The 144,179-nt window shown below is 38.9% G+C and overlaps 2 protein-coding genes across 3 annotated transcripts; one reads left to right on the top strand and one right to left on the bottom strand.

Annotated features, from left to right (window-relative positions):
* Nucleotides 1-46,011: 46,011 nt before the first annotated feature.
* LOC149222735 (uncharacterized) lies at nt 46,012-46,542 on the top strand. The gene has a single exon (XM_089387661.1). It carries the CDS (start codon nt 46,012-46,014, stop codon nt 46,540-46,542), a length of 531 nt encoding a protein of 176 aa, XP_089243787.1.
* A 9,195-nt stretch (nt 46,543-55,737) lies between these two features.
* Nucleotides 55,738-132,525, bottom strand: LOC149222734 (tryptophan synthase beta chain 1). Of its 2 annotated transcripts, XM_089385605.1 has the most exons (6): nt 131,933-132,525; nt 92,433-92,786; nt 91,649-92,091; nt 91,415-91,509; nt 56,127-56,309; nt 55,738-55,974 (listed from the first exon to the last, which is right to left on the bottom strand). In XM_089385605.1, the coding sequence occupies exons 1-5, from the start codon at nt 132,341-132,343 to the stop codon at nt 56,134-56,136; spliced, it is 1,479 nt and encodes a 492-aa protein (XP_089241731.1). In that variant the 5' UTR covers nt 132,344-132,525; the 3' UTR covers nt 55,738-55,974; nt 56,127-56,133. The 2 variants fall into 2 exon arrangements, with proteins under 2 accessions (XP_089241731.1, XP_089241730.1); XM_089385604.1 differs by having other exon boundaries at nt 55,738-56,309; nt 131,933-132,524.
* Between the last annotated feature and the right edge of the window lie 11,654 nt (nt 132,526-144,179).

The following is a 144,179-nucleotide window of genomic DNA, read 5'->3' as shown; positions in this document are numbered from 1 at the left end:
AGGGAGTTTCGTTGCCATAGCTTGTAAATATTATCATTAATTATTCAAATATATCTATTTATGCACTTTATTTGTCAAATCTAACTATTTTAGAGCTTATATTTTGCTACCGAAGAGCGGAATTCTCTTCACACTCTTTGGGCTAGTAGATTGGTAAACAAATTGTATATATTTCTAACCCGTTTTTTACATATATTTCTCTTGTATAAATCTTGGATTTCCTCTCTATTTCTTGCAGATCTAAAGAAAGGAGTAAGGGTTTGGCTTGTAGAATTTTCTTGAAAATCTTTTCTTGCAGGTTGAAACTTGAGGATAGAAGAGATAAATTCTTCTTTTGAAGCTAAACACTTGTTCAAACCCTCTCCTCTCCCTTGTGCAGATCCTAGATGGATAGGGTTTTAAGGGTTTTATTCAACTTCAGTTTTTTTAAGAGATACATAATCTGAGCCTTGGGAAAATTCGAGATCGAGATTTTTTTTGGAGGTCGTCTTTACTTTTAGAGAAAGATTGAAATATAAAATTAGAATTCGTTTTGTTTTGATTCTTGTCTCTCAATTCACAAGAAAAGGAGACGCTTCTCCTTGCTTTTTATGTGAAATTCATCCTTGGAGGTCTAGCATTTCAAGTGACTTTTTTTTTTTGGATGAATTCCCTTTGTAAATTTTATCACAAATTTTGCAAATAGTTTTTTATTAGTTTTTTAAGGGTATTAGCCCATTGAAGCTTATATTTTTTAAACCTTCCTCTAAATCTTATCCCTCTCTTCTCTCTAAGAGGGTTTCTCTCGTAATAATAATAAAAGGAATTTTTCTTGAGGGAGCTTCGGATTTCTTCCCATGATATCCCAATATCCTCATTTGGTAGGAAGACCTCTTGGATAGCTAGTTTCATCTCTTTTGCTAACTCAATCATTAGATATAATCTCTGACTTTGTTTATTTTGCATTGTTAGTTTAAATTAGAATAGTTTTCTTGCTCATTTCATTATCTAGTTGCATTAGCATTTCTAGATCTAATTTGATTTTGCAAGTAGTTTAATCATTCATCATTAGCTTGAAATAACTTGCTTTGGGTTTCATTGAAGATTTTGGTTAACTACTTGCCTCTTGATATAATTGGAACCTCCATTGAAGTTTCTATATATCAATTTCATTGACTAAATCACTTTGCTTCATTAAGTAATGTTCGCTTTCTTCATTGGTCATTGGCATAAGCTAATCTCATATTATATCATAAATTGTGCTAAAAAATACTAACTGTTGATTTGGTCATATAAGTGGAATGGTATTTTTCTATTAAAAGATCTTAAGATATTTCACTTTGAATCATTTCATTCTAATTTCTTCTCACTTGACGAAATTAACTAATTTGCATTTTAGATATAGTTTGCATATTGCATTCTCTAAAATTTACCCCCAAGCATAAGCTTGGTTGATAGAAACTTAGGAAAACCTTCCCTAACTATCAATCAATCTCCTAAAATATTTTAGTTTGGAACAAAGGTTAAAACGTGTGAGCTCGCAGTTCTCTTGTGGCGAAGTCCCTTGTAGGAATGAAGGCACACGGGTTGTATTGAAGTCCTAAAGGGGTGTCATTAATGATGCCTTAGCCTTATCACTTAACACTTCTTGCAACCACCTCACTCCTTACCAAGTTGAAGGAATTGAGGTTAAGTTAAACCTTAGATTAGGCATTAATTAAAATTAACCAAGATCACTCGATCTCACACACTCACTTCACATACACATGTTTGCATTTTTCGCACAATTGATTATTTTATAAGTTAGGTTGTGGACATTTTATCAAAGTTGGAAGCATTTTAATCATATTCTTGTACTTGTTTATCTCATTTTTATGCTCATATTAATTGTCCTTTAAAGTTACATCATATTTAATCATTTCTCTTAAAGTACAAGCTCTTTCCTTGCAAGATCTAGATCCATTTATTGCTCATATATTAAAGTTATATATAATCTCTTGCAAGTTTTCATTCATTATCCTTGTACTTGTTTTTTTCAATTTCATGCTCAATGTCTTTCAATGATTGTATGATATTGGAGCATTTCTCTTTGAGTACAAGCTTTCTTCTTTTGCAAGTGCTATTGTAAAATCTCATTGCTCATATCTCTAAACTGTTCATAATCATTGTGGTTTTAGATTACTAACACTTTTCTTGCAACTTCCTATTCTTGTATCTCGAAAATAATATTTCATTGCAATTATTATGATTTAATTCTTGAGCATATATTTATTGCAAGTTATATTTAAAGGCATTGGTCTCTTACGATTTGTCTTGCAGGATATCTTGTTGATTTCATTGTTTCTACCTTGTTAATATTTATATGCTCATAAACATTCATACTTGCTAAATCAATCTCTAATTTATCTTCAAGTTATATTGAATAGTGATTTCATTACTAACCATATCCTATAACTTGTTATCTCTAACAAGTTTTCCTTTAGATATCTTCCTTAAGGACCAACCCCCTTAGCTTAGCAAGGAGAGAGATTAAATGAAGAGAGTTAGGAATAGGTGACAACCTTTTCTTTGAGTGTTTCACATTTAAGGCCACACCTAATGGGATTAGGGACTTTTCCCACATGAATCTAGGTGTGCATCCTAGGTAACAACATTTCTTGGCATTGTTGCCGAGGATAAGTCCTCTTCGACCCGAAGTACAATTAACCTTCTTTTTTTTTGAATCTTTAGAGTTAGATTCTTGTTCGAGTGGCGGCTCCACTTGATCCATTTTTTTCCAGAGTTTCTACTAAAAGTAACCCAAGTAGCTTGGTTAATCCCACTCTTGATCTTGAAAATGTCTTTAGAGTGCAATTGAATAAACTCTCTTCTCGTAGACTTCTTGTTGATCTCAGGCAGGAAGCTATTTCTGATATCCATCTGCTTTTCAAGGTCAATCTTAGCAAGGCATCGTGGATGACTTGTTTTCACCTTGTAATTTTGCTAACCTTCATGGCTATCTGAATGCTATGATGGACAAAGCCATTGAGAAGTTGCCTTCATTTCAAGGCAATAATGTGATTAGTGGCAAAAGTCACCTTAGGAATTTTAACCTTTGTGTGAGAAATTGGTGTAACAACGCTAACCATGAGGACATAAAGATGAGGCTTTTCATTCTCTCTTTGGATGAGGATTTTCTTGATTGGTTCACAGATTTTTCTACTAACATTTTTTATTTGTTGAGATCGATCATTAGTGCCTTTAATGATAAATATGAAGATGAAAGAGAAGAAAGGCACTTGCTTAATGCTATTAGCCATATGAAGAAGAATGAGAATGAGACTATGGAGGAATTCAATAAGAAGTTTAATGATATTGTGAAAAGTTTACCTCAAGATTTCAAGCCTCCTGAAAAGTCTCTTTTGGTATATTATATTGATGCATTTTTCAGTTGACACTTTTTATTAGCTATGGTGCGTAAAGCCTAATGATTTAAAGGTTGCTTAAACTTTAGCCAAAGAATTGGAGAAATGTAGAAAAGAATCTAGGAAGTTTAATATTTCGGGATTAACTAGGGGTCATCATAAGAATGATTCAAAGGAAAACTAAGTTAAAGAAGTTGAAAGTGATCCCATTAAGGAGTTGACGTAAATAATTAAGAATACAAAGCTCAACCAAGAGAAATTAATAGCAAGCCATGCCAAGGAAATAAGTGCCATGCAGAATAGGTTGGTGGAAATGGAAAGGTCACAAGTACAAAAGTTCCAACCTAGGCCAAATTATAGATGGTAGAAGAGAGACCCTCCTTATAAGCATAGGCCACCAAACCCACTTGAGTATATAAATCATGTTGATCAAGCTCCACCTTGTTATAGACCTTGCGATGACATTCGTGATTAAGCTACCAACCATGTCGTCAAAAGGATCATTGACAGTGGTATGGCAGGGACAAGTGATCAGATTAATGTTGTTGGTAAGGAGCATCACTAGTCTATGGAAGATTTGAAGGAGGTTGTGAAAACAAGTCATAATATAAAGACACTTCAGTCCTATTATAGTGTGAATAATTTTAATGAGGAAAGGGACATGGTTACTAAATTATATGGTGAAAAGCCTTCTCCAGATCAGATTTTGGAGATTGAAAAAGGATAAGGGATTAACTTATCAACGGAAAAATAAAGAGAAAGGTGAGACTCAATGTGCCTCTAGACCCTTTAATTTTGGTTTGAATATTGACTTGGGAGGTTGGATTAATAATGTGAAAATATTGGTTCCTGTAATGGAGATTTTGAAAATCCCATCTCAGAAGTCTAAATTGTTGAAATCCATTGATACTCCTCTCATAAGGGAGCATGAAGTTGATTATCAAGATGCTCCATTAATTATTCAAAATATGGATCGAGGTAAAGGGAATAAGGATCATCATCCATTCTTCATCACCTTGCTAGTAAATGGCTTTTGCTTATATAATTCAATGTTGGATTTGGGTACATCAGCTAGTGTCATGACCAAGGGGTTCTTGGAACAACTTAATTTAAGAATATCTAGACCATATCATAACATTTGTGCCATGGATTCCAAAAGGATTGAAGTTTATAGTTTGATTAAGGATTTACAAGTTGAGTTATCATCCACCCAGATATCATGATTACTATGGACATTGTTATGATTGATGTACTTGATGCTTGGGACATGTTACTATCATGGAAGTGGGTCGCAGATCTAGGAGGGAGTATTCAAATCGGTTTGTCTTATGTTACTATTCCCTCACCTGGGGTCAATGGTTTTGTTAGGCTTGATAGAGAGCTTGAAAGAAAATTTCATGTGGAGGACCCCAAGATGCCCAGATGTTAACCACTCAAATTGTGTTTGAAGACTTATAAGAGGTTCCATAGGAAAAGTGCATTCAGATATATTCCATCATCATTAGACCATGTCAAATGCCATAATTCCAAACTTTCATAATTTCATCTGCTTCCTATCTTCAATCTATGTATTCCAAATTCTACAACCCTACAGGGATTATGTAAAAGTGATTCTAGAACGATGAAAATGAGCCATGTAAAAGGCCTAGGTAGCTTAGGACTATACTATAAAGTGAGTTTACTCTAGGGAGTGTTTAGTTCCTCAGCCCATTATTTGTGTTTTTTAACACTTATAATCAGTTGAGTTTTTCTGGATAAATTTTCCAACACTTAAATTCATCATGACCGATTCTCTGGCAATGAGAACAAGTAGGTATTTCCTTCTGAGCTATCGCTGATTTCTTTCTCTTCGAATTTTTCTTCCCCTTACTGTCATTGGAATCTTTGATTTCCAACTCTTTGGATGATTGCGATGAAAACTTGAATGGTCTGCCACCTAATTCAATATGTATGGCCTGAACACACACTTCATCAAAATCATCAGGATTAAACATCAAAAATGTATGTTGCAAATATGAATGTAAACTGCCAATGTATTTTAACAAAGTTTCACTTATATCCAATGAAATACCAAGCGCCAATGCTTTCTTTCTGAACTCCTGAGTAAACTCCTGAACACTCTACCCTTTACCTTGCCTCAGATGTTTCCAATCAATAACAGCTTGCTGCATGTATCCTAAAGGATAGAATTGTTTCCTAAGAGCTTTTAAAAACTTAGACCATGAAGATATGACTTTTCCCTTACACTTTACATCTATCTGAGTTTTCCTTTCCCACCAAATTAAAGTTGTTCCCCCCATTCTAAGTGTAGCTAACTGAATTTTCGTTTTATCATCAGAAATGTTTTGAATACGACAATACACTCCTAATTGCTTAATCCAGATATCTAGCTTTTCAAGATTCATTTCGCCATCCTATATAGGTAACTCAAATTTTACATCAAGATTTAAAATATATGTTTCTTAGGTTTCTTTTCTGTTTCATATTATGCACTGGAAGAAGAAGAAGAAGATGATGATGATGGAGATGATGGAGGTGAAGGTGGTTTATCAGCCTTGCCTTTACCTTTTTCCTTCTTCGATGTCTTTGAAGAAGAAGCTGCATCTCTCGCCTTCTTGTCTTCGTAGAGTTCTCCCAACATCTGCTGCATAGTCAAGAATGCTTGCTGAAACTATTCATCACTCATCTTAGTTTCAGTATTTTCACCTACATCAGATCCTGTCATGGTTGACTTATGAATGAATCGTCGCTTTCCAATCTTTGGATCAATCTGCTCAAGGATTCCTTCTCCACGTTGCGACTTTGACTTGGTTAACATTCAATGGAAAATTCTACAAACACAACCAGCTCTGATACCAAATTATATGATCTGAAATGATCATATGTTAAAACTGATGTAGAATTGATTATGTCATTAGTGATTAGAATGTTAACTGAAAGTGTTGAAACTGTGAGAACTGCTTGAGAAGAATACTTTACGACAGATGATAAAACATAAAAAAGATGCAAAACAGAAGTGAAAATGGCGAAAACACGGCGATACCAGACAACAATATTGATTATGGAGTTCGTCCCTGATGGCCTACATCTCTGAGTCTGATTTCAAGATGGGCGACCGCTTTATTAGGATTGAAACCAAAGAGGTCAGTTACACAGAAATTTGACCAAATTGAATGTGCACACAGGCAATTTTGGTCACTGCCATGAGAAATCTCTCTAAACCAGCTTTCCAACGCCTATCACGGTTCCCAATTCCGACTCCAGATGCTCCTGTTACACTGAAAACAAAACAACCTCTATCCCTCCAGAACCTGCACATGAAACTCAAAACCACTCTCTCCCACTTCAATGAGCAAAAACTACCTCTTATAGCCCTGTAAGTGCAGTCAAACTCTTTCTTCCCAGTTTAGGAATGAATGGGTTGATTTTTGGGTTAAGAGATCTCGGTCTTGTTAGGTTTTTCCACCTAGAGATAAGGTTGCTTGGTGGTTGAATTAGTTTGCACCAAAATTGCAACAAAAACCCAAAATAAAACTTTGTGTTAAAGCATAACCATTGGCGGCTTGTTGACCGGGTGGAGGAGGTTGACCGCCCATGTGAATAAGTTGCGGTCTAACCACAAACTGCCAACTGGTGGTCTACTCCGGCGGTTCCGCTTGAAAATTCACATGGTTGCCACCGTTGTGGTTAATGCTAACCCCGACATGGTCTACCTCCATACTTATGACTGTTGTTTGAAAACCTGCCAGCTTAACATCTATCTGCTCATATGTCAGCAATTGCGGTTAGACCTGTTCTAAGTGGTTAACTCCCCGTGGTTAGGGACTACGGTCATGGTCTACCATCTCCACTGTTCATATGAACCACGGTCCCTGCGCGGTTTAGTCCAGCAGTCAGGGGACTGTTATAGTTTATTTACAATGTTTTTGCATTGTTTAACAAAGGCCGAGAGTTAATACATAGGTTTTATGACTTAGGGAAATGGGTTTTTTTATGTTGTTTTGTGTTGTAATATATTTTGGATAGGTTTAGAACTTAGGGTAAGGTCTAGGACTTAAGGTTATGCATTTGATACATGGTTTTGATAGGTGTAGGACTTATGCATGGTGTAGACTTAGGTTTGATGTATTAGGTGTTAGGTTAATGTGTTAGGTCTTAGGTCTTTACACATAGGTTCTAAGGTTTAGGTTTTAAGATCCAACATTTAGAATAGGTGTATTATAATGTTGTAAAACCAGAAACCATCACCATGTCAGAAGAACCTGAAGAAGGTCGTGACGACCATGAAGACCACATCAAATTGTCACAAAGTGACATTTGCGACAAACATCATATGACGACAAACCCATGTCAAACCCCTGCAACGGACAACACACCCAGGTCAATGATCAACCGTTGCGAAACTGACGATGAACACTTGTCGACAACCAGGTACAACACCATATCAACTGAACACCATGAAAAACCATAGACATCACCTGAACAAATTGATCCATAACCAACATTGTCAAAGCTTAACGACACCGGACTGAACGCTGACGACGAAACTGAAACTGTGTAACTGATCTAACGAGATCCTCCTGGATCAATTTTGTACATATATTTCTCTTGTAAATAGATCTTGTACATATCTTGGATTTCCTCTCTATTTTCTTACATATCTGGAGAAAGAAGTAAAGGTTTGGCTTTGAGATTTTTCTTGAAAATATTTTCATGTAGGTTGAAGCTTGAGTATCAAAGAGTTATATTATTTTTTTGAAGCTAAACACTTGTTCAAAGCCTCTCCTCTCTCTTGCGCAGATCCTAGAATGCTACAGTTTTAAGGGTTTTATTCAAGTTTGATTTGTTTTTAAGAGATCCATCCTCCGAGCCTTTGGAAAGTTCAAGATCGAAAATGTTTTTAGAGGCCATCTTCATTTTTAGAGCAAGATCGAAAACAAAAAATTGCAGTCATTTTTGTTTTGAGGCCTATCTCTCTAAGCTACAACCAAAGGAGAGGCTTCTCCTTGCTTCTTGTGTGAAATTCCTCCTTCTTGGATGTCTAGCATTTCAAGTGAAAAAAAAATGGAGGAATTCCCTTTGTAAATTTTATCACAAATTTTGTTAATAGTTTTATCTTAATTTTCTTAGTTTTTTTAGGAAGGGTATTAGCCCATTGAAGCTTATATTTTGTAAACCCTCCTCTAGATATTAGTTCTCTCTTCTCTCTAAGAGGGTTTCTCTTGTGATAATAATAAAATGAATTTTTCCGGAGGGAGCTTGGGGTTTCTTCTCCTAGTATCCCTATCTCTTCATTTGGTGGGAGGACCTCTTGGATAGCTAGTTTCATCTCTTTTCGTAAATTAGTCATTAGATCTAATCTCTAACTTTGTTTATTTTGCATTGTTAGTTTAGTTTAGATTAGTTTTCTTTCTCATTTCATTATCTAGTTACATTAGCATTTCTAGATCTAATTTCATTTTGCAAGTAGTTTAATCATTCATCATTAGCTTGAAATAATTTGCTCTCAGTTTCATTGAAGAGTTTGGTTAACTACTTGTCTCTAAATCTAATTGGAATATCCATTGAAGTTTCTCTATATCATTGTCATTGATCTGAATCACTTTACTTCATTGAGTGATTTTCACTTGCTTCATTGGTCATTGGCATAACTTGATCTCATATTAATATTGTAACTTGTGCTAAAAAATGTTAATTGCTAATTTGATAATATAAGTGGAATGGTATTTTTCTATTGATAAATCTTAAGATATTTCACTTTGAAGCATTTCACTCTAATTGTATCTCACTTGAAGCAATTAACTAATTAGTATTTTAGATCTAGTTTGCATATTGCATTCTCTAAAATTTACCTCCAAGCATAAGCTTGGTTGGTAGAAACTTAGGAAAACCTTCCCTAACTGTCATTCAATCTCCTAAAATATTTAAGTTTGGGACAAAATTTAAAACATGTGACCTTGCAGTTCTCTTGTGGTCGAGTCCCTTATAGGAATGAAGGCACACTAGTTGTATTGAAGTCCTAAAGGGGTATCGTTAATGAGGCCTTAGCCTTCTCACTTATTGCTTCTTGCAACCACCTCACTCCTTACCAAGTTGAAGGAATTGAGAGGAAGTTAAACCTTAGATTAGGCATTAATTAAAATTAACCAAGATCACTTGATCTCACACACTCACTTCAGATACATTTGTTTGCATTTTTTACACAATTGGTTATTGTATAAGTTGGGTTGTGAGAATTTTATCAAATTTGAAAGCATTTTAATCATATTCTTGTACTTTTTTATATCACTTTTATGCTCACATTAATTGTCCTTTAAAATTACATCATATTTGAGCATGTCTCTTAAAGTACAATGCTATCTAAAGGCCATCACAAGGTTGTTGGCTAGTTTGTTATAAAATGAGGAGAAAACTTGTCTCCTATGAGTACCCAATTTTGATGGGTAACAAGGCCTCATAGAACTCAATCCTAACTACATTGAATAGGCTACAATAGATTGAATCATGGACACTAACCGAAGGACACTTGTTAGTGGCACATACAACTCTATTGCATTGTCAAAACAGGGTAGCTTATTCACCAAGGCTAGTGGCTCACTACGAGCCAAATTCAGTACAAGTTTCCCCATATGATGAGGTAACTTGATACAAAGGAGACCACTGCTCCTTAAGTGGGGAGAATTGATCCATTTGGACATCAATGGTCAACCACCTCTTCCACTAATTCAATGGTTATCTATCTTATGAGTAGTATTTTTATAGTTTTTCAGGTCCCAAACTTCCAAGGCCATTTTGAGGCGCTAAATGATGTTTGTAGTTGTTCAGGGGGCAGAGTTTCCCTAGCCATTAATTGTAATCCTCATAAAATTATTTCCAAAGAGTTATTGTTTGCCCCAAATGAACATTGTATGCAAAGGTTGTGCCCCTGGAAAGTCTATGTACCAACTAACCACCTCAAGGATGAAAAACCTTTTGGCACTTCATCTTCTAGGGTTAGGGTTTTGGACCTTTAAGGTTATTTCTTTATGTTAAAAGGTCATTATTTCAACCTCTTGTAATAGGTTTTTGCAAATAAGTGTGTATGTCATCTCTCTCTCTTTTCAGATATAACTACCACCATTATATCTAGTTTGTGTTCTATTGTGTTTTGTTATTTTATTATTAATAGAAGTTGGGTTTTGACTATATTATTGTGCTCTCTACAATATTTCTCTTCATGTGCTTTTCATTTCTATCCCTGCCTTTCATTTCATTCCTTGTACAACCTAGATAAAAATTATGGATGATAAGCAAGGGATTTCCTTATTTATTTAGTACTTTGAGATAAAACCCTATCAATGGTATCAATGGGTAGTTAAAAGGAAACTTCATTCTTAACACTATATTTCTAATGTTATATTATTGTTGTCAGCAAGACCCTTTAACTATGATTGTACCCTTTATCTCTCTCTCTCTCTCACACACACACACACATTAAAGAGACCTAGTTTTAAAATCATCCCATCCCATTCTTGTACATTTGTTTTATTACCAAAGGAGGTTGTCCCTTTGAGGAGGCTTATCTTTCATTTTTATATCTACTTCTCAAAATGTGGAGCTTCATCTCTATATTTTCAAGCTATTTTGATATTTGTTGCCTAACAAAAAATTTCATTGTGTAAACATGTAAGCTAGAGCAATTGTAATTTTTCACTAACTCCAATATCTAAAGAGTGAATCTTGAGAAGTGAATAAGCTACAAGCCTATCTTATTCCAAAAAATGCTAACAACTCAATAAAATGTCAAGCAACAATGTAGATGGATCTAGTTGTCATTTTCTAGGCCAAATGACCATTCAAGTGAACAAAACGTCCACAAAATTGCTCTCAGAAAATGAGAAAAGATATTTTCAATCAACATCTCAACCTTGTATCATATGTATGATCCAACTGTAAGATATCAAACCAGAATTCTACCAAAATAACCATGGTTATGAACTCTTGCATTTTTGCTACCCATTTTTGTTGCTCTTATGATGATAGTCTTTGCTCTAAGAAGTATTTTAGGTTATCATGGTCTATATTGAATTTAAGTGTCTTCCAATGAGATATTATTATCATTTTTTTATTGCATATAAAATTGCTTCCATTTATTTTTATTTTTAGATTTCATAGTCTTCTCCTTTGAATTTTTTAATTTCAAAAGCCAGCAATCTCCCTTCTTGCATCAACACTACTCCAATTCTACTCCAATTCCTTGTCATAATGCATCGCATTCAACTATGAATGCTTTACAAAATCGAGGGTTTTCAATATTGGTGTGGAAGACAGGCATCCTCTAAGAGAGAGAATGTGAAGGTATCCTTGTCATTCCATACAAATGATTTTTCATTCAAGAAATGTGAGTAGACCTACAATGCGTACATAGTTCTTCACAATTTTTTTATTATGTCTTCTAAGACATAGAAATACTCTGACTCTTAATGTTCCTAGGATTATGTCATTTTGTAATAGCTTGAATCTTTTGAGGTCCACTTTAACCCCTTCCTTTGAGACAATATGACCCAAATACTTTATTTCTTGTTTCCCAAAAGCATATTTGGATCTTTTTACCTATGATTGATTATTCTCGAGAATTTATAGGACTTTATTCACATGATGAATGTGGCCATTCTATGATTTGATATAGATAAGTATATCATCAAAGGTTTTGCTCAAAAGGAAGGAATAGATTATGAAAAAAATTGCTCCAACATATAAATAAAACACAATTAGAATAGTTATCAATTTGGTTGCTCAACAAGGTTAAAAATCACATCAAATGGTTGTCCAATGTGCTTTTATGAATTGTGATCTCAAAGAAGTTGTCTTCATGATTCAACTAAAAGGGTGTAAAGTTATAGGAAAAAAAAGATAAAGTTTGCAATTTAGTGAAATCTTTATATTTGGGCTTGGTATGCAAAAATAGATGATTATCTTAAAAAGGTGGGTTTTCAAAAAAGTGAATTAGACGATACTTTGTATTTTCGAATGAAAAACAAGCACATAGTGATTATTGTACTTTATATTGATGACTTAGTAATTGCAAAAAATAATGATCACATTAAACAAGTCAAGGAAGAACTCCAAGCATATTTCAAAATGTCAAATTTGGAGCCACTTCATTATTATCTTGGACTTGAAGTAAATCAATGGCCTCATCCAATCTTCCTTAGTCAAACTAAGTGTGCCACAGAATTATTAAAATGATTTGGCATACAATATTGTAAACCTTTTCTTACCCCCATAGAGTAGAATTTAAAACTTCCAAAATTTGAAGGGTGGAATTAGTAGATGGTACTAGGTACCTGCCTAGATCCATCTTAACTCTTGATCAATCAAGTGCCAAGAGGGATCAAATCTCTCGAGGTGCAAACCTCTTTTCTGAGTGCAAAATTTGAAGAAAGGTTTGCACCTTGAGAGATTTGATCCCTCTCGGAGCTTGATAGATCCAGAGTTAAGATGGATCTAGGCTAGTTTAATTATTAATTTTATTTGTTTAATTTAATTTTTATTTTTATGTAATTTCACTGAGTCAAAATGTTTTAATTAATAATTTTATTTTTTATTTTTATTTTCATTTTTATGTAATTTGAATGGGTCAAAATGTTTAAATAACATAATATAACAGGACATTAGAACATCTATTCCATACTGGGATGAGACTATCTCTGGACCCAATATATATATATATATATATGGTAAAGTGCGGTGAGTATCCATAATTAAAAATCTTGTTATATTGTAAGTATTATTTTGATAGTAAAATGAGTGATGTTTTTGGGCATGTGGTATTGATGAGTCGTCGTATTGGGCCCGTGATATGGTATAATTAATAAGATCTATGCTAAAGTGGGGTGAATATCCATGATTAAAATATTGTTAATAATATCCATAGTAAAGTGACGGTGAATATCTATGATTAAAAAATGGTTAATAATATTTGGGGGTGAATATTCATGATTAAAAATCTTGTTATATTGTAAGTATTAAATTTTACGTGCTTATTAATGAAATTTAAATATGGTAACAAAATTATTATTTTAATTATATGTTAAAATGGATCTTAATTTATAGCTACTATTTGTATCTTACATATTTTAATATGATGGGGGTGTAGATATATCTCAAAGGTAATTATAATTTTTGTTAGATTTAATAATAAAAAAATGTTATCAAATTAAATTCAAACAAAATATTTCGATTGTCAAATAAGACATGGTTTTGGGCATTTTGCATTAATGAGTCATGGGATTGGCTCATGGTATTGTAAAATATCTTATTTACAAGTTAATAATATTTATGGAAAACTGGACATGAATATCCATGGTTAAACATATTGTTATATTGTACATTCAAGTTTTTATGTGCTTATTAATTAAATTTAAATTATTTTAATTTATAAGATAAAATCGATCTTGATTTATTATTGCTACTTATATGTTATATATTTTAATGTAATATGTATATTATGATTTTATTTTATCTAAAAAATTCTTGATTTATTGTTGCTACTTATATGTTATATATTTTAATGTAATATGTATATTATGATTTTCTTTTATCTAAAAAAATATTTGTAATTTTATTAATAAAAACAAAATTACATTATAACAAATTGAATTTTATTATATTTATTACTTTTAACTTTTTATAGACAATGTGACATCTATCGCGTCCTATATTACTTTCAACCGACATGTAAATGTTTACCAATGTTTTACATATTATAAATTGTACATATTATTATAAATCTAACATATTAAGGGGACATGTACAAATATTGACAAATTTTCTTCCATTACACCTACACATCACCCCTATACTGGGTTGTACAGTGTCTCTTAAAGCAACAAGCCATTACTTGGAATTGTAATTTTTTCTTAGGGCTATATTGTTCTTTTCTTTATATAATTGTATTTCATCATTTATATATTGAATTCGCCCCATAACATCATGTCATCATTAACAACATATGAAATTATGTAGAAAGAACAATATCATGAACAATGTAGTGGAACATAAAGAAACTCTAGAAGAAAAGCATTCACACATAGAGACACCAAGATTGACCAGAGGCCAAGACAAAACCCCCACAAGGGGGAAAACTCTTTCAAATTCTTCGTCTTGTTAGATTGTCGTAAAATGTTCAGGAAAGAGAGAGTACAATAATCTATTTCTTCATTCACAAGATTATCGAGCAAAATTAACCAAATCATGTCCCATAAATGAACCCAGCGATAATACTAATCAAAACCATGATTTAGAAGCTTGCGGTCAACTGTCAACATCCACGGTCAACTATTGAAATTTGTGGTCCACTGACAAATGAAACCCTAGGTCCCAACCGCACAGAGAGAGAGATATGTGTGTGAATGAAAATTTTTGGTTGCACGCAAAGGCTTGCGTGATTGTGGCTGCAGCCGAAATTTTCTTGTGGCAACCCTGCGACTGCAAACTAAAAACCCTAATCACACGTGCCAACTTTGGACCCTATAATTTCATACATGTACGAACGAATTCGCCACGAACCAATTCCAGAACTATGCAAGTCAAAACCAAAGAAGAGAAAAGAAGAATATTTGATGATTATCTCCAAATGACAGTCACTTGAATTGTATTTATAGCCATCCAAGGGTGTCCAATTTTTCTTTTGGGCTGACTTGTCCTTTTGTGCACATGTGGGTTTCCATATTAAAAAAATATTTTTCCTTGACCAAATTAGATTCTTCCAAGGGCTAGAAGGGGTATTCCTTTATGAGGAAGATTGTCCAATGGAGGGAATGTGTCCTTGAGCTGCCAGATTAACACTCACTCTCAGCTAGGAAGAAATTACCGACTACAACACATGTCCCATCGCAAGTGTCACGACATCATCAAATGTTGTCTTTCCTCATCTTTGCTCATCTTTGTTCATATTTGCTCATATCTGTTCATCCCTGCTTATATCTGCTCATATATGCTCATCCCTGCTTATCTTTGCTTATCTATGCTTGTCTTCTGTTCATATGTTGAACACTCAAATCTAAAAGAAGAAGAATTTGACATCAGAAGGGAGCCCAAGCTACCACCCTCAATAAAATCGGAGAGCTTAGCTCAATTTGGAACAACAACGAGCCCTGCTCAACTTGGAACCACATTGGGGAGCCCAGCTCAACCCAGAATCCACTAACAATGAGGAAGGTCCTATGGGACACTCTCACCTCATGTCTATGAAAGTGTGTAAGGTCCTATGGGACACTCAACCCCGATTCATTTCATAGGGAGAATACATATTCCACCCCTTGTCAAGCAATAGGCAAGATGCAATATCTCATCCATCCTATTGCCTATTGATCTTCTCAACAATGACCCTCAAGAGTCATGTGGTAAAACACCTACATCATGACCCAAGCTTGGGTGAGATACGTGACTTACCAAAGGTCAGGATCACACACCACTAAGCCTCCTCAACCCGTTGGCCAGAAAGGGAGGGACAATCCCAATAAGCCCGACTTGTGGGTATGATGCCAACTAGGGTATACTCTGCATAAACCAAAATAGGGAGAGATACCCAACTTGTCAAAAACGAAAAAGGATCATGTATACCGTATAGGGTGACAATAGAGGAGATACCATACCTATTGCAAGAGTAGGGATCACACACACCTATTGTGTAGAGTTCACTTAACCCCAAGAGCTCTTCGGCTCAATTCCTCACCCTGAGAGCTCAAACAAGGGGGAAGAGCTAGCTCAATGTTCTCGATCAGCCCGAACCCATACTCAGGAGGGTTACATCCATCAATCCATGTTGCTCTCTATAGATCAGAAACATATCAACGTGCTCATATTTGTTACCGGCTCAAATAATTCACAAAAGGGTTCAATCGCACTGCTTTATGCAGTTCTTTCGAGAAACAATCCTTTGTTTTCCTGTTCATCAAATCAAATATTATGTTAGAGAAAATACATGTCATAAAAGGATACCTTATTAATATTTCCTCTCGGGGATGTAGCAACCATAAGCCTAAGTTTGTCTCATACAACAATAATGTCTCAATCTATGAAGATATCTCAGTCCTCGTTATATACTGGAATCTCTGCCAATTAGTTCCCACTCTTGATGCCGCAATATATCATTGTCGTATCCAACGCCTGCTCAAATAACTCTCCAAAGAGCTTCCTTAACCATATTACCTCACAGATAGCCATGCTAGCAACAATGTACTCACCCTCGGTCGTGCTTAAAGCTACAAACTTCTATTTCCTGCTCATCCAAGATGTCATGGCAAATCTCAAACTAATGCAACACCCAAAAGTGTTATTTTTACCAATAATGTATCCAACCTAGTCAGCATCAGTACATCCATGCAATCGTACATATGTAGTATATCTTAGAACAAGATTGATCATCCCATATTTTAAAATGTGCTCAGTAGCAACCCAAATTGTATGAAGTAGCTCAGGCGTGAATTGACCCAAAGTGTTCACAACAAAACATATATCCAAACAAGTGTTCTCAAGGAATATTAAGAACTCAATCAATTGTCGGTACTTAGAGAAGTTTGAAAAGTCAGGTCCAGCAACATCTCTGCATAATTTCTTGAAATTCAATTCCATTGACGTGTCCAAGGATTTGCATTTCGTCTTTTGGAATCTCTCCACTAGCTTCATGTCATATTTTCCTTTTCCAAACTTCTAATCCCGGAAAGTATTGAATCATGCCAGGATCCTCCATCTCGAACTCAAAGGTCAATTCCCTCTTACTTTTATCATCAGAGGGTCATTACCTTTCAAGAAAAGATCATCAATCATATAAAAACAAAATCAAATGCATACCTTAGACCACTTTGAAGTAGAGGTTTGGATCGACACGACTTCCAAGCTTCACCAAGTACTTGTCAATGTGGACATACTAGGCATGGGGAGCTTGCTTCAAGCCATGTAATGATTTCTGCAAACATAAAATTGACCAAACCAATATACCAAGCTTCAAAAAAGTCAATACTTATGTAATCAAATCAACCAATTTTTCTTATCAAACCTTAAATGCCAAACCAAAACTAATATCAAAACCATGAAAGATTTTGTCAATATCATTGTTAAACTTTTCAATGCAAGTCCCCAAATACAAGGTTACAACCTTGTCTATTGTCATAACAACAACTGTCATTTATCAAGCCAAACTTCATCAAACCATCCACATGATCATAATATGAATATTTTTTATCACTAAATGTAAATGCATACAACAAGGGTAAGTCATATAAGTTCTTGCCATCCATTTACTGTGAAATCTTTGTAATAACCATAATAAAAATTATTGCATACCGAGGAGCAATCATTTATTGTCATACTAGCTCCAGTGATCAAATCAAGACAACTAGCATAAGGATATGCATATTATAAACCCTTGCAAACACACTATGAGTTAATACATTCAAATTTCCTACAACATAATGATCTTTGCATAAGACAGTAATCATTGAAAGTCTCTTCAAGATTCTATTTGTGATGATTCTCTATAATTCGGTCGTGTCAACAGAAGTAAAAGTACATTCCAAAAGGTAAATCACTTCACATTTTCTAGAGAGGTGTTGCTATTAAACAACCTTCATTATGATCCTTGTAACAAGTCAAACATTATGTAGATATTACTATTCAGTTTTTGTCCATAGAAATTTCTATCATGCACACTTGGTTTCATGCATAAGGTTTTAGGTTTTTGTATCCTGCAGGCTCAGCGGCACCCATAGGCCTTCTTCTGTGTGGCTGGGAGGCATGTAGTCGCACCCTTAAACCTTACTCCCAGCGACTAGGGCTTGGACTAGGAGAAACCCTCCCAGCTCAAATAAAAACTTGTCAAAACTAACAACATCAAATGATCATCTATTCATGTCCAAAAATCTTGTTTCAACAATCAAGAGTCTTCTATTTATTTACTGTAAATAATAATGGGTGTTAGGGTCTCATGGAGTTTCTCTTTCTGAATGGAAATCCTCTTCAATCATCATTCAAGACATCAACATGTTTATCATAATATTGTCATGCATCAACAAAACTGTCAAATCAACTATATCAGGTTTTTAAACATATATGCATCATAGTCATAACAAATCGTCATTAGCTACTTCATTATCACAAATGAACGTATCATCAAATATTCATCAAAGGCTAGTGTCATATAAGTGTATCTTCATACTTCAAGGATCATAATCACAACATCACTTCTTTACATTGCTTCAACCATCAAGTCAGGGCATCCAATTTTACCACTTGTCAGATTTACTAAGCTTAACAAAACCTAACCAACATCAACAAGAGTATCGATCTTATTGTCACACTTTTATCATCAGGTTTACCATGCTTATCACAAGCATTAATGATATTATCAAGTTATCGAAATCAATGTTTCTAGCCAACTTTATAAAATCGGGAAATCCACCATGTCTCGCCAAATATCAAGAGCACTAATATATTACATGTACCAGAAATCAAACTTTCATATGCATGAATGAGTCATTTTTGAAAGTGATATTCAACATACCTTAGGACTTAATTTTCCATCCAATCTTGTAGCTAAATCATAACACTAAAACAATATACTACACATACCTTGTAGTATTCATATACCTTTGCAACTTGTAACACTTATTTGTCATTGCCAGTTGTAGTACTTGCATATTGTAATCTCCAGATGTTATTTTGAAAATTTTCAAAAACTTTCCTCATGGACTTATTTCCTTTTCCAGCACTAGCTCCTCTCTTCGTACACTAGTTGTCTTTATATGCACCTTAGATGATCCTCAAGAAAGATTTGCTTATCACATCTCATCTAGAGGTTAGAAGTATTCACATACTCAAATATTCACACAGGAAGTATATGCAATAATCAAAACAATAAGTTTAGTATCACAAAGAAATAACATAAATCTAAAGGGTATTTATCTTTAACAAAAAGTGATCATCTCTCTCTTGAACCAAACTTCAAGAGTTAGTATTGTCCATTATCCATGTAACAATGTTGCCTTCAATATTTCCATCAACTTCATATATGACCAGGCCTAATTGAGGCTATCTCATCTAGGGTTATACTTAATTTGTCACAAGTGTTAAAACAACTTCTCGTTGATCATGCAAGGGTTTCAAGACTGCATAACTCAAACCTTTGTCATATTCCAAGGTTTCTTTCAAACCCTAACCTTATGTAATCCATCGAACCCTAATAAGCAAATTGCCAATGATTTCCTTCAAACCCTAACATTTTTTTAGCTCTCGTACATCTTCTCTTACTTCCATAAAAGGTGTCTTCTCAAGGGTGATCTCAATGAATTTTCTTCAACCCATCTTTGATACCATGTAAATTTTTCTTATGGCTTTATTGTTCTTTGCTTTAGACAATTGCATTTCATCATTTATATATAGAATTCACCTCACAACATTATAATATCATTAACAACATATGCAATTATGTAGAAAAAACAATATCATCAACAATGCATTGGAACATAAAGCAATATAAGAGAAGCATGCACACATAGAGACACGAGGATTGGTCGGAGGCCAAGGAAAAACCCACAAGGGGGAAAACCATTTCAAATTCTCCTTCTTATTAGATTGTCATAAAATGTTCAGCAAAGAGAGAGCACAAAAATCCATTTATTCATTCACAAGACTATCCAACAAAATTAACCAAATAATATCCTAGAGATGAACCCAACAATAATACTAATCAAAACCATGATTCAGAAGCCTGCAGTCAACGTCAAATGAAACCCTAGGTCCCAGACACATGGAGAGAGAGATATGTGTGTGATTGAAACTTTCTAGCCGCATGAAGAGGCTTGCGTGCGTGCGACTGCCGCTGAAAATTTTTTGTGGCAACCCTACGGCTGCGAACCAAAAACCCTAATCACACTTGCGAGCTTCAGACCTGTACGAACGAATTCCCTGTGAAGCAATTTCAGATGACTTGTGCGAGCCAAAACCAAAAAAGAGAAAAGAAGAATGTTTGACGATTGTCTCCAAATGAGAGTAACTTGACTTGTATTTATAGCCATTCAAGGGTGTCCAATTTCTCTTTTGGGTCGACTTGTCCTTTTGTGCACGTGGTTTTCCATATTAAAAATATATTTTTCTTTAACCAAATTGAATTCTTCCAAGGGCTAGAAGGGGTTTTCCTTGATGAGGAAGATTGTCCAAAGGGGGGAATTTGTCCCCGAGCTGCCAAATTTACAAGAATCCTCATTTATTTGACAAATACTTAACCAGATTTATCATATCCTATAATCTATTAGCATACTTTCAAGGTTTACGTGAGAATCAAGGGAAAGTCATTGGAATTCAACAAAAAAGATATTGAAGTACATTCAGGGCACAAAAGATTTTGGTCTTCTTTCTAAAAATAACATACATTTTTTACATGTTATGATAAAGCATAAACTTCACGTTATTTTATGACCATGGGATCAACGACAGTGTCTTGGAGTTGCAAAAGGTAGGCTACAATTGCGAATTAAGCAACAAAACCAAAGTACATATCATCTTAGGAAGTAGCATGTGAGATTGTTTAGCTATGCGGGGTTTTACATGATCTTGGTGTAACTCAAAAGTCAAGAACCATTTTATTGATTGATAGTCAATCAGCATTAAAGATTACCAATAATCCAATAATCGAGCCTCACTTCTGTCCATCCAAAGATCAAATTTCAAATATTTTTACTAAGCCTCTTAGTAGAATAAAATGAACTTTACGATTAAACAGGCAAATGTTAAATTAATAATTCTAGAAAGTTCTAAAAGTCTTAAATAAATAATAATGTTAGCCTAATAATCCTAGAAAGTTTTTGAAGTTTGAATAAATTAGTAATTTTATTTATTTGTTGTCCATTGGATATTTAGTTGATTATGTAAAGGGCATCTATCATACTTATGTGATTATGTGATTGGTTTTTCTCCTAAAGTTTAGCTTAGAGTTGAGCTATATGAACTAGTTCATTTTTTATGTAAAGTACATAGAATTTGACACTCACTATTGTTGTAATTAGGTTTTCCTTATTCAATAAAATTGTGTCCAAAAACACTTCTTCAACAAAATAATACAGCTGAGTTTATGCTTTATAATTGCTTCTGTTATTGCAGTTGACAAAAGAACAAACAACTTGCAAGTCATGTGGTATTCAAAATTGATCCTTAAATGGGCAAATGTGAGAAGCTACAATGTAAATCTGGTTCTTATTCCTAATATGCACATAATTTTAGAAGTGAAAATGAAGTTTTCAAATTTCTTTTCTCATATCTACAAATGATTCAATGGGCAAGCACACAAATTATCTAAAGAATCATTATGTATACAATAAGGATTAATATTTAAATAGGGATTTAAGGAAGAAGTCAATCTTCCAGTAACTTCTCCATCTTTATATTGAAAGTCAGACAATGAAAGTTTGTTTCATGTTAATATTAGTACATCTAGACGTCTAAGTTTTTCCAAGCCTAGAAATGGACCAAGATAGTTATGTATTGAATGTAATTTTTGGTGCTACAAAGCACGGGTCAAGAAATAGAATGCCAATGGATGACTGTAATATTTAGTATAGGAAGCCCTTATGGGTCTTTTTGGAAGAAGGAAGTGAAGACCTGTGGCTCTTAAAGTGTTGAAAGGCATGCAGATTTATATTTTGATTTCAACTTTGAAATAGCAAATATAAATCTTTTGTTCTTAGAAAAAATGGAAAAATAAACCATAAGTCACATGGTGGCATTATTTACTTAACAGATTGTTAAAATTGGCAACTAGGGCCAAACTCCATGTGGGTCACCTTATTTATGGCAGCTAGTATTTTTCTTGGATTCCTCTCTTCGAGAGGTGTAGGATTGATCTAAAGATCATCTGATTCCGACATGTATTTATGGAGATATGAATTTATTTATATTATTTGACAATTTGTCAATGTTGGCCAACAACCAAATAAACCCCCAGCTCAACCTCAATGTTGCATTTAAATAGAGGAGGCCTCAGGTCATTTGTCGCACACATCACTCTTGATCTATGTTTGTCCTCTCACAAGTAGGACGCAGTGGAAAGGGTCATCTAAGAGAGCCCTAGACGCAGTCATCTAAGGTCACTTAGCCGCAATTAAAGGGAGAAGCCCTAGCCGCAGGGGAAGAAGAGATTTAGCCGCAGTCATAAAGGAGACTAAGACACAGTCAAGGGAGGTCTTATCCACTGCCAAAAAGAGCTCCAATACGCAGCAAACAGCCCTAATCTGCTGTCAAAAGGAGCCCTTAACTCACAGTCAAGTGGACCTATCCGCTGTCAAAAGGGAAGCCCTCATCCGTAGTAAAGAGAGGCTCTTATCTGTAGCTTGTAGGAGTCCTAATCTACAGCAAAGAGGAGTCCTAGCCACTGTCTAAGATGAGCCCTAGGCCGCAGCAAAAAGGAGTCTTAACATAGCATTAAGAAGCCTGGAAAGACAGCGTGTTTGTTGTAGGTGATAGTGTGATAAAGGAAGTTGTTCTAGGCATGCCTTAAGGATTGTTTGCTAGGTTGATAAGCCACAGTCATAAAGTGAAGGAATGCGTTGAAGAGATCTGCTCTATAGATCAGCATATGTACACAGTTAGATGCTTGAAAGTGCTGACAGCAAAGACAAGTTCTTATAGGATAAGATATTGTTGCATTGATGATGTTTGTTTAACTGTTTTGAGGACATTTGCTATTGGAGTTGCTATGTGCTAGGCCACAGGCCATAGCACCATAGCAAGGGCTACTTAGGATTGTCTAGATGTGCCACAATTTCATAGCAAAGGGAGGAATTACTCTTGCATATGTCGCAGCTCTTTTAGGATTGTTTGGAGATTGTGAAGGAAGTTTAGGACTACTTCAAGTGCCCTTATCAGATCACCAATTCATCACTGTCAAGGGAGTTTAGGGCTACATATTGTGCCCTAACCAAAATTGCAGGAGCAGCTAGCAATCAAAGGAATGTTGCAACAGTATTATGTGGAGGGCCATTAGTTTGATGATCTCCTCAAAGGATATGCTACAGCACTCTTAGTGATTGGTTGAAGATTGTCATGAATATCAGTTTTATATATTTGTACTATCTCTCTCTCTGTCGAACTATTGAAGACTAAAGAAGATTTGATCAAGGGTTTCCCCACATTGGTGTTTGTCCCTGGCTAGTGCCACATCTTCTGTCCTCTTGTCTTGGCTTGTCTTCTAATGTTTATACTTATGTTCTATCTGCATTTTACTATCATGCTAATGTGATTGCTAATCTGGACATTGATATTGGGCTGACAAGAAAATTGAAGTAAATTGCTCTTAAGCATAGAACATACCAAAAATTAACATAGATTCTTCTACTTCCCCTCTTGTCACATCATAGTCCCTCCTTACTCTGAGCCACAGTTCCATGGACTATTTTATTATTAGTCATCTAAGTGCATCCACATTACACATATTTCAATTTAGCAAACAAATGAAAAGATCACGTCCATGTCCAGGGATTTTATACTTAGCCCACATGGATATTCACCCAAGCAAAAATGACCATGTGGCATATACACACAAAACTCTATAATTAAATTTCCATGATTAGGACCAAAATGCCATGTGGTATATACTCATCATCTCCAAGGTGACCAGAAGAATTTTGCTCCCTATGGAACCACACACATTCAATAATAGGTGGTAGATTTGTCCCAAGCGGGATTGGTTGGCTAGGAAGTTATTAGCCAGAATGTTGCCCTCAACATTGTTGACAAGCTTCCCCATCTTTGTCTGCAATGGGAACAAAAGACTCTTGAAGGCTTTTCACAATCATACTAAGGTAAGACATAATAAAAGATCTCCACTTCACATAGAAAAGTCATAAACAACACAACAAACGATATTTTCACATACAACAGCTAGAAACCAGCCAAAATAAGGGCACATCCTATACAGATGAACACAAACAAGGTTACAAGGTTAACAAACACACGCTTTAACGTCCTATTTGGGCCAAAAACATTTACATATGTGCTTTGATCTCTTTGGACTGGCATGGAAACAAAGCTCTCACATGCCCGTAAACTTCATTACTTGATACTATGACAAAAAACACAAGATGGGGTGCAAAACATTGGATTGAACAATCAAAGGCCGTGCCAAAGCCTTTCCTACTCGAATTTGTACATGTAAAGTTCTATATTACATATCAATATTAGTGGTAGAATTCTCCAGAGGGTGGAAGAGTATCCACATGCAGAAATATATATGTTGCAGAATTATTTGGAAGGAGGTAATTGTCGTTTCCGTTGGTGGCTACATCTAGAAGATACCCAGCTGATAGTGTTGCATTTAATCCACACACCTAATAATATTACAATCTTGTATAGCTGCCCAACCTATCTTATAATTAAACCTAAGTTGCCGAAAACGGCTACCCTATCCGGATCCGGGTATGAAACGCCGGAAAAACGTTTTTATTCCGTTTTTTTTCTTGGATACGAGCCATTTTTTTTCAACCGGCATTTCTATAAAAAATACCTTCTGTTTTAAGAAAATTAAAATGTTTTGCGTAATGTTGAAACATATTTTAAAAATATTAAAATGTATGGCCAATTTCGTGATACATTTTGTCCGGAAACCAAGAAAATAAAATAAATAAAATAAAATAAACCACGTTTTAGCAGAGTGGCCGCATCTGCCCGCCGGGAACAGTACAGCTAACCGGGTTTTGTTTTAACTTTAAACTACACAAACCTAAAGGCTAAAACTTTCATTTCATTTGTCATTTGCCATTTGCTGGAAGAGCCGCCGAGTAGAACTGTTGCTGCCATTACAACTAGAAGTTGCCAAGACAACTGTTCTTCATCGCCGCCGAGTGGACCTGTTGCTGCCAGAGTCGAGTTGAGAGCCAAGACAGAGTTCTAGAACTATTCTTCAGCTTCTATGCCCTATGCTGCGAGGTCAGTCAGTGCTATAATGCTATTGTTGAGCCTGTAGGAAATTGAGTATGCTATAATGATATTGCTGACTAGTCATGGTTGTTTTCAAATTTCAATACTCATGTATAACTAAGGAACTTCACCCTCTAATAGCACATGAAAATACATATGCATTTGTTTGATCTATGAGGAGATTTGAACCCCAACTACACATTAATATGGTTTAAAATTTAAATACCAAAGTTATCAAAATCAGAACTATACCAAAACTGATTAAAGGTCACAATGGGACCAAACTGGAATGGGCTAACAAACCAAGTTGTGAACGGGTCTACTGAAAAATGCATAAAATATGCAAAATTCAATTAAAGAAAATATCTTTATGTAAATCAATGTACATCCTGTTAAAATTTCAGTACATGTTAATTAGACCTGCAAATTTGTAACGCTAGAAAGCTGGAAAACTTTAAGGAACTCTCAAAACTGCCTCTGTTTGTTGGATCTGAGAACATATGCTAACCGAAGAGTAATAGGCTAAAAGCCGAGCAATCTATCTCCTCAGCAGAACTTGAAAGGGTACCTGTCAAAGTTACCTCTCATATAATCGAATACTCTGTTGGAGTGGAGCAATGTCATATTCCATTAAAACGTTTTATTCAGCATTAAGATCATCGAGACAGAACACTTGATTAAACAAAGAGACAAGGCTGTCACATCTTGGCTAACATCATTAAGCCCCATCCACATCTTTAGAGTGTATTAAAAAAATAGTGTGGATTATTCATTCTGTAATGTTCCTCGAAAGGGCCATGTGTCAAGCTTATATTGGAGTTAAATGTATACATTACAAAATTTCCAGATACCAAATCGTAGAGAACTGATTATGTAAAAAATTGAACATATGTTGAAACCAAATATCAAGTGTTGAATAATATGACAGTAACTTGTGAGATTTTGCAACACTCAAAAATTAATCTATGTTTTTTAATTTACTCAGGGAAGAAAAATAACAGTGCACACATTTGCTGGTAAATTGAATAAATAACAACTAAAGACAAATTTCAAATAACACTTCAATCTGTGGTTGGTGCATGCACGCTTGTGCCTTCACTTTTGGATCCTTAAACACTGCTGTCACAAAACTAAATAAAGAAAACATCAGATTTAGATTCTAGAACTAACTACTTAAAAAAAAAAAAAAGCATCTAAAGACTAAAACTGGAAATCAATTGAGGATGTTAGATGCATGCATGTACCCCCCATCTCTCTCTCTCCAAAAAATGCTACTAGACCCTCATTAATTGTAAGTTGTTTTAACTTTTAACTTTTGAACTTTCGAAATAAATATATGATATAATGATATTTGTCAATTTTCTTTTTCAGTTTCATTTACATCATCATTCATGGAAACTTCAAGTTCAACCATTCATGAGGCAAAGGAAGTGGCACAGGAAATTGAATCAACCCCTAAAGTTGATCCAAAGTCACCACTTTGGAAATATGTATCTACTGTTGGGAAGATCCAAGGAGGTGGATCATTGGCATGGGTTTGCAGTGAGTGTAAAAAGAAGTATAAAGGATCATACACATGGGTTAAAGCACATTTGCTTGCATTAAGAAACAATGGGGTTCGAATATGCAGTGGCCCACCTAAAGAGAATGGGGCAGATGGAAATGGTTTAAGCAAGGTAAAAATTGCCAAATATCAGAGAGAACAAGATGAGGCAGATGCTAAAGCAAATGAGGCAAAACTTGCCTCCCATTTAAAACACCCAATAAGGTCGGGAGCATCTTCATCAAAGCCTCCACTTCATTCTCATGGAATTGTTGGTTCAAAGTGGTCAAATTTGGGACCGCTTGAAAATAGTTTTAATAATGATGCTCAAAAGATAGCAGATGCAGCTATAGCCCAATGCATTTATGCAAATGGTCTTCCCTTTAACCTTGTGCAATCTCCTTATTGGGTAAAGATGGTAAAAACATTAAATGAAGCCCCAAGAGAGTACAAGAGCCCAGGATATGAGAAGATATGCACCACATTGTTGAGTGCTCAAAAGTTAGATTTGGAGGCTAAATTAGGCCCCATTCGTGATTCATGGCTCATTTCAGGGGTGTCCATCATTTCTGATGGATGGAAAGATCAAAGAAATAGGTCTTTGATCAATGTGATTGCTCAAAGCCCACATGGGGCAATGTTTTTTAAGGCAGTGGATTGTGAAGGGTAGTGAAAGATTCTCAATTCATTACTAACATCTTGATTGAAGCAATTGAATTGGTGGGGCCTGAAAATGTTGTCCAAGTAATAATTGACAATGCAACGGTGTGTAGAGCAGCAAGGCTAATTATTGAAGGCAAATATCAACAAATCTTTTGGACCCCTTATGCTATACATTCATTGAACCTCATGTTGATAAAGATGGGGAAGCAAATTGAGTGGATTCGAGTTATTTTTGAAGAGACAAAAGAAATTCAAGCCTTTGTCACAAACCACCACATGTCCCAAGGCATCTACAGGGAATTTGCTAAGTTAGAGCTCCTTAAGGTACTTATACTTTAAAAGTTTAAACTTTAAACTTTAAAGTTTATTAAATATTTCATAAATTCTAATTTTTGACTCTAAATTCAAATATCTAAATTGGATTCTCAAATGTCATGATTCGTGAATCATAATAGTTATTCAATCAAATTATGATTTTTAATTTGTTGAAATTTGAAACATTGGCAATTTGACACCAGCAGGTTGTCGAGGCTCGATTTGTTTTTCACATCATAGTCTTAACAAGGCTTATGCAGGTGAAAGATGCATTACAATCAATGGTATGCTATTCTCTTTGGAATCAATGGAGGCAATCCCAATCTGATAGAGCACAGGGAATGAAATGATTGGTTGTTGATGATGAATGGTGTGATAGGGTGGAGTACCTCTTCGCACTTACTAAGCCAATTGTGGATTTGCTCCGTATGTTTGACACAGATATGCCTAATATGGGAGAGGTGTATGAGGGCATTGATTCCATGATAGAGAAGATAAGGTTGGTTATAAATGCCAAGGAGAATGACCCGAATGAATTCTTTTACAGAGAAGTAAAAGATATATTGACCAAAAGGTGGAACAAGATGACCACTCCATTGCACCTTTTAGCCTATGCAATGAATCCAAAATATTATGTTGCAGAGTCGCTACGTGATCCAGAAAGAAGCGCACCAAACAAAGACCCAGAAGTCGCAAAAGGATTTAAAAATGCTTTTAGAAAGCTTTTTGTAGATCTCGAAATTGGGCTTTGGATTCGTGCACAGTTTTCTCATTTTGTGCGATCAGAGGGCTGGGGTTGTGATATTGAGTGTATGCGGGACAAGACTAGATTAAGCCAAATTGAGTGGAGGAACTTCTATGGTGGGGACTTCCACATATCCAAAAATTGGCCATCAAGATCTTGTCACAGGTTGCTAGTTCCTCTTCAGCAGAAAGGAACTGGAGTACATACAGCTTCATCCATTCAGTGAGGCTTAACAGATTGGGCTCTAAGAAGGCTGAGGAACTAATGTATGTTCATTCAAACCTTCGCCTTCTGTCACACAAGAGAGATGAATACAAATTTGAGCCCACCAAATTATGGGATGTGGAACTGGAGTTGCCTGGCTTGGATATGACATTGAATGCCATGTCTCATATGAATTTGTTTGATGCAGAGTCACCAATAGGCGGATCTTCAAGTGGACATGGCAACAATGTTCTCAATCCCACTTCCAAAGAGAATGTGGAACCTTATAGTGGCATGAATGAAGACATATTTGATGATATGTAAATGTAATTTATGATGTTCTTTTAACTTTTAAACTTTTGAACAACCATATGTATTATGAATAATGATAGTAGACTGCCAGTCATAGTTCATTTTGTACTTTGTACTTTGTAGTAATTACTATGCATTATTAATTTTGGTAATGATGGTGTCCGTGTAACTTGTCATATTGATAGCTTGATGTTTGAAATTTGAAACAAAAACTTGATGATATGTTGAAACTTGAAACTTGAATCATGGATGTTATAATAATCGTTAATGATGATGACAATGTTGAATGTTTATAAATTATGGGATATGCTGAATTGATGATGACGAATCATGATAGATCATACTAACACCACTGATCTATGATTCTGTGGTCACAATTTTGGATTTTGACTCTACAACTGATGCATCAGCCATTTGAAATGAGGCTGCAAGGTTGTATAGCTTTATTTCTCATCCACTGTCACCCATTTGTTCACTGTCTTATGTCACAAATTTATTACAGACCTTAATAATCAAAAGAAGCCATAGTAACAACCCTAAACATACTCTAAATTAGTCACATAACACTCACTTTATAATTGTGAAGCATTTGGCTATCATTTTATACAAGTTTTGGTGACTAATCTTTACTGTTAGTAGTCTGATACAAAAATTGCAGAGGTCTGATGTAGGCTTCAGCAGTCTAGCTTCTTGTTCACAGTGGCATCTCTTTTAAGTTTTAATGTGTTTAAACTTTAGCATCAAACTATATATTTTCTTCTCTTCCTTGCATTTAGTGTTGAATTATGAGCAATCTCGTGGGCTGACCTCGTCATATTTTTTATTGACATATGAGCTCTAGAAGGTCTGATATAAAATTGCAGCATGCTGATATAATTAGTGCTTTGAGTTTGAAGTTTGCTCTTGGCATAAAATTTGCTTGACTAATCTTGTGGGATGACTGATAAGTAGTTACAGTGCGCTTATCTTGTCTTTTTTGAAGTTTGATATATGATTATATCATGATTCATATATCATATAAGTTTACAGAAGTCTGATTTTCATTTCACTCTATCATCATAGAATCATAGATGATAATTAATTATGTATTTACTCTTTTTAGTCTTTAAAGTTTATATCTAATCTAGATTCTGAAATATGAAATTTTTATTTTTAAAATATATATATATATATATATATTATGTGTCATTTCCTGCCGTATCGTATCTAAATTTTTTGAAAATTTGTCATATCCGTTTCAAACCCCGTATCCGTATCCATTTCCATGCAACTTAGAATTAAACACAAAAAGGAACAAATTATACAATAGAAGACAGAACAGTTTGAAAAAGCTCAAGAGTTAGAAACCTAGTCTTTCCTTGCAATTTGAGCAAAACAAAACCTGCAACATGCTTCAAATATTTATAATCAGTCAATTACTGCTTGACACCTAGGGAAAGAAGTCGATGATAGTTCACCACAGAGATCAAAACACTCTGTGTGCAAAGTCAATATTGATAGCCCCTAACAATTTGTAGAATATATTTCATTAATGAGCACGTTGAATCCATCTTTCCAAAATTTGAATCACAAATTCTCTTGCCCATTTGACTGTTGATTTCTGTCCTTTTAGCATTTGAACTTTCAGATTTATGTATGAAGAACAATTTGCAAGAGGCTAAATCCAAGGCTGTTGTAGTCCATGGTCCCTGTAGAACAGCTTTTGAGACAAAATTGCTAAGAAATTTAACCGTGCTACTAAATGACAGGTCAGTGTCAGCCCTCAATAGCAAGCATTGAACCACCAAAGAGAATAGATGAGAGCATTATTTAACATCAACAGTCTTTGGGACCACTTTATTGGAAGGTCGACTTCAAGGCAATTTTAAGGTTTATATTCTTTCTACATGATACTTTTATACCAAAATCAAATAACAGGTCTTTGTCTAACATTGTAATGTCTCCTATTACAAATGCAACAGAAAAAGCAAAAGCAACGGCAATCTCTCCTATTACAAATGCAACATAAAAAGCAAGAGCAGTAGCTTTAGAAAATATATAAAACAAGCAACACTCTTTTAACTGTGAGAACGTTTAACTGTGAGAAGTTATAGCTATCTGGAAGCAGTTGTTAAAAGGCTCGATACTTGAAATTTTGGTGTTATCAGACATTAGTTTACCAGTCTATTTTCCTTCTCCATGTTTCTAGACTAGTACTTGCTAGCTACTAATATCGCAGGTGTATTCGTAGAGTGAATAGCTTTAACAGAAAGTTTCTAAAGGTTGTGTGATGTGACCACTAAATGCATGGTCATATTAACTAATGAGGCATACTAATTGACTAAGTCTCATAAAAAAACAATAGTTGATCAAGAAACAAACAATTCATGCCTCTGTAAAGGATATAAGATTTAAAAATCCCCCTATTTGCCCCTATGAGATTTGAGCGTTTACTTTTACATCTTACCCATAATTTAAACAAAATAAAAATTTCACATTTATCATTGTCACATGCTCACAATCAATGTTATCTGAACTGAACTAGTGATTGAACCGGGAAACCCTTTGAACTGGGAACCGGTCGGAACCGATAAAAAACCAGACCAAAAACCGGTGAACCAAAACCACATAAAATATTCAAATTTTAAAGAGAAACATATATATTCATGTGCTTCCATAAGAATCCAAACCATTTATACACAAATAAGCAAAAGTTTTCATTTATATAACATGTAAGGGTGCACAACCAAAATAGCATTGAGTGCAATCAGTCTCCGAACTAAAAATAAAACAACAAACAGGCTCTAGATGGCCTCTAGCATCCCAAAATAATCATGCTACAACAAAATACCTACATATCATCAAAACCATTGCCTATATTGGGATCTTCGTCATCAATATCACCTTCTAAGCATTAAAATAAGATAGAAAAAATATAGCATGTCAAATCAAGATTTTGTTTGAGTAATGGGTACATTTTTAGTAGGGTTGTGATAGAGGAGTTCGACAACCAATAACACTAACATCAAGGTCATTAGAGGGCTTGGGTGCTTTCGATCAAATACTAGTTCCATACCCTTGTACATGTCAAAATGCAATGGAAATGTTGCAATCCCCCCAATCCTGAAATCGTGAAACACTGTTTAGTCTATTGGATTTTGAGTAAGATCTAAAATTATACTTTCTCCATATGAAATCCAATGAGGTTGGAACCACTCCCAATTACCCTGAGTCATTTCGCTTTTACTTTAAGAATGTAACATTACCATAAATTACACAACAATACTAGGGCCATAGGCTTGAATATAAGATTGCTCTTCTCAAGGATTCTTTTTTTCCTTTAAACAAAATCGCTTTTGGAACATCTTTAGTCAAATTGTACAGAACCAGCCGGTTTAGTACAAAACTAGTTAGTTCAGTGGAAAAAGGCCCATTCAGTACCAAATTGGCCATTTCCAGTTCCATACCTCAAACTAGACAAGTTTGACCCCGAAACCAGTCGGACCAACCAATTCCACCATTTCAGATAACACTCCTCACAACTAAAAGTGAGGGAACAATGAATGATAGTTTCAAAATTACTAGCAAATGGAATAGTACACGATGGTTGCAAAATTAATAGCAATCAAACTAGTGGTGGGGATTTAGTTTTTCTTTATTCAAACATGTTATACCTAATGAAATCCAAGAAGTAGTTTCTCCAAGATTGTGTTACAACTTAATATCCTTATCCCATTCAGTTGTGTTACAATGGAATATCCTTATCCTGAAGATTATGTTACAACTGAAGAAGTCAAAGCTTATCTTAAACTTGCAGACCATTTAAGAAAAAGGCCCTTATAGAGCAATCAAGAAATGAAGATGCCAAAGGTAATAAATATGAACCAGTTATAAGAAAGATTGCTTTTGCCTTACCTAGTGCTTTAAAATCTGACACTTTTGAACTTGATCTGTTAGGCTTCTCGATTACTTCTGGCCAGCATAGGGAAGAACACTTACATGACGGATCCTTACAGATAAGCATACCTCACAGTTGATGTTACACTGAAAATTGAAAATCATACAAAGAAAACACCAAGAAGAAATTTACAATTAGCATAAAGCCTATAAGTTCAAAAAATAAATGGTTCCCATCCTTTTTCTCTGGGGAGAGTCATCTCCTCTGCCTCTGACCCTACAAGTAGGGTTTCATTCACAAGGCACCCTGCAAGAAGAAGAGGACAAACTTTTTATTAATATTTGTAGGACCCAAGCTAAGTAGGGCTCCAATGACATTAGGATTTGAGACAAAGGAAGGAACCAATGATTTGTAGCGTAGTCAAACATGCATCACAAATCATTGCAATGCAATCTTTTTGCAAGGTGACTAGACTTTTATTTTACAATAGGCATTTTTTTCGCACAAAATGTCTAGGCACCACGGCAACGGCTCAGATCGGGGGTTGTCACCCTGATCCTCAATCTCTTTGTTTAAGTTGTCTCCCTGTAGTAGGCTAAGGGGGGTTAGACCCTATGGAATGAAGGAGTATTAGTTGGGAACCAACCAGTTCGGGAGACACAGTGAAGCGACCAAGTACTTGATTAAGATTTAGCAGGATTTAAAAGTTTGATTAGATTTAAGCAATTGATACCAGTGCCTTATGGAGTCAACAATCTTGCTAGGGAAATGAAGACCAAGTCATCGATTAGCAACTGCTGCTTCGATGAATGACTACCTTATATCAAATGCAGATCCTAAAACTAATGTGAGATGCAAGAATCTTGGTTAATTTTAGTTAAATGCCTATCTAAGTTTTAGTTCTTCAATCCTTTCTATGTTGAGCTTGATTTCGTAGTAATTGGCAGAGAGAAGATAAGGTGAAGCACACTAAGGTGTGATTAACGATACCTCTCCTGAAAATCTAACATACCCGGCGCCTCCGGCGCTACAGAGGGTTGTGGCTTTGACAACTGCAAGGTCATCGTTTTAAATACTATTAAAAGAAGGCTTCTCAAGCAAAGATGGATGGATATCTATCTCTCTATTGACCAAGCTTATGCTTGGAAGTAAATTTTAGTTATGCAAAACTAACTTAAAATGCAAGTGCACGAGATGATGAGATGAAGTTAGACTTGAGGATCAGAAACGTTTGCACCGCAAAAGCTCTTAATCACCAAAATAAAATGTTCACTTTACTAGGTAAAGACTTAAAGATAAACCCCTTAAGATATCACAACTAAACCACAAGCTTACTTCAAATCTTTTTGATACAATTATACATCAAAGAGAATAAAAACTTCTTTACAATTTAATATCAATGCCAACAGATGCTCAAAAAATACTCAACTTAGGAAGCAAACGATATTCAATTCATTACAATTCCACGACAGAGTACTTTAATAATTACTCAAAATATTCGCAAAATATTTAACATGCAATGAACGTCAAATAATTCAAGCAATTAATATGACAATCAATCTCAATAGATGCAAAATATTCTAGCAATTAAATTTCTAGAGATCTAAATACTTTGAGGAACCATGAAATTTAAATGCTAAACAATTCACAATCCCATAATTAAATTGATTTGTGCTTAGTGACCCAAATCTAGGAAAATTTGACGCTTCCCTATAGTCAATCTTTAGATATGATTAAAAATTAAGTGTGTTTGACTATGGAGAAGTTAAAATGTTTGATACCACAAAGTTTCTTTTAGATCTTACCCTTAACACAAAAGAGACCGAGAAGAAACTTTAAATTAGAATTTAATTATTCCTTAGGAAAGTTTTTCGTGTGCTAAGTTTTATGAAAGAAACTTTAATGTGGAAAATGATTAATTAAGTTTCTTAATGTCACAAATGTAATGAAATCAAAAGGCTTTAGTAGATTAAATTTCTAATGGGCCAAAGGCCACATAAAAATTTAAATTTTTTAATGTGAAAATGCAAAGTCCTCTTTTGATTTAATTTCTAGAAATATCAAAGTCACATTCAAAAAAAAAAAAAATAAGTTCCTATTTAATTTGAACAAAAGTCAAACAAAAATAAAAAGGCAAACCCAAAAAAAAATGAATTATTAAAAGAAAAGAACTAACACTAGGAAACTAAAACTGAAAATTTTTAAATTTTTATAATTTGATTCAAACAAAATCAAAATATCATAAATCAAAATCAAAACCAAAATAAAAAAATTTAAAAAAAAAAAGGAAAACTCATAAAACAAATCAAAACTATGGAAACAAAAAAAAACCTAACACAAACTAAAACAAAGGAAAAAACGAATAACAAAAAAAAAGAGAAATCGAGTGCTAAGTTTACTTGTAGGTTTGGCGGCGGCAAGGAAGTTCGAGAGGAGGGAGTTGCGAAGAGAATGAACGACGCAACAAGTCGAGGAAGACGCATGAGGGTTTTTGTATGCAGGTTAATGGAGCGAGAGCAAAAAAAAATGCGAAGGGGCTTGCAGCGGGAAGAGAGGGATGGAAGGAGATCACGTGAAGGCTTCGAATGGAGGATGGCAGTGATGGAGGGTCGCGAAAGAGGGAGAAAGCGAGCACAGGTTTGCAGGATAGAGAACGAGCTTTATAGAGCGGTTTTGCATCTCGTGGGCCGGATTTGGAGAGGGATGCTGAGAAATGCGAGGAGGAAAAGAAGTTGTGGGTTGGTGAGGAAGAGCTGCGGAGCAGAGGGAAGGAGCTTGCGGGCAGAAATGGATGCATTTGCAGGTTCGAGGAGCAACTCACATAGATGGAGAAGGAGGATTCGAGTAGCAATGTTTTCGAAAAAAATTCAGAGAAAAAAATGCAACAGAAAAATGGGAAAAACGAAGAAGGAGACAGCAGCAGAATGAATAAAAAATGCAGCAGCAGAAGAAAAATGCAAACAGAGAAGGAGGCAATTTTTTGAAGAGCTTCAGGGCAGCAGACGATAGCCCAAAAACTTGAAAAATTTTCCCAAAAAAATATTTTATTAAAATGATGTGCATCTACTTCAGATTTGTCCTCGAAACTCTTGTAAAAGCCCTCAGATCTAAACTCTAAAATCCTCAAACTGAAAATAATTTGGAATAATGACCCTGCAAAATGGTATTGAGGTCAGATCTTACCCTCCAAGGCCTAGATTTGCCTTCAAAAAAAAATCTCTTTTAAATCTACACCTACAAAAAACAAAAACAAAACACCCAGAACTCAAATATACAAAAATAAATAAAGCCCCAAAAACCCAAATCAGAAAACTAAAAAAAAAATATTTACAAATCTATACACAAAGATGGTAGATCTATCAGATCTGAGGAGTATGAGTCCAACTCCGCTCCTAGATCTGATAATCTAAGGCTATCAACATCCAGATCTATCAATTTTTCACAATTAGTTAAAAAATAAATTTTGAAAATTTTGGAGAGATACTAGCCCAAAAACACCCTGCAGGAAAAATAATTTAATCTTAAGATAAGTCCCACAGCATATGTAAAATAGGCTCTTCAGAAAATATACGTTGAGAGTTGGCTAGTCCAACCAAGAACTATCCCCAAATGCTCAACACAAACTCGAAAGATCTCCAACAAACACTAGATCAACACCATCAAATCAAGTAAATAGAACAACAATAAAATTCTGAAGAAATAGAGATACATGCTACTTCGATCAAAATTAAGAATTTTACCCTAGATCTAATAAACTGAATAAGATACCTATATTCAGAGTATTCTAAAAGAGCTATTGACTAATAGTTTTCACATAACATTACGCAGAAATTAAAACAATGTTACTATAAGTTCATGAAGAGGAACACCACAGCACGTTGAAACCCCAAAGACTTTTGCATTAATTCAAAAAAGGTATACAAGAGAGCTTGAAAGCTTAGGACATGATTCAAGGATCGGATGAATCCACTGACAATTGACCTCCTATTTAAAGATAAATCATCCAACGGCTAGTTCGAGTGATCTTCGTCAAAGCAAAATCTCGACAGTTGATGAATATTAAATTTTATTTTCATCTCATGCGTCGAAATATTTAAATATTTGGGGAAATTCGAAATTTTTAATTAAATGCATTTTAATTAACTCAAAAATTATGTTTTGAGTTAATTTCCCCAACAATATGACTTTGACTTAACACCCAAGGATCAAAGGTTTAAAATTTAGCAAAATAATTAATTTACCTTAGTCCCGGGACCTTTTAAAATTTAATTTTTTAGGACTGACGAATTTTGCCTTTGGAAAATTTAAATTTGCCTAGGACATAGAATTAATTAAATTTTTGGTTTCGGATTTTAATTAATTTTGAGCCAGAAAATTTAATTAATTAACCTATCAGGGGATAAATTATTTTTCCAACCCTCAAGAAACTTTACATCATGATTTTCATATTTTTTACATCGTAAGGAGGAAAATCCATTTGTAATAGACCTTCGCAGACTACCCATTTCTGTGACATAAATATAATCCAGCAGACCAAGCAATTTGTAATAAAATAACCTAACCAAATAGTTAGGATTATTCCCAAATCACTTTTACATAGACTCGATCTAGAACACTAAGACTCGCCTAAGATCCTAGTGACAAAACTCATTCCAGCTTTGGGGCAAGATTGGAAGGGAAAACTCTGTTGACCATCCGAGAATGGATCGGTGAGACAAAAAACCTCTCAGAATGGAGATCATCACTAGAAATATAAGTTTACCTAGGTTGTTACATACACGACATGGTTCTGCTAAGATTATTTACATCATATACATGCAGAATGGGTTTACATAACATTTTGGAAATCAGGTTGATGATGATAGTTGGACGGCACAGACATATCGATCAAGCGCTATCTCTTTTGCGAAAAAAGGGGGTGCACTGTTATGGGTCGTTGACACATAGTGGTCAACATCTGGCTCTACTTGAGGACACATTGTTGCACTAGAGGAATGTGAGAATCCAGAATCTGCATCCACGCAACATATAAAATAACATAAGTAGTGTCCATCCAAAAATCATCATATAACATTAAGCACAAGAAAGATATAAGCTCCTCATTTATTAACTATCCTAATAACATGAAAAACATAAACCTACCTATAAAATAAAACACTAAAATAAAAGGGTGTAGGGTTAGGAATACAATACAAAGGATGCCCCATGGCATCAAATGCGTTCAATGTAGTGCCTGTTGAACATTTGTCTGCTTTCTGGCAAATTTGTGGGTTGCTTTTCAGATGTGCCATGCCCAATCCTACATATCGTAGGACTATGTCTTATCCAAAAATCAATTTGTTCTTGGCCATCAGATGTATCAAAGCTCTTCCTTCTTCTCTTTCGCTTTGTACGTTTGCTTTCGTTAGGATTTGATGTTGATGATGATGTGGTCGGCGCACAACTTCCTTCTTGATCCGAAAAACGCTCATATGGAAAATTTGGAATGTTCAAGACTTCTGTGACCTGCGCTTCTTTATTTTCATGAACCTGATTTGTTATGACTGGTGGATCAACCATGCAAGCATCAACCTGATTCTTATCAATTTCCATTTTATCCGGGTCACCTTCAATTAGCCACTTTTCAATGGAACAAATGACCTCCTCATAATAAGATGGAGCTTGCTGCAGCAAACAAGGAGGCTTATGATCTATTGACGTTTCCTTGTTTCTTGCATTCTCTAACCCATACTGAAATTCATGTATCTGTCTCTTTTCCATTACTTGCAACTTATTCTGAAGAGTGATCTTTACAATTTTTATGGCATCCATCTGGTTACAGTGTTCAACCTTCATAGCACTGACTTCCCTTGCATGGTTTTTCCTCCATGGTCAATAACTTATTCTGAAGACATATCTGATCAGCCTCCATATCTCCTATTACTCTGTCATTATCTGCTTTTATGGTCATCTAGCAATTTTGCATAGAGTTCATTTTTCTGTCATGATTAGCTTTCATGGTTTCCATCTCCTTAGCATGTTTTTCTCTCATGACAAGTAAATAGTTTTTCATGGAAGTCCTTTCAGCCACCACATTCTGAGCACACTTTTCTACTACGGTGAGTATGTGATCAGGGTGTTTAAATTTTCATGATTTCCATCTCCTCATCGCGTTTTTCCAGCTGGGTGTACAAATTTCTCATATCCTTGGCATAATCAACGATCAATTTTTCTTCATTAAGCTCCATACTTTTTAACAGTTGTGTTTGACTGAACTGCATGTACTTAACCAATTGCTTTAGTTCTTCTATAAGATGCTTATCATTTTCCCTTTCATTGTCGACACTGATTTGACAACTTGTTCCTGCTTTTCCACTATCATGGATTCGTCTTGCAACGATACAAGTGGATTCATCATGAGAACATTCACAATGCCTGCAATATGGCACATTTTGATATGGAGAATTGTCTTGAAATATTTCATTGATAGTTGGATCCTTTACAAGATCACTTTCATCTTTTTGCATAGTACTAGGGGCACAAGGCGAGCCACTTTGATCTCCATATCTATCTTTAAAAGCATTGATAATGTCTTGTAAAGAAGTGAAAGAATCTTCATGACAATTATGAAACCAATTCAAAGCATCAACCTCTAAAGAAAAGGCAAATAGACGCATCTTGACATCTTCATGTTTATATTGTGAAAAAAGACAATATCTGATTATTATATGAGTGACCCTGGAGAAATGCTTTCTAGCAGTGGTTGAATCACCCCCCGAGAACAAAGGCAATTTATGAATGGCCTCTTCCGACATATCATGGAGAAAGTTAGTAAAATGACATGGGGCAAACAAGTCATCCATGATGACTTGCTTAAAGGGATAAGGAGGGACCAAATGGATGCTAGAGAGAGACCCCTACTCAAGAAAATCAAGATATCCACAAGAAGTGAGCTTCTAATAGAAATTATTGTAAGAAATAAAAGAAATGGAGTCGCCACTTCAACATGAATCTAGCTCTAAGATCCAAAAGGCAAAAATCGAAGGGTTAGTCGAGGAGAAACAGTTGGATATAAGGGAGGGATTCTTGTCTGAGAAATAATGGATGAATAAGTGGAGTCGCCACCCAAACAAGAAACTAACTCAAATTTCAAGGTGCTAAAGGTGAACATAGAGAAGATGAAAGGATTAGTGAGAAGAAAAAGATAAGGTGATGAAAAGATGAGAAATATAATGGCGCCAGAAAATGTGGCGTTGATGGGATAAGACATGATGAATGATTGAGAAAATAAAGATTATTAATACGAATGTCGCAAAGCCAAGGTCCAATGAATTGGTCCCCGACAATGGCGCCAAAAAATGTGGTCGCACAAAATGTCTAGGCACCACGACAATGGCTCAGATCAGGGGTTGTCACACTGATTCCCAATCTCTCCGTTTAAGTTGTCTCTCTATAGCAGACTAAGGGGGGTAGACCCTATGGAATGAAGGAGAACTAGTTGGGAACCAACCAGTTCGGGAGACACAATGAAGCGACCAAGTACTTGAATAAGATTTATAGGATTTAATTAGATTTAAACAATTGATACCAGTGACTTATGGAGTCAACAATCTTGCTAAGGAAATGAAGAGCAAGTAATCGATTAGCAACTGCTGCTTAGATGAATTACTATCTTATATCAAATGCAGATCCTAAAACTAATGTGAGATGCAAGAATCTTGGTTAATTTTAGTTAAATGTCTATCTAAGTTTTAGTCCTTCAATCCTTTCTATGTTGAGCCTGATTTTATAGAAATTGACAGAGAGAAGATAAGGTGAAGCACACTAAAGTGTGATTAATGATATCTCTCCTGAAAATCTAATATACCCGGTGCCTTCGGCGCTGCAGAGAGTTGTGGCTCTGACGACTGCAAGGTCACCATTTTAAGTGCTATTAAAAGCAGGTTTCTCAAACAAAGATGGATGGATATCTATCTCTCTATCGACCAAGCTTATGCTTGGAAGTAAATTTTAATTATGCAGAACTAACTTAAAATGCAAGTGCACAAGATGATGAGATGAAGTTAGACTTGAAGATCATAAATGTTTGCACTGCAAAAGCTCTTAATCACCAAAATGAAATGTTCACTTTACTATGTAAAGAATTAAAGATAAATAAGATATCACAATTAAACCACAAGCGTACTTCAAATCTTTTTTATACAATTATACCTCAAAGAGAACAAAAACTTCTTTACAATTTAATATCAATGCCAACAGATGCTCAAAAAATACTCAACTTAGGAAAGAAAAAATATGCAATTCATTACAATTCCACAACAGAGAACTTTAATAATTACTCGAAATATTTGCAAAATATTTAACATGCAATGAACATCAAATAATTCAAGAAATTAATATGACGATCAATCTCAATAGATGCAAAATATTCTAACAATTAAATTTCTAAAGATCTAAATACTTTGAAGAACCATGAAATTTAAATTCTAAACAATTCACAATCCCAGAATTAAAATGATTTGTGCTTAGTGACCCAAATCTAGGAAAATTTGATGCTTCCCTATAGTCAATCTTTAGATATGATTAAAAATTAAGTATATTTGACTATGGAGAAGTTAAAAATTTTGATACCTCAAAGTTTCTTTTTTATCTTACCCTTAACACAAAAGAGACCGAGAAGGAACTTTAAATTAGAATTTAATTATTCCTTAGGAAAACTTTTCGTGCGCTAAGTTTTATGAAAAAAATTAATGTGGCACATGATTAATTAAGTTTCTTAATGTGACAGACGTAATAAAATCCAAAGTCTTTAGTAGGTTAAATTTTTAATGGGCCAAAGGCCACATAAAAAATTAAATTTTTTAATGTGAGAACGCAAAGTCATCTTTTGATTTAATTTCTAGAGATATCAAAGTCACATTAAAATCAAAAAGAAAAAAGAGTTTCTATTTAATTTGAACAAAAGTCAAAACAAAAATAAAAAGGCAGACCCAAAAATTCGAATTATTAAAAAAAAAACAAAAACAAAAACAAAAAGATCTAACCCTAGGAAACTAAAACTGAAATTTTTTAAATTTTTATAATTTGATTCAAACAAAATCAAAATATCATAAATTAAAATCAAAACCAAAATACAAAAAAAAAAAAAGGAAAACTCATAAAACAAATCAAAACTATGGAAACCAAAAAAAAACCTAACACAAACTAAAACAAAGGAAAAAATGAATAACAAAAAAAGAGAAATCGAGTGATAAGTTTAGTTGCAAGTTTGGCAGCGGCAAGGAAGTTCGAGAGGAGGGAGTTGTGAAGATAATGAACGACACAACAGATCAAGGAAGACGAAGGAGGGTTTTTGTATACAGGTTAATGGAGCAAGAGCAAAAAAAAATTGAAGGGGCTTGCAGCGAGTAGAGAGGGATGGAAGGAGATTGAGTGAAGTCTTCGAATGGATGGTGACAGCGATGGAGCGTCATGGAAGAGGAAGAAAGCTCGCACAGGCTTGCAAGGATAGACAACAGCTCGAGAGAGGGGTTTTGCATCTCGTGGGCCGGATTTGGAGAGGGTTCCTATGAAATGCAAGGAGGAAAAGAAGCTACAGGTTGGTGAGGGAGAGTTGTGGAGCAGGGGGAAGTAGCCTACGAGCAGAAATGGATGTGTTTCCAGGTTCGAGGAGAAGCTCACGTAGATGGAGGAGGAGGATTCGAGCAGCAATGTTTTCGCAAAAAATCCAAAAAAGGAAAATGCAACAGAAAAATGGGAAAAACACAAGAGATAGCAGCGAAGTGGATAAAAAACATAGCAGCAGAAGAAAAACGTAGACAGAGAGGGATGTGATTTTTGAAGAGCTTCAAGGTAGCAGACGGTAGCCCAAAAACTTGAAAATTTTTCCCAAAAAAAATATTTTATTAAAATGATGCGCCTCTGCTTCAGATTTGTCTTCGAAACTCTTGTAAAAAGCCTCAGATCTAAACTCTAAAATCCTCAAACTAAAAATAATTTGGAATAAAGCCCCTGCAAAATGGTATTGAGGTCAGATCTTACCCTCCAGGGCCTAGATCTGGCTTGAACAATAAAAATTCTCTTTCAACTCTGCACTTGCAAAAAATAAAAACAAAACATCCAGAACCCAGATATACAAAAATAAATAAAACCCCAGAAACCAAGAACTGAAAACTAAAAAAAAAAAAAAAAATTATAGATCTATACACAAAAATGGTAAATCTATCAAATATGGGGAATATGAGTCCAACTCCACTCCTAGATTTGATAATCTAACGCTCTCAACAGCCAGATCTATCAATTTTCCACAATTATTTAAAAAATAAATTTTGAAAATTTTGGAGAGGTACTAGCCCAGAAACACCCTACAGGAAAAATAATTTAATCTTAAGATAAGTCCTGGAGCTTATGTGAAGTAGGCTCTTCAGAAAATATACGCTAAGAGTTTGTTGGTTCAACCAAGAACTATCCCTAAACGCTCAACGAAAACTCGAAAGATCTCCTGCAAACACTAGATCAACCATCAAACCAAGTAGAGAAATAGAACAACAATGAAATTCTGAAGAAATAGAGATACCTGCTACTTCGATAAAAATTAAGAATGTTACCCTAGATCCAATAAACTGAAAAAGATACTTGTATTCAGATTATTCTAAAAGAGCTATTGATTGATAGTTTTCACATAACATTAAGCAAAAATTTAAACAATGTTACCATAAGTTAATGAAACCCCAAAGACTTTTGCAGTAATTCAAAAAAGGTATACAAGAGAGCTTGGGAGCTTAGTACACGATTCAAAGATCGGATGAATCGATTGACAAATGACCTCTTATTTAAAGATAAATCCTCCAACGGCTAGTTCGAGTGATCCTCGCCAAAGTAATCTCGACTGTTGATTAAGATTAAAATTTATTTTCATCTCATCCGTCGAAATATTTAAATATTTGGGAAAATTCGAAATTTTTAATTAAATGCATTTTAATTAACTCAAAAAAAAAATTAAAAAAAAAATTAATTAAAAAAAAATGAGTAATTTCCCAAAAATTTGACTTTGACTTAACCCCCAGGGATCAAAGGTATAAAATTTAGAAAAAAAACAAATTTACCTTAGTCTGGGGACCTTTTAAAATTTATTTTTTTTGGACCGACGAATTTTGCCTTTGAAAAATTTAAATTTACGTAGGACCTAAAATTAATTAAATTTTTGGCTTAGGATTTTAAGTGATTTTGGGCCAGAAAATTTAATTAATTAAGATATGAGGGGATAAATTATTTTTCCAACCCTCAAGACACTTTACGTCATGATTTTCATATTTTTTACATCATAAGAGGGAAAACCCATTTGTAATAGACCCTCACAGACTACCCATTTATGTGACATAAATATAAACCAACAGACCAAGCAAATTGTAATAAAATAACTAACCAAGTAGTTAGGAGTATTCCCAAATCATTTTTACATAGACTCCATCTAAAACACTAGGACTCGTCTAAGATCCTAACGACAAAGTTCATTCCAGCGTTGGGATAAGACTAGAGGGGAAATCTCTGCCGACCATCCGAGAATGGATCGGTGAGGCAAAAAACCTCCCAGAATGGATATCGTCACTAGAAAAATAAATTTACCTAGGTTGTTACATACATGACACGTTCTGCTAAGATTATTTACATCATATACATGCAGAATGGGTTTACATAACATCTTGGAAATCAGGTTGATGATGATAGCTGGACAACATGAACACATCGATCAAGCGCTATCTCTTTTGCGAAAAAAGAGGGTGAATTGTTATGGGTCATTGACACGTAGTGGTCAATAGGCATGATTGAAGAGGTGACATTCCATTGTGACTAGGAATAGTTTTTGATAGCAGAAATAAAATTCATTGCCATGAGCATTTTCCGCAGCAAGGAAATAGCAACCCTTGACAAAACACAGTGAGAAAGCCTACATGAGAGTCTTGCTTCAATTCAACTCAGCATATTAGTAGTAAACAACTAGTATCCAATCTTTAGCTTGGATTTAAGATATGCATTAATTCCAGACTTCCAGTTGACTTTTAATGATATGGTTGATTAGAAAACAAACAATTCATGCCACTGTAAAGAATAACAGAATTTAACAAATATGGAAGACAAGAGGAGCATGTGGTCGGGTGCGAGTATGGGAGCTTCCCTAGCGCAACTGCACCCTGACATGGGGTAGGCCCTCCGAGGTACAGTTGGTACTCGCCTATAGCGACTAGGACCGTTCCCTGCAAATCCTCGACCATTCGTCATTACGCTCCCTCCATTTCGTTGCGATCCTACCTTACCCCTGCAAAGGTGATTGAACCCTATCGCTCATCAGTTTTGCGCTATCATTTTGGGTTCCCTCCTGTGACGGTTACTCCGGAAAACGGTGGCAACTGGCATAACCCCCGGGGCATCAATGGAGACCAACCTAATAGACTACTCTGAGGACCCCCTCGAGGGCATATCCATTTTTGGCAGGCAGTCCAGCTCCGAGGTTTACTTCCCGTTTAGCAGAGAACTTACCGAGGTTATCACTCCGCTTCCGCCACTCACGGGTCAAACCAACGCAATCATCGATCTCCCGGAAGTGCCAGCCTCCTGGCCAGCCTCAGTCGTCCCCCCCTTGGCACCAATCCCCCATCAATTCGCTTCCAGGAGCTCTGGCCCTGATCTGGCAACTGGGTCATCCGACATCTCCTCTCTTCAACCCTCTGCAGCTTCACATTTCCCCTCACAGTCTCTGCAGGGAGAGGCTCCGCCCTTTCTTGCTCCCTCTTTTACGCCCTCGGCTCCTACTCACCCCTCCGGCTACTACTCAAATGTCCCTCCCCTCCCGGACACTTTCCCTGCTGACCTTGACCCGTCGTCACCAAACCCTAACCCTAACCCTCCTAACCCTAATCTTGAAGAAGACCAAGGGTGTGCAGAGGACGCGGAGCCAAGACTTGGTAAGAGGCAAAGGTGTGTTAAGCCCAGGGCACAAGAAGTTTTTATCGACTAGGAAGAGGACTTCCAGTGGCAAGATACCATGGACATGGTGGCGACAGTCCTGGTAGGCAGAGTTAGGGGACAGAATTACTCTGCGACAAGACTTAAGCAGTGGGTCGCGGAAATCTGGGGCCATCATTTGGCCAATCTGCCTTTTGTACAGACCTTTGTCCGTGGCTGGTTTGCTCTGCGATTTGCGCGAGCAGAACACACCAATTGGGTATTATCTTCCTTCTGGCACATCGAACAGGCCCCAGTAATGCTAAGGAGATGGAGTCCGCTATTTGACCCAGACAGAGAACAGCTTGGGGCTGGGCCAATTTGGGTTCGCCTCCCTGGACTGCCACTCCATTTCTGGACCGAAGACATCTTCAGGAGAATTGGGAATTCTTTGGGCACCTATCTAGACTATGATAGATCTTACCTCTCTACTGGAATCATGGCCTATGCGCGGATACTGGTTCACCTGGACATCAGAGGAGGGTTGCAGGAACAAGTCACCCTGCGATGGAGGAACTACAACCGCACCCAGATACTTGACTATGAGGGGGTCCCCTTTCGTTGCAGATGATGCCACAAGGTGGGACACCTCTACAAGGATTGCCCTCTACTCGCGAAATCAAAGGCTGGCAACAAGGGGAAGTCATCTCCCTCAGCAAGAGCTCAGACACAGGTGGATCACTCAGATGAGGCAGAGCAAATGGACACTGATGCAGCTGGATCCAGGCCGGCCTTGACAACTCCGAAGAAGCGTGGGAAAACACCTCTTCGACCTCCTTCACCTCCACTGACCAGGTCTAAGGCGGCCGCTAGAGTCGCGCTATCTTCGGGTATGTCTATTCCTAACCCTTGCTCTGCATCATTTACTAGTACTTCTGCTCATAAGGATAACACTATGGGAGCTTGGCAGATCCCGGATATATCGCAACCCAGTCTAAGTCACCCTGTATGCCCCCTCAATTCCCATGTGCCTGTTACATCTTGTACTCCCCCCACCACCTCTGAGGAAATTCCATGGGAATTGAACCCTGGTATCGACCCCACCCCCCACAGATACCACCTCCGCTCACATTCTCGGTCACAGGCTCCAGATGCTATAGGCATTGGACTTGACCCTCCCTCCACCACTCTGAAGCTCCTGCGAGGCAGACCTTCCTCCCTGTCAAAAGCTAAACAGAAGGCAGGAATGGAGGTGGCCACGGGTAAACAACTTACTCTCGAAAGGGTCCTTAGAGCGCAGAACCCCCTGGCGCCGTCTCCACCATGAAGGTCCTCTCCTTCAACTGCAGAGGGATTGCTAGTCCCGAGAAAAAACTAGCACTGCGAAGGCTTCTCCAAAAGGAGTCGATTGACATGGTCTTACTACAAGAAACCCTGGGTGTTGCTGATACCATTTCCCCTCTATTGGAGTCCATGCTCCCAGGATGGCATTTCCAAGCCATTGATGTAAACGGACACTCAGGGGGCATCGCCCTGGGATACAATCCTCGCTTGATTAAATTGATCGGCACTTGGGGTGGTATCGGGTTCATTGGGGTGGATATCTACTCGACCGACCTGGGATTAGAGATCAGACTGTTGAATGTCTATGGGCCTTGTCACAACCGGGAGAATTTCTGGGAGCAGCTACTGTTGGCCAACATCCTGCAACCTGACAACATCATTCTGGGGGGAGACCTAAACTTCTCTCTGGGCTTCTCAGAGTCATGGGGGCACCATGCACAAGTTGACCCCTTATCGGTCTTCTTCGAGCACCTCCTAGATCCACACAGTCTCATTGATATCCCATCTGCCAAACTTGTCCCGACCTAGAGGAATAGAAGAAGCGGGGAGGATAGTCTGGCCAGGAGACTCGACCGTTTCCTCATCAAGGAACGATTCCTGGAGCAGGGTTTCACTTATCACCAGTGGGTGGGATCGGGTGGACTATCAGACCATCTGCCGATATATCTTGACATCCAGGGCGATATAAGCAAACCACGAGCCCCTTTCAAATTCAACTCCTCCTGGTTGAAGGATAATTCCTACACCTGCCTCGTCACAAACTTTTGGAAGGCCCATCCACCTGCTGCCAGAGGGAACATCACGGAAGGGTTTGTAACTTTGTTACCAACCTAAAGGAGTTGAAGAAACTATCTAAGATATGGGCACATAAAAAGAGATGTGCAGAAGAGCAACTGTTAAAAGATATTGAATTAGAAATTTCCGATTTGGAGGAAAACAGTGGGGGAATCTTCCCATCAAATGAGCTCAGGGATAAGCTCACAGACTTAACAACCAAACGAGGAAACATACTTAAGGACAGGGAGGAAACCTGGAGACTACGGAGCAGAGCGATATGGCTGAAGGAAGGAGATGATAACTCTAAATTCTTTCATAAATTTGCAAACGGAAGAAAAGCTATTAACACAATCTGGAAACTGACAAATGAGCAAGGAATTGAGGTGGACACCTTCCCTCACCTGGCCACTCTAGCTACCTCACACTTCAAACAAATCTACCAGGCCCCTCCCATTGCCACCCTAGCTGAGGTCATCAGGGTTGCACAACTATTCCCCCAGTTTATCGAGCATGAGGATGTTATGGACCTTAATAGAGAAGTCACTCTTGGGGAACTGGAGGCCACCCTAAAATGGTTTAAGAGGGATAAGAGCCCCGGTCCAGATGGTTGGTCAGTGGAGTTCTATCTGGCCTTTTTCGATATACTAGGGCAAGATTTACTCAAGGTCATCGAGGAATGCAAGATGACTGGCCGAATGCATGGGGCCATCAACTCCACCTTCATCGCCCTCATCCCCAAATCAAACAACCCGTCAACTTTCAATGATTTCCGGCCCATCTCCCTGTGCAATTGCATATACAAAATCATATCCAAAATCATTGCTAATCACCTCCACCCTATACTATCCACCCACATATCTTCAGAACAATTTGCCTTCCTACAGGACCATCAGATTCATGAAGCCATAAGAACGGCCCAGGAAGTATTGCACTCCATATAGACTAAGAAAATCAAAGGTATGATCCTTAAAGCTGATCTATCAAAGGCTTTCAACCGGGTAAGTTGGTTATACATCAGAATGCTCCTAACTCATTTAGGATTTCCTGTGGGAGTTATAAAATGGATTATGTGCTGCATTACTAATATACCCTTTAGTGTCCTGATAAATGGAGCTGCATCTCCTTTCTTTAGTTTTGAAAGAGGACTCAGACAAGGATGCCCATTATCTCCCCTACTCTTCCTCCTGGTCATGGAAGGGCTCAGCAGATTGCTCAAGGATTTGCACCTTAGGGGTAGGCTCTTGGGAATCAGGATCTCGGACAGATGCACGATAACACACCTCCTTTTCATGGATGATGTGTTAATGTTCCTTAATGGGGGTCTTGGAGATCTAACCACCATACAACACGCCATCAATCTATTCAATACCGCTACGGGCATGATCATTAATAACTCAAAATCCACCATTACCGTTTCGGAATGCTCCCCTCATGAGATTCAGTTTGCACTACAAAGGTTCCCTTTCACCCTGCTGCAGCTAGATGAAGGCCTTCGGTATCTGGGATACAGGCTGAAGCCGCTCGGATACAAAATAGTTGACTGGATATGGTTGATTTCTAAGCTTGAAAGGAGACTTAATATATGGTATCACAAGTATCTCTCCAGAGCCAGAAGACTAGTACTCATCAAAGTTGTCCTAGAGGCCACCCCTGTATACTGGATGTCACTTGCATGGATTCCAAGGGGCATTCTCAATAGAATACAAAATCTCTGTTGCAGATTCATGTGGAAAGGCAAACAAACAGGGAGGATTTTTGCGTGGGCAAAATGGGATCTGTTGTCTATCCCTAAGAAATGGGGAGGATGGGGTATAAAGAAACTGGAAGATTTCTCCTCTGCACTTGCGGCCAAGCTAGGGTGGCAATTAATCACCACTAGTAGCCTCTGGACCAAAGTTGCATCCTCTAAGTATATCGATCCATTAAGGTCGATGGACTGGCTGAGACAGACAAGCTGGAACAAATCTGGGATCTCAAACATATGGAGAGCGGTTTTGAATTCATTGCCACTTATTCGTGACGGCCTTACGTGGAGAATATCTGATGGGACATCTGTCCGTATAGGCCTTGACCCTTGGATAGGATGTGGGAATGCACACTTACTACCTGAAGGATTACTCCAGAACCTAACTGAGAAAGGCATCACACGCATCTGCCACATTGTGGACCAGGAGAGATCAACCTTCCTGCACCAAGCGTGGAAGTCTACCCACACCCTGCTCTTACCTCTTCATTGGCACCAACCTTGGAGAGCATACACATCGGCCCTCACTGAGTCTCACATCCATATACTGGAAGGGGAGGATGAGATTACATGGGCTATCGCAAAAAATGGCCGGTACTCTCCAAAAGAGGGGTATCTACATCTTGCCAATAGACACAAGCCACTACACATTGATATATGGTGGAAAGGAATGTGGAAGCTCAAAGCCCCCCCTCGAACAAGATTACTCATGTGGTCCATCCTGAAGAACAAGGTCCCAACTGGAGAAAACCTGATCAAAAGGGGGCTATATGGGCCCTATTGGTGCTGCCTATGTAAGGACAACACTGAAACCGTGGATCACCTATTCCTCTCGTGTCCCATCACCATCGACCTCTGGAACTCCATTCTCTCACACATCCCTTCAACCTCCACATGGAGAGGACAGACCACAAAGGAGGTATGGGCTAACTGGTGGACATCTGCATCTCCGCAGAAAGCTAGGAACCTCCCCCTCCTCATTAGCTGGGAAATTTGGATAGCCAGGAACCGTATCATTTTTCAGGACTCCGCCCCTCATTGGCCAACCATTATAGCCAGAATCCTCGCCGACTACAGCATTATACCTGAGGATGATGCTAACACTCCTCCCAGAAATATCATCCCTGAGACCATTGATCACTCACAACCTTGGGCATATTTTGATGGATCGGCACAAGAGACAGGATGTGGGGGAGGGGCTGCTCTATATTTAACAAATTCCCATTACTACCATATACAAATGGGACTTGGAGATGGCACTAACAACTATGCAGAACTCATCACAGCAAAAAATCTCATTCAATTTGCAATTGAAAAAAACTGTCGAAAGCTTCAAGTTTTTGGTGACTCAAAAATTGTTTGCAATTGGATAAACAAATCTACAACATGTCATGCTTACACATTGAGGCACATATTGGATGAGGTACATAGATACATAACTTTTTTTTACAGTTTTGCATGTCACCATATCTACAGGGAACGGAACACACTCGCTGACAAACTTTCCAAAGAGGCAGCGATCCGGCCACGCAACCTCTGGATGATTCAGGAGCAGCGAGAAGGGGAACACTACCAGTACTACCATCGCCCATACATGGACCATGCAGCACAGGCTCAACAGGAGCCTGATATCATCTGATATGCGACCTGTTATTTTATGTTTATATTTATCTAGCTTATACATAAACAGTTCATGTTACAGGAATACTCTCTGCGTAGAGTAAACAAAATTTTGAGTTTTTAAACAGCACTTTTTTAAGGAACTGACTCCCTGCATGGAGAACATAACTGCAGTTATTTTTTGACAGGCACACAACCATTTATATCATGCATATGCACATAGCATCTACAACATGTAATTTTCCTTATATTAATGAAAATTACGATTTTTCCAATGGAAAAAAAAAAAAAAAAAAAAAAACAGAATTTAAAAGTCCTACATTTGTATGTGGGATTTGAGCATTTAGTTTTACAGTTATCCATTACTTAAACAAAATTATAAATTTCACATCTATCCTTGTCATAATTAAAAGAGACGAAGAATGCAGAATAGTTGCAACATTACTCGCAAACAACAAATTCTCTTGTGATGAGAGTTTATGTCTTCATCTTTCAAAAATGCATTACTTGCTACATCCCAGGAGGTCATTTCTCCACAAATGTATTACATCTGAGTATCCTTCAATATTGCTTATTGATTGCGATTGTTATGTGAAACGATGAACTCACTAACTCAAAACTCATGGCCTGGACTGACTGCGTCATGACCAGCCTGATTCTCTTCTGTATATACTAACTCTCACTCTATACTCATGTAAGAAAGAGGGATCACACTGGAACCTAACAGTCTGATGATCCCCTGGTTAATGTACTTGAATCTCTTTCTCACATTGAATATGATGCAATCCAATCCAACCCTGAATGAATAGGAAACCTTAACTTTCTAGTCTTTTCGAAGAAGACATTGTCATTGGATAATGTCAAGATCAACTGGCTTGCCACTGTAAATTTCAAGTAACTTTGTGGCATGAGGACTACATTTCACATACTTTCCAAGGAACTGTTGCTCACTTAAAAGAAAAACAGAAGTGAGATTAGGGAGATGCTTCGAAGGTTGCATCGCACTAATAGATTTCAAAACTCTGATGAGGCTTGATTCTACACTCCAAACTACACAACAGGAGCTTAGAATGTATTAAAAGAAACTTTGCAGGAAGCCCTAGAGTATGTATGAAATCGTCCATGATTTTCTGCACTTTATCCAGGGAAACATTTAGTATGATTGGGTTCCTCCTAGCAAGCTCCTTGATATCATCTTCTGAGAGGCCAAAACTTACCAAATGCTTCAATCTCTTTTCCAAAATTTCAGGCCCATTACTAAGGATTAAAATCTGAGATGCCCATTTGAAAACCTTGGATACGTCAGTGTCTGATCCGAACAGATTTCAAACATACTGGATGTTCAGGCAAAGAGTTTTCTCTAGATTGCAGCTAAGCAACCTGGGTTGTTGGGATATGGCATTTCCGAACTCTTGTGCAGTAAGGCCCAACGTTTTCATCAACTCAATCTTGGGTTTCAACTTCCGATCAGCATTGAGAAAAAGAATAATTGGGGTTCTGGTAATGATTTTCCTTACCTGATCTTCTATGAATCCTGAAACTCTCAGTAAATGAACCGCTTATTGGCGTACATGTGTGGATCTCCTTCTGACCAAGGCTGGCACTCTTTTAAACATAGTTGAGACCTCAGGCTGGCACAACCCAATGTCATTGAGTGAAAAATCTGACATGGGGCATGCAGTGTCCGCTTCTGGGGAGCCTGTGGGCCTGCCATTACTAGCAGCAGTATATGTAGAAAGCAAGGATAGTCTTAACAAAACAATCCGTGGAAATGATGTTTCAGCAGCAGCAGCCGCCAGGTGATGAAGAGGAGATTGTAAGGATGAAGCAAAGTAGTTGCAGAACATGGCTATTGCACAAGCGATGAAATTAGGGATTTGTCAAAGATAGTGGAGATGGACTTCAAGCATGATTTAACCATATCGTGATATATATATTTTTATAAGGGGTATTTTAAAAGTTTTATTTTGAAGTAATTACTTCCAATCTTCTCATAAATTTAAATCCAATAATATTTTGAAAAAGTTAAATAAGAATAATATTTACTAGCTCACAATTTTCAAAGGGAAAGTATTCTACCTCAGTAATAAGTATTATTCAAACAAGTATCTTTTGCAGAGATGTGACAACAATAGGCCAAAGGCAACAAAAATATCAATGATTGTCTTTTATAGCCCCACATCCATGCCTTTCATTTGGTCATCCGATTTTTATGTGCAAGAGTTATTAAGTGCCAAGAGGAGGTTGGTGGTTTTGGAAGTCAAAGAGCAGGAAATAGATCATAAAATTCATGTAATAAGCACTGCAAATCAATCTTTAGTAGAAAGTAATAAGGTTTTAAAGGAGTAAATGGCACTGTTGCAAGAAGCTCGCTTGATAGGGAAGACTTAAATGGCAACAAATGAAGGTTGGCTTGCAAATCATAAAAGAATCTGCAGTGGAAAGTAAAGATTTGTTGAATTTGAAATTATCTCAAGATCAAGGGAAAGCGGTTGCCCAAGTAGACAATCATGAACTGAAAGAGAAGAAAAGAAAGGAGGTTTTACAGAAGATTCCAAACCTGGACACAAGTTATTAGCAATTCTACTAATATGGAAGAAGAAGCAAACACTCTGGTTGACAACATGCAAGATAGAGAAATCAAAGAAAGACAAGTCAGAGTAGCAAACGTAATTACTAAAGGTGTGAAAGATTATGGAAAATATGAATGTACTCTCGATCTTGCATGTGACTTTTTAAAAGACATGTTGCTTTGGCAAGGACAAATTTTCCAAGTGTGGAGGGTGGGTAAGATTAGTGGTGAGAGAGCTAGGCCCATAAAAATCCTCATGTCGAGCATGTGTGACAAACAAATTATTCTAAGCAAGAAACAACTCTTGAGGGGCTCTTGCTTTTTCTAAATGAAGATTTCACTATCAAGTAGCAAGAGGAAACAAGGAAGGAAATGTTAGAGGTAAGAGCAGCAAGGGATGAGCGAAAAGGAGCATGGTTGTACAAAGGCAAAATTTGTAATAGCCAGTTTTGGACCTGATTCTAAAACAGAACAGCAAGTTGGTAGCAAAGAAATGGAAAGAAATCCTTTAGCAGGAAACTATGCAGTGAGGTCAGTATGGGCAAATAGGGATGAAGACTCAACTTTGAGTCTTGTATGTCAAAAAAAATAGCAATCAAGTGTTACCCAAGTTTCCTTAAGTTTAGTTTGTTGGAATTGTAGAGGTTACCCATTGAGACGAGGACCTGGGTTAGGGCCTATTGCTGACGATAGAGACATAATTTGTCACATAGAAACACATGAGAATGAAGGGTGTAAGACACCTTTGTTTGAAGGGTATTTGAAGATGGTAATGTGGAGCAAGGCAACAGGGAATGGCAATGATACAGGGATATCATGGTCTTAGTGAGGGAAAAAGAAGTTCGTTTCATTTGGTTAGACAAAGACTCAAATAAACAAATCATTTGGTTTAAAATATCAGAAAATGGAAATATCATTATAATTGTAGCATGTTATTTTTCTCTGCAAGTTTCAGAAACTTACAGAAGTAGAGGGCTTGACCACAAAGAACATTTTGCAGCCTGCAATGTATTGTTGACTAGATGAAGTCCTTTTAGTGGATGATTGCAATGCTAGGATGACAAGAGAACAAGATATCATTCTCTATTGTAAAGAAGATTTCCATCCTATTTTCCTTACAGAAAAGAATAATCATTAGTGGGAAAGAATTTTAGAAGACAATAGAGACTACAATCTCTTTAGGGAGCAGTTGCTTACTCTATGTGGGGCATTTGATCTAGTCATTTGCTATAGTTTGGCGAGATGGGCGAATTCTAGTAATTTCACCTGCACTACCTACAATGGTGCAAGTATAGTAGATTATGTGATTTGATCGCATGGTTTGTGTGAGAAAATGGAGGAAGTTTTTATTGGTGAACAACTTTTGGATTTAAAATCTAATCGCAAACCAATTTAGTTAAGTTTATGTTGGACTAGAAAGAAGCAACTTGGGATGAAAACTCAATGTATTCAACAACTCTCTAAAAGGTCGGAATTCTTTTGACTAAAAAAATTTGTCATACCTTCAAAATAGCACCAAAGAGGCTTTTTGAGAAGGAGAAAATTCTGCTCCATGGCCTTCACAATCACGAGCTAACACATTTAATCGAAATTGCACTTACCAAAAAAAGGCCATAGCAGAACATATTTATTCTGTCTTTTTATTTTATTGTTAAATATGATCTGTGATTCTAAGTTATTATTGTCATGTTCCCTTGGGGCATTCAGAGCATCAGTTTAAACTTTACAGTTAAGCATACACAAAATTTAACACCGCAAACATTAGTATGTAGATCAATAATGGAGTTTCTGAAAATTAACCTCATACTCTGATTTCCATCTCTGCTCTCATCTTTACTGCAATAGTATGTGTCTAGTACTGCCACCTAAATTTCATGATGCGCTAGCAGCTATAACCAAAACACCTTTGGAAAATAGCTATTAAGCCACTGTTCTACTCTACTCACTGCCACTTGAAGACAACTAATTCACTTCCAAAACTTCTAGAGGGTCATTTTAGGAAATACCTGTTAAGAGATGATTTTGTTTTTCTTAATGTCGGAACAAAACTCAATTGACCACAACTATAATTCAAATTTTCATATTTAAAAGAACACCAGCAACTAAAATTGGGTCTATGAGATGAGAGACAGGTTGAGATGGTCAGATGTTTGATTACAATTGGTTCAGATGGTCAGATGTTTGATTACAGTTTGAACGTCTTTGTCGCCACGACCACTGCAATTTAGCACCACTTTAGTTCCATCAGGTAGAGTAGGACAAAGCTTTTCCAAATAGGCCAATGCATGAGAGGTCTCCAATGCTGGAATTATCCCCTCTAATCTCGACAACCGTTGGAAAGCTGCAGTCACAGAAAATCAATGCTTTATCACAATAGTTTTAGCAAAAAATCAGATTTTCATTATTTATGAAGATTCCATAATATATGCATGATAGGCAACCAAAAAGACCTTGGCAACCGATTCATGAATGTTTGAAAGTACCAAAAACCAGATATCGTTATGCTCACACTAAGATCCACACAGAAGCTAATGGTGACCAAGCAGTCTAAAGTCCAGATGCATTAAGTGATATGGGGGAAATATAAAAAAACATTATTGTTTGGTTTCATCCTATGTATTGTGGATGAACCATCTCTAGAAGGGAGGGAATTCTTGTGACCCTCTAGTCAATATAAGGGATCACTTCTGTATGTAAATAGTAGGCAAGTTTAGCACTTGGCTCACATGAGTAATGAGTGAGAAAATAGTATATATAGAATATTATTATAGACACGAACACCCACAGATGTAAATGATCATTTGATATTGTCACCTTTCAGGATTATTGAGGGATATTCTCCTCGTTAACTACTCAAATTGTATTTGAAGACTTGTCAGAGGTTCCATGGGCAAAGCACATTCAGAAATATTCCATCATCATCAGACCATGCCAGAATTCCAAACTTTCAGAATTCTAAAATTTCATCTGCTTCATATCTTCAGTCTATGTATTCCAGATTCTGCAACCCTGCGGGGATTATGTAAAAATGATTCTAGTATGATGAAAACGAGTCATGTAAAAGGCCTAGGTAGCTTAGAACTATACTAGCAAGCAAGTTCACTCTATCTAGTTTTTTTCTCAGCCCATTATTCGTGTTTTCTGACACTTATAATCAGTTCGAGTTCTTCTCTCATATATACCGCAAAGCTAGAGTGTGGCTTCATGGTAAAGTCTTAAGTGAGTCCTACTATCTAGAATTAATGTATATTACCTTACTAGATCATCTCTAAAATTTCCCAGAATTCGGTTGAGTCTAGGTGCCATATTTTAATTATTAAAAATTTCCCACTAGTTGGGATTTTTAAAAATTATTTGATGTAAAATGCAATAAGTGTTGTCTATAGCACTGTTGCACTAATCGCGATTTTATCACAATTATATCATAAAATCACGGTTTTTTGAAACCGGCGATATTATCGCACGATAAATACATGTATTTTTTTCGGCGATTTTTATGAAAAAATCGTGATTTTTTCATAAAAATCGCGATTTGACCTGAAAAAATCATGGCCCTTACCAACAGTGCGTTATATAACAAAAATCACAATTTTTTTTAATTCATTTGCACAGCAGACAATGGCACGCCAACAGCGACAGAGTTTTGGAGTGACCTCTTGGTCGTTTGGGAGATGAATCCACTAATTGGAGGAGAAAAATGGAGTGAGAGCTAAGGAGGAGACAAATTTTCTCCATCAAACCGGTATGGGCACCAACATTTTGTGTTTTATAACTTTGTTTTGGTTTTTTTTCTATGTTTTTGGTTGGGTTTGAAATCTGGATTACTTATTGTTTATCAAAATAATTCAATGGGTTATCAAATATTTTTTAATTGATTTGAATCTTAATGGGGTTTTTCATTTTTGTCATTTGATTTTTCATTTTGTTTGTTAAAATTTCTTAAATTGTCAAAAATTCCATGTGTTTTGTTATAACTTATGTTACTCATGTATGTAATTTCTTTTTAGTTTTTGTACAATGTAAATTGTAAGTTTGTAACTTGTAAATTGTAATTCTTGTTTTGCCATAGGTTCACCGAATCACCATTCAACTTCAAGTTCAAAGTTCAAAGTTCAAAGTCAAACATGCCAAGTTCTTTGCCGAACGCTCCACACCCTTAGCTCCTTGCTCACAGCTCAATGTATGCAAAACTGAAAGAGAGTAATGGTAAATGATTGATAGAACAACGCATTTTTATGCCCGTGGGTTTCCCTTTCTTGGGATTCGAATCCCAAAATCGTGACACGAATCAGACACGATTCGATGGTGATTCGAATCCTAGAACGTGACACGTGCAGGATTCGATCGTGTCAGGTTAGGACATGACGGGTCACGTTTTAGGATTCAAATCACCATCGAATCGTGTCTGATTCGTGGGATTACGACACGCAGGCCATTTCCAGCGAATCTGGTTTCATAGCTTGCTATATGTTTCTTGCACTTCCTTGTATGTAGATTAGCTTGACCAAATTACTTGCTTTGAAGTGAGGTTGAGTATTTGTATATATACATGTTTGCTCATGTCCTTTAGGCCGACATGATTACTAGAAAGAGGGTCGACATCATTACTTGACTTCTTCCTTCGTTGTAGGCCGACTTGAAGAGGGCTAGTGACAAGGTCTTGGAGGATGACTTTACATAGACAGGTGTGACTCTTTACAATGTGTAACATGTCTTCATTACATGACAATGACTCTTTGTACTTTTATGACTAGATGACAAAATTCCCAAGGGCTCTCAATGGGAGCCTATACTAAAATAAAATCTCTTGCTCGTGAAACACATAATGCAAGAATTACAATAATTTTATTTTTCTTCTTTACATCTCTTACATAAAATCATAATTACATATCATTATGAAGACCGAACCTAGTTACACTTTACAACAGTGCCAACGCAGGCCAAATGATATATGGTAGAAGAGAGGCCCTCCTTATTGATTTGTGGTAGCATCGGATGTGCTCTAGCCATGAAAATTGGTGGAGATGCTAAGGCACATAAGATTTCCAAGACCCATAAATGGTTTGGGGAAATTCCACCCGGTTGGGGAGATCTTAAAATAATTAATATTTTTAATGGGATTCATAAGTCTAAACTTAGGAAAATTAAAATATTAATGGATATTAATATAGAACTGGGTGAGAATGTTCGAAATGACATGGATCAAGCTGTCGATTAGAGACTTAATCTTGGTCGTTGAAGACTCAACAAGAAAAGTATAAGAGGAGGTTTGAGGGTCAATTGGAGATACACCAAGTTGATCAGTGAGTTCGATTTTCTGGAGCGGGGTTTGCTGAGAAAGTCGAACAAGTGATCTGTTGCAGCGAGGGGCAATGAGTACATAGCAGAGAGGTAGAGATAGTGTCAGAGGGTCAGCGCAGAGACCGAAGAGGCTGACACAGACACAACTAGAGCTACGCAGAGGCCGCTAGGGACTGCGTAGAGGCAGAGAGGCTTTTGTGGGTTACGCAAAGGAGCCAAGAGCTGACGCAAAGAACTAGGAGGCTGACGCAGAGGCTTCAAGAGCTACATTGAAACTAGCAGGGCTGACACAGGGCCAAGAGGAAGCGCCGGAAGGATTTTCGTGGGGCAAACTCTATTGGGTGAGCCTGAAAATATCTGTCTCCGAGAAGAGGTATTATTGTCGTGTGACAATCTCTATTGGGTGAGCCATTTATGGCACCCTAGTTGTACTCAAGAATCTGCATAATAATAAAACCCTGCACCGGTTTTCCCGCATTGGGTTTTTCCAGGGACGATTGTCCAAAAATAACGATGTCCCTTGCGTGTTTGTCTCAGTTATTTCAGTTGCTAATCTATATATGTGTTAACATTGCATTTGTGTTTATTTTCAGTGTTTATATTTATAAATAACTTGTTAATGAAAAGAACAAGTAGGAGGCAATAAACTAGATAATGCAGTAGGGATTTCTGAAGTGTCAGACTTAGAAATTTCAACATGGTATCAGAGCGTAGCAGATCACAGGAGAATTGAAGGCAACAGCAGTAATCTGGAGAATTTGCAGCAGTAGCAGTTGTCCCGAGAGACAACATTGTTCCAAAGCAGAAGCAGCAGAGAAGAAGTGACGCAGAGGGCCTGCGTCATCATTTCGAGCCAGAAGGAGGGTCGACGCAAAGGCAGAGAGGGGCAAATTAGACCTACGCAGTGCCCAGTCATCTTTCTCAGCCAGGAAGGATTGACGCTGTGGCCAGGAGGAGCAAATTTTACTATTGCTAGGATTGTGCAAAGCCTGAAAGGCTCAGTTTCTTTAGTTGTCGAGGCTCGGGGCACTGTGGGTAGATTGTGATTGAGACTCTGGTGGGGTGATGTTTCTGTCGATGCATAACAGTACCTAAGGGGACAGAGCCAAGGTAGAGGGAGTCGCTACCTTGACGAATTTCTAGCCAAGAAATCCAAATCTGAGTTACAGTTTCAAGGAGGATTGGAGAGGAGCGGTTCGACATTTGGCGGGAGGATTTCCAGCAGGGAAATCAGGACTTAGAGGGAAATTTCCAGGAGGAAAGTCGAAACTCAGAGGGAATCCAGAAGAGTTGCAGAAATGGCAGTGAACGGGCTAAGGGATCAGGACAGGTTGGACAGGGCTTCCAACTTTGTCATCTGGAAGGCTAGGATCCTGGCAGTCCCGAATCGACATCGTGTCAAGGACATTACCTTGAGAACCATGGCTATCCCGGTCGACTACCATGGCTATCCCAGTCGACCCAGTTGAAAATGAGAAATATGAAGATGCAATGGCGAGAACGACTTAAATGATTCTTGACGAGGTCAAAGATCATGTCGTACCACATATTGCTGAAAGGAACACACAACAAAGGAGATGTGGGATACTCTGAAGACCTTGTATCAGGGCTCTTCCATGCAGCGGAAGATGCTATTGGAGAATAAACTGTGGTCGTATCAAATGCAGAAAGGAGAGCAGATAGATCCGTTCCTCCTCAGATTGCGGGAGATTCGTGACCAACTTACTTCCGTAGGGTCTACACCGGATCCGGAGTTCATGGGAGACATTTGTCCAAAGTATTTTGGGCAGGGCTACTCTTCCAGGTTGGGAGGAGATGTGGGCAGCTCTTCGCCAAGAAGAGATCAGACAGTTGACCAAGGCGGGGAGTAGTGGCAAGGGAGGTCAAATCAAGAAAGAGGAGGAGGAGGATGCGGCTCTAGCATCTACAGGACAACAGGGGAAGAGGAAGAAGAAGGATATCTCCAAGGTGAAGTGCTTCCATTGTGGGGAGCTGGGACATTATGCATCCCAGTGTCCCAAGAAGAAAAACAAGGGAGAGGCTTCCGACTCTAAGGCAGCTCCGGCTAAGGCGGAGAAAGAAGTCGAGACTGATGACAACTGTGCCATGAGTGCTCATGCACCTCTAGAGAAGAGGTGGGGAGACATCGAGTTGTAGTCAGGAGGACTACATACTAGGAGCATGATCCTTGAGGTGCCCAAACTCTTGGATCATATCCGGCTATGGGAGACCTTAACGATAGTAGTAGGATGACAGAGATCAGGTGGAGCAAAGTGTAGTGGAGCAACAAGGCAGTGCTTCGTTGCAGAATTCTGAGGCAGCGCGGTGGACGCTGCAGCAATGCGAGAGGCACAAAGGTGTATGCAGCAGAGGCAGCTTCAGTTTCACATGGCTTCCAGACTGACTAGGATGTCAGTATTTGGGAGAAGTCAGTTACCTACTTCTCGGTAACTGAGTTGCAGTGCTGCAGTTAGCAGTGTCGCAAATTGAGAGGGAGCTATAGTACAGATGTAGCAATGGCAGTGGCAGTGTCATGGGCAGCAGTACAGGAAGCAGTAGTGCAAATGGTGTGAGGCAGCAGGCCAAGCATCAACATAGGTACTGGTGTGGAGAATCAATGTGATGTTTCAGTGATGGAGCATTGTTAGAGCACATTCCTCGCCAAGAAGGAGTGTTGATTTGTGGTAGCATAGGATGTGCTTTAGCCATGAAAATTGGTGGAGAGGTTAAGGCACATAAGATCTCCAATACCCAGAAATGGTTTGGGGAAATTCCACCCAGTTGGGGAGATATTAAAATAATTAATATTTTTAATGGGGTTCCTAAGTCTAAACTTAGGAAAATTAAAATATTAATGGGTATTAATATAAAACTGGGTGAGAATGTTCTAAATGACATGGATAAAGCCAAATCTAATCTTAGCCATCAATTAGAGACTTAATCTCGATCATTGAAGACTCAACAGAAAAAGTATAAGATTGAAGGTCAATTATAGATACACCAAGTTGATCAGTCAGTTCGATTTTCTGAAGCGGGGTTTGCTGAGAAATTCAAACAAGTGATATGTTGCAGTGAGGCAAAGTGAATACATAGCAAAGAGGCAGGGATAGTGCTAGAGGGTCAGCGCAGAGACCGAAGAGGCTGACGCAAACGCAGCTAGAGCTATGCAGAGGCAGCAAGAGCTACGCAAAGGCAGTTGGGGATTGTGCAAAGGCAGAGAGGCCTGCATGGGTGATGCAAAGGGGCCAAGAGCTAATGCAAAGAGCCAGGACGCTGACGCAAAGGCTTTAGGCGCTGCGCTACAGCTAGCAGGGCTGACGCAGGGCCAAGAGGAAGCGCCGGAAGGATTTTCGTGGGGCAGACTAGAGCTGAGAGGCTGAATATCTATCTCCGAGAAGAGGTATTACTGTCATGTAACAATCTCTGTTGGGTGAGCCATTTCTGGCACCCTAGTTGTACTCAAGAATCTGCATAATAATAAAACCCTCAGAACTGTTGCACCAATTTTCCCGCATTGGGTTTTTCCGGGGACGATTGTCCAAAAATAACGGTGTCCCTTGTGTGTTTGTCTCAATTATTTCAATTGTTGATCTGTATACGTGTTAAGGCTGCATTTATGTTTATTTTCGGTATTTATATTTATAAATAACTTGTTAATGAAAAGGACAAGCAGAAGGAAATAAACCAGATAATGTAGTAGGGATTTCTGAAGTGTCAGACTTAGAAATTTCAACACTCCTTATGAGCATAGGCCACCAAACCCACTTGAGTTTACAAATCCTATTGATCACCCTCCACCTTATTGTAGACCTTGCAATGACCTCCATGATGAAGCTACCTACCTTGCCATGAAAAGGATCATTGATAGTGTGATGACAGGGACAAGTGATCAAATTAATGTTGTTGGTAAGGAGCATCACTTGTCTATGGAAGATTTGATGGAGGTTGTGGAAGAAAGTCATAATATGAAGACACTTCAATATTCTTATAGCATGAATAATTTTAATGATGAAAGGGACATGGTTACTGAATTATATGGTGAAAAGCCTTCTCTAGATCAGATTTTAGGGATTGCAAAGGATAAGGGATTGAATTATCAGCGGAAAAATAAAGTGTTAAATTTGGAAACTAGGGCCAAACTTCACCTTGGACAGCTCATACGAGGCAGCTGATATTTCTATTGAATTCCTCTCTCCAAGAGGTGTAGGATTGGTCTCAAGATCATCCCATTCTGACATGTACAAATGGAATTATGAATTTATTTTGATTACGGACAAATTGTCAAGGTCGGCCAGCCATCTAAATTGCACCTCAACATTGCATATAAATACAAGGAGCCTTCTCCTCATTTGGTCATCTCACTCACTCACATTTCTTCTCTCTCCTTTGTTGATTGGGTACAAATTTCAGAAGCAACTCTCCACACGTGCGAAGAAGGAAAGGTTTTTTGTCCCTACGTTGACCGAAATTGCAGGAAGGTTGTTTTGACCAGCATTGACCTGTTTTTACTGCGATTTTGTGAGAGAGATCTCTGTTTGGGTAGGCCGCATTTCTGGGCACAGAAATTGAGGCTATTTGACCAGTGTTCACTGTAGAAGGGTTTGTTGTTGCGTTGACTTTCATTGACCACATTTCACTGGAATTTTTCACACTGATTTTGGGCCAATTTGACTTGTTGTTTAAGGCCGCATTGACGGAGTTTAACCGAGTTGTTTTGGGTGTCAAAATCTAACCTGTTGATCAGCGTTGACTTTCTGGTTAGGGCTTTTTGTTACTGTTGTTTGACTGGTCATATTTCACTTTGTTTGGGCAAGTGAAAATTGCATATTGTACTCTCTCTCTCTCTCTCTGTGCTGAACTTTTGAAGAATAATAAGAAGAATTGATCAAAGGTTTCCAACTTTCCACACATTGGGGCTTGTCCTTGGCTGGTGCCATATCTTGTGTCATCTTGTCTTGGCTTGTCTTCTACTGTTGTTGATGTTCTATCTGCATTTTGCTATTATGTTGATGTGGTTGCTAAACTAGATATTGATATTGGGCTAATAAAGAAATTGAAGTAAAATTGCTCTAAGAATAGAACATACTATTGTTATCTAAAATTAACATGCTATCAGAGCTGAGGTGAAGACAAAGCCCAAGCAAGAGTGAGAAGAGCAATCAATGATCAAAGAAAAGATTCAATGGCCTCCAAATCCTACTTCAAGTCTGATGATAAGCTTCAAAATAAGTCTGATTATCATGCATGGAAGATGTCTCTTGATTTGACTTTAGAAGAGTACAATGATATGGATTATGTGCAGGGAAAGATTTCATAACCTCCTTCAAATGCACCTGCTGTTGCTAAGACAAAGAACAAGAAGGGTGAAGTCAAAGCCAAAAAGATCATCACTGATTCTATTCATAAGCATTTATTTGCTTACATCTCCGATTTGAACACATCAAAGGAGATATATGACAGGTTGGTTGGCATGTTCAAATCTAGCAACACAAACCAAATTCTTTTCCTCAAGAACAAGCTGAAGGATATAAAGAAGGGAAAAGGTGAAGATATTCAATCATACTTCATGACGATTACCGAGAACAAAAATTATCTCCTTTCGATTAAAGAAGCTATTGCTGACAGGGAGCTCACTCTCATTGCCTTTGGAGGTCTTCCTCGTGAATGGCATGTGTTCAACACTATTAATCTCAACAACGACAGGATTCCAGGTTTTGAAGAATTGCTGACTAGATGTTCTCAAGAAAAAACAAGGATGATGGAAATGGGCATGCCTTTGAATAGGAATGAACCTACCGCATTCTCCACTCAAACCAAGAAGAAAAACAATGCAGGTTCAAAGAAGCAATGTCAAGGAAGACCGCAATTCAAAAATGGAAGGAAGGGAAGATGCTTCATTTGCAACAAGTTTGGTCACTCTACTAGGGAGTATCCTAATAGAAAGGATACACCTCATGATGATTATAACCACAACCACAACAATTCCAGGTGCAACAACAATCAAAGGAATTGCAGGTTTAACAACAAAGGAAAAAGGAATGCTTTCGCTACTCAACTTAGAAATGATTGAGTTCCTAAAAGAACAAGAAACTCCAAGTATAATGAGTCTAATGTTGTAAATTCTAAGCAAAAGGAATTCATCTTATATCTGCCCTCTCTACTGCCTCTCCACCGGATACCTTGGGAAATTGGTTGATTGATAGTGGTGCCTCAAGGCACTGTGTACAAAGATGTTCTTTCAAATCTGATAGAAAGGGATACAAATTTGGAAATTATCCTTGGAGACAATGCCAACTATCCTGTGAAGGGAGTTGGGAATGTTACCCTTCAAATGAATCAAGGTAACACCATTCATCTACAAGAAGTACTATATGTACTTGATCTAAAGAAGAACTTGGTATCTATCTTGGCGATGGAAGACAAAGGATTCAAGGTGGCATTCATCGATGGAAAGGTACGTGTTTGGAAAAGAAATTTCAAAGAAGCATTTACTCTTGGATTCAGGGTTGACAGATTATATCAAGTTGGAGAAAGTCCGTTGGGAGCTATGTCTTGCAACACATCCTTTCAATCCGAACTATGGCACCAAAGGTTTGCTCGTCTTCATTATAAAGCTCTACCCGATGCAAAGAAGATGGTTACAGGTCTGCCCGAATTCAAAATAGAGCATGGTGTGTGTCAGGGATGTGCCAAAGGAAAACATACAAGGGGACCATTCCCCTCAAGTGATAGCAAGACCACTGACATTTTGCAATTAGTTCATTATGATCTATCTAGTATGTTGCCCGTGACATCATTGGGAGGATATTTATATTATGTTATCTTTGTGGATGACTTCTCTCGCAAAACTTGGATATATTTCTTGAAGAAGAAGGATGAAGTATTCACATGGTTCTATACTTTCAAAGCCTTGGTTGAAAGTCAAACTGGGAAGAAGATCAAGATATTGAGGATCGATAATGGAACTGAGTATGAATCAAATGAATTCAATGACTATTGCAGAGAAGCTGGCATTAAGAGGGAGACTACTACCACATCTACTCCTGAGCAAAATGGTGTTGCTGAAAGGAAGAATCATTCCATTATAGAAGCCACTCGTGCCATGCTTCATGATCAAGGCCTTCCGAAGTTCCTATGGTGTGAAGTTGCGAACACCACTGTGTACGTTCAAAATCGATGCCCTCATCAAGCATTGGACTCCAAAACTCTCGAAGAAGTTTTCTCCGGTACGAAACCTGATGTTTCTCATTTTAGAATTTTTGGTAGCCCTGTATACTTTCATGTGTCGAAAGAAAAGAGAAGTAAATTGGAGGCATCTAGAAAGAAAGGAACAGTTGTGGGCTCTAGTGAAACCTCTAAGGCATATAGGATCTATGTGCCTAGTCAAAGAGAAGTGGAGATAAGTCATGATGTCACCTTCGATGAAGATGCTGCCGTAAGGAAGATTAGCAACCTTCATGTTCCAAGGAAGGACAAAGAAGTAGATACAGGAAATCAGGGAGAATCTCAGGATGAGCCAATACCCGATGTTGGAGAACCAATGGATCCCATTAATCCACCTCCTCATGAGCCTCCTCCTCTAAAAGGAGACCCTCATGGCTTAGGGAAACTCTCGAAGATGCCGAAAGACATGTTGCACCAAGGGGGCATTTCGTGAAAGTAAGAAGCCGAATAAGTGCCAAGGGTACTTAACTGCCATGAGCACCATTATTCAATTTGAGCCTACCTCATTCGAAGAAGTTGTGACGCATCAAGTATGGAAGGATGCTATGAATGAAGGGTATGAGTCAATTATGAAGAATGATGTCTGGGATGTGCTCCCTAGACCCTAGGGCAAATTTGTTGTCACCTCTGAACGGCTCTACAAGATCAAGCATGGAGTTGATGAAAGTGTTGAAAAGTTCAAGGCCAGATTTGTTGCTCGAGGGTTGTCTCGAAAGGAAGGTGTATATTATGATGAGATATTTACACCAATTGCCCGCGAATCCGACGGTCATCGGGCGGGAAAGATGCATGGGGGTTTAATGCGCGGGGAAGGCGGTTTCGATGGCGGGCGGTATTCCCCGCACCGCTTTCGGAGGATGGCAAAAAATCGTACGTGGGTGCGCGATAACATTGAACGCGCAACACGTGGCGGATGGGACGTGGCGAAAACCGCGTCGATCGCGGGTTAACGCATGGTTAAGTTATGGCAGCGGGGGAAGCGATCGTCGTCCAATCGCGGCGGAGATGATCGGAGAGCGGGAGACAAGCAGGAGGTTATTTGCGGCGGGGACCGTTGGATCGGAACGATCAACAGCTGCGACCAAAAGACAACGATGGGTTGCGGAAGCGCGAGGTCGTGTGGAAGCGGTCTTATGGGGTTTAGAACTTAGTGCTTAGGCCTTTAGGAACAGGGATTTACGCCGGGTTTTGGGGGAAAGAAAGGAGGCAACGGGTTGAAAGGAAGTAAGCGGGGTGAAGGAGAAGGCGAGGATAACCAATGTGGACCATTTCTGAGCAAGAAAAGAAAGACCGAGCTTACTTCCACTCTTTGAAAATCAACAACATGTAGCAGGGCTAACAGCTCCAACTACTGCCAAAATGATTAAGGTGAAGATTTCATCTTCACATCTCAATTAAGTATTTTCATTAAATCATTTTTGTAAAATGACTTCTTGTTGCAAGGAGATCTATAGATTGAGTGGGTCATCATAGGTCCCTGCATGGAATAAGGAGGATTGTCATAATCCTCAAATAAGAGAAGTTAGTGAACAAGTCTCCTTTGAATTCATGGGAGGGAACTCTTAAAGTCCTCCCATCCCTATGCAGCAAGAAAGGAGACAGAAAAGAAATATATGAAATAAGATACACTCTCTGAAATGCAGTAAAGAAGGTCATATCACTTAGACCTGATTGAAGGTATCAAAGAATGAAGAAATATCTTCATGAGATCTCAATTGGGAGATCTGAGAAAGATGATAAGAAGACAATCATCTATTTTCTTAATAAGCAAGATGACAAGTGTCCTTGGGACAAGGAAGTTTTCTCATTTAACAACTTGTGGTATCTATGCAAAATGGAGAAAGGATAAGTTGTGGACAAAAGTGCTGAAGGTTGAAGGATTAAAGCATGAGAAGGGAAGTTCGGTCCTCAAACAAGACAGATTAGCATAGCTAAGATTCAGTGCTATGGGAAGATTATGGAAAGAAGCTCATATCGCCGGAAGGATGGAAGAAATTGAAGAAGAAGGCCAAGGAAAGAGGAAGTAACAAACCTCTACTATGAGTGAGATGGTGTCCCTCACAAAAGGGTCCTATCATAAGTCCTTGCAGATATGACCATGATAATAAGATGCATCGTGACATCATGGATGCATTAAAACAAGAGTTCATGATATCACCATGGGAATCATGAAGGGCATAATCCGTGGCAGTTTAACATGAAGGATGTAGCTCGTGGGAACCTCATTGGACATTAAAGGAAAGGAAGAAGTCATCCAGGACAAAGGAAACATTTGCCAGATAGGGATATGCAAGATCCTGAAGATTCTTTGATGGAAACCTCAACGGAGGATTCACTGATCTAGAGAGGTAGCAAGTGTTTCATCAGGAAATCTAACTTATGGAATTCATGAGATGATGACATGAGAAATGAAGCAGTTCAAGGGATTGAAGATCTTTTCAATCAAGAAAGCTGCTGGAAGAAGCCTAGATGACCTAAAGGTAAAATAAGGTATGTATGCTTGTGTTTAATATTGTAATGTCATGACATATGGTTGCAGGTAACATGGATCTAGCATGATCAAGAGAAAAAGGATCTCCTCCTCTGAAAGGATGCAGGAAGGCATAAGTCGCTCTAGATGAAGTCAACATAATATGTCCCCACATGAAGCATGAGGTGGTTGACTACAATTAAGGAACTCTGATTGAAAGCTCCTGGGAATGGAATGTCTGAGGAAGGAAGAGATTGTGAATCATGCAACAATGTTGAAGGCAATCAACATCCAAAGGATTAGGAAGATTTGACTAGGAAATCTCCGGAAAGATATGAAGACTTCGATGTAAGTCTGAAAAGATGAAGACCCTTGACAACAAGATATCTTTGGGAGATGTGTCAACGTGTATGCAGGGTGTTGATACCTACAAGAAGATAAAAGGCAATCACGAAAAAGGTAATATGTAATTTGTTTTTGGTTTCTCACCTCTTGGAGAAAGTCTAGGTATGTGTGCAGGGCCAAGGTAAGGAGAGTTGTGAAGGATGTCACAACTATGTACCTTGTGATCTAGAGCAACCACCATTGAAGGAAAGGTGAAGATAGATGGCCCAATGAAGGAAGCCCCAGATGTAAAGCCAAGGAGGATACGTTCTGAGAAAGAAGGAATGACATGATGGAGGAAAGTGATGAATGGTTGAACCCTACATATGAAGAAATTGATGACATCGAGATCTTGGATCATTAGTCAACTAGAAGACTCTATAAAGCACTGATGATAGAGTCCCTATTTAAGAGGGAGCTCTAGAAGGTTCCTATGAGCAAAGGACTCGAGGAAGTTTTTGAGTAAAGAGAAACTTGGAACTCATACCTGTTTAAGAGGGAGAGTTAGACACGACATTATTGTCTTAAGTTTGGAAGAAAGAATGGAGGATTGTGTAATCATCTGGCATCTGACACTCCTTGAGGATGTGGCAGGGCATCCAAGAAAAGAGTGGGCAAGAGGACCGATATTCTTGAGGGCTGGGAACCCAAGATGAGAATAGTCCTAGCAGGGCATACTCGGAGAACACCCGAGTGGGTATGACCCTAAGATAGACAATGATGATGCGTGTCTATCAGCCATTGGTCTCGCCAACATTGTGTGCTCTAATCTAAGTGAGAGATAGAGTTGTTAGTCAAGGCCTTGCTAAATGAAAACAATGTTGGTTGAAATGATGCTATAACAGATGGATTGCAAATCTGATTCTTCTTATGAGAAATTCTTTAGATTGAGAATGACCAAGTACCATTATGAATACCTCCCTAGTTAAGAGGGAGTGTTGAAGAAAGTATAACTAGGTTCGGTCTTCATAATGATTTGATCTTTGAAAATGATGTAATAAAAGAAAATAAATTTATTTTGTATGCCTTGCTGCATGGGTTTCATGAGCAAGAAGTGTCATAGGTCAAAGACTTCTTCTTGATGTCTTTAGGATTTATTAATAATGTCAAAGAGTCAAGTCATGTATGAAGCAGCTCTTCTTGAGCCTATATTTAATGTATACTAGTCTACAAAATGTGTAGAAGCCCTCCAAAGACCAAGCACAATCCTCCAGCTACAAGCACAAAGAAGTCTGCAAGCAAAACGAGAAGGAGATCATCATGTCGGCCTCAAAATTAATTAAATAGCAAAAATGGCAATCACGTCGGCTCAATAAATAGACATGTCGGTTCACTTGTTGAAGTCGGCTCAAATATGGAGACAAACCACTATAAATACCCCGTCAAGGTATCCGCAAAAGACAGACACACAACTCGCATTTCTCTGAAATTTTCGGATGGGTATGTAGGCTAAGATCCGCATTACAGAAAGGCAGTTGTCCAGGGTTTCAGATGGAGAAATATTACTATGCTATTCGGATGGGTATAAGGTATAAGGTCCGCATAAAAGGAGTTCAGAACAGTGGTGATTACAGTGAGTAATTACAGTATCAAATCCTCGCAGATCCCTGAGATCTCTACTCTTTTGAATGGTACCACAGAGGTACAGTCTCGACATATTTATGGAAATTAAAGTCTCGATGGATATCACAGTGGAAAGAGATTCGGACCTGTCTCCTAGCAGCCTTGGCATTCATGAATCTCAGTGATCTCACAACAGCACACTATCTTGGCATTCATTCATATACTTGGTGATCACTATATAAACATATTAAATATTATCACAGTCTTGATATATTCGTGATAAGGAAGGATCTTTGTGATACGTTCTCATACACAGTCTTGAACCTGGCATAGATGTAATCATGGTAGTTATAGGATCATGATTTTGATCTCGATATAACTCTCATATGTTTCGATGGTATAACTATGATCTCAGTGCAGCAAGGTGCAAGAAAGATGTAATAGTAAATGATCTCGGTGGTACTGTTGTGAAGGTCTTAGTGCTGCAGCAATGGTGACCTCAATGAAAGTACATCAATGATGATCTCAGTGAAGGAGCTGCAAGGATGATCTCAGTGAAGGTGCAATAGTAGTGTGATGACATAAGTATCGCAGCAGTGATGATGATGATCTCAACAGTGACAGAAAAAGGGATTGATGGCTTGGTCTTGGAGTGGTAGAATAGGTCAAGGGTCATGGTCTTGGTATTCGTCAATTGGAATCTCTATAAGAAGAATTTTGTGCAGGTTTTCCTCTCCAAGAGGGAAAGGTTTTGGCCCTGGCAGAAAGCCAAATACTTTGTGTTCTTGTCTCTTTTGTTTTTTATAGCAGTTTGATGAAGCGATCACATACTAATAATAACATGAAGATCAAGCTAAAAGATAAAATTGCAAAAGAACTTCACAAATTGTTATCATGCTAAAGAAGAATCTCATTATTTTTTATTGCCCTAGATTTTTCAACAAAGGAGACAAAATGTGTGAGTGATGAGGATGCCAAATGAGGTGAAAGGTCACTTGTGTTTATACAAGTCATTGAGGGTGAAGTGACACATCCATGGGGCTTTCTGAGCCTACATGATTATGTGCCCAATCTTGACAATTTGCACCTGTGTGGGCATAAATTCAAAATCACACTTCTGCTTGTCCAAATGAGATGATCTTTATATCAATTTTGGTTCTCTTGGAAAGAGAAATTTAATGCAATCATCATTCATCTCCATCAAATGAGTTGTCCCAAGGTGGGATTTGGCCCTAGTTGCCAATTTTAATAGTCAACTTATTATCCAACCAAACATTCCATCTAGTAGGGGTCATTTGCAGATTTGTTCCAAGTTCTGAAATTAAAGCATTGGCATGTAATCCTAGATCTATATTTAATAAAATAAGGTTGAGTTTCTATTGTTATTTCTCGTGTTTATTTTTGAGTTGCAACATCTCTCTAATTCCCTGGTTTTTTTGGGCATGCTGGTAATTTTATTTTGCGAAATTATGCAATTTATATTGTCTTTGGGAAAGGAATTCATGGTATATTTCGGTTAAGCAAATTTCTAGAAAATTTAGCCAAATAATTTTATAGGATATTATAGTGGTATTAGAGCCAGGTTTTTCTACCAACCCAAAAGGTTTTAATTAAGAAAATGTTCCAGCAAGATCGTGTTGAAATTATTTGCTAAAGACGAATGAAAGGGTAAAGAGCCTAGGATGAATATTTATTGGCTCTTACCAGGCATGTAAAATTGCACAAAAATTCTCATCAAATTGCTAAGGTTAGAATTTGTTGCTGAGATCAAGCCCTAATTCCTAAAGGTTGAAATATTTGTTGAAGTTGAGTTCGTCTTGGCTAGGGTTCAACTTTTGTACGTGCAGTTCAAGTTTCGTACTGAGGAGGCCGCATTTGTCATATGGAGGTCGCAGTTAGTTTGTGGTGGCCATAATTCATTTGTGGATGCAGCACTTTTTGTGAGGCTGACTTCCTTGGTTTATGTTGTGGAATCGAGGCCCAAAATTGTGGTCGACTTACCCTAGCCAAGTCGCCACACGTCGAAGGTTAAGAGAGGGTCAACCTCAAAAACCCTCACGTGGGCCATGAACTAACAATTATTTGTGGATCGAATTATTTAACATGCCATATGCCAAATTGACAAAAAAATCATATTATTTGTGTGGTCAAGGCCAAGGACGTGTTGTGAATATTCAGGAGGGTCGAGACAAGACTTCATTTGAAGTCAAATAAGAATCAAACTATTAATTTGATCATCCACGGAGTTGTGTTGCTACATGTCATGAGGCCGAGTTAATCAAGGTATTACTAAATAAGATTAAAGGGTCATCTGGAAGCTCACATCATTCATAAAAATAATATCTCCTGTTTAAATTGGCAACTAGGGCCAAACTCCATATGGGTCATCTTATTTGGCAGATGATATTTTTCTTGGATCCCTCTCATCAAGAGGTGTAGGATTGATCTAAAGATCATCCGATTCCGATAAGTATTCATGGAGTTATGAATTTATTTGTGTTATACGACAATTCGTCAAGGTCGGCCAGCAACCAAATAAACCCCACATGTGCTCAACGTTTTAGTATAAAAGGAGATGAATTGAGAGTCATTTCTCACATACACTTCTATCTTGATTTTTCTCCACTTGTCTTGAATTTTAGTGGAAGAGAAATCTAGGAGTGGAAGCCCTAGATGTTGGAGGAAAGAAGACTAGGGGAGCTACCCTAGATGCAGTCAAAAGGAAGGCTCTACGCAGGTTTCTATAGCTGTCAATGGAAGCCCTAGACGCTATCAAAAGGCTGCCCTAACACAGACCTAAAGGCTGCCCTAACGCAGTCCTGAAGGCAGCCCTAAATGTTGTCCTAAAGGCAGCCCTAAATGTTGTCCTAAAGGCAGCCCTAACGCTATCCAAAGGCAGCCCTAACCTACGCTATCTCAAGGGTATCCTAGCCGTTGTTAAGATGAAGATAGACGCTGTCCTAAAAATACCAATGATGCCCTAGCCGCAGGCATAAGGTGCCCTAGATGCAGGCCTAATGCAGCTAAAAGGAAGGACTGTTTGAGAAAAGTTTGAGGGCTCAAACATGCCCAGGACAGCAGTGCTAGTAAATGGGACAGCTGGGCTACATGGTGCTGCTAAGACACATGAAACAGCAGCAAGGCATGGCAAGGCTAAGGGGACAGCCGCAAGGTATGGCAAGGCTAAGGGGACAGTGGAAAGGTATAGTATGACTGTTAGGGACAGCAGCTACAACAATATATCTAGGCAGCAGTGGCAAGGGACAGCTGCATAGTAAATGGGACAGCAAGATATGCTAAGATAAATGGGACAGCTAGGCATGGTGCTTGGTGCAGCAAACAGTGGGACGACAAGCACTCATAGGAGCAGCAATGGACGGCTAACATGGTGCAGCAAAGGCACAATTGGGGCAGCAGCTAAGACATGGCAACAAAGGCACAATTGGGACAGCAGCTAAGACATGGCAGCTAAGGCACAATTGGGACAGCAACTATGACATGGCAGCAGAGGCTACAATGGGGCAGCAGCAAAAGCATGGTGCTGCAAACTCAATGGACAGTAGCAAGGTGCAATATGGCACATGGGACAGCTGTGGTAGCATGGTGCAACAATAACACATGGGACAGTAGTGCAGCAGTATGATGTGTAGAGCATGGTCATGAGGTCCAGCATTGTGATGATGGGTGCAGCATGGTACAGCACGGTGAGGTGCAGCATCATGACAAGATGCAGCACAATGATAGGTGGAGTCACCTTGGAGAATCAGTTGAAGCAGCATGTCTTCAACTGATCTCACGTATCATCTTCTTAGAGATGATCTATGCTCTTATCTAGATAAGTCAAAGTGTTGACTTATGTTGTAAATGTACGGTCTCTCTCTCTATCTCTGCTGAACTATTGAAGAACATATAAGAAGAATTGATCAAGGGTTTCCCCACATTGGGGTTTGTCCCTGGCTAGTGCCACATCTTGTGTCCTCTTGTCTTGGCTTGTCTTCTGCGATTTATGTTTATGTTCTATCTGCAATTTATTTTAATGTTGATGTGATTGCTAATCTGGAAAAGATATTGAGCTAACTGTGAAAATTGAAATAAATTGCTCTAAGCATAGAACATACCTAAAATTAACATCTCCCCCTGGTGGAGGCCCCACATCTGAATCGTAAGTTGTAAAAGGATTCAACTTTGCCAACAAAAACCATGTATCTGAGCGATGTTGGTCATAGACTGTTAATTTTCTTAGGGCTATATTGGTCTTTGCTTTAGGTAATTGCATTTCTTCATTTACATATTAAATTCACTCCACAACATCATAACATTATTCAGTTTTACAACATCATTTAGCAACATATGCAATTATATAGAAAGAACAATATCATCATCAATGCAGTGGAACATAAAGGAACAATAGAAGAAAAGAATTCACACATAGAGACACCAGGATTGGTCGAAGACCAGGGAAAAACCCCACTAGCGGTAAAACCCTTTCAAATTCTTCTTCTTATTAGATTGTCATTAAATGTTTTAGCAAAGAGAGAGTACAAGGATCCATATCTTCAACTACAAGGCTATCCAGCAAAATGAACTAAACAACATCTAAGAGATGAACCCAATAATGTTAATAATCAAAACCCTGATTCAAAAGATTGCAGTCAACTATCACTATCTGCGGTCAACTGAAAAATCAAACCCTAGTTTCCAACCGCATGTAGAGAGTGTACATGCGTGTAGCTGAAACCCTCCAATTGCACTCATGAGCTTGTGTGCTTGCGGTTACAACCGAAAAATGTCTGTGTCATCCCTGCGGCTAGAAACCAAAACCCTAGATCTCACATGCAAGCTTCGGACCCTGAAATTTCGGACCCGTACGAACCAATCTCTGCGAACCACCTCAAACCTGTGCAAGCCAAACCAAAGAAAGAAGAATGACCATGATCATGATATCCAAATGAGGGTCACTTGACTTGCATTTATAGCCATCCGAGGGTGTCCAATTTCTCTTATTGGCCAACCTGTCATTTTGTGCACATGTTAGATTTTCTTCAAAAATACACTTTCCCTTGTCCAAATTGAGCGCTTCAATAGTCAAAATTGGTCCTCTCGAAAAGAGGAATCTAGTCCCATAATTGGAATTTGTCACTGAGCTCCCAAATTAACATAGATAACTAAGCGTGGCACGGGAATGCGCTCCTTAAGTATTGAATCAACTTCATCTTGAGTGGCTTCAATAACTGAGAAAATGCTTGATGTTCTAGTTGATTATGGTGGTCAACATTTTGCCATTGTGCAATAGTCATTCCATGAAAGGCTATCTCCAACCTTGTTGCACTGTTTGCAGGGTATTACAAATCAATGGTTACTTTGACCCAATTTTCATTTCAGCAAAATGAGGTGCTTATAATTTAAATAGTGTGTTATGGTGTTTTTACAGCTATTGTAGCTGGGTTGATGACAATTGCAATGGTTCCTTGCAGCTTAATCCTTGGCAGTGTTTTTTAAAAAATGGGAAATTATATGTGTATCAAGTTGCACAAGAAGATTTCATGTTCAATTGTTGCCCATTTGTAGGATCTTATCAGATTGGTGATCGGTCCCCATTTCCCAGGAAGACCTTTAAGAACTTTTGGGACATAAGGTGTGAAGATGATTGGAGGCGTGCTTTTCAGTTGTATCCTTTAAGTGTTTTATCATTTCTCTATTAGATTTTGTAGCTCAGACAAGTGCTCTAGTCTCAGGAGGTGTCTGTGAGGCTAAGAACACGAGAGAAAAAAAAATCTCCAAGCCTAGCAAATTTTTCTAAGGGAAAATGTCTTAATTAGATTATTAACCAGTTTTTGATAATTTTCCTAATACTTACTTAAGAAAACAGGTTAATTAATCAGTATTAATTGAGAAAAGTCAATTTCTCTCTAGTGACATCTAGAAAAGGTACTTGATAGAGTCAAGATGATCTTAGCCATCAATCAGGATTAGATCTTGGCTATTGAATTCTCAAGGAGAGATTTTAAGAGGAAATCGATGAGCATCTTGAAGCCATACATTGAGTTGAGACGCAGTTATAAGGTGGGGTTTGACACCAGCGAGGGTTTCAACAGTGATTGAACGAGAAGAAATTTTTCGGAGCATATTCTTTCATCCGAGAGTCTTCCAACTTTTGAGTTTCAGAGAGAGATTCTACAAAAGTTGAATTATTTTGCAGAGTTGATTTTCTCCAATTGTGCAAATTACAATAGGTAGGACGATTTGCCAAGAGGAATATGAATTTTCATAGATAGGTTGATTTGCCAGAGGTCAAATTACAGGACGATCGAATTGCCAGACAACGTCAATTTTCCAGGAAAAAGGATGAGATTTTCTAGTAGTGTGAGTTGCCAATGGAGGCTAAATTCCTCCAGGCCGCACGTGTGGGCCGAGTTTGTGACGTATGGGAGGGTCAAGTTGCTTCCAGAGGGCCGAATTAACTTGCAGAATTGAAGATCGATTTCTGCCGGAGCTTTTCCATTTTACGGCAAGCAATTGTAATTTCTATCAATTATGAATTTGTTGAAGAGATAATAAAACCCTCATTTGTAGAACAGGTTTTCCTCGCATTGGGGTTTTTCCAGGGGCATTTGTCCAAAAACGTCGATGTCTATTTTATGTGTGTGGATTTCTCAGTTCCTAAGAATCTTTAATAGGTGAATGTTACAGTAGTGTTTTTATTCAGTATTTACAATAAAAAAAATTGTTGAGATAAATAATCAATTAAAAAGATAGGTTGGATAATTACCGAATAATTGTGATAAGTCTAGATCAGAGTTAGATCTGGAATTTTCACAAGGTATCAGAGTAGATCCGAAGCGCAAAAGGTTATTTGAGAAACTCAACGCAGGGTGCAGAAGAGGAAACCAAGGGTTTGTAAAACCCAGATCGATTTGTTCCAGATTTACTTGAGGTTTGCTTATTTTATTCCAAGGGTTTCAAAGAAACGGCTTTTGTTGGTTTACGGGATCAAGACAGATTAAAGGGAGCATCTCACTTTGGCATATGGAAATCCAGAATCCTATTAATCTTGGGGGAGAATGGTCTAAAGGAGTATGTGGCCAGTGTTGTAGCGATGCTAGCAGATGCAGCACAACTCCTTTCTTACAAGAAGGAAGATATCAAAACCAAGTGCACTATTCTTGATGGGGTCAAGGATCACATCGTGCCTCATATAGCAAAAGAAGATGTGGGATGTAGTTTGTAAACTCTATCAAGTTTCCATTGTAAACATGAAGTTAATCCAGAGGGAGAAACTCCGAACCACGAAACAAAACAAGGGAGAAGTCGTTGCATCTTACCTCTCCAAGGTAAAACGTGCCAAGGAAGAATTGCAAGTGTTGGCGAGAAAATTGAGGACAATGAGCTCGTCAAGAAAGCCCTCAATGGGTTTACTTAGGAGTGGGATGTCTTCGTACAACTTATTACAGGAAGGAAAGATCTTCCAGATTGAGAAAGACTATGGTTAGATTTTACCCAGGAAGAGCTTAGGAGGAGTCTTGTTAGCAACACTAGCAGCAATCGCCAGAAGGGTGAGGGAGAACAGGAAAATGTGGCTCTTGCAGGGGAGAACAAAGCAAAAAAGGGATCCAACAAAGGGTCCAACTCGATTTTTGAATGACAAGTCCGCCTGTGAAAGTCAAGTCTGCCCAACAGGGTGAAGGAACATGTGCCTTAGGTTAATTCGCCCCATTCAGCAAGCATATATAGATGATATGACATTTTATTTTCTCAACCAAGCAACAAGAACAAGTCTTCTTGAATGGAAAAGGAAGGGAGCTACAACTAACACTAAAGGAGGTCGAGTAAGGGAACCGAGGTCTGTTGGAGAGTTAATTAGGGTTGGTCGTAAGCAGTCGTAGCCCTAGCCGCAAAACACAGACAGGCCACAACCCTAACCGCAAGTAGAAGTTTGGACAAACTGCTACAAGAGTGCTAAGAGGCTGACAGGAGTACTGACAACAAGAAGATAAAGGACTGTGAAGTGCCAAGTGTTGAACTTGACCAGGTTTGGCTAGTATTTGACATGGATATTGGCACAGATTTCTAGACAACAATTGTTGATTTGTAAACCTTGTTGAAGAATAATTTCTCCTAAAGAAAATTTGTTGGGTTTTCTCCCAAGGTTGGATTTCCCAGGGTACAATTCGTTGTCTATATTGTACATAATTGTCTTTCTATGATCTTTACTGTTTCCACTACATTTACTATTGAGATTTTTTTAGTATAATTGCTCAATGATATCAATGGCATGAGATAAATTGTTTAAAGATCATTAGGCAGTAATTATCAAATCAAAAAATTGTTTTCTACTTCAACCTTGTAGAAAATTCAACGTGGTATGAGAGCTTTGTTCAAAGAGCAACCATTCAACTCAACCTAAGAGACAAGTGTTCGACAGCGAAAGCAATGGAATACACTTGTAACTATAGGAGAAGTTGAAACATCACCTCAACTTTCAGCAATGTGCCTCAAGGTCTTTGACCTGGATAAAATATAGTCAGAGGAATCAAGTACCATTGGCCCTACTTGCATCCAATTTTTGTGAATTTTTACCAACCAATCTCTTGAAGCAAAGATTACATCATTTCTAGTAGATGGAAGCATACAAGCGAGTTTTGTGGCAAGGGGGTTCTCCAGAAAGTGGGAGAGGACTATGAGGAGATTTTTGCTCCAGTCGCTAGATGATCAGGTTATTGGGTTTGAGCATAGACTCAATAGGAGTGATTGAAGTTCAAGAGGGAGGATTGTACATATTGTTAGGATATCTAGGATCGTGCTTGACGACCGGAAGAACTTCCAGTTAAGCGGGAGAAGACAGTCAAACAAAATGGAAGGAGCAACCTTCCAAGAGGATGTCATGAATTAAGATTGTCAGATGCTTGAAGACGGGAGGTCTCTAGGAGTTGTATGCCTTCTATGAGGGGATCACGTCAGACAAAAGAGTATGCTTCAGTGACAAAGGGAATTAGCCTCATATTTTGAAGATAAAGGATCTTGGCTTGATAATTGTTACTTGGGATTAGATGTGTGGCAGTGGACACAAACCTGATGAGATCTTCCTTAGATAAGGGAAGTACATTGTGTTGGAAACACTGGGGGGAGTGAATCAGTATTTCTTTTCAATTGTTACTTTTACCAGTTAGATCATTTATATTTAGAACACAAAATGAACACTAAGAATAAATGTTTTATTAATTTCTTTTTCACAATAAATCAAGTACAATGTATATAGGGCTCCAACCCTAGATGAAGACATTGATCTTCAATCTCCCAGGCTCCAACCTGTTGCCAAGCACCAACTTGGACTTTTGTGAGGCTCCGACCTCTAGGGCACCGACCCTATCTTCTCAAGGCACCGACCTTGCGTTTAGAGGCTCCAACCCCTAGGGCACCAACCCTTCTCTGGTACAAACTTCGATCTGGTTTCTTGAGGATTCCGATCCTCTAGGGCTCCAACCCTATCTTTGGTACAAGCTCCGACTTGGTTTCTTGAGGACTCCTATCCTCTAGGGCTTCAACCCTATCCTCCAAGGCACCAACCTTGTCCTTTTTCGAGGCTCCAACCCTTGAGTTACTTCGTCAAGATATATTTAGTTCTACTTCACGGCTCCTAATGTCTTCTTCACCGAGCCCCGTCAATCTTCAACAATGCCTTCACTTAGTCTCCAGGTCACATCATTAATGACTACCTTGTTCTTCACAAGAAGGTGTCACCACTGCTCTTCATGTCACCCAAACAAAATTCTCCAAGGTTATTCCATGAGGTCTTCAATCATGCATCAAGGTCTTCACTAATGCCTCCAAGTCAGCTTCTAGATATCTTCACAAGGTCTTCAATATGTTTCCCCAAGAATTGAAGGCTTCTCCAAGGCGTGCTCCAAATCTTCAAAAATGCTAAACAAAAGTCCAAGAGATAGACTCCAAGGATGTCTTTCACAAAGCTTCGACAATGATGGCTTCAGATTAAGGAAAGTCCCAAGGAATGTCTTCAAGGCATCTTTCAAGATGTGATGTTAATGTTGCTTTAACAAGACGTCTTAAAGATACTTCAAATTGTCACAAAGGTTGCTCAATAAATTGTCCAATAATTTCCAAATACAAAGATGAACAAGTTATGTCACAACCTTGCAGTTTGTCGATCTTCAATGAATTTCCCCAACACAGAAATTCAGCCCAAACATTATCCACAATAAGTCCTTTAGTGTCTGCTCCAACAAGAGATCAAAAATGTCTTCAACAATGGTTCACAACTTCAAAGGTGATCTTTAAGGAGGTGATAACAGATCCCTGTCTTGCTTGTTGTTCTTTGGGCTAATAACCAGCCCAACACCACCTAACGCAGCTTTGTTTTAGGATAGAGTAAGGCTTGTGGCCTGCTTTCCTTCTCTACCTCGACTGCGGCTAATATGCAGGAGATAACCCTCTCCTAAACCACACAAAATCTACCTTCTTTCTACTCAAAACTGTGGTTGCTTTCCTTGCACATAAATTGGATTACAAGAGGAGAAAAACATCCTTAAGACAACGGTTGTCCACATGTACTAATGGGGTCTTCTTACAGGTGTAAACTTGCCCTTAAAAATAGACCCAATCACCTTCATCCTTCTTCTTATGAGCTCAGTTGTCTTTCTGAGTTTATCTTTCCTATCTGAAATCCTGTGACTGTCTTCACCGAAAATTCTGTGCTAGAATAATGATTTCTGACTTGTATTTATACTGATTTGCGTTTGAAATCAAGAGACATGTCTTTCTAGAGGGAGGCCGACATGAGTGACAAAGTGCAAGTCGGCTAGCCTGCGAATATATATTTTTTACCTTAAAAGTTCAATATCTCATCAACCACCAATGGTTTGGGGGCAAGTAATAGCTCATTAGAAATCCCTTTTGCGGAAAAATGAGGGCACTGCTATAGGGTAGTTGACATGGAGTGGTCAATAGGGTTCTTAGAGAGAATTTGAAACCCCTCATTTACTTTGTCATTTCATGAACATTGACCTCTTTGGCCTAAGGAGAGAGCGGGTATGGGGTGTGAAAATTCCTATCCTCAAGGAACCCCTACTGCAGCAAGACTGAATTTACTTCTCCTACTTGATTTTAATATACATTAATAAGTTATTTTCTGAATAATACTGAAGTAAATTACTTTTGTAGCCTACACCAATTTAATTTGATTACATCAAACAAGAAACTGAGCAAAGGACAAGATATATAGGACACCGTTATTTTTGGACAAAATAGTCCCCGTAAAAACCCAATGTGGGAAAACCAGTGCAGCATCTCTGAGGGTTTTATATTATTAAGTAGTAGTTTTGAATACAATGTTGGATGTCCTCCCGGCAATCCAGTTACAGAGAAAAATATAATGGCGGAAGACTGAGTGAGATTACCTCACTTCACCCGGCAGTTTCTGGCTGATCCAACAGCAGAACTGGCAAACCCCGGCTATCTCTACGTTGGCCCTGCGTAGGCCCTGTGTTAGCGTCAAAGGCTTTGCGTCAACCCTACGCTATCTCTTCTGCCTCCTGGAGCTTCTGCGTCAACCTTCCCGACTGTTCCGGAAGCTCCCCGACAATTCTGAATTTCTGCGTGAGGGCAGCCTCACTTCTGCGCTGGCCCTTCTGGCTCTGCGTCAAGACTGCGTGGGCCTAGACTGGCCCGGTGTCAGACCCTCTAGAAGTTGCACTACCTCCACTAGTGGCTCTCTACCTCTCTGCCCAGTATTCCCGAACTATACCTACCCCTCTGCTACGAAATGGCCACTTAGTTTGAAATTCTCATATTCCTAGCCCCAGAATTCGAACTCTAAAGTTTGAAATTCTCATATTCCTAGCCCCAGAATTCGAACTCTAAATCAATTCGTTCTCTCCATGTGTGTCTCTAAATGAACCGCAAGCCTCCTTATAATTTTCTCGTTGAGACTTCAACAATCGATATTAAGTCTCTAATCAACGGCTAAGATTAAAAACTTGACTTGATCCGCTTTCTAGAACATTCTCACCCATATTTTGAATAGTACCCATTAATACTTTAATTTTCTTAAGTTTAGGCTTAGGAACCCCATTAAAAAAATTAATTATTTTAATAAAATACAATCCGGGTGGAATTTCACCAAACAGTTTCTAGGTTCTTTAGAACTCATGTGCCTTAGCCTCTCCACTAAATTTCATGGCTAGAACACATCCGACACTACCAACAACTAACACTCCCTCTTAGCAAGGAATGTGCTCTAGCAACAATGACTAACTGCTTGTTGCTTTGTCTCTGAAGCATCTCCTTTCCGCATTGTTGTTGCCATCAACACTGTGCTACTGCTGCCCATGACACTGCCACTGCCACTGCTGCATTTGTACTACAGCTCCCTCTCAAATGTTGCATCTGTTATGCTGCTAGCACTGCCACTACTAACATTGCATTCGTATTGCAACTCAGTTGCTAAAAGAAGCAACTGAAAAACACCCAAAATTATTGTACTACCTGAGTTCAGCATAATGCCATGTGAATGTTGGAATCTGACTGCTACTAGTCTCTGACCTTTTGAATCTTCTGCGCTGCTACCGACTTCTGCACTGTGCCATCTACACTGCTGCCAACCTTGCTCTACATTGATCAGTCTCTGGTCTCAAGCTACTACATCAGTCTCTCCAACCAACCTACTGCATCATCTGACACTAAGTCCATCTCGCTATTGCTGAATCTCGGGCTTCCCGTAGCAAGGAATTGATCCAAGAGGTGGGTTCCTCAAGGATCCTGCCTACATGTAGTCCTCCCAACTACAGTTCTATATTGCCCCATTTCCCTCCTATAGATGTGTGGGCACTCATGGCAAACTCATCTTCATCAATTTTTGTTGGAGCAGCCGTAGGATCATGTTTCTCATCCGTATCCTTTTGCTTCAAAGGACACTGGGATGCATAGTGGCCCATCTCACCACATCTAAAACATTTCACCTTTGAAATATCCTTCTTCCGCTTCTAATTTTGTTGTCCCTTTGATGTTAAAGTTGCGTTCTCCTCCTCCTCCTTGGTCTTCGTGCCACTCCCACTACTGCCATTGAGGTTGACCTTAAACAGATCTCTCCTTAATTCTTCTCGTTGAAGGGCTGCCCACATCTCCTCCCATGAAGGTAGTCTTTCCCTGCCCAATATACTTTGGACGAAGACTTGCCATTCATCTGAGACTCCATTCAAAGTCGTCCTTACCATCGCGGTAGACTGAGTAGACCCCACTGTAGCAAACTGGTCTCTGGTGTCCTGAAGAAGTTGAAGATAGGAGTTAACCCCTTCTCCCTTCTACATCAATGTCCATTGCAACTTTTGTTCTAGGTACATCTTCTGTTGTTCAGAAGAACCTTCATATAGTGAACACAAAGATTCCCACATCTCTCGAGTTGTATCTTTGCCCTGCAAGTTGTTGATTTGGGATGGCATCGGATGTGCTCTAGCCACGAAATTTGGTGGAGAGGCTAAGGCACATGAGATCTCCAATACCCAGAAAGGGTTTGGGCAGATTCTAAACAGTTTGAGAGATATTAAAATAATTAATATTTTTAATGGAATCCCTAAGTCTAAACTTAGGGAAATTAAAATATTAGTGTGAATTAATATAAAATTGTGTTAGAATGGTCCAAAAGTCATGGATCAAGCCAGATCTAATCTTAGTCATTGATTAGGGACTTAATCTCGGTCGTTGATTTATCAACGATAAAAGTATAAGAGGAGGCTTGAGGGTCACTTGGAGAACACACCAAGAGATCAAGATTTTGACTTTCTGGGCTGAGTTTGTTGAAAAAGTTGAAAGAGTGATCAGAGTTGCAGCTGAGGGGCAATGAATACAGAAGAAGAGAGACAGAGATAGCAACGGGAGGATCAGCACAGCAGTCGGAACTGCCAGGAACTGCCAGAACAGTGGGGAAAGCTGACGTAGAGGGCAGAAGTCGGAATTGCCGGGAACAGTCGGAACTGTCGGGAACAGTCGGAATATCACGCAGAGGGCAGAAACGGCTGACATTGGGGTTTTGTGGGGCAGATTGGAGCTGTGGAGCTGCCAGAGTGTTTATCTGGGGTTTCAGTCGGAATATCTGCTTCCGAGAAGAGAGGTACTACTGCCGAGATTTTACTCTGTTGGGTGAGCCGGATTTGGCACCCAAATTGTATTCTGAAACTGCTTAAGAAATCAAACCCTCAGATAGTTGCACCGATTTTCCCGCATTGGGTTTTTCCGGGGACATTAGTCCAAAAACAACGGTGTCACTTGTGTGCTTGTTTCTGTTTCCTTCAGCTGATGGTCTGTAATATGTTGAGCATGTACTTGTGTTTATTTTCAATATTTACATGGTAAATAACTTGTTAATTAATCAGAACAAGTAGGAAGAAATAAACCAGTAAGTACATGGAGGGTTTCTGACTGTTAGACTTAGAAACTTCAACATGGTATCAGAGCGTGGTTGCAGATCACAGGAGAACTGAGGACATCAGCCGAGCAAAGCAGCAGCAGCAGCAGAAAACAACTATCCCGAGTGACAGAAGTTGTTCCTAGCAGAGTAGCAGCAAGGGAAGGGTGACACAGTGCCTGCGTCATCGAGGTTGAGCCAGGAAGAGGCTGAGGAAGGCAAAGACAGGCTCACGCAGAGGCCAGGTGAGCTGATGCAGTTGGCTGAGGAGGCTGATTTATTGGTGTTGGGATTGCGCAGAGCCTAGGAGCTCTAACTTCGTTTTGCTGGGGTTTAGGAGGCTGTGGGTAAGTTGCAGAGTGGAGCTGGTGGGGTACTGTAGTCAGAACAGTACCTAACGAGGCAAGGCCAAGGAGGAGGGAGTTGCTACCGAGGGTTTCTAGCCAAGAAATCCGGATCAGTGGTGCAGTTGCACAGACGATCAGAGAAGGGGCATCTCGACATTGGCAGAAGGATTTCCAGGAGGGAAATCGAGGCTCAAAGGGAGTCACATCGAGAACTTCCAGAAGGGAAGTAGAGGAGCAGTGAGATGGCAGTGAACGGGGTAAGAGACCAGGACAAGTTGGACAGAGCCTCAAACTTCGTAGTCTGGAAGGCCAGAGTCTTATCCGTTCTAGATAGAAATCGTGTCAAGCACTTCGCCTTGAGGACGATAGCTATCCCAGTTGACCCAGCTGATAATGAAAAATACGAGGAGGCAATGGTGAGGGCCAAGAGCATCATCCTTGACGGGGTCAAGGACCATGTAGTACCACATATTGCCGAAAAGGAAATGGCACATGAAATGTGGGAGGCCCTAAAGAAATTGTACCAGCATACTTCTGTGCAGAGAAGGATGTTACTAGAAAATCAGTTGCGGTCATACCAGATGAAGAAGGGAGAACAGATCGACCTCTTCCTCGGTCGATTGAAGGAGATCCAAGATCAGCTGACTTCCATAGGGGCCACGCCAGATCCAGAATTGATGGTGAGAACAGCCCTGAACGCAATCTTTGAAGACTGGGAGGTGTTTGTCCAAAGTATACTGGGCAGGACGACCCTTCCAGATTGGGAGGAAATGCGGGCAGCTCTTCGCTAAAAAGAGATCAAAAGGCTAAGCAAGATGGGAAGCAGCGGCAAGGGGATCAGAATCAAGAGAGGAGGAAGAGGAGGATGTTGCCCTAGCATCTGAGGGAAAGCAGGAGAAACGGAAGAAGAAGGACCTCTCCAAGGTCAGATGCTTCAACTGTCGAGAGCTTGGTCACTATGCGACCTAGTGTCCAAGGAAGAAGAGTAAGGGAGAGGCTTTCAAGACCAAGGCTGCGCCAGCAAGGGCAAAGAAGGAAGTGGAGACAGACGATGACTGTGGCATGAGTGCAACATGCCACTTGAGCAGAAGTGGAGAGACATCGAGTTGTAGTCAGACGGACTGCAGGCGATGAGGGACGGGATCCTCGAGGTACCCAACCTCTTGGATTATACCTTGCTACGGGAGCCCCGATGAGGAGTAGCAAAATTGGCAAATGTCGGTAGAGACGAATGAGGATGGAGCAACAGAGGGAGCGACAATGCAAGATTCCCAGGACAGCACGAGGCTAGCAGGCTGCAACAATGCGAAAGGCACGGGAGTGTTGCACCAGTGCAGGATGGCACAAAGAGGTGTGCAACGGTGCGAGATGCAGGGAGTTGTTGCAGTAGCGCAAAGGTCAAAGAGGGAGCACTTGTCAGCGACAGAGGGAGCTTCAACATCGGGAGTGTCTCTAGCCTGATAGAGATGTCAGAGTTGGGAGATCAGTTACTTACTTCTCAGTAACTAAGTTGCAGTGCAGCAGTTAGCAGTGGCGGTGCTATGGGCAGCACGATGCAACATGATGAGAGGGGATGCAGTGCAGACGCAGCAGTGGCAGTGGCAGGGCCATGGGCAGCAGCACAAATGCAGAGGGAGCTGTCGTACAGATGCAACAATGGCAGTGGCAGAGCCATGGGTGGCAGTACGAGATATAGCAATGCAGATGATGGGCAGCAGGCCTAGCATCAGGGACCGATGCTAGATGATCAGAGTAATACTCAGTGAGGAGTATTGCTAGAGCACAGTCCTCGCTAAGAGGGAGTGTTGATTTGGGGTAGCATCGAATGTGCTCTAGCCACAAAATTTGGTAGAGAGGCTAAGGCACATGAGATATCCAATACCCAGAAAGGGTTTGGGCAGATTCTAAACAATTTGAGAGATATTAAAATAATTAATATTTTTAATGGAGTCCCTAAGTCTAAACTTACGGAAATTAAAATATTAATGTGAATTAATATAAAATTGTGTTAGAATGGTCCAAAAGTCATGGATCAAGCCAGATCTAATCTTAGCCGTTAATTAGGGACTTAATCTCGACCGTTGATCTGTCAACGAGAAAAGTATAAGAAGAGGCTTGAGGGTCACTTGGAGAACACCCCAAGAGATCAAGATTTCGACTTTCTGGGGCTAGGTTTGTTGAGAAAGTTGAGAGAGTGATCAGAGTTGCAGCTGAGGGGCAGTGAATACAGAAGCAGAGAGGCAAAGATAGCACCGGGAGGATCAACGCAGCAGCCGCAACTGCCAGGAACTGCCGGAACAGCCATGAAAGCTGACGCAGAGGGCAAAAACCAAAACTGCCAAGAACAGTTGGAATTGCCGGAACAGCCAGGAAAGCTGATGCAGAGGGTAGAAGTCGGAACTGCTGGGAACAGCTGAACTGCTGAAATAGCCGGGAAAGCTGACGCAGAGGGCAGAAGCCAGAAATGCTGGGAACTGCCGGAACTGTCAGGAAAGCTAACATAGAGGGCAGAAGTCGGAACTGCCCGGAAAGCTGACATAGAGGGCAGAAGCCGGAACTGTCAGGAACTGCCAGGAAAGCTGAAGCAGAGGTCAGAAGCCAGAACTGTCGGGAACAGCCAAAACTACCGGGAACTGTCGGAACTGTCGGGAACTGCCAGAATTGCCGGGAAAGCTGACGTAGAGAGTAGAAGAGGATGACGCAGTCCCTAGAGGCTGACGCTGGGGTTTCGTGGGGCAAATTGGAGCTGTGGAGCTGCTGGAGTGTTTATCTAGGGTTTCAGCCGGAATATCTGCTTTCGAGTAGAGAGGTACTACTGCCGAGATTTTACTCTGTTGGGTGAGCCGGATTTGGCACCCAAATTGTATTCTAAAACTGCTTAAGAAATGAAACCCTCAGATAGTTGCACCAGTTTTCCCGCATTGGGTTTTTCCAGGGACATTAGTCCAAAAACAACGGTGTCACTTGTGTGCTTGTTTCTGTTTCCTTCAGTTGATGGTCTGTAATATGTTGAGCATGTACTTGTGTTTATTTTCAGTATTTACATGGTAAATAACTTGTTAATTAATCAGAACAAGTAGGAAGAAATAAACCAGTAAGTACATGGAGGGTTTCTCACTGTTAGACATAGAAACTTCAACACAAGTGTGAGACCACATATCTCGAACTCCATCGAGTATGAACCTCTTTTCCTTTCCTTGCTCGGCCTTGTACTTCTTCTTATAATCATTGTCCGCGAGAACAACCACAACACTCTTGATGTAGGCTTCGAAATCGTACTCCTCCAGAACAGCTAAGATTTTGGTCTTCCATATGACATAGTTGGAAGCTCCTTCCAACGTGTCCTAATCTCTGAGCCCATGTGATGCCATCTCACCCAAACTGTCGAATTGACTCCTCTAGTCACTGCTCAGCACTGATCTGCTGCCCTGCAAGTGAAAAATTCAAACTTTTGGCGAGAAAAGTCCTTTGAGGAGAAAAATCCCTTTTACGTGTCTTTGCTCCTTTCCGACGGATTTCTACCCCGACAGAAACTGTGCCCTTCAAGCACTGTGTTGAGGCTCTGCGTCACTCCTTTTGCCTCTACAAGCTCACAAACCAGAAATCGTACCTCTGTTGACTCTCTCAAAGAGAGATTTCCTCAGAATCTCTGCTTCTCGACAAGGACTGCGTAATCCCTTCAAGGGGATTCGAATTGCTGTCAAATGCAGCTATTGGCCTCTCTGCTCAGCACTAGATCTGCTCTTCCTGTTTCAAAATCAATGCTCTGATACCATGTGAAAATTCCTATCCTCAAGGAACACCTACTGCAGCAAGACTGAATTTACTCCTCCTACATGATTTTAATATACATTATCAAGTTATTTTCTGAATAACACTGAAGTATTTACTTTTGCAGCCTACACCAATTTAATTTGATTACATGAAACAAGAAACTGAGCAAAGAACAAGATACATAGGACACCGTTATGTTTGGACAAAATAGTCCCTGGAAAAACCCAATGTTGGAAAACCAATGCAGCAACTCTGAGGGTTCTATATTACTAAGCAGTAATTCTGAATACAATGTTGGATGCCCTCCCGGCAATCTAGTTATAAAGAAAAATATAATGGCGGAAAACTGAGTGAGATTACCTCACTTCACCCAGCAGTTTCCAGTTGATCTGGCAGCAGAACTGGCAAACCCCGGCTATCTCTGCGCTGGCCCTGCATAGGCCCTACGTCAGTCTTAAAGGCTCTGCGTCAACCCTGCGCTGTCTCTTTTGCCTCCTGGAGCTTCTGCGTCAACCTTCTCGACTATTCCGATAGTTTCGAATTTTTGCGTGAGGGCAGCCTCACTTCTGCGTTGGCCCTTCTGGCTCTACGTCAAGACTGTGTGGGCCCAGACTGGCCCAGCATCAGTGCCTATAGATGTTGCGTTGTCTCCACTAGTGGCTCTCCACTTCTCTGCCTAATATTCTCGAATTATCCCTGCCCCTCTACTACAAAATGACCACTTAGTTCGAAATTCTCAGCTTCCTAGCCCTAGAATTTGAACTCTAGATCAATTTGTTCTCTCTGTGTGTATCTCTAAATGAACCCTAAGCCTCGTTCTTATATTTTTCTCGTTGAGAGTTCAACGGCCGAGATTAAGTCTCTAATCAATGGCTAGAATTAAAAACTTGACTTGATTCGCTTTCTAGAACATTCTCACCCATATTTGATTAATACCCATTAATACTTTAATTTTCCTAAGTTTAGACTTAGGAACCCCATTAAAAATATTAATTATTTTAATAAAATATAATCCGGGTAGAATTTCACCAAACGGTTTTTGGGTTCTTTAGAACTCATGTGCCTTGGCCTCTCCACCAATTTTCATGGCTAGAGCACATTCGATGCTACCAAAAACTAACATGGGGGTGAGAGTGAGGCGTCACTTCTTTGACAGATAAGAAGAAGATGCCTATCAATAACTACAGTCTGTCAAGTTGTCGAAAATTCCATAACACCTACAAACTACACAGCTTAATTTTACCTCACTTCTTAAAAATACATCATTATTAATAGAATGCAGAGGTTATTTAAATTTTATAGAAATGGTCAACACCAGAGATTGGAATATTTTAGCACTACTAGCAAGAAATAGTGAAATACTTTGAATAGAATGAACAAATTTGTATATGAGCAGCTCATGACATCGCATCCTAGGCATGCAGAGACTGAAAGCAGTGTCTTCAATGACAATTTGAAGCATTTGTATAAAGGTTCTCCATGGTAACAAGATGGGCAGTTGCCTGCGATAGTGTTTTTACAAAACAAGGCACGTCCTTAAGCATACTCTCTTTCAAGGCAGTACAATAAAAAAAAACCATAATTTCTACAAGATGGATTAGTCTCAGGGTTCACATGATGTAAGCACAAAACTTAAGGAGCAAATGAAAAGAGGGAATGAATTCAGTTGCAGAGAACCTTCATCGTGCCAGGCAACTCATGAAATCGAAAGCTTAAAAAAAAAGGTCAATTACAGTGACAATTGAGTGATGTCATTAAATAATAAAAATTAAAACCTGATGAACTAATCGTACAAACAGGGAGCGTAACTTTCAATTTTACTATGAAACTGACAATTTAAGACATCACAAAATGGCTAGTTCAGACATTAATCGGAACAGATTTGATAATCTTTAGTTAGAAGATTAAATTAGAAATAAATACTATGACTGGGCATGCCTGCCAATTCTCTGTTGGCAGTGTTCGCTTACCATCTAATGCCTCCTGATCAGTAACACTGTGGTACTCAGCACGGCCAATATCCTTAAGGAAGCTGTGCTCTGGTCCAACACCAGGGTAGTCCAAACTGAAACAGAATGCAACCAAAAAAGGCCAGTCATCAAAAATAAACTTAAAGAAAGAGCATAGACAAAACTGTCATGGAAGCAAGCTACACCAATGCATTTCACAATAGAATTGATGTCTTATCTCTGAATGAATATTACCCGGCACTAATAGAATGAGGCTCAACAATTTGCCCATCTTCATCTTGTAGCAAGTAGCTCATGGCTCCATGTAAGACACCCACCTCCCCTTTTGTTAAAGTGGCAGCATGTTTTCCACTGTCTAAGCCAAATCCCGCAGCTTCCACACCTATCAATCTAACATCTTCTTCATCAACAAATTCATGAAATAGTCCCATTGCATTTGAACCACCTCCGACACAGGCAACCAATATATCAGGCTTTCCGCCCCATTTTTCCATGGCTTGTTTCCGTGTTTCTTTACCAATCACTGCATGAAACTCTCTTACCAACATTGGGTATGGATGTGGGCCTGCAACTGATCCCAATATATAATGTGTCGTTTCTACATTTGTGACCCAATCACGAATTGCCTCTGAAGTCGCATCTTTCAGTGTAGCTGTACCAGAATGTACTGGTCGCACCTGCAAAGAATGAGAGCTCTTAAAGCTAAAAAGCATAGCTTGATTAATCCACTTGAAATTGAAGTAATTGAGTTGAAATAAACTATGTTTACTGAATTCCAAATAGATCCCCAGATGCAATACCAGAAACGAAATACAAATAACATATGGCATTTAGTTTCCCAAATAATATATTTAAAAAACTTTGCAATTCGAATCTTTTGAGCTGCAAAAGGGAAATTTGAGCAAGTTTTCTTAAATATTGATTCTTCATGTCCATCTTCCAGTTTCATTTTAAAAAAAGCATTTATTGGTTTACTTAGGACTCCACAAAAGTACATGAACAAGAGACTTGAACCCACCTCAGCTCCAAGAAGACGCATTCGGAAGACATTCAAGGCCTGCCTTTCCATATCTTGTGCACCCATGTAAACAACACACTGCAAACCAAACCGTGCACAGACAGTAGCTGTTGCGACACCATGCTGCCCAGCACCTGTCTCAGCTATTATTCTTTTCTTGCCGATGTGTTTAGCAAGAAGCGCTTGTGCAACAGCATTGTTGATCTTATGGGCACCAGTATGGTTGAGATCTTCTCTTTTCAGATAAATCTGTGGTCCTCCATCTGAACGTCTATAACGTTCCGATAACCTCTCAGCAAAATATAACGGGGACTCTCGACCAACATAATCTTTTAGAATCCCAGCCAGCTCTTGCTGAAAACGGATGAACAGAATCCCAATGATAGACAAAGTCAATAATATAATCTAAAACATCATCTGATTAAACCTGTTCTTACAACACATTCTAGAGTCTTGTTCTTATAATACATTCAAAACTAATCTTGAAAATGAAACGGTTACCTTTTCCCATGACCGAGAACTAGGTCATAAAAATACAAGCTTCCTGATTCTACATCAATACCGATAATAAAAAGATATTAACCAAAACACCAAAATCTAGCCCAGATAATGTTCCAGAACAATAGCTAAAAGAGCAATGCCTTCTGATTGCAATGAGTACCATAACCAATATCACAGTGTGGATAAATGTTTTAGAGAGAACAATTTCCCATTTAACAATCAACAGATGCACAAATTTTGGAAGAGAGAGAAAACAAACTAAACTAACCCAAATAATGGTATAAAATAAATGACTCAGGGAGCCATGTGCTATTATGTATTTGACAACTCAGGCCTGGAGTATGCCCTAAAACTGCTTCTGCTTGGCTAAGAGCTCATCTTCCTAGGACGTAAGCAAACAGGTAAAAGGACCAAGACCTAGAGGCATCTAGCAGGAGTGAAAGTTTGCCCCCTTACAGACCACCAATGGGTAATTCCATGTGATGTGGTTTTCCTTGAATAACGGTGATGAGTCAGCTTGCATTCACAGATAGCAGCCACTGATGGTTGTCCCGCTGCTCGTTTGACAACTGAGTTATGATAGGTTTTTCCACTGTGTATTGAGAAACGAAGTACTTAACAACTGTTAAGTAAAGCACATATATGCATGATAGGTTTTTCCACTGTGTATTGAGAAAAGAAGTACTTAACAACTGTTAAGTAAAGCACATATATGCATATAACTACAGTCATGTATAGTGGCATATTGATATATAAAGACACTAGTGTATATTTTGTGGCATAAATAATTGCAATAACAATGTTTTTAATTGATACTATTTGGAAGTAGTATAAATTTATTATTTATTTTTATTTTATTTTTTATTTTTTTCATAAATTTATTATCTATTTGAATGACATTTGATGTTTTTTGAAACTTTTCTAATATTATTATATTTTTCCACAATTCTCGTGAGTGCGATTGGGTTTCAATGGTTTTGTTCTGTAAAGTGGTCAAGGTTCAAAACTTGCAGTAGTCAAGAGGAGACCAGACAAAAAAAATCCAGCCACGTTAAGGGTTGGTATGGCCCAGGCCAGATGTGATTCCAGGTGATTTTGATGACTTAGATGCCCTGAGTCATGTTTCTTAGACCACATACTAATCCCACAAGTCACGAACATATTAGCAAACCAAAAATATATATTTTATTCTATTCCTATCTCATGTGTACTTGAGGTGAGGACTTGCATATAGACGCACTGGCAAGCAGTTGTATGCACAGGATTATGCATGCAAACAAACACTATTGAAAGAAAATACGCTCGCAAACAGTGATAAACTTTGCATCCTACAGTGCCATTCAAAGACCTTTCCACAATATATATGCAGTCATGGCACTTGGATGAGGCATATGTACGTGGGTGGCTCGGCTCGACTACTGCAGTGGCTTGAAATTATATGCAGAGCAGTATGTATGGCATGGCTGCGCAAAATATCAATGACATCATAACCCTGAAGAGAAACCATAATCAAGACAGTAATGCTGAGCTAGATTGTCTGATATATATGGGATAGCATATTAGTTCAGTATTACTCTGACCTAAGTCTATGAGTCTACAGGACAATTGAAAAAATTATTTTGATTCTACCGGGACTTATATCTAAATGTTGACAGTATAGATGAAAGAATGACCTTCAGCACTCTTGCCTCATGATAGTTTATGACAGTGCTTATGATGCCACTCTAGATAGTATTGGATACATGATGACAATGCTTCTTTACCTGCTTCCTTGATAATTGCTATCGATGATGATTTTTGCTCATGTATCTCGTATTGTTCACAAATGTAGTTGTTCCTAGATGGACTGATATGATTGATGATGATGATGATGTACAGCTGAACAATTGATGAAATCTAGTAGAAGAAAAAGAAGAATTGAATTCCGAGTTTTCCCAATTGTGGGGTTTTGCCATGATCGTCGACCAATCCTGGTGTCTCTATTTGCGCATATTTTTCTTCTCATGTTTATTTTATTGTTCCGCTGCATTGTTGATGATATTGTTCTTTCTACATAATTGATAATGATGTAACGATGTTATGATGCTGTGTGGTGAATTTAAAGTGCAAAAGATGTAATGCAATTATCTAAAGCAAAGAACATTAACATTAGGAAAATTAACATTAGAATGGGTTAGTGAAATAAATAAAATTCATTTACTAACATAATAAGGATAGATCACATAAATCTATAAAATCCAAGTAATATAAAATAATAAATAATATAGATATAAATGAATGATATACAAAGATCTCTATGACAGTAAGTATATATATATATACACACACGTTGACTAGTTACATTGGTTGAATAGCCATGTCCTTTAATTAAGTCATGTATTAAAAAGTGTTACAAAATTAATTATCGTTTTATTATTATTATTATATTATTGTCTTCCAAGCATATTTATGGAAAGACTTTATTTCTTATTTTGGCTTATAATGCATTCTCATGATTATCTGTTCTTATAGCTATGATGTTAGATGATACAAAATGATATAATCTTCTAAGCACTAAGTGTTACCTCCAAAATTCTCACTTGATGGAAAAAGGTCCTAACCACAAGAGCCTTGCCTTTCTCTTTTTAGGCTAGGGAAAATGGAATCCTAACCTGGGGGACTTCCTTAGTATGATAATGGGAGTATGAAAAAGCCTAGCAACGATAAACAAAAGAAAAAATGGAAATGAATTTTGAGGTTTGGGGTGGTGGATTAAAAGGAATGACTAGTGCCTCATCCATTGCACTGTGAAGTCATACGTGCAACTTTAGAAGGTGATTCTGATTGTTGGAAAATGTAACTAGGTTCGGTCTTCATAATTATTATTGTACTTGTTTTATTATGTATTTCATGAAGAAGTGAAAGAAGAAAAGAAATTATTATTATTATTATTATTTCATTAGTCAAGCATGTTCTTCATGTTTCTATGGTTTATTGAGTCAAAAGAAAAAAAAATCATGAGTCAATCTATTGTACTTAAGTCAAGTCCCATTTGGACTTTTGTAAGAAAGAGGAAAAAGAATTTTATTTGAGTCAAAATAGTCAATTTTGTCCCCACAAGACCAAGTCGGCCCTGGAAGGGACCTATTTAACCTCCTGGATGTGTATAAATACAGTGCAACTCGACCTCATTTGGATCATCATCATCAACTTCGATTTTTGTGCCAAGAAGAGAGAGAAATCAGCAAGAAAGTCAAGGAAGAAGAGCAAAAGTCAAAGGAAAGAAAGTGAAGGTCAAAGGAGAGAGAATTATGCCACACATACGAAGTTTCTGCCCTAATTCCCGTCGCATGTGCAAAGTTTCTGCCCTAATTCTTGACACATGTGCAAAGGTTCAAATCTTTTGCAGGGGTGAAAATTTTCAGAAGTGTTGCAGGTCCGAAAATCAGAGTTTGACCAAGATTTGAAGAGCTTTGACCATCATTGACTTGGTTAAGGAGGGTTTAAAGCTATGTTGCTAGATCCGGCATCGAGAGGGTGAAGAATTGCGGTTCTGTGGATCTGAACCGGATCCAGATTCGGATCCGCCAAAAGTACGTATATGTTCAGATTTGATTATTTAAGAAATGTTTCATTACGGAGGAAACAAATCTCGAGCCAATTTGTCAAGTTGTCGAAACTGCCCAAATGGGTGACTGTTTGTCGCTTTAAGTTTACCTTTTGGGCTGACTGTTTGTCGCTTTAGGTTTACCGTTTTTTTGGTTTTAGGTTTTAACTTTTAGTTTTATAAACATGGTCCCTCCCCTTTGTCGGCACTCACACCGAATATTCCACCTAGCAATTGTTGAATATTGCGCTGGGCCCTACTCCATACAGCAACTGTGAGCACAGCAATTGTTGAATATTGAACTGGGCCCTACTCCATACAGTAACCGTGAGCACAACGACATAGCCATCGAAGAAGTCGTCGCTGGTCGAGACAAAGTCGTTGAGGAAGCCGCTGTCAGCCAGTCTTTGCCGCCAACCAAGAACGCTCAGTCGCCGCCAGGAATGCTCAGCCACCACCAGGAACGCTCAACCACCGCCTCGTTGTTGCTCAGCGAACAGCTTAAAACTATTTCTTTTTTCAAATGTCGATTTTAAATACACAGCAAATGGTCCGATTATTTTTTGTCTAATTTCGAAGGTCGATTGTCGATTTTTTGTTTTGTTTTTAAAGACCCGATAGTCACAAATGCCAAATGGTCGATTTTTTTGTTTTGTTTTTAAAGGCTCTGTTGTCGCGCGGATTGACACGACAACGCTCAGACCGGGGGCTGTCACTCTGATCCCCGGTCCCTCCGTTTAAGCCTGTCTCCCGGGCTAAGGGGGGTAGTCCCTGAGAGATGATGAGACCAACTGTCGACCAGTTGGTTGGGAGACACGAGACACGATATGAAAAGCACTAGATGGATTTGATTAATTTAGCAGACCAGTGCCTTAAAAGATGATTACTTGTTAAATGATATAAAAATATGGACCATGAACAGCAATCATCTATCATCATTTAAATCACAATGCTCTTAGAATGATGAAAACGATATTCAGCAACTGAAAATTTCGAAGAGATAAATGCCTTAAAACACCCCGAAAATCGCAAATCACTAACCAGATGTCAATTTCGTATCTCGACTTGAAAAATTTCAGATCTCAGCATGAGAGATATAACATGAAAAACCACTGATACTGGCAAAACTAATTTTCCACAAAATTTTAATATTTTTTCAAAAATTTTTAAATCTTTTTCAATTTTTTATTATACAAATGAAAATTAAAGATCCTAAAAAAATTTAAAAATATAAAATCTATTTTAAAACTAATCAATAAAACAAAACCTAAATTTTTAAATTAAAACTTTTTATATTTTTTGCTTTTTATCATAAAATCAAAATAAAACAATAATTTAAATCTAAAGATAAAAAACTAATCCAAACTAAAGAAATGAATTAAAGTCTAAGTTAAAACTAAACTAAACATAAACTAAAATCCAATTACTTTAAATTAAAATCTAAAATTAAAAGTTTAAAACAACAAAAATTACAAAACCAAATATGGACCCTTTTTATTTTTTATAAAACAACAAATCTAAAAATCTAAACGTATTAACTCATGACCTAAGAATGAAACCATAACTAAAAAAAATATGAAAACGTAACTAAAGAACTACGCTAACTATGAATAAATGTTATACGCATGGGTATCAAAATTTGAAACATCGAAAATGACTGAAACCTAAAGAAACTAAAACGGAATAAACTTAAGCCGTAAAACAAATTTCGAGCTGCCAGTTTAAAGACGTAACCCTAGACCACGATATAACCACGCCTTTGCATATCAAATCGAGAACCGACCATGAAATCGTGAAACAATAAAACGGCGGGATATTACCTGTGCGTGAATCGATTTTTACCTGCGGATTTCAGAATGGATACCTGACCCAGTTACGAGCCCCTTGTTGCGGATTTCTTCAATCGTCGAACTCGGCTTCACATGGATTGACAGTGACACTGTACGCTCTTGCTCAGGCGGCTGAACGCTTATGAATGGAACGATTGCTGAACCCTGATTGAACACGTTTTCAAAGAACTCGACCAGCACAAGTGACGGCAGCCTATCAAAATCGTGACTTCGTTTTGAAACAAAGAAACTGAGTGCGGAAACCAGAATTCTAACAGCGGATAAATGAAAGTCTCAGCCACGTAGAATGAAACTTTGAAAGCACGCTTCCTCTGGTCCGATTTGTTATTTGTGTTATCAAGAATGCCTAACCGACAGAGAAATCTGGAGCGGAATGATTTTTCCAATTAAATGATTGAAGATCGATTTTGCCGGTGATGGAATAGAGGGAGCAGCGAGACTATATTTCACGCCCAGAGATACTTGGTCCATAAAACGAAATGCTCTGCTCACATTGTCGGCGTTCTTGAGATTGATCTGATTCTCTGCGACAAATGGAAACTCCGACGGCCACGCATGCAGCCCTTTTTGGAAACTGATTTGCAGCTACGCTCTGACTGACATTGATGGAATGCTGGGTACTGATTAAATGTTTTGCTGCTGGGCCCGGATTGTGGGTGAGAAAATTGACGGCAGTCCTGCAATTGCAAAACCCTATACCTGCAACAGAAAAACAGAACCCTAATGAAAGCTGCATAAAATAAAAATATGAAACCCTAAAACAGCTGACTAATGTACAAATTGTGGCCCATGAAATGCCAGATTTAGCAATAACAGCAGTAATATTTTCGAAATATCAGAAAACTTGAATTCTGCTGTGAACAGAAAGAAAATCTCTCATGTAAAACATGAAATAAACTCTTAATGATTAACCCAGGGCCAAAATCAGCTAGGCTCTGCAAAGAAAAGCCTGTGGGAGTCGGCTGGTTCAGCCCAGAACTTCCCCAAACGCCCACAAATACCCTTCACCTAAAGATTTCCTGCACACCTCAAGCAAACATCAGTAAAGAGGGCAAGAAATGCTGCTAGATTTCAAGAAATAATGGAGATACCTGCCATTATTCCAGAAACCCTACAACATTCAAACCCTAGCACATGAGCAAGATACCTGTACTCACAATACTCTGAAAACCAACTATTATTAACTGCTGAAAACTGAAATATGCAGAAAAACAAACATCTCACAGCAATTCCAGAGAGTAACACCAGCCAGTTTTGAACCCCAAAGTCTTTTTATTAACCAGAAAATCAGATTACAAGAGAGCTTTTCAGTACAGACTCACAGATCAGATGATCTGAAAATGACCCCTAGCACCCTACTTAAAGGAAATGTCTCCAACGGCTAGTTCGAGTGATCCATGCTGAAATGATCTCGACCGTTGATGAGGATCAAGACATCTCTTGATCTCATCCGTCGATTTATTATTAAAAAATGCATTCACTTGAAAAAATATTATTTTATTAGTTAGGGTTTTTTGCTCAATTAATTTTTTTTATTATTTTTTACTTATTTCATTTTTTAATTTTTATTTATTTTATTATTTTATTATTTTTATTCATTTTTTAATTTCTTAATTTATTTTAAAATGGATCATCGAACTAAGCCTTTGAAAACATCACCTAAGACCTAGGACCTAGGACTCATGAGAGGATTTAAAACATCTTTCAACCCTCAAGACACATTACATCATGACTTTTACAAATTTACATCTTAAGGGGACAAACCCACTTAATACAGACCCTCACAAAACACCCAGTTCTGCGACACAACTATAATCTAGCAGATCAACACACTAGGATTCTCCTAAAGTTCCAATGACAAAATCCATCCCGGCTTTGGGGTCAGGTTTGAAGGAAAACTCTGCCGATCCGTGGATCGGTGAGACGAAAAACCTTCCGAGACGTAGATTATCATCAAAAAGTTAGGTCCACCTAGGCAAATTACATACATGACTCATGTCTGCTAAGATTATTTACAATCAATACATGCAGACTGGGTTTACAATCAAAAAGATCAAGTTGCTGATGATGGCAGGATAGCACGGACATGCTGATCAGGTGCTGCCCCTTTTTGCCAAGAAAAGGGGGATGTACTGCATGGGTGGTTGACCAGTGGAGGTCAACAGGCTCCATAGTCGCAAATGCCAAATGGTCGCTTTTTTTGTTTTGTTTTTAAAGCCCCGATAGTCGCAAATGCCAAATGGTCGATTTTTTTGTTTTGTTTTTAAAGGCCCGATAGTCGCAAATGCCAAATGGTATTATTATTTATATAACAGCAAATGACATTCTATATATATAACTATTTAGTATTATTTAATCAATTTAAATTTTATAGTTATGCAACATTCAGAATTCTATTATATAGTCGATTTATAACTATTAGTAATTTACTAATTACAGCAAATGCCAAATGGTATTATAATTATATAACAGCAAATGGTAGATTTATAACTATTAGTATTCTCTTTATTAATATATATTATAATATATATTTTATTGTTCCCTCTTATAAAGTTGTAATATATATTTTATTGTTCCCTCTTATAAAGTTATAATATATTTTATAAATCTTTAATAAAGATTCTTTATAAAGTTATAAACTTATTTAATTATATTTCATATTATGATATTTGTCATCTCTAGCATGTATATCATATAGATATATGTTATATAATTAATAATTATAAAGTATCCACTGCCTGTTATTTAATTCCCCTTTCCAATTTTTTATGTTTTGCTTCCCTAAATTTTGTTTTTAAACTTTTATGTATTTAATAAATTCATTGTGTATTTTAATTTTTAATTGTTTATTGATAATATATTATTATTTGAATTTTATATGCAGGAACCTATACCATTATCATTATGGAACCATCACAGCATGAGCATAGTGAAGGGGAAATAATCAAAACAGACCCAAAATCTCCTCTATGGAAGTATGTGGAGATTATTGGAAAAAATCCCGGAGGTGGTTCGTTTAACTGGAAGTGCAATGAATCTCAAGATATAAAAAATTGTTCATATACTAGAGTGAAGGCCCATCTCACTGGTCAAAAAAACACAAGGGTGTAAGTATGCACCAGACCAAAAGATGCAAATGGCAAACCTGGCCAAGGTTTGAGTCCTAGAAAAATGAAATCCTATGCATCTTTACAAGAAGCTGCTGATAGAAAGCTTGCTAAAGTGAAAACACCATGTGCAAAGCTCTACAACTAAGCCTCCACTGCCATCTAGGCCCGCTGCCACAACTAATAAAAGGCTCACTCTAGTCCCTCTTGAAACGTGTTTCAATAATCAAGGGAGAGGCATAGCCAATGAACATGTGGCTCGTTGCATCTATGCAAATGTGCTAGCATTCAATTTGGTGTGTTCCCCTTATTAGCAACAAATGATTAAGGCAGTTAATGAAACACCAAAAGGGTACAAAAGCCCTGGATATGAAAAGGACCGCACTACTTTGTTGGCATCAGAGAGGCAATCCGTAGATAGACAGCTACAGGCAATCTAGGATACACGGGCAAAAGCAAGGGTGTCCATCATTTCTGATGGATGGAGAGACCAAAGAAACCGCCCATTAATTAATGTTGTTGCAGTATGCCCCAAAGGGGCAATGTTTTTTAAGGTTGTTGATTGCAGTGGAATAGAGAAAGATGCATCTTTCATATCCACAATTCTTATTGATGTAATAAAAAGTGTGGGGCCACAAATGTTGTCCAAGTCATTACGGACAACGCACAAATTTGTAAAGCTGCAGGTTTGATTGTGGAGGGTCGATATGATCACATCTTTTGGACTCCGTGTGCAATACATTCATTGAACCTTATGCTTGCCAAGATTGGTGAGATTGAATGGATTAATGAAATATATGTAGCATCAAAAGAAATCCAAATGTTCATAACAAATCATTTAATGTCCCAAGCCATTTATCGGGATTTTGCAAAGTTGGAGCTACTGAAGGTACTTTTTTTTTAATCAATATTATCTGTATTGGAAATTCTTATTTTTTATTACAAATTTATATATGGTTTCTCATTTGAGATTTGACTTTTTGAAACTTGTAGGTTGTTGAAACTCGTTTTGCCTCCCACACTCTTGTCATAAAGAGACTTGTGGAGGTGAGACAAGCACTACAACCAATGGTCATTGACCCTCTTTGGGAATCATGGAGAACTTCCACTTCTGATAGAGGGCAAAAAATCAAGTCCAACATTCTTGATGATGCATGCTGAGACAAGGTCCAATACCTTTTATGGTTCACCGAACAAATCTTGACATTGATCACGGCATTTGATACAGATACACCTTGCTTGGGAGAAGTTTATGAAAACATTGTTAGTATGTTGGAGAAGATAAGGGAAATTATTAGGGCAAGTGAAAATGACCCATATGAAACATTCTATTATTTAGTGAAGGACATAGTTACAAAAAGGTGGAACAAGATGACCACACCATTACACCTTTTGGCATATGCAATGCACCCTAAATACTATCATTCTAAAATTTTGTCTTTACCTAGTAGAACAGCGCCAAACAAAGATTCTGAAGTGGTACAAGGATACAAGACAGCTTTGAGGAAAATTTATAGAGATATGGGAGTTGCAATGGAAGTCCGCCAAGAATTTGGAGGGTTTGTACAGTCTATTGGTAGCTTTTCAGATCCAATAGCTATGGATGATCAAGGGCATCTTGATCCTATTACTTGGTGGGGCTTCCATGGTGGGGATAACATTCATCTCTCTACTCTAGCCACCAGGTCGTTATCACAGGTTGCTAGTTCCTCATCAGCTGAGAGGAATTGGAGTACATATGGCTTCATCCATTCAGTGAAGCGAAATAGGCTGGGAAAGGCCAAGGCTGAGGATCTTGTTTATGTTCATTCCAACCTTCGTCTTCTATCACATGTTGAACCAAAGCATAAAAAAGGTCCGAGCAAGATGTGGGATGTGGAGCCTGAGATCTCTGACTTGAACCTGACACTGAATGCCATGACTCACCTCAACCTACTTGAGGATATTGTTCCACCACCAGTTCAGCCTACTGATGCAACTTCCTACATTCCAGGACCCCCATAATCTATTCATGATGTAGAGTTGCAATATGCAGAAGATATAGATCCATTTGAGGATATGTAAATGTATTTACTATAATCATTTATAATATTATGATCCTTTTTGTTACTTTGTATGAGGGAGGATGCATCATTTCAATGTTTCAATCTTCATATTTATCATTCCGTGTTCTAAAAGTGTTTGATGGTTTCATGGAGTATTTGACTTTTTAGCTCTAAAGTCTTTTTTAAAATTTAAAATATATTATTATATTTTATTTTATTTTGTACGTGACGTATCCTTGCCATATCTGGATGTTGGATTTTCAAAAAATTAGCAGATCCGGATCTGTATTCATATCCGTATCTGTATCTGAATCCTGGTAACATAGGTTTAAAGGAGGCTGACTTGGATCTTGTGGGAAGTCTTGGTCTTGGTTGGGTCTTGGATTTCTCACTTTGATCTGATTCTATAAGAAGAGAAGTTGGTTGGGTTTTCCTCCTTGTGGGGTTTTGCCCTGGCTTGAAACCTACATCTTGTGTGTTGATTTGTGGTAACATCGGATGTGCTCTAGCCATGAAAATTGGTGGAGAGGCTAAAGCACATGTGATCTCCAAAACCCAAAAATCGTTGGGAGAAACTCTACCCAAATGAGGAGATATTAAAATAATTAATATTTTTAATGGGGTCCTAAGTATAAACTTAGGAAAATTGTATTAATATAATTTTGGCTTAGAAGGTTCCAAGAGACGAGGATCAAGCCAAATATAATCTTAGCCGTTGATTAGGGACTTAATCTCGGTCGTTGAAGACTCAATAGGAAAAGCATAAGAGGAGTCTTAAGGGTTAGTTGGAGACACACCAAATTGATCAGTCAGTTCGATTTTCTGGAGCGGGGTTTGTTGAGAGAATCGAGCTAGTGATCTATTGCAGCGAAGGACAGTTCGGCAAAAGGCTGAGAATACATAGCAGAGAGGAAGAGATAGTGCTAGAGAGACAGCACAAAACTCGGAAAGGCTGACGCAGAGGCGGTTGGGACTAACGCAGAGGCTGAGGAGGCCAGCGTGGGTGACGCAGAGGGCCAGAGGGCTGACGGAGAGAGCCAAGTGGCTGACGTAGAGGCAACAATAGCTACGCAGAGGCTAGCAGAGTTGACGCAAGGCCAAGAGGCAGTGCTAGAAATTTTCGTGGGGCAAACTGGAGCTGAGAGGGTGACGCAGTCCCTGTAGAGTGACGCAGAGCAGTGGAGAAGCTTGGAGCAACTTTCGCTGTCCAGCTAAGGAGCTGTCGTAGTTGTTGTGGGATCGATCATCCGGTGGCTGATCAGCTGGAATATTTGTCTCCGAGGAGAGGTACTTCTGCCAAGGAAAATCTCTGAAGGGTGAACCATTTCTGGCACCCTAGTTGTATTTAGAAACTGCATAATAATTAAACCCTCATATTTTCTGCACCGATTTTCCCGCATTGGGTTTTTCCGTGGGCTATTGTCCAAGAATAACGGTGTCCCTTGTGTGTTTGTCTCAGTTATTTCAGTTGTTGATCTGTATATGTGTTGAGGTTACATTTGTGTTTATTTTGGTATTTATATTTATAAATAACTTGTTAATGGAAAGAACAAGTAGGAGATAATAAACCAAATAATGCAATAAGAATTTCTGACGTGTCAAACTCAGAAATTTCAACATGGTATCAGAGCATTGCAGATCACAGGAGAACTGAACACACCAGCAATAATCTGAAGAATTTGCAGCAGTAGCAGTGGTCCTGAGAGACAGCGTTGTTCCAGAGCAGAAGCAGCAAGAGAGGAAGTGATGCAGAGCCTGCGTCATCATTTCGAGCCAAGAGGAGGGTCAGCACAGAGGCAGAGAGGGGAAGATCAGACCTACACAATGCCCGATCATCTTTCTCAGCCAGGAAGGATCGACGTTGTGGCCAAGAGGTGCAGATTCAGCCGTTGTCGGGATTGTGCAGAGCCTGAAAGGCTCAGTTTCTTTGGTTGTTGGGGCTTGGGGAGCTGTGGGAAGATTGTGATTTGAGCTGGTGGGATGTTGTTTCTGTCGAAACAGAACAGTGTCTAAAGAGACAGAACCCAGGTAGAGGGAGTCGCTACCTTGACAGATTTCTAGCCAAGAAATCCAAATCCAAGTTGCAGTTGCAAGGAGGATTGGGGAGGAGCGGTTCGACAGTTGACCAAAGGATTTCCAGGAGGGAAATCAGGACTTAGAGGGAGATTTCCAGGAGGGAATTCGAAACTCAGAGGGAGTCCAGACGAGGAGCTGAAATGGCAGTGAACCGACTGAGGGATTAGGACAGGTTGGACGGAGCTTCAAACTTTGCCATATGGAAGGCCAGGATCCTGACAGTCCTAGATCTACATCGCATTAAGGACGTTGCCTTGAGAACCATGGCTATCCCAGTTGACCAGCTAAGAACGAGAAGTATGAGGATGCAATGGCAAGGGTGAAGTGCATGATCCTTGATGGGGTCAAAGATCATGTCATACCACATATCGCTGAGAAGAACACAACAAAGGAGATGTGGGACACTTTAACGACCTTGTATCAATGCACTTCCGTGCAGAGGAAGACGTTATTGGAGAACTAGCTGCGGTCATATCAGATGCAGAAGGGAGAGCAAATAGATCCATTCCTTCTCAGGTTGCAGGAGATTCGCGACCAGTTTACTTCCTTGGGGTCTACACTGGATCCAGAATTTATGGTCAGGACTACCGTGAATGCAGTCTCCGAGGAGTGGGAGACATTTGTCCAAAGTATTTTGGGCAGGGCTACTCTTCCCAGTTGGGAGGAGATGTACGCAGCTCTTCGCCAGGAAGAGATCAGGAGGATGACCAAGGCGGGAAGTAGTGGCAAGGGAGGTCGAATCAAGAAAGAGGAGGAGGAGGATGCAGCTCTGGCATCTGTGGGACAGCAAGGGAAGAGGAAGAAGAAGGACATCTCCAAGGTGAAGTGATTCCATTGTGGGGAGCTGGGACATTATGCATCCCAGTGTCCTAGGAAGAAAAACAAGGAAGAGGCTTCTGATTCAAAGACAGCTCCAGCTAAGGCGGAGAAAGAGGTCGAGACTGATGACGATTGTGCCATGAGTGCTCATGCACCTCCAGAGAAGAGGTGGGGAGACATCGAGTTGTAGTCAAGAGGACTACATACTAGGGGTAGGATCCTGGAGGTGCCCAAACTCTTGGATCATATTCGGCTACGAGAGCCCTTAACGACAGTAGCAGGATGATAGGGGTCGGGTGGAGCAAAGTATAGTGGAGCAGTAAGGCAGTGCTTGAGTGCGGAAATTCGAGGCAACGCAATGAAGGTTACAACAGTGCAAGAGGCACAGAGGTGTATGCAGCAGCGCAGTGGCAACAGAGGGAGCACAGGATAGCAGCAGAGGGAGCACAGGATAGCAGCAGAGGCAGCTTCAGCATCACGAGGCTTCCAGACTGACTGGGATGTCAATATTTGGGGAAAGTTAGTTACCTACTTCTCGGTAACTGAGTTGTAGTGCAGCAGTTAACAGTGGTAGTGCTAGGGGCAGCATGGGCAGCATGTTGAGAGGGAGATGCAGTACAGATGTAGCAGTGGCAGTGGCAGTGGCAATGTCATGGGCAGCAATACAGGAAGCAGCAGTGCAGTGTATGTGTGGCAACAGACCAAGCATCAGCACAGGTGCCGACGCGGAGGATCAGTGTGACGTTTCCATGGTGAAGCATTACTAGAGCACATTCCTCACTAAGAGGGAGTGTTGGTTTGTGGTAGCATCGAATGTGCTCTAGCCATGAAAAATGGTAGAGAGGCTAAAGCACATGAGATCTCCAAAACCCAGAAATTGTTTGGAGAAATTCTACACAAATGAGGAGATATCAAAATAATTAATATTTTTAATGGGGTCATAAGTATAAACTTAAGAAAATTAAAATATTAATGTGTATTAATATAATTTTGGGTTAGAAGCAAGGTTGCACGAAACGGGGAAACGGGTACGAGTTTCCGAAACGGGCACAAGTACGAAACGTGACCCCCCCCCAAATTTTGGAAACGGAGAAACGCGAATATATATATATATTAGGACATTTAAGAAATATGTGCAATCATAAAGCATATATGATACATTCTAATTTATTACATTATGATAAAATTGTCAATTGTCAATGCATAAACTATAAGTATCTAAATTTACATCACATTTACTTATGAATGATCACATAATGAAAATAGAAATATCCAAAATCACCCACAAGAAATTTCTAATTTCTTGTCTCGTGCTTGATTGGGAGTCTCCTCCTACATAGTCGAACGACCTTAGTGCTCTTGATTAAATACAAGTTTCATACCCTAGTACCCTACATGCTCTTGATTATTGGGAGTCTCCCCTGCATAGAGGGCTTGGTTCTCTTGATTAAATACAAGTTCCATACCCTAGTACATGATAAAATCCAATAGAAACATTGCAATCCCCCCAATCCTGAAATCCTAAAAAACAGATAAGTCTGCTGGATTTTGAGTGAGATCTAAAATTCTACTTTCTCCATATGAAATCCAATGAGGGTGAAACCACTCTCAAACATCCTGAGTCATTTCATGGTAATGTTAAAAATTTAAGTAAAAGGATGAAACTGAAAAATAAAGGAGAATATCACTTTTACTTTAAGAATTTCACATTACCATGAACTGCATATGCCTCAAACTTCCCGATGAACTGCATATCAACACTAGGGCAAAAGTTCACTTTTATAACTTTAGACAGACATCTAGAAGCAACTAGAAGGCATTAGAAAAACCTAATTAAAAATTAGAAGACAAATTAATAAAAAAAAATTAAAAAAAAAGTCAAGTTGCATGTGGAAACGGCGTCGTACAGCCCAGAAACGCGTTTCTAGCCGTACTGGCCACGTTTCCACCTCGAGAAACGTGCCAGTACGGCCAGAAACGCGTTTCTAGGCCATACCGTACGCGTTTCCGCGTTTCGTTTCCGTTTCCGTACGGAAACTCCTCCCCTGCCAGCGTTTCCTGCAACTTAGGTGAGAAGGTTCCAAGAGACAAGGATCAAGCCAAATCTAATCTTAGATGTTGATTAGGGACTTAATCTATGTCGTTGAAAACTCAACAGGAAAAGTATAAGAGGAGGCTTGAGGGTCAGTTGGAGACACACCAAATTGATCAGTCGGTTCGATTTTCTGGAGCAGGGTTTGCTGAGAGAATCGAGCTAGTGATCTGTTGCAACAAGGGCTAGTTCGGCATAAGGCCGAGAATACATAGCAGAGAGGCAGAGATAGTGCCAGAGAGATAGCGCAGAACCTGGGAAGTTTGAGGCAGAGATAGTGCCAGAGAGACAGCATAGAGCCTAGGAAGTTTGACACAGAGGCAGCTAGGATTGACGTGGAGGTTGAGGAGGCTAGCGTGGGTGACGCAGAGGGCCGGAGCGCTGACACAGAGAGCCAAGTGGCTGATGCAGAGGCTAGCAGAGCTGACGCAAGGCCAAGAGGCAACGCTGGATATTTTCGTGGGGCAGACTGGAGCTGAGAGGGTGACATAGTCCCTGCAAAGCAATGTTTTAAAACTCCGACTCCGACTCGGTATCGACTCGGTCAGCTCGATTTCAATAACTCGGTCGTTGTAAAAAAAAACAATAAATATTTATTTTTTTATAAAAAACTTAATTTTAAAGATTTTCATTTATGTTTCCAAACACACAGCATTAGAATATAGATAGAAGACAACACATGATCAAAGTAGGCTCATGAATATATCCATTATCTCAAAATGGCACCCAGTGCACTGTCCAATACATACATGATGATGATATAGAGATCAAAACAAAAAAACATAACCAAGGAGGCTAGAAATGGCCTCTACAACAAAAGTAAACTGTGACCAGTACTACTGGCTACTGCCAGAGGAGCCAAGATCATCTGGATCAATCTCTGGATCAGAGTCAGACGTGGGGCCCCATGGCTCCTCATCATCATCTCCAACTGCAACTGTAGAAGTGGTAGCACTAGCAGGCTGTGTAGCAGCTGCAAGCTGAGATAGACAAGATATGCGCTTCTGTCGTGGTTGAGCAGAGGAAGCACCTGCAACTAGAGGACTTGTTGGCTCTGAGGCTGAGGCTGGTACAAGTGGATCAGGATCTGCATTGAACTGAACATTATGTTTGAGTGATGCTATCATCTGTAATTCATAATCAATATCCTCATCAGAAGCAAACTCTACTGGATGACTCTCCACTACCCAATCTGATGTTGGATCAATGTCTTCCAACACAATGGGATCTGAATCAAGGCTTTTGTTCAACAATTGGTTGCGTCTGAGCCAGAGGTTGTATTGGACATAGACTAGATCATTTAACCGTTTTTTATCCAAACAGTTTCTCTTCTTTGTGTGAATCCTGTCAAAGACAGACCAAATGTGCTCACAACCAGTAGCACTGCAAGTTTGACTCAAAATACAAATTGCAAACTTCTGCAATTCAGGACAATGGCTACCAAAAGCCTCCCAACATTGTGTTGCAAAAAACATAGGAGTGTAATGAGTTAGCTCAACAAAATTACAAATTATATCCAACTTTCAAATTATAAACGGTTTAACAAAATAAGTATTAAGAATTTGAAAATTGAAATTTTTGTTTACCTAGGTACCTGAGGCATTGCTGAAGGTTGTGACTTGTCGGTGTATCTCCAATTGATCACACTCCAATGGGATCATGCGATCAATGCAGTCAATCAATCCATCTCTAACCTCCCCCTTCAAAGCTCATGTCGCCTTAGCTTTATAATGATACCGTGGGTTCAAAAAATACCCAGTTGCATGTATAGGGTGATGGAGTTGATTGTTCCATCTTTCATCAGTGATTGCCCAAATGGGCCCATACTTAGCCACTTTATCCTTGTATGCCCTCTTTATTTACTCCTTTGCTTGATCCATAGCCTCATAAATGAAGCCCATAGCCAATCTTTCCCCATCCACCAACCGCAACACCTTAACCAGTGGCTCAGCAAGCTTCACAATCTCTGCTGCCTTTCTCCAAAATATTTCTTCATTAACTTTCTTTTTCAATTCTTTGCCTTCCAATTTGTGAGACCACTGGCTTTGATTACATTCTTCATTGGAAAGAATCTTTTGCAAGTTTCTATGTTGTGAAAGCATAGATTGCAATGTCAAAAAATGAGTAGCAAATCTAGTGATGCCGGGTCTAATAATATCCATGCCCCCTGTGTGTTTCCTCATCATGCTCAAAATCCATGAATGATTGCAGATAAATTTTGTTATGCTTTTGGCATGATCTACAGTGTTTTTGACCCAATCTAATTTGCCAATATCCTCAAGCATGAGGTCTATGCAATGTGCAGCACATGGGGTCCAAAAGATGGTTTTGTGTTTTTCCTCTAACAGTTTACCAGCAAGAACATAGTTAGAGGCATTATCTGTGATAACTTGAACAACATTAGCCACCCCCACCTCCTCAACAACCACATCCAATAGCTGAAACAACAATTGTCCATCTTTTACCTTATCAAATGCATCAACTAATTTTAGAAACATGGTTCCCTGTGGGCAGAAGATAAGAAAGTTTATGATGGTATGGTTTCTTTGATCAGTCCATCCATCTGACATGATGGTACATCTTGTTCTTGTCCATGTGTCCTTGAAATCTTTCAAATACTCATTAATGGAGGCAATTTCTTTCTGCAAACGATACCCCCTTATCTCAATGCATAGTAAGGCCTTTGAAGCCTTTTCTAGCAGCATGTATGGCATCAAACATAGGGTCATAATATGATGAATGGGAAGCATTGAAGGGGATATCAGCATCATACCACCATCTACATATGTAATCACAAGTAGTGTCCCTCAATTCTTTCTTCCAATGGTCATCTAAAGTGGGTTGCATATGACCTATACTAGCTTGAGGATCATGTGCATCTGATGGGGAGGAGGGTGTGACAATGAAATAACTTTTGATATTCATATCACCCTTTTTCATTTTACCCTTACCCTTTTCTTGAATAGACTCAAAAGAGGGAGGAACATATCGGAAGGGGTTGGATGCATCAGTACAAGGGATAGAGGAAGAACCTTCAAAATCAAAATGGGGTTTGGTAGCCAGCATTTTTTGTATATTTCTCTTCCTCCCAATTTCAGCCTCTAACTCTTTTTGCCTAGCCTTATCTTCTTTAAACTTCTCAAAGTTGGCTAACAAATCCTTCCTAATCTCCCCAATTTCTGGTGAGGTACATGGAGTAATTTGGCCTCTAATCCCTGCCAAGTGTTGTTTCAGCCTATTAATGCCCCCAAGACCATCCTTAATTTTTCTATGGCAAAATTTGCAATGCATTTGACTATCAACCATTTCAACATATGCCCAAGCAGCATCTTTCACTCTAGGTGCCATTTTTTGACTTGGAAATGAAAGCAAAAAATTTGAAAATGAAAACCAAAAAAATAGCATTGATTCAATGTTCATTTCTTTCACAAAAAACACTCTTTTCAATTTCCAGATTTGCACATAAAATTTAATAAGCAAAAACAAATTTTTACAAGTGAAAAAAATACCTCCAAGCACAAAGTGCCTCCTCAAAGTTGCTCCAAGAAACCAACTCCTCAATGCTGCTCCAAATGGCTACCCAAGAAGCTCCTCACTCCAGCTACAATGCTTGCCCAAGACTCTTCACTGCTGCTCCAAAAACAAACTCAACAACTCCTCACAAACTCTCACTCAAATGCATGAGATGGCTGTGAAGAAATGAGAGGGGTTGGGTAGGTTAAATAGGGTTTAGGAGAGGGGAATGGACCCCAAATACACAATAGACAAAATATAAACCTGTTTGGAGTCCCCCAGAAGAAAAAGTTAAAAAAAAAACATTGCTTTTGGGTTCACGGGTCGTTGTTTTCCAACCCGGCCGAGTAGGCTCAGACTCGGCCAGCTCGGTATTAACCCGGCCGGCCGAACCAGTTCATTGGTCGGGTTGACTCGGGGAGGCTATGGCTCAGACCAGCTCGACCAAGTCGGTTCCGAGCCGGCCAAATCTTAAAACACTACTGCAAAGTGACACAGAGCAGTGGAGAAGTTTGGAGCAGCCTTCATTGTCCAACTAAGGAGCTGTCGTAGTTGTTGTTGGATCAATCATTCGGTGGCTGATCAACCGGAATATCTATCTCCAAGGAGAGGTACTTTTGCCAAGGAAAATATCTGAAGGGTGAGCCATTTCTGACACCCTAGTTGTATTCAGAAACTACATAAAATAAAACCCTCATATCTGTTGCACCGGTTTTCCCGCATTGGGTTTTTCCGAGGACAATTGTCCAAAAATAACGGTGTCCCTTGTGTGTTTGTCTCAGTCATTTCAGTTGTTGATCTGTATATGTATTGAGGTTGCATTTGTGTTTATTTCGGTATTTATATTTATAAATAACTTGTTAATGGAAAGAACAAGTAGGAGATAATAAACCAGATAATGCAGTAGGAATTTCTAACGTGTCAAACTTAGAAATTTCAACATTGTGTTCATTGTCTTTTTGTGATCTTCATGTTTCATGTTTTGATAATTTTTTATGAAGAAGAACATAATTAAAGAAATTAGAAGCCAACATATATTCACAAGCAATTATTACGTAAGAGAAATCAACATAATTCGCTAGCATATTGGTTTCTCAACATGGTATCAGAGCTAAGGTGAGGAGAAGGCAGCTTGAAGATCACTCTTGTTGGCTCATTTGAAGGTATCTCTATAACAATCATCAGCTACTTTGAGGGACATCATTTGCAGCAGTCATACTAAGGGCATGAGTTAGAAGACTCAAAGATCATCATTCACTCTTGAAGAAGGCTACCTTAGCAGCTATCTATCTCTCTCTCTCTCTATCATGGAAGGCTCTTGTTAATTCATCATCATTTTCAAAGAAGATCATCATCTTAGCAATCTCTCTCTTTTGACTCTCTTGGAAAGTTCTTGGTCATCACTCTATAGAAGACATCACTCAAGAAGCATCAAGATTCTCGGAAACATCATCTACATTCTTGGAAGTATCATCATTCGCCATTGAAGTTGCTTGAAGAAGACTCTCGGAGGCATCAAGATACTTTAAGGCATCATCTTTGACAAGTATGTACTTTATTACACTCTTTGTCTCAATCTTCAAATCCAATGGCATCTTTTTGTAAGGAAGGCAACAAACTTGATGGGTCATCAAACTTCAAAGCTTGGAAGAAGAGAATTGATTTGGTTCTCATAGAAAATGAAGTCATGGATCACGTTCTAGGCAAAGTTTCAAAACCAGACAAGGACAAGACTCAAGAATTGGCCAAGTACAATAAAGGAGAAGTTAGGGCTCAAAGAATTCTCATTGAGTCCATCAAAGATCATCTTATCCCCTTTGTTGCAGATTTGGGCACATCAAAAGAAGTCTATAACAAATTGATAAAGTTATACTCTGTCAATACTACAAGTCAGAAAATATCTTTAAGGAATCAACTTTACAAAGCAAGGTTATCAAAAGAAAAAGATATAGCCTCATACTTCATGAAAGTCTCCAAGCTAAAGGATCAACGTCAAGGGCTTGAAAAATAATATCTGATTCAAAGTTAATCACTGCAGTACTCAATGCATTACCTCCAGATTGGAATAGTTTTGTAAGCAGCATCTATGCAAGGAAAGAAACTCCTACATTCGAAGAATTATGGGCTCAATGTGTTCTAGAAGAATCAAGAATCAAAGCAAAGGATAACATTGAACCCAACAATGAACAATCTCAAGCATTTGCTACTAGGTCAAAGAAGAAATTTGGAAAGTTAGGAAAATTTGAACCTATTCGAAAATATAACAACAACAATCAGTCATGAATGGATAGAGACACATCCAAAGTGCAATGCTTTGGTTGCAATGAATATGAACATTTCAAAAGAGATCGTCTCGAGGATCCTTGGAACAATGTAATGATCCTAAATAGGAAATACAAGTGATAACAACAAATATTCTACGCAGCAAAATACAAAAACGAAATATTTAGTAGACACCCATATAAAAACTGTAAATGGAGAACTTCTGAGCCATTTTATTAATTTTCTGCAAGCCAAATACAATAGATGATGGAATGGTGCACCTGCGCTTGTCTCAATGGACAAGCAGGCAGGAGTCGGCCAATGTTGCACGAAGCGGGAGCGAAGCGGGAGCGAAGCGGAAGCGCGGAGCGCGGAAGCGTCATTTTCCAAAAATCTAGGAAGCGAAGCGTCCGCGGAAGCGTCTGCTATATATATATATTTTTTTATATTTTTTTGCATTTATACTCAAAACAAACATCCCAAATACCAAATTAATTGTAGAAGACATGAAAACATGCATATTTTTGCATAAATCAAGATAGATATGGCATCCATGATTCCATTGTAGTTACTAGTATGTACAACAATCATCTATATTCTAGCTATTACAAACATACATCAAATTTTTAAGCATATTATAAAACATAAAACATTTAAGCATATTATAAAACATAAAACATAGAGCATATTATGATTTATCTAGCAAGTGAGCAACTGTCAACATTTGTCATGTCCAAAATTCAAATAATAATGTTTACAAAATATGTCACTTGGTCACCGCCAAGCCAAAAAGGTTCAAAATTCAAATTCACAAGTCTACAAGTCTAATGAGTAATCTATGACAAAAAGAAGTAGATTGTGAATATATCTACTAATCTCTCCTCCTTCCACCACGAATAGAACGTGATGGCGGGCCTCCACGTGGTGGCAATGAAGAAGATGGTCCCTGTGTAAGTCGTGGCACTGGAACTGATGAAGAAGAACCCCCTGCTGTTGGTGTTGAACCATGGAACCTAGGAACCAAGGGACCAGATGGGGGTGGGGGTGGTGGCATATCAACACGGTCATCATCATCCTAGAATCGCTCAAAAAATTCATGCAAAAAAAAAAACACTAGTTAACAAAAAAATTAAAAACATGAATTAGAGAAATGCTTTATAAGGGAAAATTGGAAAATTCATACCACAATGGACATACCTGGATAAGAGCATCCTCTAATTGCTCTAGTCGCAACACTCCATCCTCCAAATTGGGCTCCTCTGGATTCTTGTCCCAAATCAACAAGTCTTTATTAGACTTTGCATCTTCACAGTAATGGGACAACAATCGCAAGTTGTAATGAACATAAACCAAGCTCTCTGCCCGGTCTAAATTCAACCTGTTCCTTTTAACACTGTGGATGAAAGAATAAGAGCTCCAACACCTCTCTGCAGAAGAAGTGTTTACCACCTGTGATAGCACCCGCAATGCCAAACTCTGTAGAAGTGGAGTACCCCCTCCATGCATGTTCCACCACTCAAGAGCAGAAAAATGCTCTCGATCTTGAATTGCATGCATGCTCCCAAATGGACCAGTGTTGAGCGTATAGTTGCTCACCTGTCTCCGTACCAATGCAGCCTCCTCATCATCAGGGATTAATCTACTCAATGCAGCCATATATTTTTCGTGAACCTCTCTATCTTGGTGTGGTTTTTTCCTGCTTCCCCCCCAGGTGCTGGTGTTGAAAGCCATGATGGATGATAGTATTTAGGTGTCAAAACATATGCTAATGCATGCAATGGAATATTTAGCATTTCCCATCGGTTTTGCACCTCTACACGAATATAATTGTACAAGGTGGTATCTCTAGGCTCAACAATGTCTTTAATCTGCCCCAACATGCTATCCATTTGCTCATACACCTCCCCAATTACTGGTCGATCTGAATCTGCAAACTTGATCATGTAATAAATTGGTTTGGTGAATTGCAAAACATATTTAACCTGTGACCAAAAGAAACTGTCAAGAACAGTGTCCTTGACTACATTAGCACCATCTGTGTCAGTGTTAATTTCATCCCATGTTTCAGCACACACCAGATTAGTTAAAGCTTGTCTCACCCTCACTAGCCGCCTAAAGGTGAGGTAATAACTAGCAAATCTTGTCTTTGCAATTTTAAGCAATTGCAACTTGGAGTAAGTGCCATAGAAGTAGTTTACCCTTGTATGCCCTGTGATGAATTTAATGAGTTGCTTCCCTTTCCTGTAAACCTCAGCAATCCACCCACAATCTTTGTGTTTCACAATATCATGCATCAAAAGGTTCAATGTGTGAACCAGGCACCCAGACCAAAAGATTTGTGGATGACTACGCTCAATAATTTTTCCTGCTGCCTTACAATTTGCTGCATTATCTGTGATCACTTGAACCACATTATTCGGACCAACATCTTTGATTGATTTCAATAGGAGATCTGCAATGTTTTGTGCAGTTGCACTGATGGAGGAGGAGTCATGACATGCAATAAATACTACACCACTAGAAGAAACACCAAGAACATTTATCAAATGTTGGTTAATATTTGTCCACCCATCTGATACAATGGATACCCCATAATCCACCCACTCATGTGTAAAACGTGTCAAAGCTCTTTGAACCTTAGCTTTTTCTCTTTCTAATAACACTGTTCTAGCTTTCTCATAGTTGGGGGCCTTGTATCCTTTTGGGGCTTCATTGATGGCCTTTACCATGTCATGCCAATAGGGAGAGCGAAGCACATTGAATGGTACACCGCAAGCACAAAGAAAACGGACTATCTTTCCATCCACATCATCCCTCCCAGCAACATTAAGGAAATCCCCTATTGTTTTTCTACCTCCAGAGGTTGCAGAAGTACCATGAGGAGATGGGCAACTACCAAATTTAGAGGTTGCACTTGATTCAGAATGAGTTTTTTGTTTCTTGTTTTTTTGTTGTGCAGCCATCTCTATTTGGATGTATTTTCTTCTTTGTTCAGTTGAAATGTTTGGGCAAATTTGTACCCCCACAGAACCCTTTTTTTCATCACTGTCCAGCACCCCACAAAGATGCCTCCTCAGACGGGTATATGAACCCGTATATGGTTTTCCTCCATGACAACCATGAGGGCACACAAATTTGTAAGATCCACCACCCTTTCCCCCATCAAGTTTGGTCACATAGTTCCACAAGGGTGTTGATGTACCTTTCCCATCTTGTGCTTCAGTGTCCCCTTCAAGTTCATCCCCTTCCTCTTCAAACCCTTCCTCCTCATCATACATTGGGTCACTACTATTAGGACCAAGTTCATCCCCTTCGTCTTCCCCTCTATTCCTCACCCTTGCCATCATTAAAACCAAGAGTGGAATGATACATAGAAGCCAAAAGAACACCATCTTGGAATATGGATATAGGTGGTGGACAACCTGTAAATAAAGGAGCAAGTAGAAACAATGGGAAAGAGTAGGAGAGGGAGGAGAAAAATACAATTTTTTTTTCAAAAAAACAAGGGAGTTTGGGGTTTGAACTTACCTCTTTAGCTCTTGTAGATGAAGTCCTCCAAGCTCTTGCTCCAAGCTCCTCCTCCTTCTCCTAGCTCCTCCTTCTTCACTCCTCCAAGCTCTCCTCTCTTCTCCTCTCCTTTCCTCTCTTCTCTTCTCCTCTCCTCTCTTCTCTTCTCCAACTCTCATAAACTCAAAGTGAGAAAATGAGAAGAGAATGGGGGCTTTATTCTTTTCTAAACTCACCCTAAACTCACCCTAACCTCACCCTAACCCCACCCTAAACTCACCCTAACCCACCCCCTCATGCTAAGTTAAGTTAACTTTTAAAAGAAATTAAAAAAAATTTAAGTTTCTTTTGCTGCCCGCGCGGAAATTTCCGGAAGCGCTCCGAAGCGCTCGGGTTGCGTGCGCTTCCGGGCCCGAAGCGTGGCGCTTCCGGATGCCCGAAGCGCCCTACGAAGCGCGGATCCGGGGCAACGCAACCTAATTTCCAGGAATCGTTTTTAAAAACCGGAATCGCGCTTCAGAAAAACCGGAATCGCGCTTCGCCTGGAGGTTCCGGAACGCTTCCGTACGGGACGCGATTCCGGCTTAGGATCCGGGGGGGGGCGATTCCTGCAACTATGAGCAGGACCAAACCCAGGTAGGAAAAGGGTTGCACTGAAGGCTGCCCCGCTGTTGCACCACTCTAGAATGCGCTGCCCAGAAAACTACTGCTTCGTTGAAGTTCGAATGGCTGGAATGGGTACTAAAAACGCCCAGAAAATTATATCCTTTTAACCCCGTACTCCTTGGCCAAGACCCAGAAAAACCCAGAAGGGATTTTAGCCTCACCTCAGCTATGGCTACCAAATTTGATCTATTGGAAACTAGCTGCAAATCCACCTCCAAACTGTTGGGTTTACCCTTGCCATCCAACTCCTAACTCCCCGAATGAACTCTTGGCCCGACCCAGCTACTCTCCAAGCACCACGAAATTATGATGTGTGGCCTCTGCGCTGTCTCTCAGCCCAGAAATGCAAATTCCTGGAATGTTGGCTCAATTGACTGAAAGCTCTAGCGAAAATGCCTGTCCAACGCTACTACCTCAACTCCCTCACCTCTTGGCAAGCTGTGCGATCCCTGTTGGTCTCAAACTCCCTCTGCGTGATGCCTGGCTGCCCAAAAATATGCACTCCCTTCCTCTACGTTGTTGCTGATGTGTGTCACTACCCCAAAACTCCTAAAAACTCTTGTAGAACAACCTCTCTAGGGCGGGCATGGATGGTCCCCCGAAGTAGAGGTTGAATCTCCCGCGTGAGAGACTCATGGCTAAACAGCCGGTAGACTCGCTAAATAGCAGAGTGAACAAATGTGTGTTTGTTTGCAAATGTCAAAGATGAATACAAAATAAGAGTTGATCTCTCTTTATAACTCCTTAGGCCCCCTTAGCCTCATGTGGGCCCCTCCATCCACCCATTCGATTTTCCCTCCAAGCATATCGAATGGTTAATTCGAACTCCTATGTGGGTGGCCCCCACATTCCACTAGCAGCTAAATAAAGTCGATTTGGCCCCTAAGTCCCTAAGTCGAAAGTGTGGGGCCCTCTTCCTTAGTCAAAAATGTGCAAAATTGTGTAGCAGCACCCTGTTACTAATGTGTTTGAGAAGGGACATGAAATTCCTCCCCTCCCAAATGTTGCTTGCCCTCAAGCAACCTCAAAGCTGGGTACTCCAAAATATGTTCACCCTCCCAGGTGGCATCCTCATCTGGCAAGTTCTTCCAATGCACCAAACATCGCTTGTCCTCAAGCAATGCCTAAACAAACACCCTCTCTGACTGTGGACCCCCACTATCACTGCAAACTTCACCAGGGTCCCAAATGTGCCATTGGATCGTCCCTGATCGGTGTACTATCCTACACTGAAGGAGTCCCTCGATACCAGAATCCCAAACCAACCTAATTAACGTGAAGCCCCCCTTGCTCCACTCACTATCCTGCCAGATATGGGCATTAGAACCCCTGTGTCTATCACCAACCCCTTGTCCACCACCTATTGAGGTTCCTACGCTTCATTATGGTACCCATGGACCTCATTAGGCCTCTTAGAGGGATCTACGACATGCATAGATTACTATTCGACCCCTTGAGAGGCTTATTCTTTCATTTGTGAGCTAGTTTGGTGGGCTTGTCACCAAAAGTTACAATATTATAACATTATTTTATTTTTGGGGTTTATGTAGGCCAAGGAGGCTAATTCGAACTCCTCATTAGTGTATAAATACAAGTGAGATGAGTTCTTCTCCCATCATCACTTTTGGATTGGATCTCTTCTCTCTTGAGAATTTCGCACTTTTTCTTGGAGGATGAATTGGAGCTTTATGGATGAATTTTGATGTGTGGATTTGGTTTATCTTATCTTGGAGCTTCTCTATTGTCAAATTGTGGATGGTTGGATATGTTCTATTACATGTAAGTACATGCTTTTAATGTTATTCTTGTTTTACTTTGTCATATACATTGGATTGGGATTTTCGCTATTTTTAGGGCTAATTGTTGCATGCATTTACTGCTTAAATTGTGGAATTTTGTCTCTATATAGCATCTCTCAATGTATGGGCCATGTAATTTGAATGAAATCTCCTAGGGATAATTCTATCAACGAATTCATCTTGATAAGCCATCACCTTTTGCACATCGAAGTATAAAAGCTGCAAGATTGCTTCTCTTTGCCCTAGAAGGCTAGCGAAGTAGTCTTGAGGCCTCCTTGACTAAGAACCAAGGTCTCCGTTCATATTTATCATAGACTCCATTCTCCCAAGACTAAGGCACTGATCTACCAAGATGTGTCACCTAAAATCAATTCCTTTTCACCTTTTCCTAGGTCTAGCCAAGTTGAGTCACCTAGGGCATCATTTCCCTGACAAAATAGCCCTCCAAAAAGTTCAATCTCCTAGCCTCTTCTGTGTCGGTGCTTCCTCAAGGCCTCCCCGCCAATTTTGAAGCCATTCCAATGGTGGAGTTGTGAGAAAAGCCAAGCCCTAGGTCCAAGATCAAACTTTGCCCTAGTATCCCCAATGTCAGTTCCTCATAGAATCAATTCAATACCATTCTTTCTTTGATCCTTTCCCCCTCATTGTTTGGGTTAAGAACATCATTAGTTGTTACTCTTACCTCCTAACCTAAGTCGGGTCCACTTTGTCCTGTGTGGTCCCATTCCTTTGAAAAGACAATTCTTCAAGAAGCCTCTGGGATACTGTTAAATTGGCAACTAGGGCCAAACTCCATGTGGGTCGGCTTATTTATGGCAGCTGATATTTTTATTGGATCCCTCTCGTCGAGAGGTGTAGGATTGATCCAAAGATCATCCGATTCCGATAAGTATTTATGGAGATATGAATTTATTTTGTTTATGTAATTATTATCAAGCCGACCAGCTCTTATGTAGGCTCTAGAAGCCCAACCGACGTGTCTATTCATCGTATATGTTTTAGTATAAATATAGAGGACTTGAAGTCATTTCAGCATCATAATTCTTGAGGTGATCTCCTCTCCACGTCCTGGGTTTTTGGAGAAGGAGAGAACATGAGAATATGCTGGCCTAGATGATGCCCTAGCTCTCACACAAATAAATCCCTCAATACGCTGCTCACAACGAATCTCTATACGCTGGCCATACGCATAGCATTATGATGGCCATATAATATATGCATAGATGGAAATATATACGCACAGTATATCATACGTTGGGGCAATGAAAATATACGCTGGACACTGAAACGCAATTATACAGCCCTATAATGTACACACTGGAAATGGAGACACTTAGCCACAGATCTAAGAAGACATTTACACGCTGGCAAACAATGAGGATGTATGATGGTTAAATGTATTCAAGGCATGGACCACACACGTTAGATGGTACGCAATTCACGCGATGTGATATGGTTGATATACGCAGTTCATAAAAGATGTGATACACTGAATTCAATGTTGTAATGAAGGACGCTGGCAAATGGATACACGCTGGGCATAGAGATTAATACATAGGCATGGTTCATGGGGACAGTAATAGTCTATGGTGACACTCAGCCCTAGCCGCAGGTCAAGCCCTCATCACAGCACAAGGAGAAATATACGCAGCACACTATCAAGGCAGCAAGGTAAGGATGAAACGCAGTCATACATTAGAACGCATACATGTCAACGCTGGACAGTGATACGCAGTAATGTAAACGCTGGATGCTGGGCATTAACTGTAAACGCTGGACGCTGGGCAGTTATATATACGCTGCATCATGTTCTGATATATATGCTGCATCATGATATTATATATACGTTGGCATCATGGTCTTATATATACACTGGCATCATGGTCTTATATATACGCTGAGCAGACAAGGATGCCACTGTCATCAAGCCGCAGTGATGAAGAGGTAAACCCAGTCATGGTATTGGAGGAATACCAATATGCTGTGTATAATGAGATTGTGTGAACTATAGCCTAGCTGCTTTGCTAGGCTGCAAGCCATAGCAAGCAGCTAAGGCTGATATCAACAACAGCAAAATATGTACAGCATGATGATGGAGGGCACTAAAGTTGTGTACAACAACTCAGCAATAGAACAGTATGATGCAGCATGGGCAGCATGAAGCTTGGTGAGATCATGGGTGGCATGGGTGGCATGAAGAATGATGATGCATGAGCAGCTGAAGTATGAAGTCATGGACAACTTGATGTATGGGCAGCACAGTGATCATGAGCAGCATGAAGATACATGATGCAACATGATGATGCTACACGGTAAGGTGCAGCAGATGAACAAAATGGATAGGTAAAGTCATCACCTAGGAGATTCAGTTGAAGCAGAATGTCTTCAACTGATCTCATCATTATAGGAAATGATCTATGCTCAGAACCAGATAAAGTCAAAGTGTTGACTTCTGTTGTAAATGTATTATCTCTCTCTCTCTCTCTCTGCTGAACTTTGAAGATAAAAGAAGATTTGATCAAAGGGTTTCCCCACACATTGTGGGGTTTGTCCCTGGCTCGCGCCACATCTTGTGTCCTCTTGTCTTGGCTTGTCTTCTGCGTTTTATATTTATGTTCTATCTGCAGTTTATCGTAATGTTGATGTGATTGCTAACTGTGAAAATTTAAATAAATTGCTCTAGCATAGAACATACCGAATCTTAACATGGTATCAGAGCTGAGGTGAAGACAATGCCCAAGCAAGAGTGAAATAGCAATCACCGAAGACAGTTGGGACAAGACAGAAGGATCAATGGGTTCCTCATAATTCACCGAGGGTGAATTCAAAGCAAAGAATGTTATCAGAATGGCGCAGCGGAAGATTTTGATGGTCCATCTAAAGATCACTTCGTTGGGAAGTTCGGATCTAAGGGTGGAAGGAAAGGCGGATGCCTTGTTGAAATAAGTTCGGCCGTTATGCGCAGGAGTGTCCGAATGGCAAAGACACATCTCTTGATGAAGATAAAAACCATTCCTTGGACATCTTCAATGATCAAAGGAATGGCTGGTAATGCAGGTCATCAAGGAAATGGTTGATTCTTCCACGAAAGCAAGGAACCCCTGAATCTCTTTTATGTACCTGATCGAACCTGATGTCCATCTCGGAAATGGAAGTCAAAGGTTACACGGTGGCACTTATCGATGAAAAGGTACGTGTTTGAAAATAGATCTTTTAAATATGTTTTTGAGTTCAGGGTTGTATCAAGTTGCAGGAAGTCCACTAGGGACCATGTCCATTGACTCAACACCGGAGGTCTGTGAGTCAGATGGTGACTAGGATGCCTGAATTCAAAAAGAAGCATGAAGGTACATGTCTAAATGTACCGAAGGAAAATATTATAAGGGGACCATTCCCCTCATGCAGCAAGTTCACAGGTTTGGAACAACCCGAGGAGTTTGAGACTCATGTATACAGGTGGAAGAAAGCCCTCTATGGCTTGAAGAAAAACACCTCGGGCGTAGTATGAGAGGATTGATAGCTGTCTAATGCAACTGAGATTCACTAGGAGTGAAACCGATCCAAACCATTACTTGAAGGTTGTGGATGATAAACCTCTCGTACTGGCACCTATGTCTGACAGGTGCAGTCCCTCTCATTTATAGGAGACAGAGGGAGTTGGATTCTGAATATGGAAAGATAAGCTGCAAGCATGTGACTACCTCAAGGATCTTAACTTTAAGAAGTTATATGGTAGTGATGTCGAACCTTATTTGGGAAATGCCTCTGAGTTTCATAAACTCATTCACATTGATGTTTTTGGGGAACCTCCATCCGGACATCTGTGTTGCAGTTAGCATGGTGAGCTCATATTTGGTTGAGCCTCACTGGATTGGTGCCAATAATCTTCTGAGATATCTTCAGGGCACAATCTCTCATGAATTGAGATACACTGCCAGAAATATGAAACCACATGATTATTCGAATGATGAGTGGGAAGGCAGTATGGAGGATCACTAGAGCACTTCTCAGTGCTGTTTCTCTTTGGAATCTGCCTCGATATCCTGGATGAGCAAGAAGTAGAAGTCGGTGACTCTGAGCACCACCAAGGCAAAATACATTGCTGATAGTATGGCCTTCTGTGAGGTAGTCTGGTTGCTGAAGCTCTTCAGTGAGCTGTTTGTACACATGATGAATACCACTGTGATTCTCTGTGACAACCAGAGGTGGGATTCAATTATTGAGGAATTCCGTATTCGACAATTGCTCCAGCGGACAGACATCGGATACTGCCTTATCTGGGATATGGAAAGTCGATGAGCAAGGAGGCTCCATCGCTCTGAGATGATATACAGGTCGCTAAAGCCCCGGGGGAAAGATCAAATTTGTGATTTTCCCGAATGACTTGGAGTCATCAAGAGACCTTTGTAAAAGGGTCCTGCATGTTGCATACATTGAGCTCTGGGAGCTCTGTGGGGCTTACAGAATCTACTGGAGCAACATACGACCACAGGGTGACTCACCCTCCCCTGGTGGTGCGCACTGGAACAAGATGATTCGCTCTCTTGTGGGACAAGATGATTCGCTCTCTTGTGTAGCAGGATGATTAGTTCTCCTGTGAGGCCTGGATTGATGTGTTCTCCATGGCGATTGTAGCAGGATTGATGTGTTCTCCTGTGAGACCTGGATTGATGTGTTCTCCATGGCGATTCTAGCAGGATTGATGTGTTCTCCTGTGAGGCCTGGATTGATGTGTTCTCCATGGTGATTGTAGCAGGATTGATGTGTTCTCCTGTGAGGACAGGATTGATTAAGTTCTCCTGTCGAGGCTTCCTACCCATGCAGTCTGGGACTCATGGGAAGTACCTCTCATCTGATCAATGAGCAGGGAAATGAAGTTAGGGACCATAGTAATACCGATGGACGCATCGTTGTATCTACCGTACTCCCTACGCTAGGATGTCCTCCATTGATCTGGGATCAATGATACTGGTCTGGGACCAGTGGTAGGAGTTGTACATGCTATGACGCTGACTTCGGGTCGGCTGAGACTGGTCTGGGACCAGTGGTACATACTCCGAGACTGACTTCGTGTCAGTGCAGTACTGGTCCGGGACCAGTGAGAGTGGTACATACTATGACGCTGACTTCGGGTCGGTTGAGACTGGTCTGGGACCAGTGGTACACTCTCTGAGACTGCGATACTGGTCTGGGACCAGTGGTAGGAGTGGTACTTACTATGAAGCTGACTTCGGGTCAATTGAGACTGGTCTGGGACTAGTGGTATGCACTCTTAGACTGACTTCAGGTCAGTGGAGAATGATATGACTCATTCTCGATCAATTCTTCTTCTTCATAGTTCAGTGGAGATGAGCAGAGCCAGCAGCGCTGAGCAGAGCAGAGCCGAGCCAGCAGAGCCAGCAGAGCTAGGCAGAGTAGTGCAAGGCACTAAAGGCAGAGATAGTACAGTCGTACATATGGATCAGCGGATGGAGTTCTCCCTAGTTGAGAGGGAGTGTTAAATTGGCAACTAGGGCCAAACTCCATGTGGGTCGGCTTATTTATGGCAGCTGATATTTTTATTGGATCCCTCTCGTCGAGAGGTGTAGGATTGATCCAAAGATCATCTGATTCCGATAAGTATTTATGGAGATATGAATTTATTTTGTTTATGTAATTATTATCAAGCCGACCAGCTCTTATGTAGGCTCTAGAAGCCCAACCGACGTGTCTATTCATCGTATATGTTTTAGTATAAATATAGAGGACTTGAAGTCATTTCAGCATCATAATTCTTGAGGTGATCTCCTCTCCACGTCCTGGGTTTTTGGAGAAGGAGAGAACATGAGAATATGCTGGCCTAGATGATGCCCTAGCTCTCACACAAATAAATCCCTCAATACGCTGCTCACAACGAATCTCTATACGCTGGCCATACGCATAGCATTATGATGGCCATATAATATATGCATAGATGGAAATATATACGCACAGTATATCATACGTTGGGGCAATGAAAATATACGCTGGACACTGAAACGCAGTTATACAGCCCTATAATGTACACGCTGGAAATGGAGACACTTAGCCACAGATCTAAGAAGACATTTACACGCTGGCAAACAATGAGGATGTATGATGGTTAAATGTATTCAAGGCATGGACCACACACGTTAGATGGTACGCAATTCACGCGATGTGATATGGTTGATATACGCAGTTCATAAAAGATGTGATACAGTGAATTCAATGCTGTAATGAAGGACGCTGGCAAATGGATACACGCTGGGCATAGAGATTAATACATAGGCATGGTTCATGGGGACAGTAATAGTCTATGGTGACACTCAGCCCTAGCCGCAGGTCAAGCCCTCATCACAGCACAAGGAGAAATATACGCAGCACACTATCAAGGCAGCAAGGTAAGGATGAAACGCAGTCATACATTAGAACGCATACATGTCAACGCTGGACAGTGATACGCAGTAATGTAAACGCTGGATGCTGGGCATTAACTGTAAACGTTGGACGCTGGGCAGTTATATATACGCTGCATCATGTTCTGATATATACGCTGCATCATGATATTATATATACGTTGGCATCATGGTCTTATATATACACTGGCATCATGGTCTTATATATACGCTGAGCAGACAAGGATGCCACTGTCATCAAGCCACAGTGATGAAGAGGTAAACCCAGTCATGGTATTGGAGGAATACCAATATGCTGTGTATAATGAGATTGTGTGAACTATAGCCTAGCTGCTTTGCTAGGCTGCAAGCCATAGCAAGCAGCTAAGGCTGATATCAACAACAGCAAAATATGTACAGCATGATGATGGAGGGCACTAAAGTTGTGTACAACAACTCAGCAATAGAACAGTATGATGCAGCATGGGCAGCATGAAGCTTGGTGAGATCATGGGTGGCATGGGTGGCATGAAGAATGAAGATGCATGAGCAGCTGAAGTATGAAGTCATGGACAACTTGATGTATGGGCAGCACAGTGATCATGAGCAGCATGAAGATACATGATGCAACATGATGATGCTACATGGTAAGGTGCAGCAGATGAACAAAATGGATAGGTAAAGTCATCACCTAGGAGATTCAGTTGAAGCAGAATGTCTTCAACTGATCTCATCATTATAGGAAATGATCTATGCTCAGAACCAGATAAAGTCAAAGTGTTGACTTCTGTTGTAAATGTATTATCTCTCTCTCTCTCTCTCTGCTGAACTTTGAAGATAAAAGAAGATTTGATCAAAGGGTTTCCCCACACATTGTGGGGTTTGTCCCTGGCTCGCGCCACATCTTGTGTCCTCTTGTCTTGGCTTGTCTTCTGCGTTTTATATTTATGTTCTATCTGCAGTTTATCGTAATGCTGATGTGATTGCTAACTGTGAAAATTTAAATAAATTGCTCTAGCATAGAACATACCAAATCTTAACAGATACCAATTCCAATAAGGATTTTAGGGATTGGGGAAACTCTTTCACAAGTCATATTCCCTAAACCTAACCTCAAACTCTCCTATCCTTCTCCTAGAAGACATTGTACCTTGCTTAGAAAGCAAGCAAACCCTATTCTTCAACCTCTTCTGGAAAGGGATTATTTGGGTCACTCTATATCCACTTTTGATTTATCCTTCATTTGTGACTCCATATATACTGGGTCTCCTCCCATAGGTGAAAGTTTGTAAATAGTAGGGAGCCTTAGCTAAGGTGACAGTGGGCTAAGTCTCCATTTGTTGCCATTGGTCTAGCATGTGCCCTTTAGGGATCCACTTTAGGTCCCTTGCTAGTTTGAGCGGTAACAAGGCCCACCTCAATTCTACTACATATAGGCATGATGTTGGCATCCCTAATAATTAGTGTAGTTCCCTAACCTCCCTACACCCTATTTCATATTAGGTATGCCTCTATTCTACTATATTGTTGGCATCCATAATGATGCAGTTCTAAGTTTACTTTGAATTCCGTGCAATCTATTGCATACGTAAGGTCTACCTATATTCTACTATCTATAGGCATGGTATCAGCATCCATAGTAGTTGATGCAGTTCTTAGTTTACCTGACTTCCTTGCAGCCTGTTTCATATTGTAAGATATGTCTGTATTCTACTATACTATCGGCACAATGTTGGGATCCATAATAGTTGATGCAGTTTTAAGTTTACTTCCTTTAACCTTGCAGTCCATTTCGTTTGTAAGGTTCGCCTATATTCCACTACACTATTAGTATCGTGTTGGTATCCATAATAGTTGATGCAGTTCTGAATTTACTTGACTTCCCTGCAACCTATTTCATATTTAAGGTCGATAATATAGACTTATTTGCATGCTTGGGCATTCTATAGGAGTCAACTTCATCTTTGTGTAAATAGGCCTTCTCACTGCAGCAATGTACATGCTTAAGTTCCTTGTCTTTGTCCAATACATCTTGTGGTTGAATCTAGCAAAAACTCCAATAATGCTGGTGCTTACTCCATATATTCTCATAGGTAGGCATTTCATTCTTCAAAATACAACCCCATAATATGGGGCATCACACTCTCCTTGACAATACTCTCAGAACTGTAACATTGAACAATATAGTGAAACCACAAGGATTCTCTAAATAGATCAATGTTATCAGATCTGTTGACTTCAACCTGGCTCACCCACCAAAACAGGCTGAGTCAACGCAAATGCAAGTCAAACTCACAGCCAACAAGTATGGCTCACATTGACTCATACATATTCCCAGGTCACACTCTAATCCACATGTACTCAGCCAGTTTCCAATAGGTCAACAACTTTGATTCATAGACCCATCAGGAAACCCAATAGCCCCAATATATAACCCAGAACTTAGCCTATTTTACTAATTTCTGGTCAGATTTTTTCATTGTTTTCTATTCGGCCCTCCAAACTTGGAAAACATATATACTAAGGCCAATAAAGCTAGACTTATAGGCATTCGATAAGGATAAAGGAAGCCATTTTTGGCACTCCAACAGCAGAAAGGCTCTCACAGTTACAAGTGCAATTTAAGTCAGATTTGTAATACTTCCAGTTCAAGAAAAAACTGAAGTATGTTCAAGAAAATCCACTCTAAAAAGCGCAACCAATTAGCAGAAAGTGCTTGAACGATCATGTATTTATCCACTACAATCTTTGACCTTGCATTCAGTGGATAATCAGTGCGAAAATTGAGGCTTGCTTCTCTAATCTTTTGATTCTTTTCTTTCTTCTATTTAATATCTATGAAAGTAAAATTTCAAGAGTGCAACTTTCAACCTTATCACTGCAGGAGGCATGCATTGTGGGGCAACTGAGTTGGAGTCTGGACGACATAGATCTCACATCCAATTGGCTGGTTGAAACTTAAGACAAAGCAGGCTCCTAATTTTACACTTGAGAATTTCAATTTCCTTGAGGCTGAGGCAGCCCAAGACATAGAAACATTAGAAGCAAATTCTTCCCGTCATTATGTCATGAGCCATGACTCATATTGTATATATGAATTTTGGACTTACATTGATATTTTGCATCATAAAGACATGAATTTATTGAGTATTCCTGAAGAAATCTTTTTTTAATCAAAATTTGTGTATTTTTTGTATTATATGGCAATGTCAGAAGTTGCAAGCAACTAGGGGAGGGAAGGGATCACAGTCTTGTTCCAAAATGGCTCTCTGGTGGCATGCTTTTAATATTTTCTTATGCCGTATCTGCCGGGGAATTTTTGGGCTGTGATAGAGGGGAAATGCCCTTTTTCCTTCAGCGCATCCCACCAGAGGAGTCAACCTCTATCCTGTTAAGGAATTAGAGAGATGTTCCAAACTCTGTGCACTAAAGCCCTGAATCAAGGGTGTCGAGATGAGAAATATTAAGCTTGAAGAAGAATGATGGAGGAGAGTCACCGTGTTTCCCTAAAGCCCCCACGGACTTTAGCCCTGAAGGAGTGATTCCAAACCTGATTATCAAGCGGCCACTCTTTTGGCAAGTTTTGCTCGGGTTTTTCCTGAGTATTTCCCAACTCTGAGTTGAACTCTTGCTCTCTTGCCCTGCCAAATTTTTAGTCAAGCAAATTTTGTAACAGTAGAATAGATGCCGCTTTCTATTTCACTAGGTCAACAACTCGTAATTAAGAAAAACACTAGTTTTGCTTTATTGTTTTGCAGGATTCAACATCAATGCTAACAATCTGACACCCGTAAACCAGCATTGATTTCATTCCGTCAAATACCTTATATGGCTGCAAAATCTGTGCAGGATACAGTAGTAGGGACGCAATAAAGAGGACATAATAGAAAGTAAAAACAATAATATATGGCAGTATGTCATATAGGACCTGACTTGTAGGTCATTCATTAATCCACCCATAGATTGCATTGAGTCTAATTTGATCACTGAATCATAAGTAACTAAGTTCACCTAGGCAAAGCAGAACAGATGGTGTTCAGATCTTTTCCAATTGGATGTTCAAGAAAAAGATGTAGTTGATCAATTTTCATAGTGTATTGAAGTGCCAAGAAGAGTCATGATTTTCTTTTCTTTTCATATGAAGGATATTGTTGATTTTAATTTTTCATCTTGAGTTGCTATGTTACAATGAACCATTCAAATGAATTGTTAGTCCACCCTGCAAATTTGATCACTGCTAGCAGCAAGCTAGAGGGTAATGCAGATTATACTAGTAGATGGATGGAGTGTTTGATGCAGCCACACAGGAGACATGCTTAGAACGTGAATAAGTGCTTACGATAAATCAAGTACACATAAAAGCATGCATTCAAGCAAACACAAGACTAATTGCAAGCATGTTTAGATGAGAGCAAGGGGATCAAGGATCGACAATAGCTGTTTAAGGATTTTACTAACAGATACTATGCATTAAAAGTAAGTAGCAGAACATAGGAATTAGACTTAGAGTTCAACTCCATGGAAGGTTTTCTTTACAAACATCAGCCTGGATAGAGCTAAAGATCAAACAAATCATAAAATACAATGAGGAAAAATTAACTTGAACAAGAGTAGAGTCTGGAAACAACGAAGTTGACAGCCCCGTTTAAAAAAAATGTTGACAGTTTCCCAATAATACAATAAATGTAAAAGCCAGTACCAGAACTAGAATGAAGGAAATATTAGTTGTTGAATACAGTGCCTGATGTGTTCAACCATGACAAATTCAAAAAGAAAATGGGGAGTTGACAGACCCTTGGTTTAATTGTGAAGAGGGAGTGATATTATTCTCTCCACCTCAATGAAATATTTAGCCATGCATAGCCATCTTGCCTATACAAGTGGTTGGCATCAGGTACGGTCTTATGATTCTTGAAGTGGTTGGGGTCAGGTACAAGTCCTGGACGACTGTTGCTTGGCAGGGCGAATCTTTCTGGAGCTTTGTGAATTAGCAAATATTATTCCAATCTGGGAAAGGACAAGCTTGCCACATTCTGATAAAAGGTAGCATTTGTCACCTTGGCCTCGCTCCAAAAGAACAAAAAGAAGAACGGGTAAAAGGAGGAGGAAAGTTAGATTAAAAAAAAAACATCTAAATTCCGTTAAGATTGTCAAAGTTTAAATTCGGAAGTGCGCTTTTTTTTCGCAAATTAAGTAAATACACAGGGATTTTAAGGGACTCGAACCAGTGCGCACAGAAAGCCAAACAAAAAAGCAAGCAAAAAGGCACAAATTAAGGGCACCTGGAAACCTTGATCTTTGATGAGCGTGTTGAATGCGGACTCCAACTCGGACAAAGCGAACATTAAAGTCTCGGGAACATATTTGCCCCCGTATTTTCCATATCTGCCAAAGCTATCGGGTCTCATCTGCGCGGCCTGACCATCGGAGGTTGTGCGTTCTGGAGCCATGGTGCAGCATACCGGAGGGCAAGATGACCTTCCCCTCCTCCTCGCCAAGGTTGACTGCAGCAGCACTGATCCATGCGTCCCTTGTATTGAAGAGGAAGAGGAGCTCCATTTGCACAAGCTCTGAGAAAGGTTTTGGGGGGTTCTACCGCTGTGCCCATTAAGTGGCGTTGCCCCAGAACAAGATTTGAAATTACAGAGTGAAGATTGGGATGATGTTGCTGCCATTGTCATCGCCATGGCCATTGCCACCGCTCTTCGTTACTGACAGTAGATCCTCAACTGTTTTGGAATGGCTATTATAATTAAACCCAACCTAATTTCAGCGGTTTTTCGCTTCTTTTTGCAGAGAATCGGCTATTCAGACGAACTCTTTGAACATGCAGTGCAAAATTCTGCAACGTAAGGAATCTGACTGCAATCCTTTTGTCGGCGCATTTTTTTAATTGTAAATTTAAAATTAAATTATTGTTATTTTTTATATAAACTAAATAGTATTTAGTATAATATATGGTTTTCTATAGCCCGAGGGATAGCTCAAATGGTTGAGTTCCGTTGATAGTACTCTCCCGGCTTGGGAGGTCACGGGGTTAGGCCCGATCTGGCCGAACGGCAGTTCCCTTCGGGTGGAGCTGCCCCGATTATTTACGTGGACGTAGGCCCACCTCTGGTGCCCCGTGAACCACACAGAAAAAAAAAATATATATATATATATATATATGGTTTTCTATTTTTAATTATGGTTAATCATAGGGTAGGTAATATATTTTTATTTTTTTTAAATTAGTTGGATCAGGTTGTAGGTTAAAAAAAAAAATTAAAATGTTTGGGAATGGATGTTATATGTGGGGAATTAAACTATTCATTTTATGGTGGTCTGAGTTTTATTAACCTAGTAGATAAGTAATATATTTTTATTTTTTTTAAATTAGTTGGATCAGGTTGTAGGTTAAAAAAAAAAATTAAAATGTTTGGGAATGGATGTTATATGTGGGGAATTAAACTATTCATTTTATGGTGGTCTGAATTTTATTAACCTAGTCTAATTTTATTATAATATTTGGAATAATTTTTTTTTCTATTTAATAGAAAAGTTAATTTTAATTTTAATTAAATTTAAAAATATATATAGATCTAAATATAATCTACTAAAAATTATAGTCAAAGTTTTCTTATCTTATCATAAAAAAAATCAAAATATCTTCACAAATCAAAATATTATGGCACCTAGAAAACCCATGTAATATCTACGGTTTAGCCATTTTTTCAAACCCCTCATCTTTAAAATTAAATTAACTTTAAATGTTAATGAAAAAACACATAAATTTATATCATATAAATTGAATAAAATCTCATATTGGTATAATCTAAAATTTAAAAATCTTTTCTTTATAATTAAATTAACTTTAAATGTTAATGAAAAAACACATAAATTTATATCATATAAATGGAATAAAATCTCATATTGGTATAATCTAAAATTTAAAAATCTTTTCTTTATAAACTATTGAGTAATTATTGTAAATGTATAAACAAAAAACCATGTAATATCTACCATTTAACCATTTTTTCAAACCTCCTCATCTTTAAAATTAAATTAACTTTAAATGTTAATGAAAAAACACAAATTTATATTATATAAATGGAATAGAATCTCATATTGGGATAATCTAGAATATAAAAACCTTTTCTTTATAAACTATTGAGTAATTATTTTAAATGTATAAACAAAAAAAATGGATAATAATGATAAATCAACATATATTTGCTTATAATAATTAATAACTACAATCTTTATTTTATATATATAATTATTTATATAAAATTGTATATAATTTAAAAGGCTAAAATTAACGTTTAATTTTTGTATATAAGAAATTAGAAAAAAATTGGGTGGCTAGAGGGTATTCTATAACTCTGAAGACGACAAAGTGTTCTAGTACTTATAGGGTTTTGGTCATATGACAAATAATCAAGTGGAGATATATGGTCTCTAGCGGGGACTTTTGTTAGCCAAAGAACATCAAGTGGGCACATTACTGTTATGGGATATTCTCTCCTAATCCTACAACATCTAGTCAAAGGCTCCTCCCAAAGGAAAAATATATGGAGAACATCGTGAAAAAAAATCAAGAAAGTCGCAAAAGATATCATATCCAAAGCATATTTCCATGTCCTGAGAGACTTCAACAAGAGCAAACAAGTATGCTAACAAGGGGTGTAAATTAAGGATAGGTAAATTAAATATTAAAGACTAAAATGAGGCATGTTATAATTCCCTAACGGTAGATGAAGTCTATTAACATTATGTGTTGTAAAGTTTATGTTCTCTTGGGGTTGTTTTGTAAGGTATTCACATACAAAATCCCTCTTTTTGTTACTTAGATATATTCTCCTGAGGAAAATCATGTATTCTTATTGGAAATGAGAAAATAATTAGAAAATTTTGATAAATTAACTTTATGATATTTGATCCCTCAATCGCGGTGTTAATAGTGTTAATGTTGATGAGATGGGAAGTTGGAGGTTGTGCCTACCACCTCTTGATTAAATTATGCATTAAAGGCATGGAGGGGCGCGACACGAGCTTGTTCAATGTAGCATGCAGATGTATAGTTGGCATGGAGGATTGGCTTGTTTATATGTGTAGTGTGTTGGAGGTATTAGCATATGTAGTTACATGTTGGAGAGGAGGTGAGTTTTAGACTTTGACCTCCCTTTACTGGCTACTAGTTTGTTTAGCAGAAGGAAAGACTTTGGCTTTCTAGAGATTCAATTGCACGGAATTTTGTTCTCGCTTCAACATTTGTAATGTGTAGCTGAGGGTTTTATCTGTTTATTCTTGTGTTCCTTCTCAATCCTTTGTCTTGAGTTGTTTGCATGGTGGGTTTTTCAAATTCTTGAATTGGTTTGTGTTGTTGGGGCTAGTTTGCATGTTTGTTATTGTGTGTTTCGTGGTTGTCTTTAGAGGTTGATGGGCCATTCTGGTTCTTTGGGATATACGTTTTTAGATCTTATATTCTTGGATTTCCCTAATTCAGTAAGTTTCAAATGTTATGAGGTTTAGTTTATGTTATTTTGTGAAGTCTTATAAGATTGTCTGAGGTCACTTGGTAATTAACTGCTTAGATTTTTCAGAGTATTGTATCTGGTACTTTGAGACATACTTGGGCATAATTGTGTGTTTCATGGTGTTGGGTTGTGAGGTGTATATCAAAGGAGGTTAGTCTACATTTGTCCCTCCTGTAAATTTGGTATCTAAGGAAGTGAGTCTACATTTGTCCCTTCTGTAAATTTGGTAGCCTTTGAATCATTTGTAAGGAGATTTGGAGACAATTTAGTGGTATTATGTTCAAGGTGTCAAGATGGTGTGTCTCGTATTTTCTCTTGTTCTTTTGCAGGTCATGGCTACCTAGGGTGCTCCTTCTCCACAACATTGATGCCTCCTAGATAGTGAATGCGCTGGAGACAGGGAGGTGGTAGCAATGTTTCTATGGGGTAGAGGAGGGTCAGACCCTTTGCCTATGAATTTGTAGCTACATAATTCAATGTTATTCATACATAATTGAGAAAGGAAATCAGTGTGTTGGAATCTCAAGACGAGTTGGAACGGTAAGTCCATTCCGACTCAAAACTACTCGATGATGTTTCGAAGAGGATTCCTGGCCTTGGTCATTGTAGGAGCAGGAAGAAACAATTTATGAACTCGTTATCTTTGCATAAGCAAACACTCACCTTGCTGAGATTAGTCATCTAAGACAAGCAAGTGGAGAATTACAATGTGATCTTCTCCTCCTTGGAGGATGTTAAGAGAATGCTTCAAAATCAGTGTTTTTTCCTTGACAGCTTGGATTATTGTTTGGGTGATGTAGAGGGTTACATTGTCAAAGGTTCTATAAGTGGATATCCCCTAGGTTCAAGTGCTCAAGAGCCATGCACAATTTCTTCTTCAGCAAATGAGTAGTGATGCGGAGTTTTGGCAGTGTTAGTGGGCATTCATGTTCTTGTTGTTCATGTTGGTTGGCCTCAATCTTCTTGTTGTTGTGCAGGTTGGCTCAGTTCACAAGTGTGGCAATTTAGTTACTATTGTTTTATTGCACTTCTGGTTGATTTTTCTTCTTAAAGTTTTGGCTTAAATTTGTGAAATTGTTTGTTGTGATAGTATTTTGGCTTCTCATGTTAAATATTTGTTGTAATGTGATGTATCCATGGCAAGTTTATGGTTTGTTGAGGTATGTTTGTTGTTGTGGTGTTTGAATCATTTAGCACTAGCATTGACACAGTTGTCATTTCTATTTTTTTAAGTCTTGGTTGAGAAAGCGATGGAATTGGGAATGTATCTTGTGATGGTTTGAGCACATGGTCATATTAAACTTATTGGTTTTTATTGTTCAGGTCGTGGGATTGTAAATAGTGAATAAAGAGCATATTCTTATCGCATATGTAAACATGCTTTATTATTGATTAATATAAATACTTCAGTTCTCAATAAAAAAAATGTGATATTTGATAATATCGGCAGTAAACCAAGCACAAAATTATATACTAGCAATTTCACCACATATTGCAAAGGAAACGTCATAAGGCAGTAGCATAGGAAACAATAGCATAGAAGAAAGAAGTAAATTTTTTATGCAATTTTGTTTCTTTACTGACATTTATTTTTTATCATATGTTATGTTTCAAGGAGATTCTAACCAAGCCAATATTCGAGAATATGTTCAAAATGAAGGTAATGCACAACACCTTAACTCCAAAGGATTTATGAAAATGCTCTGGAACTGCACCATTCCCAATTGTTATAAGTAAATGATTTAAATCAAATATTTCGTAGCACAAATAATCTCATATTACCTTTGATTAACAATGCAATTGATAATAGTTTTTGTTAGAAGGGATTCAAGATAATGTATGTGCATTTTGAGTCATTTTTTATGTCAATTCCAGCATGTTGTCACAATTTTATTTTTGTGATTAAGAGTATAGAATTTTTAGGGTGGTGTTCTATGTGCACTAAAATACGTGTGAGGTGTATGGGGTTTCGTTTTCAAGATATGTTTTTCCAAAGTAAGGAAGATTTCAAAAGTTTTCTAAAGTAGGCAGAAGACTAGGTTGTTGCACTTTTCATTGGCCATGTCTCTCTTGAAAAAAATATAGAAAACAAGAAGTAATGCAAGTGGATTTCTTTGAGTAACCCAATAACAGCTAGAACCCGAGTTTATGAGCTTATGGTCCACATGTGCTACTGTAAGGGGTTACTTGTAACTTGTATATCCTATGAGAAGAAGAAGCACCACCTGGTGACTAAAAATTGCATGTCATCATTCTCAAAGAGTCCAAACAACTCTCGTTCTGATACAAACTTATGGGTTCCTAATATGAAAACATCTACATTAAAATTAAGCTACAATGACCACTAAGAATGATGCAATGGACCAATATTTATTGGGTGAAGGCATCTATTGAAGTATACTACTCCATATTTTATGTCATTCATGAGTAATAAACAGATAAATTCAAACATAAAGTCCATTTTTTATCCATAAAAATACAAAAATTTATGAAACATTATTAAGCTAAAGAAAATGACATGGAAAAATGCATTAAATCCAAAATCCTCTAGATGATGTATGTTCTAAAACTTCACTAGAATGTATCAATTACCAATCTCATCACACTAAAAATGTTGATTTAATTAGGTTTAAACAACAAATAGTGCTTAAATGCATATGTGCGTGTGTTTGTGTGAGAGAGAGAGAGAGTGCTTAATGGCCTTGGTGAATCATGACAAAGCCCTTCATATCATAAAATAAAACTTTCATTTGAATCAGGATTATCGAGTAAAAACATCGGTGCCTTTCTAGCTTGCAATATATTCAAGAGGCACATTGAATAACATCAAACAAGAAGACATCCCCATGAAAACAAGAAAAAAAAAGTTTGGCCACAAAAACCCATAAGGAAAATTAATTGCAACTGATAGCCCATTCATGATATGAAGCGATTGAGAACCCAAAAAATGACTTTTGAAAAAAATAAAAACATAAATGTGAAAATGAAAATCATTCTAGGCAGATTCAGCATAAATGTTGGCCCTCTTGCTTTTTTTGGACGAGGAATCCTTTTTCCCTAGCTAAGGTTTTCAAGAGATAAACAATTGTAGTCCATAAGCCTAGTGGATGCCCAAGTGATTCACACACTTTGGACAAGATTGGCCCCATCAACATGGTTGGATTATATTCAACAACATTGTAACTGTAACTTTAACTTGGCTAAAGGGACCTGTAGCTTTAACTTGGTATCATTAATCACATATTCAGTGGAAGCTAATAGTACTAATTCCATGGATCTACTTAAGCTGTGTGATTGGTATTAAGTTATAACCTATAATATTAGGTATAGATAATCACTTACCTTGTAGCTTGATTATTTGAACCCATCTTGAATTGATCCAAGATCTATTACTTACAGATGCAACAGAATTACATATAACATATTTAATTAACCATGGGACTTAAAAAAACACATAACAATGTGGAAATTGTCAAAAGAACACAAAAACCATGACACAATGACTTGATTACAGAGTTCGTCCAGTTTGGACTATGTCTCCGAGCCCTGCTCAATGTGGAGAGGCCTTCTTTTTATTAGTGGCATAAAAGAGATAAAATTACAGCAACAAGCAATTACAATCTTTATACCTCCAAGCTGATAAATGGGCAGAGAATGGAGAGCCCATATTTGAAAACAGATAGAACCACTGAACTCCTGGTGAAAAATAGTGCAAAAACGCCTATCCAAACTCCCAATTTTGGATAATTGGGCCTTCTGCAACCTTCTCAGAACCTCCTTACTGCTCAAGGTAAGGTTCTGACCTGCTACCAAGGGTTAGGGTTTGTTGTATACAATAGAATCTAAGTTTCGGCCGGTCCTCCCTACCTTTCTCCAACACAGCAGTCATATATATAAGTGCATGGCGGCATCCCTCAAAATTGGGGCAGTTCCAACATAATACCCAAGGTTAGCAGGTGGGAGCAGGCCTGAAGGATTCACGACAACCAACCTTCCGCAATAGTAAGCCACTGTCCAACAACCCATTTCAACGGTGCATGACTCTCGGTGGTGAGTTCATCGGTGGTTCCAGCTTATCGCCGAACTGTCCAATGCCCAGACACGGCATCTTGCGATAACTATGGACCCGACAAGAAGATTCACCATATAACATAATGTCTTCACATCCAACACTCCCGTCGCATTATCGCAATCGGCGTGAAACCCTTAGCGCAATGGTTAGCACTCTACAACACCTACAAACCCATCGTGTTTATTAATCACATTGTATAACATTTTGGGTTTCAACCCCTTATCACAGTATCACAATCGACACTTTTTCCCTGAACCATATCGCAAGCACCAACTTTTTCGTGTAATTGCGATATGCGATGTATATCACATCACAACTAAGTCTTGTCGGGGCCGATTCCTAACTCCTTCGGCTTGCGATATGCGATATCGCAGCCAGAAGCGCCAGGACCGATTCTTCCTTAAGCGCTCCTCCTTTTCACTGATATGCAATATGCAGGATCCATTGGCATCCTGCCACGTGTCGCTCCCTTATTCACTAAAACTATATCATGTCATCTTCTTCCTGTTACCTAGACAAGTCAAACTAAAACTTTGACTTGCTCTAACTTTGTCATCTAGACTTGAATTTGAGTGCCATTCGAACCATTGGAATCAGGATGATGAGCACTTCAATCCGATGCTAAGCTTATCCAGATTCTTCCACTTTGAGTTTTGAGCCTTTTGTCATGCCACTAGTACTTTTCTGAAGATCCACCTGGATCAATCCTCCCCACTAAGAGCTTTTGGACCACCAAAAGACTTTTCAGTCAATTGGTAAGTGAGGAAATTGCTCCCTCACTTTTTCCTTCTCCATCCATCGAGCTTTGCTTGGATGCATTCCTTTGAATCCAACACGGATGTACTCCACACCTCCCCGTTGTGAAGTTCTGATCCTTCGGTCGAGTATGATATCTTCGAGCAACTTATATAGATACTCACGTGCAAAATTATCCATTGTAGGAATCTGTGCAACCTCCTTAGTATCCATAATCAATGGAGGTTCATAAAGCTTTAGGTTTTCCACATTTACCACGGAGTACATTTGCATATAAGAAAGCAAGTGAAGGCGAAAAGCATTGTTTCCAATCTTTGCCAATATGGTGAAGGGACCATATCTAATGGGTCTCAGTTTCTTCCCTTCTCCCTTCAACCTATATTTGGTGATATGGAGCCATACCTTGTCCCCAACTTGAAACTGATGGTCAACTCAGTGCTTATCATGTCGAGCTTTATACCAAGCTTGACTCTTCTCCAATTGCTCCTGCATTACCTGATGAATTACCTGTATCCGATGAATGAACTTTCGTGCTTTGTCCCTGTCATCTCGTCCATTTCCATCCTCCTCTTTCCCAAAGACCATGTCCAAGGGATCTCTAGGTAGATAGCCAAAACATGTCTCAAATGGTGAGCTCTGTGTAGATGAATGTGTTGCTCGATTATATGCATGCTGCACATAAGGAAGTTGTTCATCCCATAACTTGGGGATTTTTTCCACAATAGCCTCGGAACAAGTGTACCACAGTGCGGTTGACAACCTCTGTCTATCCATCAGTCTGTGGATGAAATGTCGTACTTCTTTTCAGTTTGGTGTCCATCATTCTCCACAAGCTGGTCCAAAACTCCCCAAGAAAGCGGGAGTCTTGATCTGACACAATATATGTGGGCAACCCAAAATGGACCCAAACATGCTGAAAGAAAAGAAAAACAGTCTGCTCAGCAGTGACCTGCTTTTTACAAGGCATTAAAATACACATTTTACTAAACCTATCCACAACGACATAAAAATAGTCGTGACCTTTCCTAGACATTGGTAAACCTCCTACAAAGTCCATGGACACACTTTCCCATGGTCGACTCAGAATAGGGAGTGGTGTGTAGAGCCCAAGTTTTCTATTAGAGGGCTTTGAAACAAAACACAACACACAACCCTTTACAAAGTGAGTCATAATGTTTTTCATATGAGGCCAAAAACAAAACCTCTGCAAATGACATAAAGTCTTCTCAATTCCAAAATGACCAGACACCAGAGAGGTATGAGCCCCTCGGATTACATGAATCTTTTCATCACCAGGTATACACAATTTGCCAAGATGGTACAATATATTTCCCTGCAAGTAATAATTGTCCACATGCGATCCACAGGTCAGTTTTACATAGATTTATTTAAAATCACTATTGTTAGCATATTGTTCAACATAACTTTCTAACGACAAAGAAACATTTTGCAAAACTACAGATGCAGAAATAGGAGGGCGAGAAATCATATTTGCTACTTTATTGTTGATGCCCTTCTTATATTTTATTACCAAATTAAATTGTTGGAGGAATCTCAAATATCTGAAGTGACAGGCTTGTTGAAGCTTGGTCTGTGACAGAATATACTGCAAGGGATGATGATCTATGTGGATGATGGTCTCCTTTTCGATCAGATAGTGTTTCCACTTCTTTACACTCTGGACCAAGGCGTACAACTCCCGGTCATATGTAGGATAATTCACAACAGACAAGGAGAAAGTCTCTGAATGGTAACAAACAATATTTCTTTTCTACACCAATACAACACCCATGGCATATCCGTTGTCATCTGTTTCAATTTCGAAAGGTTGTTGAAGGTCTGGTAAGGCAAGCACCGGTGTCGTGTTGATCTTCTCTTTCAGTGTGTCGAAGGATTTCTGATGTTTTCCTCCCCACTGAAAGGCCTGCTTCACACTAGTCAAGGCGTGCAAGGGGGTTACAATAATGGATAAGTTTGCTATGAACCTTCTCCAATATTGCACCCCGCCTAGAAAACTTCGAACTTCTGTGACATTTGTGGGTTCAGGCCACTTCATTATCGCCTCCACTTTAGAGGGATCTATCCTTAATTGCCCATTACCAACAATATGGCCTAAATAAATAAGAGAAGTCTTTCCAAACTCACACTTTGACAGTTTCAAATATAATTTCTCTTTCTTCAGAACATTAAGCACTTTCTTTATGTGACACATGTGTTCCTCCCAAGTCCTACTGTACACAATAATATCGTCCAGATACACAAGAACAAAATGATCAAGAAATGGCCAAAATAAGTCATTCACTACCCTCATAAATGTGGTTGGAGCATTGTACAGTCTGAATGGAATCACCATCCATTCGAACAACCCCTGCTTGGTTTTGAAAGCAGTTTTCCAGATGTCCTGCTATGAAATTCTCACCTAGTGGTAACCATTGTGCAAATCCATCTTGGAAAAATAAACAAAATTTTTTAATTGATCTAACAATTCATCGATGTGAGGGAGAGGGTATCGATTCTTCACCGTGATCTTGTTCAGCACCGTGTAATCAACACACATCCTCCATGTGCTGTCTTTCTTGGGCACCAACACAATTTATGAGCCACAAGGAGAAGAACTTGGTCTGATGACTCCCTGATTTAACAGTTCCTGCACCTGTTTCTTAATCTCCTCCATCTCTATAGAAGCCATCCTATACATGCCAACATTTGGTAAAGGGGCATCCTGCTGCAAATGGATCTCATGTTGGATTTCCCTTTTAGGGGGCAATCCTCTCGGTTCCTGAAACAATTCATCATAGTCAGAAACAATTTCAAATAATTCCTTCTTATGATTAGGATCACAACCTCTGAAAGCGTTGGTGTCTCGGCTTCTTTCACCCTCACTACCATGAGCATGCACCCTTTACTGGAATTAACCAGTCTTTTAATATGTCCTGCACTGACAAGGCTAGCACTAACTTTTGTGTGATGAGCTCTGACTATATACTCTACCCCATCCTTGGTGAGGTGGTATTTGTTTTCATGCCGAAAGAAAATGACCTTTCTGTCATATAAATATGGGCTTCCCAAGATGATTCCACAGATGTCCAAAGGTACTACATCTAACTCTACCTCATGAGCTAATTTAGAAGTGATTACAAATTTGGCCCTACTCTACTTGGTGACCTGCAATTTGACTTTAGCGCTTACCCTACCAAGTGAGTATAGACTCGAGTGAGGTTTAGTTTCAAGGCCTAGCATTTTCACTAAGGACTCTGAGATTAAGTTTGCTTGGGAACCTGAATCAAACAGAGTTTCCACCTTTGTGTGCTTTATGACAACTCTAATGTGGAACAACTCAATTATATTTCGCTCACTACTCACAAGCTCATTCAAATAACTAGTGCTTGAAACCGAATCAGAACTATCATTAATAGAAAGAGTACCTCTTGCGCCCACGACTGTGATCAATGTTTCATCGTCGAAATTCGATCCAAGGTCTTGTGTTGTGGCCACTGTCTTCTTCTTCCCCTTTCCATCGAATGTCTTCAGTCTCAGTTCCAGAAGTAGCTTCCAACAGTGGTCCTCTTCATGCCCATCCTTCTTGCAATGGGTGCACGACGATGTTGCTCCATCCTCCTTCTTGGCAGTGATGGTCATATTATCCTTCCCTTTTCCTTTCTTCTGGAATTTGTAATGTTGAGGTTTGAATGGCATCTTCTTAGTTTGGTCATCTCGTTCATTCTTGCCTCGGCTTTCAAGATGTGTAGCTTTAACGTTGGTCATATCAATTGAAGTAGGATCGAACAGTAATAACGAGTGTCTGATGTAACTATGCATCGCACCTATGTACTTAGTTACAGTTTTGGGTGCATCTAATGAGATGCCCAGATTCAGTGCTTGTTTCTGAAATTCTTCCGTGAATATTTGTACATTTTGGCCCTTACCTTGCCTTAAATATTGCCATTCCATAAGTGCCTTTTGCTTATAACCCAAAGGGTATAATTGGTCTTTTTATGTAGAAATAAAACTAAACCAGGAGGACATAAGGTTACCTGACTTCGCGATTTCCCTTATGTAACTTGCTCTCCGACCAAACGAGAGAAGTGTCGCTCAGTCGAAGAGATGCTAACTGGACTTTCACCTCATCTTCTTCGATCTGCTGTATTCGGCAATAAACCTTTATCTGTCTGATCCCGTTAT

This window comes from Pinus tabuliformis, chromosome Q (genome assembly GCF_031772625.1).
Source record: "Pinus tabuliformis cultivar Carrire ecotype Pingquan chromosome Q, CPIR1, whole genome shotgun sequence".
Lineage (NCBI taxonomy): Eukaryota > Viridiplantae > Streptophyta > Pinopsida > Pinales > Pinaceae > Pinus > Pinus tabuliformis.
Note: the sequence above shows the minus strand (reverse complement) of the source record. Positions and strands in the feature narration are given on the sequence as shown.

Coding starts and splice junctions, on each gene's coding strand:
- LOC149222734 (XM_089385605.1), bottom strand. CDS start 132,343: ATGGCCATGGCGATGACAATGGCAGCAACATCATCCCAATCTTCACTC. Junction 92,787..131,932: donor TCAAAGATCAAGGTTTCCAG/GTGCCCTTAATT, acceptor ATCCGTTTTCAG/CAAGAGCTGGCTGGGATTCT. Junction 56,310..91,414: donor TGATCAGGAGGCATTAGATG/GTAAGCGAACAC, acceptor CTGTGACTGCAG/CTTTCCAACGGTTGTCGAGA.
- LOC149222735 (XM_089387661.1), top strand. CDS start 46,012: ATGGACATGGTGGCGACAGTCCTGGTAGGCAGAGTTAGGGGACAGAAT.